Source organism: Alnus glutinosa, chromosome 4, assembly GCF_958979055.1.
Source record: "Alnus glutinosa chromosome 4, dhAlnGlut1.1, whole genome shotgun sequence".
NCBI lineage: Eukaryota > Viridiplantae > Streptophyta > Magnoliopsida > Fagales > Betulaceae > Alnus > Alnus glutinosa.
This window is the reverse complement of record NC_084889.1, coordinates 21,297,310-21,441,488: the sequence shown is the minus strand read 5'-3', so window position 1 is coordinate 21,441,488 and position 144,179 is coordinate 21,297,310. Positions and strand designations below refer to the sequence as shown.

Genomic DNA, 144,179 nt, shown 5'->3' with positions numbered 1-144,179 from the left:
GAATTCTGGTGCTTTGTTTTGTGCGTGTGCAATTGATTGTTTGGTTTTGTGTGTTTATGGTGGTCGAATGGTTTTTTTTTTTTTTTTTTTTGTCGGTTTTTGGTTGGGGATTTGGCTTGGGGCTTTTATCATTTCAAATCTAATGACTTCTTTCATGTTTGAATTTATTGTAGTCTGCAAGGCCCAGGAGGATCCGATCTCTCGTTTCATTTCAAAGTACCTATTAAGATATGTTATTGTCTGACCTTCAAGTTTTTTGCTTGAACTGGAATTAGTTGTTATCTGCATTTTTAGTATTCTTTCAAGCTTGTGTTATGGTTAATGGGTTTTATCCATTTATTTTTACTAATTTAGTTATTTAGGATGAAAGATCTCTACTTGTTTTAGAATTTTGGGCTTTCTGAATCTCTGACTATTGTGTATCTTTTGTATTTTTTTCTTCTTGTTAGTTAATGGTTTTATCTAGTTTGTACAAAATTTGTGTCCTGAGCAGTTTTTGTTTCTTTTTTCTTCCATTAATTGTTTAAACTTTTGTTTTATTTGTTTGTTGTTATTTTTAGGGGTAATTACATTTTCCCCCCATAAACTACCAACTTTTGCGCAAAGCCCCCACAAACTACCAACTCGACCAAAATAGAGCATTCAACTACCAAAGGCAACCATTTTCCCCCCTTACCCCCATTCAACTTTTGTCCTGAGCAGTTTTTACCCTCATTTTTTTCCTATTTTCCCCCCATGAACTACCACCATCTTCCAACATGCCTCCATGTAAAACGGTCACGTGACCCGTTGACCGTTTGTTTTAACCCTCTAACTGACGGAAAGGGGGAAAATGATTGCGTTTGGTAGTCGAATCCTCTATTTTGGTCGAGTTGGTAGTTTGTGGGGGCTTTGCGCAAAAGTTAGTAGTTCATGGGGGAAAAAGGTAATTACCCCTTATTTTTATATTTTATTTGTTCTGCTGTGTGATTTATGTCTAATGGTTCGAATTTATGAGGGGCTTGTGTTCGTTTCTTTCAAATTTGAAATGCTCTTCTTTTTGCCTACTAGAAAAGAAAAAAAGAAATGATCTTCCTTTTACTTTTTCCCTCTCTTTGTGAGGAAAAAGGCGAGCAAGGAAAATAGAAGGGAGAAATCAAATAAAAGTAACAAGAAAAGGAGAAATCTTGAGCTACAATGATTAATACGGATGGGTATAGAAAATTAAATAGAGCAATTATTTTTCCTAAAGTAGTTGTTACCAAACCTTATCAGTTGGCGTACTTCTGCTTTTTTCTTTCCCTTTTCTATGCATTACAATCTTAATAGCATGTTGTTCATATGTGATAGCCTATAAAAGTAATGAGATTGATAAATATTTGCTCTAAAGGTCTCTCTTCTCTTTGACTATTTGTGTGGTTGTAAGTCTTGTGACTTTGCAAGACAAAATTGGATAGGGAATACTCCAATTTACATTCGGGAGTTCAAGGAATTTGTGGGAAGCTACAATGAAAATTAGTTGAAACTTTTCATTTGTGCAATTATTATTTATGAAACTAACTTTTCAATTAACTAAAGCTTCTTCTTTTGTAGATGACGCTCAATCAAGGACCAAAGCATCATTGGACTTTATCTAGAAGGATGTTAGTAATGAAAGTTATTGTAATGTTTTAGTTTTGGATTTTTATGTGGTTATTTGGATTTGTAATGTTTTGGAGTATTTAGTTATTTGGATTTGTAATGTTTTGGATTATTTGGATCTGTAATGTTTTGGAGTATGTGGTTATTCGGATTTGTATTTGGATTTCTAATTTTTTGGTTTTGGATTTGTATTTTTTTTTTAATAAATATTTTGGATTTGTATTTAGATTTGTTAATTTTGTACCAAAAGGCAAAAGGTCTAAAAATTATTAAATTCCTTTTTGAAAAAATTAAAACCTGCAAAAAAATCAGCCCAAAACCTATCCAAAATACACAAATTGAAAAGCGGTTTTCCAACCGCCCGTTATATACCTAATATCCGCAAACTGCCTACGCGGAGGCCGTTGCGGTTGGTAAAATACAATAACCACCTTAAGCAGTTGCGGTTAGCGGTTTTAGCAAATAACTACCGGTTGCAACCGCTTGTATACCCCTAGTAACACCCAAGAAAAAAATAAACTGTTTAGATTTAAAAAGTGTTGATATGTTAGATAAATAAATAATTAGTTAATGCATATATATATATATATATATATATATATATCCACTGATAAATGTGATTGTACACGTGTGCATATTAGATTTAATTAATCTACATATATGGATGTGTTTAATTAATTCATGTAAGAAGTGCTAATTATATATATGTGTGTGAGTGACCAATTAATTCATGTAAGAAGTGCTAATTATGTGTGTGTGTGTGTGACCATTTGGAAGCTAATATACATATAAATATAGAAGTTCGCTCGGTGTATGTAGATTCGGTGTGAGCACCATTTAGCAAGATATTTTGTTAAAGAAAATCATCACCAGAGACACAACAAAGCTTAGCTTAAGTGGAATCAAACCCAGCCCATGCAATAGACACGGCATGAGCATTAACCGGAATTAGTTAGTGAAGAGTGTAGGGAGTTGGCCGACTTGAAGTTATTGAGTGAACAGTGTGCACATATCTGAAAATGATTTTTGTTAAGAGATCATCATCGCTAATAGGATATTTTGGAGTTGAATCATGAATCTAAAAGCACATATATGAGGTTTTAGTTATGCTAGAACCGGAAGGTGGTTAGTTAGTCAAATTAGTTATGATTTAAATTGAAGTTAGAAGAGATAAGAGATATTTAGAAAAAGCTAATGATAATTTTCTGTCCTTTGAAGCTAGGACCGAAACACCTGTGTTCTCCCTGTCCGTGGATGATTAAGTTAGTGTTAATCTAAACCATTCAAGTTCTCTATAACAAATGAAGGTGAGCTTATACCATTTTCTGAAAAATCAGAAACCGGAACTCCTTTTCCTTGTGAAAGAATTTCTGCAACTCTCTATCTCTCTCTTTGTCAATACAGAAAATTAGAGAAGCAGTTTTTCTTCCCCTTACCTCTCCATCAAATAGAATTTGGAAAGAATCTAGAAAGGTTACCCTCAACCCTTCACTGTGTGTTCGGTGTATAGCAGAAAAATGGACTATGAAACTCTGTTTTAGTTTCTCTCCTTATCATTCGGTCTGTAACTCTTAGAGAATGGAAAAAGGGAACCCAACTTAAACTCTAAATCCAGTCTCTAACTTTCGGACAACAGCACTTCATCAGAGAATTTCTGTCTTAGCAACCTGTAGTGAGTTTCCTCCTTGCTCGGTAGAACAGGGGAATTTTCTCTCTTTTACATCATAGAATTTTATCCTCACTTGTTCCTCTTTTATTCGGTCACTAGAGCCTCTCAAGCTCGGTTGACTGCAATAGAGAAGAAATAAGTGCAGCACTTATTTCATTCTAGAAGAAACCGGTAAGCTTCCTAAAGCAGAAAATTCAATATGATATATATATCAGATTTGGAAATATGGAGTGAACGTGTGTGCTGTTCTAAAACAGATAGGTGTGCTAAAACAGAAACGTGTGCATGAAGTGGATTGAAAAGTGTGTGCATGTAAAGTGAACAAGTGGGTCTGTTTTTGGATGAACGTGTACTGTTAGTGTTTTGATAAAATGATATGTGTGTATGTGAGGTGTTTGACATAAAGACGTGTGTGTATGGTGCATTTGGAGAGTGGAAAATCGTGAAGTGGAGTGAAAGGTGTTTAGAGTGAAACATGTGTGTGCTGTGAGTGTTTGGAAAAATGTGTAAGTGTATAATAGGGTTGTGCACTTTGGAGTGGAAAACTGTGAGGGTGTGTGGGGTTATTGGTGCGGTGAGCATGTGTGTGTATAGTGCTACATGTGGGTTGAGAAATAAATGGGCTTTTGTAATAAAGACAAGTGTGTGTGTGTGTGTGTTGTAAAAACCTTGACAGTAGTTGTGTAATACGAATGATGCCTAATTGTGTATGTGTGTGCGTGAGGGGCAGTGATTGAGTGAGTGAGTTTGTGCAAAAAATGAGAGAATACAAAAAATAGGGGGAAGGTAAAGATTACCAAAGATAGTAATTAAATGGGTAAGTTCACATGGTACATATTTAGGCACTAAAAATGGTATCTAGTTATATATGTATATATGCTACTGATATGTATGTATGTAAATATATAAATATAATTGATATTGTTATAAATAAATATGTATGAATATAGGTATGGTGAACTTCATGAAATATATATATATATATACCTATTCATAGTAGTGCTGAATACAATAAATGTAAAGGTCCAAAATGTAATGTTAGAAAGAGATGTATTTAGATAGAAAAGATATGGCTTTTCTATTAGTGTAAAAATAAAAGGATGAAATTGTGATTATAAAATAAAGCCATTGTAACATCCAAATAAATAATGATTCTAATTAACAAAGAACTAGAAGAGATGATGGTAATAATAATTTTCTTAGCACTATTTGCTAATCTAGTATTTCATGAATATAATCCTACAGATAATATTTCTGTGGACCCTGTTGAAGCAAAGGACTGTAAGTATAAATAACTTACCAAGGGTAGTACTGGATTTCAATAATGTTATGTTTATGTTTTTTTTTAATTGGATGCGTGTGAATGATTATTGCATGTTGTGAATAATGAACGTATTAATATTGGGAATGAACGGATCTCAAAGGTTCATGATAGAGATGTGCTTGAACTAGAAACCATAATAATCACATTGATTGAAACGGCTCTCAAAGTACTAGAGGAGGAGGTCTCTGATAGTACCAAAATATGTTAATAAAAAGTAATGTAGGGGGAACGGCCCCAAGGATAGCCGCTAATCAGGGAACATCCCATGCGAGTTGAATGAAATAATTATATTGAACTGTTTAATACTTTGCATACAAAATTGTCATCTCATCATTATGTTATCTATGTCCTTAAATAACTCATAATACATTACGTTATTGAATGACAGTTAACTCACTTATGTAAATATGAGGTTATGGTTATAACCACCATCTCATAAACGATTGTGCAGGAACAAAGACTGATGAGTACGAGGATTATCAGGATTCCTGTGATGATCCTGATTTCTTAGATGAGACTGTCTAGTGTCCCCTATTTTGTGATGGATTTACTGAATAGTCTATCTTTTATGTTTATGTTAGGACTACTTATTTCACTTCTTAGACTTCTTGTGTTTTATTTCATAGTTGTAATATGACAATAGTTATGTAGGATTTGTGCCGTCTGTGACACTTATGTTATCGTTTTGTGTGTATTTATCTGTAAGACTCTTTTATCATGTTTAATGTATTATGAGGTATTTCAATAAAACCTCTAAATGTGTTGAAAGGGAATTGTCCCTGTTGGTAAAAAAAGAAGAAGATATTCATATTTTTTCACTGCAAGATTTATCATCTCTGAAGTAGTAATGACACGTAATTATCCAGATATAATTACTTATGCCTTTTTGTAAAAAGTGGGTCATTACAGTTTGGTATCAGAGCAATTTGCTCTGAGCGCCTTAAAGACCAACCCTTAGAAGTCTAGGAATGACAAGAGCTTTAAAACATAAAGTTATCTTTGTTTAAATTATAAAGAGTTTAATAAATCAACATGAATGATAAATGATGAATGAAGAATAAAATAATAAAATAATATATATATATATATATATATATATATATAATATATATACACCTAACGATAAAATTGTTAAACTTGCCTTGTTTGAAGAATATGTGATGAATACTGATATGAATTCTATTATGTCGTATTTGTTTAAATTTATCATGTATGTGGATAATAAATGTTTTAGTGAACAACATCATGCCACCTAGACGCCGACCCCCAAGTGATTTCGGTCATGAGGCAAATCATCATGAAAATGATGGTGGAGAGTTTCAACCCCCGCCTCCACCTCCACCATTCCATGATGGAATCCATCCAACCTTGGCTCAATTCTTGGCCGAGACCTTTTGCCGAAGCGGTTTCGAGAATTCCACGGCCCATGGAACGAGTTGAACACCTAGGGTGCTCCATCCGAGATTTCTCAACCCACCGCTTCCAATCATTTGCTGGTAATGAAGGACCCGACGAAGTGGAAGCATGGCTTACAGACATCGGAGTGCTATTTGACACCCTCGGCTGTACTAACCAATAGAAGGTGCGGTATATCGGGCTGAATCTGACGGGCGAGGCCAGGCGGTGGTGGAATTCAAAGATGATATTGCTATCGAGACCAAGGAACGAAATCACCATTACTTGGGAAATGTTCCAGACAAAGTATAATAGGCGCTTTTTCCCAAGGGCTCAAAGACAGCTCCGGGCTATCGACTTCCAAAACCTTGTGCAGGGCATCATGTCAGTGGAGCAATATTCAGCGAGGTTCATGGAGTTGGCTAGGTTTGCCCTCAATCTTATCCCAGATGAAGAATCCAAGGCAGAACGCTTTGAGAACGACCTGAACCCCCGAGACAAGGAATGAGTCCTTTGTCATGAAATTAAAGATTATGCTAGACTGGTGGAAGTTGCATCTCTCGCTAAAAGATGGATTTGTGAATTGGTGGAAGGCTACGACATGAAGAAGCGGTCAAAACAAAAGGCCTTATACCCTGCAAAGAGGTCAGCAGTGGGAAGCGGCTTCAAGCCTTCCACAAGAAAGAGCTTTCTACCAGCGCTTAGAAATCAGAAGACCACTTGTAGCAAATGTGGAAAGATGCACGGGGGAGATTGCGGGTTAGGAAGCGCAAGTTGTTTCAAATGTGGTAAAACTGGCCACATCCTGAAGGATTGCCCTATGAACCCAGCTGGGGGATCAAGGTTGTAGTGAACCGAGTATATTCACTTACTCCTAGTGGAGTCAATGATGAAGAAGGATTTGCGGAAGTGGTGACAGATACTGTCCCTTTGTTCGGTAGTTTAGCGTGCACTCTTTTTTATTCTGGAGCTATGCACACTTTCATATCATTCACATATGTTAAGCTCTGTGGTATCATTCACCCCTAGAACAAAATATAAATGTGGTTGCCCCTGCTGGTGATGTAATAACTTGCAGGAAGTCAGTAAAAGATTGCCCAATGACTATTGAGGTGAGAACCTTACCTGCAAACTTAGTTGTATTCCAAATGTTAGGTTTTGATATTATTCTAGGAATGGATTGGTTGTCAAGATATTATGCTAGTATTGATTGTAGAAAGAAGAAAATTGTTTTCTGGCCCCCTAATGGCGAGGAGTTCGTGTTCTGTGGGTCCCGAGAGCTACTCCGCCCCTTCTCTCAGCAATTCAAGCAAGTAGAAGTGTTAGAAGAGACGCATAGGCATTTCTAGCTTATGTGAAGGCCAAACCCGAAGTGGAGAAGAAGCTAGAAGACATACCTATAATGAGTGACTACCCCGACGTCTTTGCTGAAATCTCATCAGGGTTACCACCTGACCGTGAGATTGAATTCACCATTGACTTATTGTCGGGAACCAAACCTATTGACAATGCTCCCTATCGAATGGCGCCAATAGAATTAAAAGAACTAAAGGAGTAGCTTCAAGAGTTACTAGACCTGGGTTTTTATTCGCCCTAGTGTATCACCGTGGGGAGAGCCAGTGCTATTTGTGAGGAAAAAGAATGGTTCTATGCGTTTATGGATAGACTATCAAGAGCTAAATCGGGTGACGATAAAAAACAAATATCATTTGCCAAGGATCGACGATCTCTTTGACCAACTCAAGGAAGCCACAGTTTTCTTGAAGATTGATCTGCGATCAGGATACCATCAACTCAAAGTGAAGGAAGAGGACATCCAGAAGACAGTAATATGCACTCGGTATGGCTATTATGAATTTTTGGTTATGCCGTTTAGGGTGACCAGTGCGCCATCTGTATTCATAGATTTAATGAACCGGGTATTTCACATTTACCTTGATTGGTTCGTAGTCGTGTTCATAGACGATATTTTGGTTTATTCCACCAATCACCAAGATCATGGGGAACATTTGAAGACAGTACTGGGGATTTTGAGAGAAAAGAAGCTTTATGCCAAACTCAAGAAGTGCGAGTTTTGGTTAGAAGAAGTTTCATTTCTAGGTCATGTAGTCTTGAAGAATGGTATAGCAGTTGATCCAAGCAAGGTCGAAGCAATAACAAATTGGGAGCGTCCAACAAATGTCCATGAGATCCAAAGCTTCTTAGGACTAGCTGGATATTATCAGAGATTCGTTGAAGGGTTCTCTAAACCATCAGGTCCCTTGACTGCTCTAACAAAGAAGAACGCTCGATTTACCTAGGATGAGGAGTGTGAAGCAAGTTTCCAAGAACTCAAGCGAAGGTTAGTGTCTGCACTTGTCCTTACCCTTCCCATGGAGTCTGAGAAATTTGTCATTTATAGCGATGCATCTCTCAAAGGATTGGGTTGCTACTCATGCAACAAGGCAAGGTGATCGTCTATGCATCTAGACAATTGAAGAATCATGAAAGAAATTATCCTACTCACGACTTAGAACTTGCAGCAATAGTTTATGCTTTGAAGATCTAGAAGCATTATCTGTTCCGAGAGAAGGTTGAAATCTACACTGACCATCAGAGCCTGAAGTACATCGTTACGAGAAGGAATTGAACGTGAGGCAGCGGAGATGACTAGAGCTTATAAAAGACTACAACTGCTACATTTTGTACCACTCAAGGAAAGAAAATGTAGTTGCAGATGCCTTAAGTAGGAAGTCACAAAGCGACACCCTTAATGCTTTATCTACTCCGGATCAACTTGCTCAGCAACTAAGGATGATTTAGCTGGATGTCACTCCAACTGAGGAGCAAGCCGCCCTTGCAACACTGGTAACTCAACCCTTAACCTCAGACAGGATTAAGGTTGCTCAGGAAAATGATCTTGAGTTACAAGAACTCATGGAGAAAGCTAATCGCGGCGAGCCCTTGGGTTCCACTTCACGAATGATGATCTATTGAGAACTGGTGACGCCAGAACGGTTATACCTAATGATGCTAAGCTGAGGAGGGACATTCTTAATGAAGCCCACAAGATCAAGCATACCATACATCCCGGGAATACTAAGATGTACTGTAACGCCCCAAATTTGAACCTGCAAATTTGTAAGCAGAAACCTCCGGTTTCTACGTGACATTACTACATCAGAGATAAACTCTCGTAGCGGAATATATTTTTCTCTTCTAAAGACTTAGGAATTGATAGTATAACACATTGGAGCTGACTGAAATACCTCGATACATTTATTAAAAGTTACTTAAGTTTATCTTTACATGCCATATGCACACTAGGTGCATCAAAATTAGTGCCACAGACGGCACATAAGCATATAACATAAAACATGCCAAACATGACATCGTTATAAATATTTACATGCCATAAAACAAAACACACATAAGCACAACTAGTAATTTCTAAGCTAGCACATAATGGTTCGATAATGGTTTCAAAAACCATCAAAACTGGCATATGGATCCATGCCTTCATTCTCCAGATCTGCATCAGTAACTATGCAAATATGACGTCATCATATTTACATAGACAAACAAGTGAGTCATCCATTTTCATATCTAAGTTACCATTAAACTAATAACAGTTCGTAAAGAATGCAAATGCAAGGGTTGTATGAATATGCATAATAGTAACCATTTAGTTCTGTGTTTTATGATCATCTTTCTTCAGACCTCTCGTTCTTAGGTTATCTAAACCCGTTCACGTCTGTTGCCTCCCACTTAAAGTCTTACCTTTTTTTACTAGAATCCTACTGGTCCCAACATTAGTTATATATCAGTACTTCAGACACCCCTGGGTCACTATGAACCCCCTGGGTCCACTAAATAGCCTTCCTTCCACTTGCAACTACATCAGCTTGTTGATGGCTATCTCCTCAGCCATTTTATTAATTGGACACAACATGCAATGCATGAACAACCACATGCAATGAACACACACCACACAGTCCTAATGAAACGTAGAATCATTCCTCAGTAAGTACATCCATACTTACTCTCCTTGGTGTAGTTTCTTAGCTCCTTTTTTGTAACAAATATATACAAAGAAGATAATATATTCATCAGTCCTTTTTCCAATATTAAATGTGTATATTTTTACATCACTTTACTCATTGTTTTTAGTCATAATAAAAAGGTGATTACTTATAAGTCTTTTGGCATTTTAAGCTTTATGTTCAAACACCGAAATGCGGTGACATAATGTTTAAACATAAGTCTTTCAATCAAAGCACTTAATAAGTATTTTTAGAGTAATTATGATTATCCACAAGAATTGTAAGTACTAGAACAAAACAATAACATGAGAATATAAATACTATAATGATTCATGTTTAAGCATCGAAACACAGCATAGTGCTCTTGGTGACGTAACACTTAAATGTGAATCCTAACAGGATATATGTATGCAAATATATATATATTAAGATGCAAGGGGTAGGGTAATCAGGTGGCTGAGCCTCCTTGCAGGAATGCAAATGCTAAGATAAATATGCAAAGGGATAGGAAAATCAGGTGGCTGAGCCTCCTTGCAGGAATGCAAATGCTAAGATAAATATGCAAAGGAATAGGGAAATCAGCGGCAAAGCAACTTTGTAGGAATGCAAATGAATGATAAAATAGATAAATATAAATATAAATATATATATATATATATATATATATATATATATATATAAACAAGAATATATTCACTATTTTACAAAAGTCATTAAATCAATTAAAATCATTTCTTTGATTCATGGTCGAGCACCGAAATGTGGTGTCCTAAACTAATTTCATTGATGATGTTTTTCTATAATTATATAATATTGAACATTAGACATATACATTATTGTTTTACATGTACATATATGTGAATATTTTCATATTATATACATGTAAGGTCCCTAAGTTACATTTTATTTGACTATGGTGTGAGTAATGAGATTATCACACAGAAGATCATACTCATAGGTCCTTATAGCTTATTAAATATTGTTCATAGTTGTGACCGTATGTGGTTGTGACCGTATCAATAATAAAATAAATCACTCACAAAAGAACAAATATTTGTAGGATACGGTCTATGTCAGGGTGTCGAACATCAAGGATTGTAGGTTTGTGTCGGGTAAAGTATTCAAGATTAATTTTAATATAATTCAGAGAAGGAATTTATTGCTTTCGTATCAATTATTACTAATATAGGCAAAAGTAAATGAGAATGTAGTAAGGAGAATGATAGAGTATTGATTTCACTACTAACCTTATAATAATGGTAAATTGCAATTATGAATGGAATAATATAAACATGAGTACTAGGATTCGTGAGTGTGTGTCAAGCACCCAACAATGTCATAAATAAAGTACTTGTATTAAGAACTAAGAATAATCCATCTTTGGTTGGAATGGATTGCCCACCTAGCCAGTAAGATGCGGAACGATCCATTCTTCCCTAGATATGAATTATCAAATCAGTTAATTAGCATACATGTAAACAAGGAATAACCATAACTCATCTTTCGCTAAGAATAAATTGATTTACCTAAATTAAACTAACTAGGGTGTAAAACAATTTATTCTTTATAGGCATGGCCTATCAAACCCTCATGATTTCGTGTCTGTTAATACCGTTGTAAAACCATTGTTCATACAATCATAGAAAATATGATCGTTGAGTTCAATCAAGATAAACAATTTTCTAAGACAAGATAAAATGTTTATCAAAATCGAATTTAGACATTAAGAAATATTCTCAAGATTAATCAACCAATACTCATGATATGAAATTCCCAAGAGAAAAGACAATTACACCATTATTACTTCAGAGAGGGTGACATCAATACCCTATGAAGGATTTAGCTACTCATGGAGATGCTGAAATCGCCTTTGCTAAAGAGAATTCCAATCCAAGAAGCTGTTGGAAAAATAAGAGCTCTTTTCTCCAAACCTTAGCCACTAATCCTATTGATTTCTATTCTCTAAAAATTTGTGTGTCTAATGAACCAATAGAAGGTGTATTTATAGAGTACAAGAGAAACCCCAGTCCAATTCGTGGTCATTTAGGACTTCTAGTCCAAGTAGGAGAAGTAAAACTCTTTCCTTTCTAATTTTGCCTTGCTGTCAGACGCACGACTGCACTTGAGCTTAGGTTGCGCTCGAGCCTGATGATGTGGGTAATGCACTTGAGCTAGGTAAGCTGTGCTAGAGCTCTTTGCCTTGCAGAATGCTGGATTTTAATTTTGCTGCTTTTGAAGCTTAAGAACCAAAGAAGTACTTGTGTTTTTCCTTTAGGTCCTAAGAATGCTATTAACATAAAAACAATGCAAAGCATCATATCATAATTAAACTAAGGGCCTAACATATGCTAGCTAAGGGGCTTGAATATGCAATATTCAATGCTTATCAATAGTCGTAAATGGAACTGGCAAATCCATTTAGACTATAACATGTCAACCTTAACGATCTATCTTAATTAGGAGAAGCAAGAAGGGCTTCAAGTTGATATGTTGATGTAAGAGCAAGGTAGTACCATGAACCGAACGGATTACGTAAGTCATCATTTTCTCAACACTATGATAAAGAATGATGTATGTGCACGATGACTAAAAACAGTTACTCTAAATCCTGAGAATACTGTGAACTTAGATGTAAAGTGCATGTCACTTTGATGTATGAGAATGAGATCAAATCAGTGGTCAACATATCTGTGATTTAAGTGATCGCTTGTAGCATTGTGGGAATACCTTCTTCAAAAAGGAATCCAAATCCTTTGTCATGGAACAAAGTGATAAGGAATATTCTCCTTGATGTATATTTAATGAGAATGATTATCCTAAAGCTCAGGCCTGAGTGTTTCAGTGGTATTTATTGAAACTTTGTTTTGTGCAAGGTGAGATGAAATCTCATAGGGTACAAAAATGATAAAATCATGTAATTAAATTGGGTTATCAACGAAAAGATGTAGTGAAGAAAGTTACAATGTATTGACTTTGGTTGGACTACGGAATGATTTTATGTAGGGGTAATATATAATAAATAAGTGCATCATATGGATTGATTCATTAATTTGAAAATACATATTAGACTACAGTCACATTTGTTTAGTGGAATCAATTGTTATTAAATAGTGTCGTGTGATATTGTCACGAACCTTTTGAAGCTAATTGTATTTTTCCCTTTAGGTCCCTCTTTGAGCTAATGTAAACTGATCATTTGTTTTAGGCCTCAATTATGCATTTTATTTATTTGGATTATTTTATTTGATAAAGCATGGGCCAAAGGAATATGATTCCTAAGTGGCTTATTAATTAGAGATGATTGGGCTTATGAATTTATTTTCTAACAGCTTAAGCAATTAAAGAGCTTTGGGCTCTTGGAACTAAAGGCTTAAGTTAAGTTAAAGGGACATTGGGCCTTAGGGATAAAAACTAAGCCCATGCTTAAGAGGGGAGAAAATATTATCCCCATGGTCGTGTGGTGCAAGGCCAATTCGAATGTTTCACTACCCTTGGCCGTGCACCCTATAGAGTAAGACTTAGAGTACTAGTTCTCTATGACTTCAGTCCTATCTTTGCTACAATTCCAGTTTATCTTCTAACCCTATCATGATTGTAAATCCAAATCTATAAATAGAGGGCCATAGTGAAGCATAATTCACTAATTCACTGTATCAATAGTTTGTGAGTCCACACTTACGGTCATATTTAGTCATCAGAGAGAAGATCTAGAGGTTTAATCAAGAACATGAAGAACATCAAGAATGTGTTCTTAATCATTCAACATGCGAGGACAATCTCAACCAAAGTTAAATATCCCTACAAGCCTAAGAGAGGCTGAATTCGATTGTAAGGCCAACCCAATGGCTTATCTATTTCTCAATCTAAAACAGCTAACCAAAACCAACTTTATCTAGTTTAGCTAATGAGTTTTAAAAGGCATCCTCCATCGGATTATCTATTCTCAACTCTATATCATTTAAATATTATTATTGTTTTTTATTTATTTTTATCTTTCTTTACCTAAACTATGACAAGTCCACCTTCCCAACATCAGCAGACCAAATCACCTTCAAACAACCAGACCCAACTTGAGAAATACCCAAGGAGGAACCCACGAACAGAGAATGTGGGAGTAGGATGGCAACTTGGTACTGAAACGCACGAAATCGAGCCCGTTCGTAGTCAAAATACCAGATCTACTGGCGGAGTTGGACGGTCTAGATACGCCGAATGGAGATCGAACGACCATCACCATCACTAATTCCATTCTCACCTCTGCAAAGCCCCAAAAATCCCTCAAACATTCACAGAATCAGAGAAATAAAATAGAAAAATGACCCAAAAATGTAACAGTTCTAAGGAAAAGGATCAAATGAATAGGATCAATTTCAGCAGGGGAAAGGAAAAGGAAATAAAGAAGAAGCAGAAGAGTGACTTGATTTTCTCAACCCAATACCGGCGGGGGAGAAAAGAATGAGAAAGAAGAAGAAAAGGCAGGGAAGAAAAGAAGAGGGAAGACGAAGAAAAAAGGGGGGGCGTGCGTGAGATAGAGAGAGACGCAAAGACGACTTTCCGTCTTTTTTACTTTTTTGTCCGTAGAAAACAATAAAATAAAGGATAGATTGGTGAATAGTCCAACTCCACATGTAGAGTTGCACTGTTCACAAATCTACCAAAACTCTAGTTTAGATTTAGGATAGATAATCCAATGGAGTGTGTTTTTAGCATTTATGTTATCTATTCTAGCCAAAAGTAGTTTTACATAACCCACTGTGAATGCTCAAAGTACCCCGAACTTCTATATTTAATTTATCTAGCCTCGTTTATCTTGAAGCAAAATTTATCTTGGGATCGGTTTTCTATTGTGCTTACTCTGTACGTGCACGATCGGCAGCATTGGTGTACTGTTTGTCCAATGGTTTTAGGTTGGGTCGAACATTTGGTGGTCCCTAGTCGAAAGTTTGGTGGTCCCCAGTTGAAAGTTTTGTGGTCCATGCTTGAAAGTTTGACGTAGTGTCTGTCACACCATGCGCGTGGGCTGTACATCTGACATACGGCCACTGTAGCATATGACAAATACTAGAACGTTCAGGTATCCTGCATTGAACATTTGGCTTTAGGGTTAGTGAAAAATATAATAGACTTCAAATATATCATGTGTGTGTGTGTGATCAATTGTGTAACAAAATATCTAAATGCGAAATTTAAAGAAGACAAATATTTTGTAAACAAAGTGAAAACTCAGTTAAGAGAAAAACTACTCCGGGGCAGCCAAACCCAAGATTTCTACTATTAAGAAGATAAGAGTAGTAACAAAGCACTCGCACTCATACACCCGTTATGCAGTGGTCATACCGTGCACTCTAACATGTATCTATATAGGAACGCCTCCCAACCAAATCTCCTACCTGAAGGGGTCTTCAATGGAATCCTTTAGCTTAGGGCTTCTCCCTAAGCTGGACTTCAAAGGTTGATCAAATCACACAAGAACCACCCTAAGAGAGCTAGCAAATATCTCTATTTTTGTTTAAACACCCTGTCTTAGTACAAAGGAATTCAATATCGAATTCTTCAATAATACATGCTTAGAGACCTCTATTTATAGGCTATAGAAACCTAATACAAATCTGATTTGGAGTTCTCTGAGCGACATCCGGACTTAGGCAATGAGCGTCCGGACAGTAAGCAGCAACCGACTTCAAATCACGCGATCTCACGTGTTTCTTCATTAATCTTCAATCATCAAATCCGAACGGTATAGCCCTAGCGTGTGGACGGTTGCTTGCAATGTTCGTTGTTCGAAGCCTTCAATTTACCGTTTGGACACCTGTGCAAATAGGTGCTCATGAGAGTTGCTGTCCGCTAGGCTATCCGAACATCTGTACGAACATGAGTTCCTATGGTTGGTGTATATTGAGGTGTTTGGACACTTCTTCAAACATTGATGGGCGTCCGGACGCTTCCTCTAGGCCATCCGGACGGTAAGTAGGGAATCGGCTTTGCTGAGCTGTACACTACGCAGAATCTTCCTGACACCTGGAAATTACCTTTCCTGAGCGAATGACACTGATACTTGTCATGTTAAGGCTTTCCATGTTAAAGAAATTAATTCCTTAACATTTTGAAGACTCTGAAAAATACGGTAACCCTGTTAAGGCAGCAAACTTACATAATAATGATTTTGTCAGCGGAAGGCAGACAATTAAAAACTAACAAACTCCCCCATTTGGCCATTCTGTCACAAAATTCACATGATCGGTTAAAAATACAATCTCGGTTCAAAAATTAAAAATACTCCCCCATTTTGCTGATCCACTGAAACCAAGTGACAGAGAGAAATCCGTTCAATAATCTGGATTTGTGCCACATTGGCTTTTAGCTCCTAAAGCCGGGAATGCAAAGACTGAACACCTTCAGTCACTTGAGTCTGCAAAGCATGAAACTGATCATCTATAGATTGAAATCCTCTAGTCAACTGGTCTGCAAGATGAATGAGAAGATTCATTACTGAACCTCTAACTAGTGCAGATCTGAAGAAGAATGCTACGGAAGGCTCTGCATGAGCTGGGGGAATAAGCTCATCTAAATCTGGAAACCTTTGGAATTGAGCATATTACTTCAACATAGTCTGTTTTCCAAAGGGTTCATCTGTCGGACGTTTTGCTGGGAGCTGCTAGCTGACATATTCCTGAAAGAATTTAAACAGAATATTTCCAAAAATAATACTACAAATGAATATTAAATCCTGTTCGTTCCAGAAAAATTTTGGTATTATGACTGCTGTCAATTGGACGCCTAAAAAGATTACATAAGCAAATATAGCAATCCAATAATACAGATATTTCAAGTCCAACTCCAGCAGGCAGCAGAATAAATATATCATGCATATTTTCTCAAGAATATTCCACAACAATTATTCCAATAGTCTAAAAAGTACCAATACTTTTAAGAGAACCAGAGGAAACAGTAAAAATACCTGGAACGAGATGATAAAATGCAGAGAAGACACGAAAAGCCGAAAACCTGTGATAAAGCACGAGAAAAACTGGATAAATGAATTTTTGAAAAGAATGCAGCGGCTTGTGCGAGAAGCGATGGACTTATACCTGTAGGGCTCACATCTGAACGTGTTACTAACGCGTCTGGACGTCACATTGCCAGCTCAGCAGTCGACAAGGCCAAATGCGTCCGGGCTCTCCACAGTGAAAACCTGAAATTAGAGACAAAATTGCATAAAGATATTTTCCCCTAAAGTTAGCTTCAGAACACGCATGTATTGAAAATTAATAAAACAATCAAATAGCAATTCAAAAATATGCAAACATATAATTTGAGAGTCAAATAATCAATGAACATAAATTTCCCTACAAATAGAAATTTTAAATAGCTTACTCAACTCATGCTATACGTGTGTGTGTGTGTGTGTGTGTGTGTGTGTGAAAGCTTTCTCAATAAGGTATGATGTTCATTGATATGATTTAAAACAACTGAATTTTCCAAATGAGAGAAATATTTAATGTTAGATTAGTTAAAAGTCAAACCCTAAACCCTATGGTTGTCCCTAGGGCCTAGCCATCCTCATCTGATACATTCCCCCTAAGATGCAGCACTTTTTCTTTTACTTAGTCCATTAGTGACCATCTATTTCTGCAATGTTTTTGGTCATTGACTCTTTCTATAGGGACAAGAGCAAGAACAAATTGAACAGCACAATAAGCAGTGGATCTTTTTATTTATCCATATTTACTAAAATTTACATGTTTTTTATCACTTTGTGCTGCAACCTAGAAGGAATGTCAGAATTTATGGGTTCTAGGTTCAACTAGCGAGTTGGTCAATTTAACCATCTTTGCAAAAAAAAAAATATGTCTCTCATCAGAATTTCCTGAAGCTAAAAATCAGATAGTAAAAAAAATGTACCTTAGGGGAGCTTTGGATAATGCTTAATGTTTTTTCATTACATGAGAAAAGCAACTAGCTAACATTAAGATGCAATAGGAAAACTTAGTAGATATCATGCATAATCTCTCAATCATATATAAGCATATTCAATCAATGTACAACGAATTGAGATATCAAGCAAAAATACATACGATATCTGAAAAGCTATCAAAAAAAAAATCTGCATCTTCTCCCTTTTTTTTTTAATGTTGAAAAAAATAAGACAAAAAAACAACAAAGACATGCTATGAGGAAAAGAAACAATATCTAGTCCTAGCATGTGAGGAAAGATCAAACTTGTCCTCAGGGAGATAGGTTCAAAATTATCAAGACAGAAAAGCAGTGATGTGCTTTTTCTTTCAACCCCATAAAATACCTGGAGAAATTTTCTCAAGACAACAAGAGAAAATCTGGGGATAGAAAACATGATTCCTCAAACAGAATGCAAGGCATGAATAAGATATGACATGAAAAATAATGCAATGCAAACATACCTGACATACACTAGGATTTAAGAACCAAAATCCTAGGCATGGTGTGACTTCACCTTTACTAGGTGAGTCTACTCCCCCTTAAGGGGTGAATGGCCTCATCATTCCTGACCCACACCTACTTGACCTGTGGAGGTGGTTTGTAGGTCTTGTCCATGTTGTCAATTCTTCTTAGCATACCTTGCATCTGGCTTAGCAACCCCTCACAGTCATGGTTGCTATTGGGCTTCTATGGCTTTCTCTTGAAGCGCCTTGATTTGCTCTTCTTTGGTTTACCACTCTGATTGGCAGGAACAAACTTCTGTTTTCACCGCTGATGCCTGATGTGCTGTCGGAGGTAGAGTGCCTAATGTAGCTTTTGTTGGCAGCTCCATCTGAACCTTCGACTTCTGAGCCTGAGGCTATGGACATTTGGGTCGAATGTGACCGATGATGCTGCAGTGATGACAGGTGGGCAGGCTTCTTTTGTTTAAATGCTTCTTGACAGTCTTCGCATAATTAAGGTTAGCATTCTTACAAATAACACTATCCTTACCTTGTATATGTCTCCTATGCGGATGGACATATTTAGATGAGGAAGATTTTTCAATTTTACCTTTCCACGGAGCATCCTGCTTAATCCAAGATCTGTGTGTTTTTAACAGAAAACAATTTGGTCTAATATGACTAACCTTCTCACAATTATGACAAGTATGAACAAACTTACCATGAGCTTGTGTTCCCGAATCTTTGGACTTAGGCTTCACACAATTATTTAAGCAATAATTTTCAGAGCTATCTAAACAAGTTGTATCAACTATCACAGGTTTAATAACAAGAAAATTTATTTCAGAATCAGAAGCATGTGAAGTAGAAGCACTCAAATCATCAACAATTATGCCAAGCTTGTTAGAATTATCTGTATGAATACAAAGCATGCTTTTTAAATTATCCCTAGAGAATTGTTCAAGAGATCTTCAGATTCTTTTAATTTATTCTCAAGTGTATCAATAGTGTTAAACAACATGGTATTCTCAGATTTCAAAGAGTCAATTAAAGCATGTGATTCAGACAATTGAATTATTAAAGACTATTTTTCTTGCTAAACCTTTTTGAGCTCTTTATTGGAATTTTTATATTAAGAAAATCCTCAAAGAGCTCATTATCAGAATTCTCTTTAGATAGCTGAGAAGAATTCATGATAAAAGGAATCAACAAAAATATGGATCACACATAGGAAATTAATTCAAACACGAGTGTACCCGCTCTGATACCAATTGAAATATATAATAGACTTTTAATTTATCATGTGTGTGTGTGATCAATTGTGTAACAAAATATCTAAATGTGGAATTTAAAGAAGACGTATATTTTGTTAACAAAGTAGAAACTCAGTTAAGAAAAAAACCCACTTTGGGATAGCCAAATCTAGGATTTTCACTATTCAGAAGACAAGACTAGTAACAAAGCACTCACACTCACATACCTGTTATGCAGTGGTCATATCGTGCACTATGACATGTACCTATACATGAACGCCTCCCAACCAGGTCTCCTACTTGAAGGGGTCTTCAGTGGAATCGTTTAGCTTAGGGACAAGAACCACCCTAAGAGAGCTAGCAAATATCTTTGTTTCTGCCTAAACACCCTCTCTTAGTACAAAGGAATCCAATACCGAATTCTTGAATGATACATACCTAGAGACCTCTATTTATAGGCTACAGAAAACCTAATACAAGTCCGATTCAGAGTTCACTGAGCGGCGTCTGGACTTAGGCAATGAGAGTCCAAACTGCAAGCAGCAATCGACTTTAAATCACGCGAACACACTCGTTTAGTCATCAAGGCCGGACGGTAAAGCCCTAGCATCCGAACGGTTGCAATGTTCACTGTTCGCAACCTTCAATTTGCCGTTTGGACACCTGTGCAAATTGGTGCTCTCGGGAGTTACTGTCCGCTAGGCTGCCCAAACATATGTGTGAACATGAGTTTCCTATGGTTGGTGTATGTTGAGGTGTTTGGACACTTCTTTGAACATTGATAGGCGTCCGGACGCTTCCTCTAGGCCGTCCAGACAGTAAGTAGGGAACCGACTTTACTGAGCTGCACACTGCGCAGAATCTTCCTGAGACCTTGAAATTGCCTTTCTTGAGCTAATAACACTGATACTTGTCATATTAAGGCTTTCCATGTTAAGGACATTAATTCCTGAATATTCTGAAGACTCTGAAAAATACAATATCTCTGTTAAGGCAACGGACTTACATAATAGTGATTTTGTCAACATAATGCAGCCAATTAAAAACTAACATTCAGTCAAGGACAAAAGTCTCTCCAATGAACCTTATCAATCTCTTTAGCCATTCTAAAGCTAAGTTAACCTTATATAATACTTGGGATATTGCACTCTCTCTCACTCTAGGAATGCCAAGCAGGAAACGGGCAAAATTGAGGTGAAAAGGGAGAAGGGGGAGGGGTATTTATAGGCTCAAAAAGTAGTATGGATAATGATGGAGTGCTTTTCAAAGAACTGACACTTGTCAAACGTTCGGGCTAACTATCCAACATTCAATGTACTATTAGAGTTTTCGTGAAGGTTCGATGTACGATTAGACATGCATACCAAACGCGTTGTCTGTACTTTCTAATTTATGGTCAACTATACCATACAACAAATGTTCAAATGTTCAGGGATAGCTACTCAATCGTTCATCGAGCGGCAAGGGTCGACCGTTCGGTCAATACCCCGAGGGCTCGGTCATAACAAAAAGTCAAAAATCCAACCCCCTTTAACAAACCCTAACATTCCCATTAATTCAAATAAGGCCCACTTAACCCTATTTTAATATTTTGGGGTATTACATGGAGGACATTGTTGTACAAATTTTAATTAACTCGTAAGTGCACGAGTCTTTTGCAATAAAGGGTTTTGTAAGTGGGAGGTCGATCCCACAGGGAATTGTGCTCTTGAAAATAATTATTATCTAAACAATTAAATCCTAACTTAGTCCTGAAAATTGATTTGATTTTTGAAAAAAAAAAACTAAATAACATAAACTAAAATAAAATCTAACAAATACTAAGGTTTCAGAATTCACACTCACCAAATCAAACCACATATTCTCATGTTTGTTCACATATCTGAATTGCAATAAAATCCTATGCATGTTCTAATTTTCATAAAATTATCTATTGAGAGTGTTAGTATTTTATGTTGGCTACATTCTGGATAACAAAAAACACTTTATGTAATGGTTGCAAATTAACAGGATGATCGGTTCTTATTCAAAGTCTTCAATTATTCAGACAGTGTTCATTTCAAAGCATGTGACTGATCACAAGCTTCTAGAAGATGTCCATGAAGATTCCTTACAAATTCCAAGCCAAATCAACTGGCTCCTGTGCAACCGTCCGGACGAGCCTTTGAAGGCGTCCGGATACCCCACAGTGTCCAACAGATTGAGTTGAAGACGACTGGATCCTAGGTCAATCATAATTCTACACTAAGTTGGATTTTAGAAGTCAACATTGTTAAGGAAATATCTGCAAGTCATCCGGACGACATGGCAACACGTTCAGAAGCTGTCCGGCATTTCATAATATTCCAGTGTTCCGTTTGAATGCATAAAGGAGTTATAGCGAAGACCGCCCGGACGCTCGAGCAAGCCGTCTGGAAGTGGACCTTATAAGGATAGAATTGCGCTGTTTCTGAAAGGCAATCACAAAAGACTGTCCAGACGTGGCTAACTTCCGTCCTGACGCTCGACAGCCAGAGTCCGATTTTCAGCAAATTTAGGTTTTCTTTAAGCCTATAAATAGAGGACTCTAGGATTGTAAATTGCATGAATTCTATATCAAATTCCATAGTGCTTTGAGAGGGTGTTTAGGAAGAATCGAAGATCCGCTAGCTCTCAAGCCGTTGCCAGTGTGTGCTCAACTATTCGTGTGAAGTCTATCTTAGGAATCGACCCTAAGGTAAAGGAATCCATTGAAGACCCCTTCAAGTAGGAGACTTGGTTGGGAAGCGCTCACAATGGGCTTCATATCAGAGTTAAAGGTATGACTACTACATAAGGGTATGTGAGTATTAGTGTCTTGTAACTAGCTTTATTTTCGGTATAATGGATTTCCTGGGTTTGGCTGCCCCGAATTAGTTTTCTTTTCATAGAGTTTCCACTTCGTAACAAATATCTTGTCTTCTTTATATTCTGCATTTAAGATATTTTGTTGCACACAAACACACACACACTTGGTTGTTAGAAGTCAATATTTAATTTTCAATTGGTATCAAAGCTTGGTACACTCTGTTTTAGATTTATTTCTTGAGTGTAATCTCTTGACTTCTATTTTGTTTAGTTTTATAATGTCTCAAAATCTTAATTCAGTTCCGCCCTTTAATGGGACGAACTATGGCTATTGGAAAGCCCGCATGCGCTTCTTTTTAAAATCAATTGACGTCTGGAAAATTGTTGAAACTGGTTGGATTAAACCAGAATAAAAATTGAAATTGACTTCTAAAATAAATAGCAAATGTGTGCACAAAGTGTCAACAAAAATAATAATACGAAAATTAAATGACACAGAGATTTTTGTTGACGAAGTGGAAACTCAATTAAGAGAAAAACCACTCCGGGGCAACCAAACCCAAGATATCCACTATTCAGAAGACAAAGCTAGATACAAGATAGTAACACTCACATATACCCGATGCAGTGGTCTTACCTTGCTCTCTAACGTGTAACCCAACACGAAAGCTTCCCAACCAGGTCTCTTACTTGAAGGGGTCTTCAATGGAATCCTTTACCTTAGGGGAAATTCCAAAGATAGACTTCAGTTGTAACGCAGCAACAGCACACTTGCAATGGCTTCAGAGGAAAACTAAATCAGCTCAACAATCTTCAAAATAACTTCTCTGAGCACTTGTGGAATTCAATACCGAATTCTTGCAGTTCTCAATGCCCAAGGGCTTCTATTTATAGGCTGAGGTGCAGAATGGGCGACTGCTGTAATATGTACGGACGCCGTCCGGACGGACAACAGTGCGACATAATTTTCCAAGATTTTCACTGAAAATCTTTCCTGTTTAAGAGTCGCATCCAGACGGTAAGACACTGTCGTCCGGACGGTCACACGTCCACTGTAAGTAATTTCCTTATAAGGCTTCGCGTGTCCGGACCATGAGGGATGAGCGTCCGGATGGCTGAACTTCAACATGCAATTTCCATATCTGCTATGCGCGTGTCCGGACCATGATAGGCAGTCGTCCGAATGGTTGAAGTCGAATCAGCAATTTCCTTAACTGATGAACGTGCGTCCAAACCAAGGCTGACTGTCGTCCGGACGGTGATATTTGAACTGCGATTCTTGCCTTATGTATGAGCGCGTCCGGACAGGAATCCACGTTGTTTGGATGGTTGAAGCAATCTTCCCTTAAATTGAACTTGGGAATCTGAAGATGATCGATCACTGAGAGGCGTACGAACGGGCTGCTGAGACGTCCGGATGGATACAAGCTCGAACAGTAGCTTCTCGATACAATAGAGGTCCGGACAGATGATGCTTGGTCTGACAGGCGTCGGGACGGTAAGGCACGTCGTCCGGATGGATGAATAGTAGACAGATGGGCGTCCGGACGGGATGGCACGATTGTCCGGACGGCTGACAGGGACTCTGAAAACTTCTGTCTTGAAAGCAGTGCAGAATCTTCTGACATCACTCTGAATAGTGGAATCCCTGATAAAAGCATCTTTACAAACAAGTGATTTTGTCCAAACACAGAATGAGGCCAATCACAAACTAACACAGAAGAAACAGATGAAATTATTATTACCCAAACAAGCGTACGGCTCTCCAATGATAAAGCCCTCCATGCACTATGTCAAGCACTTTCACCATCTGAATTCGCAAGAATTTCAAATTGTGAAATTGCTAAAGATGCATGGCAAATTCTAGAAACAACATATGAAGGCACAAAACTGGTAAAATCTGCCAAGCTTCAAATGTTGATTTCTAAATTTGAAGAAATTAAGAAGCTAGAAGAAGAAACCTTCGAAGAGTTTTACACCAAGATTAGCAACCTAAGAAACTCGATGTTGAGTCTTGGGAAGCGAATCTCGGATTTAAAACTCATCCGAAAAATACTAAGATCTTTTCCTGAGTGTTTCAGGATTAAGGTGACAACTATAGAAGAAAGCAAAGATCTGGAGGAGATAAAGATTGAAGAGCTGGTAGGATCTCTTCAAACATATGAATACTCCTTACCTCCAATAAGAAAGGCAAAGACAATTGCCCTCAAAGCATTTAAGGCATCCAAGAAGAAATCCAGAGTCTCATCTGACGAAGACTCTGACATTGATGAAGATGCAATGGCAATGTTAGCCAAGAACTTCGAGCGGTTCATGAAGAATAATAAATGCAAGAAGAAGTTCTCTGACAGACTAAGAAAGGCACCCCACACAGCTGAGTCAGAAGAAGCAGAGAAGAAAGATCTGAGGGGTCCCCAATGCCTCGAATGTTCAGGTTTCGGGCACATCATAACTGAATGTGCAAATCTGAAAATTAAAAGGGAAAGCTTTTAATGCTACTCTCAACGATGAGTCTGAGAAGGAATAAGAAACTCCTGAGGAAGAAAATTTTCTGGCCTTCATGGCACCACATGAAGAAAATGAGGATTCTCAGTCCTACTACTCTGAGAATAGTGAAGAAGAAGATATGCAGTCAGCCTATCAACTTCAATATGTAGAGTTCTTAAAGCTGAGGGAGAAATACAAGTAGCGGGTACTAGAGCTAAACAGCCACAGGACTAAGAAGACAGCTATGCTAATAAAGATCAATGATTTAGAAGAGAGGCTTTTGGAGACACAGTTGAAACTTGAGAGAATCTCAGACGAGAAGCTAATTCACATGCTCTCCATTCAGAAGTGCCCAACCGACAAAACCGAACTAAGGTATGTTCCTCTTTCTACTTCTGATATTCCTTCTACCTCCCAGACTATTTTTGTGAAGCTGGTTATTCCAGAGTCTCCACCCTCAAGCATGGTTATTCCCGAGTCTCCACTTACATGCCATCATTGTGGCGAACCAGGGCATATCAGACCTAAATGCCCACATCGGCAAGTTCAGAGGAAGAAAAAGTGGCAGGCTCCTAAAACTCCCATGTGTCACCAATGTGGAGTTAGCAGTCATATCAGACCTAGGTGTCCACCTAAGCCACCCAGGCATCATAAATCTATGCCCAGAAATCATGTTCCAAGGCATCAGCAGCTACAGAAGCCTACTCAAGCAAAAAGGACTTGGGTCCCCAAGAAGTTGTATATGGAGGAACAGAAGGCTGCAGAAAGGAAAATTGTCTATGAAGAAACATCGTCCGTTAGTTCTTTCATGCAAGATCTGGTCAGATATCTGACACTACAGCTAAAGAAGTGTAATACCCAAAAAATATCATAATTAGGTTAATAATGCACAGATAATATAATAATATTTACACATGTGTGTGTGCATAGGTATAGTGTAAGTAGAATTGTGTATGTATATATATAGAAATCGGATAAGTAAAATATTATTAACCAAAGTCGATCGAGCGACTTTGGAAGTGAAGTTGATCGATCGAATAATAAATCGATCGAGCGACTTAATATTTACAGGTAAATGGGATCGAGCGAGGGACTTTATAGTCGATCGAGCGATTCAGGGTCGAAGTCGATCGAGCAACCGAATAGTCGATCGAGCGACTTAATTATCCAGTGCGATGCAGTTTATGTGAAAGCTACTAATGTTAAACCCACACCATGTTTTTGGTTCCAGACGATCATATCCTCATCTAGTTAGTCTAGTTAGCCTAATTTAGTTTAATACCAACTAGATTTTTATAGATATCGATGCAATCAATGCCTAAAGATGTGGAATAGTATCCTAGGGGATTTGGGCTACGATTTTGGGGGATTATTTGGCTTCAATCTGACCATTGAAGTGCCTCCTTGCTGGTTTAATCTCGACCATACAGGATTCCTATATAAAGCATTCATGGACAATTAAAAACATCACCAAATTCAGCAAACTCCTCTTTTTTCTCCCTTACATAAGCTTCTTGTTCTTCCTCTGCTTTAGTGCAGAAACTCCAATAGGAAGAGCTCTCTCCTTTTCTTATGAAACCAGCACTTAGAGATTAGAAATGAAGCCTCAAACCACCTTTCATTTCTCAACAAAACACTAGAAAACAATATTTGAACTCCTTCCTTGTTTTTGAACCAAAAACCAGCAACCTTCAAACTAAGATTTGAGTGTTCTATCGTAGACCAGCTCTTTCTTTCTTCATTATACTTCTGAATGAATTTCAATAGGTAAATCTTCATTTTTGCCTCTCTGGAATTCAGCACTTACTCCTTTAAATCATGGTTTGTTTCTCTTTTCCTAATGAGAAGGATTTAGCTATGAAGATTTATATGTATATGATAGTAACCTTGTTTTAATATTTTTGAACAGAGGAACTCTCCCAGCCTGCTACTGGAGTTGCTACCTGGTAATGGAGTGTTTAATGATGGTTGAAAATGTTTTATAACTAAGTTTAAATCAGTCTATATCCTAGAAAGTGAAGAATAAATGTGTTTTGAGGTAAAGGAGTGTGTGTGTGTGTGTGTGAATGTGCTGCTGAAATGTGTGTGTTGAATAATAGAGTGCTGAATGTGTGTTGTGAGTGTGGTGTGTTGTGTGCTTGAAGTGTGAGTATGTGTGCATGACATGGAAGAAAAAGAAAGAAGTGAATTTGTGTGTGAAATATGTGCTGGAATTTCCTACATGAAGCAAGTGTATTTTAAGTTTAAATCAAGTGAGTGTGTGCTTAAATGAAGAGGTATGTATAAGGGTAAAAGGTGGACATAAGTGTGTGAAACAAGGTGAAATTTGTAAGTTTCCTTGAGCACTGTGTGTGTATTAGTTAAACAAGTACCTGTTATGGAAGTGTAAAACTATAAATATGTGCTAACTAGGTGACACTTGTATAATTAAGCATAAACATCTTCTATGTGCTACATATATGTGTCTAAAGGTATTTTTAGAGGAAGGTACATTTACTGAAAATGAGAATAACTTTTGTAGCACCGTTATGCCGCCTAATTATTTTTATGATAATTTATACATCAATATTTTATGGCGTCCATTTTTATGGAATAAAATAAGAACGAGGTTATATTTATATAACCATTATATTTAAATTTATAGCCGTTGTAATGAAAGAATAACCTCTAATAAATAGGTGAAGTAGTAGTAATGCCTTTCACTAATTTAATATTATTACATGATTGTAATTATGCAGTTGTAGAAGAAAATCTTTGGAGCAGAAACTAGTAAGAATCTCTATACTTACTTAGGACGAAGCTGGTTGACTTTTCCTATAATATTGTGATCACTACTTTATTTACTTGTTTGCGCATGTGACTTTGCATGTTTTATTATTTTAATAATCTGTTTAATAACAAGCTATGGATCTAGATCCACAGTGGTACATGACAATTCACTGGTTGCCTAGGTGCAGTAAATGTAGAAGTACCGAAAAAGAGAATAATAAATACAAAAGTTGGTGTACCTAGGTCACCAGGGAAGACCCAGGTTTCCAGGAGCCTAGGCTCCCAAAGATTATAATTAAAAGTTAAAGTGAGGAAGCCCATGCTTCAAATAAGTCGCTAACCGTGCCTAGGCCAACAGAGGAGTGGAAAAAGGGAAATACTTAAAACTCTGCATTTAAAACTGTCATATCATTGCTTTATGATTATATTTATATTCAATCTATGTCTATGACTCGCGACCATAGATTATAAAATGCGTATACATGTGATTATAAAGCCATATTGCATAATGTTTCATTTATTAAATAAATCAGCACCCATTATACTATGGGAAACAGCAGACTCACTTAGGTGTTTTGTTTTGTTGTTTTCCTCTCTGTATTGTGTGATAATACAGGATATGAAGAAGAAGAATATCAGGACTATCCAGACTCTTAGATGGGTCCTGATACTAGCATTTGAGGCTACCTCCTTTTTGGGAACTACTATGATGTAGTTCACTAACTTAATTTCAGAGACAATATTTATATTTCTGTTGTTATGTAATTACTATACTCTAGATATTTTGGCTTGTATAATTATATATGCCCTGTGAGGCATTACTACTACTACTTTTGTATAATTATGCTCACTCACTTATTATATCTTTTTTGAGGTATTTGGGTAGAAGCTCAGAAGTGTTATGTAATTCCCAAGTCTATAATATATTTATATATTCCGTTGCCAACATTTAACTCTAATGAGATAGTAATGTCACGTGAAAATTTGAAAATTTTCACTTACGCTTTTTGCAAAAGCGGGGCGTTACAAGAAGGAAGGACAGGACAAGAAAGAGGACACTCACCCCCAAGGGGGAGAGGACCTACCCAGTAGGTGAGGTCATACATGCCTAGGATTTTGGTTCCTAAATCCTAGAGCATGACAGGTACACTTGCATAGCATTTTTATATCATCGTATGAAATCTTTGCATGTTATTATGGAACCATCTTTTCTATCCCTTATTTTCCCTTGTTTGTCTTGAGGAAATTCTGCAGGTATTAAATAGGGATGATAGAAAAAGCACGTCGAGCGGCTACTTTTCTATCATGGTATTGTCAAACCTCTCTCCCTGAGGTCAAGTTTGCTTTTACCTTACATGCTTGTACTATACTATCCTCTTTATTATGAAGCATGTTTTTGTTTTTTTTTTTTAAATAAAAAAAAAAAGGATTAAGGATGCAGAGTTTTATTGTTCCATTATATATAGCTTCCAGATATCTTATGTATGTTTATCTGATGTCTCAGTTTTTGATGCATTAATTACTTTTGCCTTTATATAACTGAGAGTTTTTCTTGATATCTATAAAGTTTCCCAGTTGCGTCCATACTAGATAGTTGCTTTTCTCATGCGATGAAATTATGCACTATCCAAAGCTCCCCTAAGGTACATTTTTTTTCTCTGTGACTTTTAGCTTCTGAAAATTCTATTGAGAGAGATTTTTTTTTTGCAAAGATGGTCAAAATGACCAACTCGCTAGTTGAACCTAGAACCCATAAACTCTGGCATTCTTTCTAGGTTGCAGTACCAAGTGATAAAAAGCAATCGAAACTGAATAAATATGAATAAATAAAAAGATCAACTGCTTTTGGGCTATAAATCTGTTCATGAACTTGTCCCTATAGAAATAGTCAATGACCAAATCATTGCGGAAATAAACGGTCACTAAAGGACAATGTAAAAGAAAAAGTGTTACAGCTTAGGGGGAGTGTATCAGATGAGGGTGGCTAGGCCCTAGTAAAATAAAGTTTGACTTTTGACTAATCGAACATTGATTTTCTCTCTTATTTAGAAAATTCGGGTGCTTTAAGTCATATCAGTGAACTTCATACCTTTTTGAGAAAGCCTTCACACACACACGCATTGCTTGAGTTAAGTTTACTATTGAAAAATGTTTTTCTACAGGGAAATTTTGTGTATTGGCTTTTAACTCTCGATTATATGTTGGTATTTTTTTTAATGTAAATTGAACTGGGATATCAGATTTTTATACATGCGTTTTCTGGAAATTATTTGGCAAAAAAAATTCTACTCTTTTTCCTCTTTTTTTTCAGATTTTTTTGTGAAGCGTCTGAACGATGGTTCTGGTTGTCCGGACGGTAAGGTTGATTCGTCCATGAAAATAATTATTGAGTTCTAATTCAAACCAAATGTGTGTGTTTGTGTGCAACAAAATATCTTAGATGCGGAATTTAAATAAGACAAGATATTTGTTATGAAGTGAAAACTTTGTGAAGAGAAAAACCACTCTAAGGCAGCCAAACCTAGGAAATCCATTATCCGAAAACAAAGCTAGTTACAAGACACTCGTACTCACATACCCTTATGCAGTAGTCATACCTCTAACTCTGACACAAAGCCCATCGTGAACGCTTCCCAACCAGATCTTCCTTCTTAAGGGGTTTTTGATGGATTCCTTTACCTTAGGGCCGACCCCTAAGATAGACTTCACACGAATAATTGAGCACACACTGGCAACGGCTTGAGAGCTAGCGGATCTTCGATTCTCCTTAAACACCATCTCAAAGCACTATGGAATTCACTGTCGAATTCTATGTAAAACACAAGCCTAGGGCCCTCTATATGTAGGCTTACAAGAAACCTAAAACTACTGAGATTCGGGCTCTAGCTGGTGAAGGTCCGGACGGAAGTTAGCCACATCTGAACGGTTTTCTACGATATCCTTTCAGAAACAGCGTAATTCTATCTTTATCAAGTTCACGTCCAGACGGCTTGACCGAGCGTTCGGATGGTCTTCGCTAAAATCCTTTCCACGTTCGAATGGAACTCTAGAATATTCTGAAATACGGGACATCTTCCAGACGTGTACCACGTCTTCCGAACGGCTTGCAAAGACTTCCCAAACAATGTCGACTTCTGAAATCCAACTCCTTGTTGAATACTGATTGACCTAGCGTCCGGATGGTGTTGCTCTGACGTCCGGATGTCTTCATCGTTATCTGCTGGACACTGAGCGGCGTCCGGACACCTTCAAAGGCCCGTCTGGATGGTTGCATAGGAACCAGCTGTTTTGTCTTGGATTTTGCAAGGACTCTTCATGGACATCTTCTAGAAGCTTGTGATCAGATACTTTCTTTGATTTAAACATTGTCTGAATACATGAAGATTCTGAATTGAAAAATAGCCATCGTATTAAATTGCAACCATTATATAAAGTGTTTTTGCTTATCTAGAATGTAGACAATATAAAATACTAACAGTCCGGATGTCCCTTCTCCTTGTCCGGATGGGCGTGTTTGTGCGATCTCTTACGTGGCACTACGTCCGGACGGTGAACTCTGTAGGGTTATATCGCATTCCCCCGTGCCACAGCTCCTCTCATTTCATTTTTTTTAATGTTTTTTTGTCGTCTTGTGCGTTTTTCCTTGCTTTTTATATTTTGAGTTTAATATGATTCATCGCTCATATTCTTTATTGATTGGGATGAAATTTTGTATATTTTCTAAGTTGTGGTATCTTGATATTGTTTGGGTTGAGTTTTATGTAGTTGTAATTTTTGGGATAGTCCATTTTACAGCCGTCATAATGCCCAAAAATTTCTTTTGGACTAACAGGAATTAATGTTTTCATCGATTTCTCTGTGATTTTTTTTTTAGCCCAAAAGATGTCTTCAGAAGACTCTCCTCCCCGAGTTAGGCAAAGAACTAAAGAATCTATTGCTGATAGGCGTCACCACATGCAATAGCGGCAGGTCCTATCGGAGCGGAATCTTCTCTGTGCCGATCTGAGGGATCCAATTCTCCTCCCCATTGGTCTAATGCTTCTTGAGAACCAATGGGAGTACCTGTCAAACTATGCCTGCCCAGCCTTTCCCAGACTGGTGCGGGAATTCTATGGGAACATGATCATCATCCAGGATGATGACAAAAAACTGATCATGCAGACTATGGTCAGAGGACAGACGATTCTGATTGACCCTTAGCTTATCAGTGCTATAATCGAGGTCCCTGTTCTACCAGTCTCAGGCGTTCCTTTCCCTCCTGGTGATGAGGCTCCCAACATTGACTTTCTGCATGATTTTTTTGGCATGAGAACACAGAGAGAGGACAAGTCACATTCACAGATCAATATCGGTGCTTTTGCTCCTATGCACTGGTTCTTAGCAAAGGTTGTTGTAACCAACCTTTGGCCTCAAGCTCGTCAGAGTGAGCTTACTCTCAAGAAGGCCACCCTTCTCTATGCCATTGTGATGTGGACTCCCTTTTGCTTGTGCAAGCACATCTTCCACACTATGCTCGAGGTTCACGATGAGAAGAACACGAGTCTGTCTTTTGGGTGTTTGATCACTCAAATCTGTCTACAGGTCGTGACAGATATTTCAGACTTTGAGCCTAGATCACAGATTCTAGATCCTCTTGGTATACAGACTCTCATGAAGTCTAATGAGCAGTTGCGGCATGAGGCTCAAGGCGGTGTCCTCAGCCTCCACTAGTTCCCCCCCCCAGCAGCTGCATCATCATCACTGTTAGTATATTGGCCTCATTCTGTGTTTGGACAAAATCACTTAAGTGTAAAGATGCTGTAAACAGGGATTCCACTATTCAGAGTCTGCAAGTCAGAAGAATTCAAGTTCCCTGTCAGCCGTCCGGACGATCGAGCCATCCCGTCCGGACGCCTATCTGTCCATTGTTCCATCCGTCCGGACGACGTGTCATCCCGTCCGGACGCTAGACAGACCAGCATCATCCGTCCGGACGAAGTGTTCATTCCAACCTGACCCCATACTGTATCGAGAAGTTTCTGTGCCAGCTTGCATCCGTCCGGACGTTTCAGCAGCATGTCCGGACGCCTCCCAGTACTCGATCAGTTTCTGATTTCTTTCCAAGTTCCAAGAAAGGGAAGATCAATCAACCGTCCGAACGATGTGGTACCCCATCCAGACGCGCGTCTCCATAAGGCAAGAATCGTAATTCAAATATGACCGTTAGGACGTCTGACAGCTGTGGTCCGGACGCGCGTTCATCAAATAAGGAAATTGCCGATTCGACTTCAACTGTCCGGACGACTGCCTATCATGGTCCGGAGGCGCGCATTACCAATATGGAAATTACGTGTTGAAGAATAGCTGTCCAGACGCTTATTCCCCATGGTCCGGACACTCGAGAGCCTTATAAGGAAATTACTTGCAGCGGATGTGCGACCGTCCAGACGATGTCCTTCAACAGGAAAGATTTCTCCGCAAAATTTTCTGAAAATCTTGTCGCACAGTTGTCCGTCCGGACGGCCCATGTCCACCGTCCGGACGGTGCCCAGGTATATTTTGTTTGATGCTCATTTGAGCCCCCACCCTATAAATAGAGGCCCCTGGGCACTGAGAACTGCAAGAATTCAGTATTGAATTCCTCAACTGCTCAGAGACGTGATATTTCCTTTGAAGTCATGTTCAAGTGTGCTGTTGCTGTGCTACAACTGAAGTCTATCTTAGAGGTCGGCTTTAAGGTAAGGAGTTCCATTGAAGACCCCTTCAGGTAGGAGAACCTGGTTGAGAAGCGTTCGTGTTGGGTTACATGTCAGAGATCAAGGTACGACCACTGCATCGGTACATGTGAGTGTTACTGTCTTGTATCTAGCTATGTCTTCTGAATAGTGGAATTCCTGGGTTTGGTTGCCCCGAAGTGGTTTTTTTCTTAACTGAGTTTCCACTTCGTCAACAAAAATCTGTGTGTCATTTACTTTCCGCTGTGCTTTAATTTTTGTTGACACTTATGCACACACTTTATTTATAGAAGTCAATTCAATTTTTCAATTGGTATCAGAGCTTGGTACACTCTGAGAAGATTAAATTTCTTGAGTGTTGTTTTTTTTTACTTCTACTATGTCTATATTGAGTATGGATAAAATTGCTTCTATTTCACATGATATGTCTGTTCATAAGACCATGTTCATTAAACCTATCATGTCTCATACTCAATCTATTTGTAAGGGTAAAGGGGATAATCAATCTATACCTACTTGTCATCACTGTGGTATTGTTGGTCATATTCGTCCAAACTGTTTCCAAATTAGGTTGCAGAAACCTTGGAAGAAAACCTTATCCCTAGGAAAGATGAACCAAGTTTTGAAGAACAAGTTAAAGTATTAAGTGATCAAATGAAACTCATTAGTGAGAAGTTAGCATACCTCACCCCTAATGAGCAAATATATGTCCTGGTTAATAATCAAAAAGCTTCCAAACAAGTCTGGGTCAAAAAGGAAGATAATCTGTGTTTAGTTTCTCATACTGCACTAAATATTCTTGATCCTTGTTAGTGGTATTTGGATAGTGGTTGTTCTAAACACATGACATGTGATAAGACTTTGCTAAAAGAAGTTCAGATGGGCAAAGGTGGGCGAATCACCTATGGAGATAGGAGTCAATCCAGAGTCATTGGTAAAGGGATCATCGACATTCCAAGCCTAGGAACATCTCAAGAAGCTCTGTATGTAGAAGGACTCAAGGCAAATCTCCTCAGCATCAGCATGTTTTGTGATAATGACTTGGTGGTGCAATTCTCCAAGAAGGAATGCAATATATTTGACAGCAGTGGCAAATGGCTCATGGGAGGAGAAAGAACTGCTGACAATTGTTACGGCCTTCCTGGTCTGGCTGCATATCCTCAGATTTTCTGCAACAAAGCAAACATAGATGACAGTGAGCTATGGCACCAGAGGTTAGGGCATCTCAATTTCTCCGATATGTTGAAAATTGCAGGCAAAGATGTTGTTAAAGGCCTGCCCAAAATGGAGAAGACTGGAAAAGGAATCTGTGGTCCCTGTCAACTAAAACAAACTCGAGCAGCCCATAAGAAAACCTCAGGTATTCTAACTTCCAAAACTTTGGAATTACTGCACATGGATCTCATGGGTCCCACTAGAACTGCTAGTCTAGGTGGGAAAAGATATATTCTGGTTATTGTTGATGACTTCTCTCGATATACATGGGCTATTCCTATTCGGGAAAAATCTGATGCCTTTGATACAGCTCAACAATTGTTCAAGAAGATTCAAGTTGAGCAAAATTGCCAGATTGTGAGAATCCGCAGTGATCATGGAAGAGAATTTGAAAATTCCAAGTTCGAAGAATTATGTCACTCATATGGAATCAAGCAAGAATTTTCTTCTCCTATCACTCCTCAGCAGAATGAAGTTGTTGAAAGGAAGAACAGGGTAATTCAAGAGATGGCTCATGTGATGATCCACTCAAAAAATCTTGCTCAACACTTCTGGGGAGAAGCTGTAAACACTGCCTGTCATATCATCAACAGGGTCTACCTTAGGCCCGAAACAAACAAGACTCCCTATGAAATCTGGCGAGGTAAGAAACCCACAATGAAGTATTTTAAAACTTTTGGAAGTAAATGTTATATACTTCGTGACAGGGAAAATCTGGGGAAATTTGACACCAAAAGTGATGAAGGTATATTCTTGGGATATTCCACAAACAGTCGTGCATACAGAGTCTTCAACAAAAGAACAGAGACTATGATGGAATCGATAAATGTAGTAGTTGATGATGAAGAAGTTCAGAGACCTATCAGCATGGAGAAAAAACAGCTCGATTCAGCTGAACCTTCAACAGCCCCAATTGATATCATTAATCCTTCTTCAAAGGAGTCTCCAGATGAATCTCCTTCTTCTCCCATGACTTCGGATACCACTCTTTCTACCTCTGAAGATGAGGATACTCCTGCTAATCCTCCTAAGCAATCATGGGTGAAGCATAATCATCCTCCTCAGCAGCTGCTTGGGAACATAGATGAAGGGCGTAGGCTGAGAAGCAGAGTCATTCAGTCCACCAGTGAAGTAGCCAATCAAGTCTCTTTCAGCTGCTATCTAGCTCAGACAGAGCCCAAGAAAGTTGATGAAGCCCTACAGGATGAAGGCTGGGTCTCTGCAATGCATGATGAGCTCCATCAGTTCACCAGAAATGATGTCTGGACCTTGGTTCCCCGTCCTACAGAACAGAATATTATTGGTACCAAGTGGATCTTCAAGAATAAAACAGATGAACATGGTACTGTGGTTCGAAATAAAGCCCGTCTTGTTGCACAAGGATATACTCAGATAGAGGGAGTAGACTTTGATGAAACCTTTGCCCCTGTTGCCAGGTTAGAGTCTATCAGAATCCTTCTCTCTATTGCTTGTCATCTTGACTTCAAGTTATATCAGATGGATGTAAAGAGTGCCTTCTTAAATGGAGTTCTGCAAGAAGAAGTTTATGTAGAACAGCCAAAGGGTTTTCAAGACCCTCATCATCCCCATCATGTGTACAAGCTGAAAAAGGCACTATATGGGCTTAAGCAGGCTCCTCGGGCATGGTATGAGCGTCTCACCACTTATCTCCTGGCCAAGGGATTCACAAGGGGACAAGCTGATCGAACTCTGTTTATCAGGCAACAAGGTACTCACAAACTCATCGCTCAAATTTATGTTGATGACATTATTTTTGGAGCTACTTTAGACTCTCTTGCCTATGAGTTCTCCGAGGAAATGAAGTAGGAATTTGAGATGAGCATGATTTGTGAGCTGAACTACTTCCTTGGCCTTCAAGTTAAGCAAACTGCTAAAGGCATCTTCATTTCTCAGTCTAAATATGCTAGGGATCTGGTTAGACGTAATCATAAAGCACCTAGATTTACATTAATCAACTCCACGTAAAGATTAAACTATAATTGAAAAACATTTTACTCTACCAAAGGTGTGGAGTGACTAATGTGCCCTAGCTTACTACTCTATAACACATCCTAATAAGTGTACACAATACATGAAAACCCTATTTAGGCCACAATGATAAGATATCTAGTTTCACACCAAATCATTCCACATAAAGTTAAACTACAATTGAAAGACAACTAGACTACCAAAGGGGTGAAATGATTGGTGTTCCCTAGCATACCCTATAAGGTGACTCTAATGAGAAATCATACATCATGTCAAATAGCACCATTGAAAAAGACATCATTCTTGTTTCCAAGAATGTTGGTTTTACTCAAGACTTCAAGAAAAACTCATAGACAAGTTAAACTCTTTTTCATGAATAAATTTGATTGGAATCTTGATACCAAACCTTTTAGCATGGGCTTTGATATCCTCTAGTCCTCAACAATCATCAAACATCTAAAGAAAATCCTAAGAACATCAAGAACACTACATGATTTTGGATAGGACTTGGATCAAACCCTAAGGACTAATTTAGCTAGACATGAATTGAATCTAAGTTAAGCATGAATTTAGAGGAAAGCAGTAAAGAAACAAGAAAGAAATGATTTAAAAACAACTATATTAAACTAAGGAAATTCGGATTACAAAGAAAGGAAGAAAATGAAGAACAAGCTAAGCTACAACTTGAAATTAAAGAAAGGAGACAAGCTCTCTGGAACTAAGCCCAGAAAACGTGCAGTAAAGGAAACTAAAACATGAAGATTTAAAGTGATACACTTGAGCAAATCCGGATAAATCTCAAAAGATGCATCCTCTAACCTAAAACCCTAATCTCATATATATAGAGAATTGGATTTACAAAAGAACATCAAGAGCTAATCCTAGCCACACAAACAGAGCTGGTCGGCGTCCATTTCTGTCCACAAAATCCAACTTATGATTTGAATTGCATAAAGAATGCAAAGATCTGAAAATATCTGATTTTCTGGAAGTCGGCGAATTCGATCGATTGAAAATATGTCAATCGACCGAAGAGTCGATCGATCGAATTATTGGCTGTACAAATAGTAGATCGATCGAAATGCCTTGGACGATTTTCCATCTTCTCAGGGTCAGTCTCGAACTCTGGAAGTGACCAAAATGCCGTTGATGTATTTCCAGGTCTAATTCAAGAGTTTTGAATTAGATTTCAACTAAGACCTGAAAATAAGATAAAATACAAAAACTACAACAAAACGTTATATATACAATACGAACTAGGTCTTACAAATGCAAATTAAGGGGTCTTGAATCGAATAATTCAAGACTTATCAATAAGAATTGAGCAATTATTCGTATGATTTTTGTGCTTTAAAAATTGTTTAATCCATGCTTCTGTACTAAATCTGCAATATGCCTTGCCCTTTATGAGCAAGTAAAAATTTATCTTGTCCTTCATGGTACAAGTAAAACAATTCAGTGCTGTATCTCAGGAGGAGTGCATCAGATGAGGATGGCTAGGCCCTAGTAAGAGTAAGGTTTGACTTTTGGCTAATCTGTCACGGATTCTTTCTCTTCCTTAGGAAATCCGGTTGCTCATGTCATGATTTTTCAAACCTTGTGGGATCAGTCTTCACACACACACACGCATTGCATGAGTTGAGCTGTTTATCTTCATTATTTAGGCAGGGTAACTTTTTTTTCTGCTATACTGGTCTATCATCTCCATGTTCTCATAATTCTAACCTGCTCTATGACTAGTTTTTCAGACAGAAATACTTGTGTGTGCTACAATACTTGTGAAGGCCCTTACTTTGATGCTTTCTCCCTTTTTCAGCAATTTTTCAGACTATGTTTTTGATAACTGTTGAACTTATATTACTCTGTTTCCCGGGTCCTTCTGAGACCGTTAGGGGGAGTAATTTTTATGACAGTTAGTTTCTATTACTCTGTTTTACCCTTTGTCCCTTTGTTACAAAAAGGGGGAGTAATTTTTTTTTTTTCGACCGGGAATGTATTTCCAAACCGGTCAAGTGATTTTTGTCTCAGAATGGCCAAAGGGGGAGTTTGTTAGTATTTTGGCCTCATACTGTGTTTGGACAAAATCACTTAAGTGTAAAGATGCTATAAACAGGGATTCCACTATTTAGAGTCTGCAAGTCAGAAGAATTCAAGTTCCCTGTCAGCCATCCGAACGATCGAGCCATCCCGTCCGGACGCCCATCTGTCCAATGTTCCATCCGTCCGGACGACGTGTCATCCCGTCCGAACGCTAGACAGACCAGCATCATCCGTCCGGATGAAGTGTTCATTCCGTCTGGACCCCATACTGTATCGAGAAGTTTCTGTGCCAGCTTGCATCCGTCCAGACGTTTCAGCAGCATGTCCAGACGCCTCCCAATACTCGATCAGTTTCTAATTTCTTTCCAAGTTCCAAGAAAGGGAAGATCAATCAACCGTCCGAACGATGTGGTATCCCGTTCGGACGCGCGTCTCCTTAAGGCAAGAATCGCAATTCAAATATGACCGTCCGGACGTCTTACAACTATGGTCCGGACGCACGTGCATCAAAGAAGGAAATTGTCGATTCGACTTCAACTGTCCGGACGACTACCTATCATGGTCCAGACGCACGCATTACCGATATGGAAATTTCATGTTGAAGAATAGCCGTCCAGACGCTCATTCCCCATGGTCTGGACACTCGAGAGCCTTATAAGGAAATTACTTGCAGTGGACGTGCGACCGTCCGGACGATGTCCTTAAACAGGAAAGATTTCTCCGTGAAATTTTTGGAAAATCTTGTCGTACAATTGTCCGTCCGGACGGCCCATGTCCACCGTCCGGACGGTGCCCAGGTATATTTTGCCTGACACTCATTTGAGCCCCCAGCCTATAAATAGAGGTCCCTGGGCACTGAGAACTGCAAGAATTCGGTATTGAATTCCTCAACTGCTCAGAGACGTGATATTTCCTCTGAAGTCCTGTTCAAGTGTGCTATTGCTGTGATACAACTGAAGTCTATCTTAGAGGTCGGCTCTAAGTTAAGGAGTTCCATTGAAGACCCCTTCAGGTAGGAGAACCTGGTTGGGAAGCATTCGTGTTGGGTTACACGTCAGAAATCAAGGTACAACCACTGCATCGGTACATGTGAGTGTTACTGTCTTGTATCTAGCTATGTCTTCTGAATAGTGGAATTCCTGGGTTTGGCTGTCCCGGAGTGGTTTTTCTCTTAACTGAGTTTCCACTTCCTCAACAAAAATCTGTGTGTCATTTACTTTCCGTTGTGCTTTAATTTTTGTTGACACTTATGCACACACTTTATTTTTAGAAGTCAATTCAATTTTTCAATCACAGACTGTGCATCATTCCTTTGATATAGAAGCTGCATTTACTCAGCTTATGTCATCCATGGGAGCTCTCCAGTGTGAAGTTAATCTTATTGGAGATCGTATTGAACAATGTCAGATTTACATCAGGGAGTGCTTGTAGTATCATCACCCCAAGCCTAATGATGAGGACTGATTCTATTATTATTTATTGTGTTTTAAGGACAATTTTATTTAGTTATAACATTTTTACATACTTATGTTTTTTTTAATACTCTGTTTACCCTTTGTCCTTGAGTGACAAAAAGGGGGAGTATTTTTTGGTTTTTAGACCGGGAATGTATTTCCAAACTAGTCAAGTGTTTTTGTCCCAGAATGGTCAAAGGGGGAGTTTGTTAATATTTTATGTTGGCTACATTTTGGATAACAAAAAACACTTTATGCAATGGTTGCAAATTAACAAGATGTGTAACGCCCAGTAATTTCAAGCTCTTAAGAAATCATTGATATTGTTGAGGAGACAATATCCACATGTTTTTATAAGCAAACCTAAAGTTGTTTCGAAAGATTAAAAGATCAAAACCTAAAAACCCTTAAAAACCTAAAAGTAGCATTTACGCTTTAAACTTTGATTAAACCGAAAACAGGCCAACAGACTTAGATTTAGATAATTCAAAAAACATTGTGCTTACAAAAGAAAGATCTATCATGTGGCAAAAATTAGTAAAAAGTCCACCAGTTGACTTTTTGACCCGAGCCTAAATAACCCAACTGTCGATATTAAACGAAAAACTGTCAAGAAAAATATCTCCATGCTTCTAGAAACATTTATGTATAAAAAACAAAAGTAATGATGAAAGAATGGAATATCTCAAAAGTAATCATGACAAGGAGGAAAAATCAATAAAGCAAGTGTGAACGCTGAAAGTGGATAAAAGATATTTTGGCTTTATAGACAGAAACTTTGACTTGACCAAAACTACGTCAAAACGAACTCAAAATGAGACAAACCAAAAAGGGAAAATGTTTGTCTTGAAGTCCTCTATCTACCCTCAAAATTTCACGTTAATCGGAGTCAGTTTGACCATCGAAAAAATTCTCGGAGTAAGCTGCCCCCATTTGAACGAAAATCCCAAAATGCAATTAGATAATAAAGCAAGGACTTATTTGCAAGAACTTATCCAATAGGGTAATTCGTTTATTACATTTTGCACCTCAATACCCCTACCTTCCTCCTATAAATAAGCATGCAAGGCTCTTTGTTTTTCCACACAATCCAAGACAACTTTCTTGAAAGCTTTGTGCTTTGGTTTTCTCTCCCTTTTTCTCTCCTTCTACCACACAACCACTTTGGTGTTCTTGAAGTTATTTTTCTCTCCAAATCAAATTGGTAAGTAAATCTTGACACTTCTTCCTTACTATTTGATTTCATTACTTTTTTTTATGAATTGTTTAAAAGACACAATAAGCTTAAGAGATAAAAGAATTAAAGTAAAGGGTAATAAAAACTGCTTTTACATTTAATTGTCCTCATGACTGATCTTATGACTTTCATGAATTGATCGTATTTATATTTCGTACTTATATTTCATTGTCCTCATGACTGATCTTATGATTTTCTTGAGTTGATCGTATTTATATTTCGTACTTACATTTCATTGTCCTCAGGACTGATCTTATGACTTTCATGAGTTGATCGTATTTATATTTCGTATTTAAATTTCTTCATGACTGATCTTATGACTTTCATGAGTTGATCGTGTTTATATTTCGTATTTAAATTTCACTGTCCTCATGACTGATCTTATGACCTTCATGAGTTGATCGTATTTACTCTTATTGTTCTTATGATATATTTTAATCCTTCAAGTTCATATTTGGTGGTATTGGTCACATAGCCTCGTCATCAAATTATGAACCAAGGTTTTACGATTATCGTAAGTGATCGTCTCAAATATAATGAAGTGATGGATAATAATAAATATAAAGAGATGAGGGTCTATAAACAATGATTTGTTTGATAGATAATTGATTTGTATATTATTGTATGGATGGATTTTTATACAGAAAAGAAGTCTAAGGACTACACGGGGAAGAGAGTAAGTATGGATGTACTTACTGAGGAATGATTCTATGTTTCATTAGGACTGTGTGGTGTGTGTTTATTGCATGTGGTTGTTCATGCATTGCATGTTGTGTCCAATTAATATAACGGCTGATGAGATAGCCATCAACAAGCTGATGTAGTAGCAAGGGGAAGGAAGGCTAGTCAGTGGATCCAGGGGGTTCATAGTGACCCAGGGGTGTCCGAAGTCCTAATATATAACTAATGCTGGGACCGGTAGGATTCCAGTGCAAACAGGTAAGACTTTAAGTATGAGGCAAAGGACATGAACGGGTTTGGATACCTAAGAACGAGAGGTCTGAAGTAAGATGATCATAAAACACAAACTAAATGGTTACTACGATGCATATTCATACAACTCTTGCATTTATATTATTTATGAACTGTTATTAATTTGATGGTAACTTAGATATGAAAATGGATGACTCACTTGTTTGTTTATGTAAATATGATGACGTCATATTTGCATAGTTACTGATGCAAATCTGGAGAATGAAGGCATGGACCCATATGCCAGTTTTGATGGTTTTTGAAACCATCAACGAACTATCATGTGCTAGCTTAGAAATTACTAGTTGCGCTTATATGTGTTTTGTTTTATGGCATGTAAAAATTTATAACAATGTCATGTTCGACATGTTTTATGTTATATGCTTATGTGCCGCCTGTGGCACTAATTTTGATGCACCTAGTGTGCATATAGGATGTAAAGATAAACCTAAGTAACTTTTAATAACATATCGAGGTATTTCAGTCAGCTCTAAATGTGTTATGCTATCAATTCCTAAGGCTTTAGAAGAAAAAAAATATATATTCCGCTGCGGGAGTTTATCTCTGACATAGTAATGTCACGTGGAAACCGGAGGTTTCTGCTTACGAATTTGCAGGCTCAAATTCGGGGCGTTACAAGATGATCGGTTCTTATTCGGAGTCTTCAATTACTCAGACAGTGTTCATTTCAAAGCATGTGACTGATCACAAGCTTCTAAAAGATGTCCATGAAGATTCCTTACAAATTTCAAGCCAAATCAACCGGTTCCTGTGCAACCGTCCGGACGAGCCTTTGAAGGCATCCAGACACCTAGCAGTGTCCAGCAGATTGAGTTGAAGATGTCCGGATGACAGAGCAACACCTTTTGGACGCTAGGTCAATCATAATTCTACACTGAGTTGGATTTCAGAAGTCGACACTGTTAAGAAAATCTCTGCAAGTCGTCCGGACGACGTGGCAACACGTCCGGACGCTGTCCAGCATTTCAGAATATTCTAGTGTTCCATTCAAATGCATAAAGGAGTTATAGTGAAGACCATCCGGACGTGGAACTTATAAGGATAGAATTGCGCTGTTTCTAAAAGGCAATCGCAGAAGACCGTCCAGACATGGCTAACTTCCGTCCAAATGCTTGATAGCCAGAGTCTGATTTTCAGCAGATGTAGGTTTTCTTTAAGCCTATAAATAGATGGCTCTAGGCTTGTAAATTTTATGAATTTTGTATCGAATTCCATAGTGCTTTTAGAGGGTGTTTAGGGAGAATCGAAGATCCGCTAGCTCTCAAGCCGTTGCCGGTGTGTGGTCAACTGTTCGTGTGAAGTCTATCTTAGGGATAGGCCCTAAAGTAAAGGAATCCATTGAAGACCCCTTCAAGTAGGAGACTTGGTTGGGAACCTTTCACAATGGGCTTCGTGTCAGAGTTAAAGGTATGACTACTACATAAGGGTATGTGAGTACGAGTGTCTTGTAACTAGCTTTGTTTTCGGTATAGTGGATTTCCTAGGTTTGGCTGCCCCGGAGTGGTTTTTCTCTTCACAGAGTTTCCACTTCATAACAAATATCTTGTCTTCTTTATATTCTGTATTTAAGATATTTTGTTGCACACAAACACATACACTTGGTTGTTAGAAGTCAATATTTAATTTTCAGAAAGATTCAATCAATCCATCCTTTCCACAAATCACAATGAATATCCAATTTAATTCAAAACCATCCAATGTATTCGTTTGATTAACAAATTACAATGGATATCCAAATTAAATCAAAAGATTCAATGTATCTATTGAATGAAACACATTGAATATCCAACGTTTACACATATATTAATCAAAACAATCAATTAAAAGAGTTTTTATCCTTTAATTGAATTCAAATGAACATACATTCAGATTATACGAACAAAACATGAAAATACGAAATCTAATCAATGGTGAGGCTTCATCTTCAATCTTAGTTGAATTTTTAACCTCTCATGACAAAAGGAATCACAAAGAAACTAAAAGAATTCGTTAAAATTAAAGAAACTTACAAAGAATTCGAGTTCAAAGCGATAAAAATTTCAAAAAAACTTGATAACGACGAAAAATGGCGCCCTTTAGTGCACCCCCCCCCCCCCCCTTCGTTTCCTTAGAAAACAAGGGTATTTATAGACCTACTAGGGTTTTAGCACTGCCGGTTCAACACAAATGTGATCGATTGCACTCTATGGGGGCTCGATCGCCAAGTGTGCTCGATCGCACTCTAAGAGCGCTTGATCATACTTGGGGTTTCCTCAATTCTTCCACTTCTATGCAATTTTACTTAAAAATCGCAATTTTCTCTCAATGACATGCAAAAAACTAAAACACCAAAACTAATCCGAAAGCATCAGAAAATAACAAAGCTAAAGGTTTAGCAAATGAAAATTAAAAGGGTCCAAATATACAATATTTGGCACTCATCATACAAGGCTCGACTTATTTGTGAGGAGTTGGACCCTAAATTATCGAACCTTTTGATGACGGAGAAGACGCAGGAAATTGGTCGCCTTTTAGATTTCTTGCATAGTGTTTATTTGATTCACTGTGTTTGGAATAAGAGCCCTCAAATTGATTATGAACCTTTTATCAAGGTAATTCAAAACTGTGATCTGACTTACGATGACCTTGATTAGCTAAGCTTTTTGTCTAGTTGAACTTGTTTAATGCCTTAGTACCTTTAGACTTGGTTTGTAATATTTTCCTTTTGACTTGGTGATTGGTCTTAGACCGAAACACTTGTTGTTATCTATGTTATGACTTAATGTTTTAGTTTGGCTCTAGTATTTATCTAATGTGTCATGATTAGTGACTATCTATTTGTATGATAAGTGAAAAGTCTTCCACTATATGCTCTTTGATGAGAGTACAATGTTCTTCTGTGTTTCCATTTCGTTCGAATGAAAATGGGGTAACATGACGTGGAATCAATTGTTAGTTAATTTTTATCAAGGCGTTACATTGGATTTGTGTAATGTCCAAGACATTAATTAGATATTTAAAATGTAAATTAAGCTAAATAAATCATTAGAGTTAGTAAAACGACAAGAAAGCACCTTGTAAACGTTTAGAAAATGCTTAAAATCGAGTTTAGGGAACTCGTGTCCGAACGGGCGAAGAACGGAATCCGGATGAGACAAGCCGAATGTCCAAATGTCCAAATGTTTAGAATGTCCAAATGTCCATTTCGTCCAAAATGTCCAAATGAACACTCTGGTTGTTGTGTCCGGACAGCTGTTTGGACACACTTGGCAGTGTGTCCATGTCCGAACTTGTGTTCGAACATGTTTTGGGACACACTTGGCAGTATGTCCGTGTTCAAACTTGTGTTCGGCCATGTTTCAAGACACACTTGGCAGTATGTCCGAACATGTTTTGGGACACACATGGCAGTAAATTGCCTTATGTCCACATGTTCAAAGATCTACTCATTGTGTCCGGACATTGCGCAATATAAAAGCAAAAATGAGTCTTTTTGGCTCATTTTCTCCAGAAACTTCACCCCTTCACACGATTTTCTCTTGGGTTTTCATCTAAAACCCTTAATCCACGAAGATCCAAGTCTCCAACCTCAAATATAACCTTGGAAAAGCGATCTACGAAGCCCGATCTACGTTTTGGCCGATTAGTTTGAGGTAATTTCATAAACCCTTGTCTTTTGAGATTTTGGGTTGATTCTTGGAAGATTGAGTTTAATCTTCCAATATTCTTTAGGTTTTGTACATTTTGGAGCTTCCTGAACGTTCCCCAAGCTCCGGGTTGCTTTTGGGTGAATTTTGGTAAGTTCCTAAAACCCTAACTTTTTGGGTATTTGTTTAAGTTGTGATTTCAAGTGCCTAACCCTAAGATTATCTTATAGGTTAGTGTTAAATGTTGTTGGGTTATTGACTGGAACCCTAGAAATTTCTATGGATTTCCCATGGGTCTAGCTCTAGAGCAATTTAAAAGCTAAATGTGAGTCTAGAGTAAATGTTGTGTTGTTGTTAATGTTTCATGCAATGTATTAATGCAGTGATATTTAACGAGGCTTTGGTAGAGGATTCTTCCATAAGCCGTAAACCTTGCAGCCAAGGTGAGTATCTTACTCACTGAGAATTCGAAGCATTTTTATGATAAGAATATTATATGATAGTTCATCAAGCCAATGTTGTTTTTGGATGAATATATGTGATTGTGCTTGATTTCAATATCTTAATGTATGATGAGAAATACTATAGAAATGTTTTATGTGTTGTGAAAGATGGTTATGAAATGAAATTGAGATATGATTATGAAGTAATGTTTGAGACATATCTGAAGAAAATTGTATTGAGTTGAGATTTCATGATGTATTGGAAAGAATGAGGATAGAAGATGATGTTGATTGAACATGATATAATTTGCATGTGATATGGCATGAACATAGAGCACAGATAGTGTTGGAGCACTAGCATAAAGAAATCATGTGCATTGAACGAGCCCTGGGTTGGAGCCTCATGGGTGGAACAAGTGTAAGTCCAGAAATTTTTAGCTCCTGTCATCAGAAACAAGTCCGGCCTAGGATTGTAACCTTACAGGCAAAGAAACGAGCCCTAGGGTTAGAGCCTCATGGGTGGATCAAGTGTAAGTCCATAAAGTTGTAGCTCTTGGCATCAGAAATAAGTCCTGGGGTTGTAGCTGTTGTGAAAAATTATTTAACTCACAAGTGCACGAATCGTTTGCAATATAGCATTTTGCAAGTGCGAGGTCGATCTCACAGGGAATTATGTTGCGAAAATTAATCTCTATTCAAACTAATCATATTTTTTTAACCTAGTTCCAAATTTAGAGATTTTTAACAAAATAAAAGCATAAACTCAAGAAAACAAAAGATAGGGTTCTAAGGTTCAAGAATTCACACCCACCAAATCATAACAACATATTCTCATGCTTATCTACACTGATTTGAAGTTCTCATCATACAAATCTTAGGCATGCTCTACTTTGCTTCAAAAATCGTTTGAATCATTCAATGAATCCGTTCTTTACACAAATTGAAAAATGGAAATTGACTTCTAATATAAAGCAAGTGTGTGCACAAAGTGTTAACAAAATAACAATGCGGAAAATAAATAACACAAGAATTTTTGTTAACGAAATGGAAACTCAAGATGAGAAAAGTCACTCCGGGGCAGCCAAACCCAAGATATCCACTATTCAGAAGACAAGACTAGATACAAAGTAGTAACACTCACATACTCCTGATGCAGTGGTCGTACCTTGCTCTCTAACGTGTAACCCAACACGAACGCCTCCCAACCAGGTCTCCTACCTGAAGGGGTCTTCAATGGAATCCTTTACCTTAAGGCCAACCCCTAAGATAGACTTCAATTTAAGCGCAACAACAGCACACACAGCAACGGCTTCAAAGAGATCAACTCAGCTCAATAACCTCACAATATAGCTCTCTAAGCACTAATGAAATTCAATACCGAATTCTTGCTGTTCTCAAGCCTAGGGGCCTCTATTTATAGGCTGACAGTTCAAATGAGCATCTGGCTTGATAAAACTGGGCGTCGTCCGGACGATGGTCATAGGCCATCCGGATGGACAACTGTGAGACCGAAATTCTGAAAATTTCGCTGAGATCTTTCCTGTTTAAGAGCCCCGTCCGGACGGTGGTGTACTGTCGTCCAGACGGTCGCAAGTCCGCTGCAAGTAATTTCCATACAGAGGCTTCGCGCGTCCGGACCAGGAGGATGGTCGTCCAGACGGTTGATGAGATGCACGCAATTTTCATATCTGATGCTCGCGCGTCCTAACCATGCTGACTGGCGTCCGGACGTCTAGATTTGAATTGCGATAATTGCCTTATGGATGAGCACGTCTGGACGGGATTCCACGTTGTCTAGACGTTGCAACAATCTTTTCATGTCTATGTCTGGAAAGAAATCCTGAAGCTTGATCGAACACTAAGAATCGTCCGGACAAGCTGCTGAAACGTCCGGACGGATGCAAGCTGGAGCAGTTCGAAGCTTCTCGACACAGAGGAAGGTCCGGACGGGAATTCACATCGTCCGGACGGATGATGCTTTAGTATGATGTGCGTCCGTACGGCCGATACAATGGATAGCTGGGCGTCTGGACGGTATGACACGTCGTCCGAACGGCTGGTAGGGAACCGAATTTTCTGACTTGAAAACTATGCAGAATCTTCAGGAAACACTCTGAATAGCAAAATCCCTGTTAAAAGGCATCATTACAATGAAGTGATTTTGTCCAACAGAATGCGGCCAATTACTAACCAACACAAATCACAAAAGATACCCGGTGTTCCCAAAATCATCCATTGTACCCATTCAAAGAACAAATCACAATGCATACCCGATTTTTCACCAAATAATCAAATGTACCCATTGAACGAAACACATTGAATACCCAACGTTTTGATAAATAAAACCCAAGCAATCAATTAAATGAGACAACCTCAAATCATCACTTGTATCCAAAAATCACAAGAGATACCCAAAAATCATCTCAAAAATCGAATAGAAGTAAAACAATTAGAAATCAAAAGCCCATAAACTCAAATAGTATAATCAAGCATGAAAACATAGTTTCTCTTCAATGGTGAGGCTTCATCATCAACCCTAGATGAGAGTTTAGCTATACATGACTAAGGAAAGCATAAATAAACAACAATAATCCATTAAAAATCAAAGGAACTTACAAAATATGGAAGTTCTAGGTGAAAATCACCCAAGAACCCTAAAAACTACTGAAAATGGATCCTAAGGCGCTCTCCAAGTGGCCTCCCAATGAGAAAGAGGGGTATTTATAAAGCTAGCTAGGGTTTCTGCAATTCCAAGTCAGCATAAGTGTCCTTGATCGCACTTTGGTTGCGCTCGAGCGCACTCGGGCATTCGTCAGGGCCTCTGCGGCACAGCCCACGGGTGCTATGTACGCTGTGTGCGCGGAATGCGCTCGAGCGCATCATGTTGCGCTCGAGCAGTTTGTCACTCAATCGAAATCAAAGTCACTCGAGCAACTTTGTGCTGTCTGATTTTCCTCCTCTCCCCGCTTCTATGCAATTTCATATGAAAAACACCATTTTTCTCTCAATGACCTGCAAAACACTAAAACACCAAAACTAGCCAAAAATATCAGAAAATAACAAAACTAAGGGTTTAACGAATGCAAATTAAAGGGCCCAAATATATAATATTTGTGACTCATCAAATACCCTCAAACTTACATTTTGTTATTCCCTTAGCAAAACAAAATGAAAAACAAAATCAAAGCATGAAACATAAATCCTCTTTCGTGGGAGAGACGATTGCATTTAGCATATGCAACAAGCCTTTTAAATCCCTAAGACTCCCTAGTGGACGAATGAAGTCTCGTAAGGGTTTGCCAGAAATGATACCCACAAACATTGAAACATTATGTTGTCAACAAGAAAGAATTTTCACACAAATCATAGTTCATACATCATGAGCATGCTTAAAAAGACAAACACCATCATCAATATCAACAGGGGATCCAACATCAAATCACTCGTAAATGGACAATTAAGACATCACATGTTCTCAAAAGTGTAAAGTGAAATTAACATCCAATCATGAGGTTTCATTTTAATCTCAAGAAAAGTACCTCAAAAATCATTGGAGTCCTTATCAAATGAAACAACCAAGGCAAGATATTTAAATTATTTTATTTTATTTTAGTTATATATATATATATATATATATATATATATATATATAGTTTTTTTGTTTTATTTTTTATGTAGGTTGTGCAATGCTCGGCTTCCTTAAGCTTTGTAATTGACCAATGTAACAAGTGTTGGGCCAGTGGCTCCCAAACCAGATGGTCTTAGGGCATTAGATATAAAAACATCTATAAGGGCTTAATTACTCAATTCAAAAAGACTACGAAGTCAAACTAGCCAAACAATCAACCAACTTGAATCTTACACCTTTTGATGCGAACACTCAATGCTTAGTGAGGCAAGAGGTGTAATGCCCAGCAAATTCAAGCTCTTAAGAAATCATTGATATTGTTGAGGAGAAAATATCCATAGGTTTTTATAACCAAACCTAAAGTTCTTTTGAAAACTTAAAAATCAAAACCTAAAAACCCTTAAAAAAATTAAAAGTAACATTTAAGCTTTAAACTTTGATTGAACCGAAAATAGGTCAAATGAACTTAGATGTAGTTGATTCAAAGACCGTTGTGCTCACAAAACAAAGATCTATCATTTGGAAAAAGTTAGTAAAAAAGTCCACCAGTTGACTTTTTGACACAAGCCTAAATGACCCAACTGTCGAATTAAACAAAAAACTGTTAGAGAAAAATATCACCATGGTTTTAGAACATTTTTGTGTAGAAGTCAAGAGTAATGATGAAAGAATAAAAGATCTCAATAATATCACAAGAGTAATCATGAAAAGAAAGAAAAATCAGTAAAGCAAGTGTGAACGCAGAAAGTAGTTTAAAGATATTTTGGCTTAATAGACAGAAACTTTGACTTGACTGGAACTAAGTCAAAACGAACTCGAAATGAGTCAAACAAAAAAGAGAAAGTGTTTGTCTTCAAGTCCTCTATCTACCCTCAAAATTTCACGACAATTGGAGTCGGTTTGACTATCAAAAAGTAGGTCGAAGTAAGCTGCCCTCCATTTGGACGAAAATCCTAAAATTCAAATAGATAATAAAGTAAGGACTAGTTTGCAAGAAATTATCCAATAAGTTAATACTTTTATTACATTTTTCACCTTATACCCGTACTTTCCTTCTATAAATAAGCATGCAAGGGTCTTTGTTTTTCTACACAAATCTAGACAACTTTTATGAAAGCTTGTACTTTGGGTTTCTCTCCCTCTTTCTCTCCTTCTACCACACGGCCACTCTGGTGTTCTTGAAGGTTTTTCTCTCCAAATCAACTTGGTAAGTAATCTTGATGCATGGAGTGACTTCTTGGATATTCCTAAGAAAGTGTTTGATTCACTTCCACTATATCGAGTCCAGAAACTCAAAAGATATAGTTTGAACGTGAAACTTTCAAAGGAATATCTTATGAACCACTTGGCATCTCCTTCTTACTATTTGTTTCATTACTTGTTTTTATGAGTTGTTTAAAGGCCCAATAAGCTTAAGAGATAAAAGAATTAAATTAAAAAGTAATATGTACTGCTTTTACATTTCATTGTCCTTATAACTTTCATGAGTTGATCGTATTTATATTTCCTTTACACTTCATTGTCCTTATGACTTTTATGAGTTGATCATATTTACTCTTATTGTCCTTATGATATATTTTAAATCATTTAAGTTTATATTTGGTGGTATTGGTCATATAGCCTCGTCATCAAATCATGAACCAATGTTTTAAGATTGTTATAAGTGATCGTCTCAAACATAATGAAATAATGGATAATACTAAATATAAAGAGATAAGGGTCTATAAAAAATGATTTTTTTTATAGATAATTGATATATATATATATATATATATATATATATATATATATATATATATATATATATATATATATATATATATATATATATATATATATATATTATTATGTGGATGTATTTATATGCAGAAAAGAAGTCTAAAGAATTACACGGAGATGAGTGTAAGTATGGATGTTCTTACTGAGGGTGATTCTACGTTTCATTAGGATTGTGTGGTGTGTGTTCATTGCATTGGTGTTTGTTCATGCATTTCATGTTGTGTCCAATTAATAAAATGGCTAAGGAGATAGTCATCAACAAGCTGATGTAGTAGCAAGTGGAAGGAAGGCTAATTAGTGGACCCAGGGGGTTCAAAGTGACCCAGGGGTGCCCGAAGTCCTAATATATAATTAATGCTAGGACTGGTAGGATTCCAGTAAAAATAGGTAAGACTTTAAATGGGAGGCAACAGGCGTGAACGAGTTCAGATAACCTAGAATGAGGGGTTTGAAGTAAGATGATCATAAAACACAAACTAAATAATTACTACGAAGCATCATCAAACAACCTTTGCATTTATATTCTTTATGAACTGTTATTAATCTGATGGTAACTTAGTTATGAAAATAGATGACTTACTTGTTTGTCTATGTAAATATGATGACGTCATATTTGCATAGTTACTGTTGCAGATCTAGAGAATGAAGGCATGGACCCATATGCCAGTTTTGATGGTTTTTGAAATCATCAATGAACTATTATATGCTAGCTTAGAAATTACTAGTTGTATTTATGTGTGTTTTGTTTTATGGCATGTAAATATTTACAACGATGTCATGGTTGGCATGTTTTATGTTGTATGTTTATGTGTCGTCTGTGGCACTAATTTTGATGCACCTAGTGTGCATTTGGCATGTAAAGATAAACCTATATAACTTTTAATAAATGTACCGAGGTATTTCAGTCAGCTCTAATATGTTATGCTATCAATTTCTAAGACTTTAGAAAAAATTATATTCCACTACGAGAGTTTATCTCTGATGTAGTAATGTCACGTGAAAACCGGAGGTTTCTGCTTACGAATTTGCAGGTTCAAATTCGGGGCATTACAAGAGGTCCGGTTACTCAGTAAAAAACTCAAAATGATCTTATTCTTTGCTTTGCTTTTCTTTTCTTTTCTTTTCTTTTCTTTTTCTTTTTCATATATATATATATATATATATCTTGCAAGCCAAGGTTATTTATCCATAGGTCATCCAACAACTCTTGAAATACACATGATTAAGTACATACCCCACGGATTACATGTTAATGTGCTCGTGATAATTCAACGCAAAACAAGTGAAGTCTCACTAGCCCAAAAATAAGTCAAAAGACTCAGATTCCAAATGACATGATTTGTTCAACACTTTAAGCAAGCCAATGAAATGCAAACTACAGCTTTGGTTTAAGTCAAACTTGACAACAACAATAATTTTTATTTTTATTTTCAAAATTTTAAGAACACAAAAGACAACTAAAAATAAACAAACAAACAAATAGACAGAGTGTTTTTCCATACCCCCCCCCCCCCCCCCCCCCAAACTTGAATTACACATTGTCCTCAACGTGTCGTGCAGAAATACGTTACCAGAAGTAAGGAAATATCAAGGTGTGAAGAAGGCCAGGGCGTCCCCCAAACTTAAACACCAAAACACCTGTCAACAAAACTAACAGCAATATTTTCTCACAATAACAAACATCAAAAGATTAATTGCTATCAGAAACAAAAATAAAATGACAAGAAATAAAATGAAAAATGACAAAAATTAAATGTGCAGAAAGTAAAAGGGAAAGGAAAATTTACAGCGCCTTCCCCAATCCTTTGGATGTCCAACCAATCCCTTCCACCATTTCTTCCTTAAAATTTGATACCCCTCTGGAAGAATGTGTCGCCTTCTTAGGTAGCCAACTTGCTTGCTTCGAAGGATCTTCATAGGATGATGGTTCCTAGATTTGTGACCTTGTGTGCATCAATTCTTAAGGCTTTTAGCAGAAGATGGCTTTTTGAAACATTGAAGAACTGAAACTTGGGGCTCATGAAATGTCTCAAGAGGGATTGTGATGAATGAATGAGCTTCAATACTCACTTCCTTGTCGTTGGACATAGTTGGATTTGACGGGGGCGCTGTGTGCTCCAGGTGCTCAACAGACGCCAAGTGCTCTCCTTTCTCTTCTTGCTCAGCTGCTGAAAAAGATGTGTTGGGGAATGATATCTCAGCGGTTTCCCTATTCTCAAGTCATATCTCAGGAGTGGAATCCAATAAGGCCTCATCTTGCTCAAGTACCAAGTCAAGGTCGAATTTGAATTGATCACAACTCTCTCCAAAAAGACCTTTCAGACTTGGCTCATTAATAATTTCCTAAAAAACTACCTCACTCCCAAGTGTGATGGTGGCTTGGACATGCTTATAATGAGGATTGCTGGAATCATCATCATCAATCATGTAGTGCCCTTCAGCCATCAATTGACCCTGAAGCTCTTCTTCCTCCATTCTGTTTAACTTAGCAACAAGATGTTCAAACTGTCCTTCTAACCTTTCAATCGCTAAAGTGTTGGCCATAGTGACATCTTTAATCTCTTGAATGGTGGATTGGCCAGTTTTCTCCATAAATTCCTTCAGCACATCTTCCAATGATGACTCTTCTCTTCTTTCGCAAGTGCACGAATCATTTGCAATATAGCGTTTTGCAAGTGCGAGGTCGATCTCACAGGGAATTATATTGCAAAAATTAATCTCTATTCAAACTAATCATATTTTAACCTAGTTCCAAATTTAGAGATTCTTAACAAAATAAAAACATAAACTCAAGAAAACAAAAGATAGGGTTGGTTCAAGAATCCACACTCACCAAATCATAGCAACATATTCTCATGCTCATCTACACTGATTTAAAATTATCACCATACAAATATTAGGTATGCTCTACTTTGCTTCAAAATTGTTTGAATAATTCAATGAATCCGTTCTTTACACAAATCACAAAAGATACCTAGTGTTCTCCAAATCATCCATTGTACCCATTCAAATAACAAATCACAATGGATAACCGGTTTTTCACCAAATCATCAAATGTACCCGTTGAACGAAACACAATGAATACCCAACATTTTGATAAATAAAACCCAAGCAATCAATTCAATGAGACAACCTCAAATCATCACTTGTATCCGAAAATCACAAGAGATACCCAAAAATTACCTCAAAAATCGAATAGAAGTAAAACAATTAGAAATCAAAAGCCTATAAACTCAAATAGCATAAACAAGCATGAAAACATAGTTTCTCTTCAATGATGAGGCTTCATCCTCAACCCTAGATGAGAGTTTTGCTATACATGACTAAGTAAAGCATAAACAAACAACAATAATCCATTAAAAATCAAAGGAACTTACAAAATATGGAAGTTCTAGGTGAAAATCACCCAAGAACCCTAAAAACTACTGAAAACAGCGCCTAAGGTGCTCTCCAAGCGGCCTTCCACCGAAAGAAATGAGAAAGAGGGGTATTTATAGAGCTAGCTATGGTTTCTGCAATTGCAGGTCAGCATAAGTGCACTCGAACGCACTTTGGGTGCGTTTGAGCGCACTCGGGCATTTGTCAGGGCCTCTGCGACGCAGTGCACGGGCGCTATGCGAGCTGTGTGTGGGGAATGTGCTCAAGCGCATCATGCTATGCTCAAGTGGTTTGTCGCTCGATTGAAATCAAAGTCGCTCGAGCGACTTTGTGCTGTCTAATTTTTGTCCTCTCCCCGCTTCTATGCAATTACACATGAAAAATGCCATTTTTCTCTCAATGACCTGCAAAACACCAAAACTAGCCAAAAACATCAGAAAATAACAAAACTAAGAGTTTAAGGAATGCAAATTAAGGGGTCCAAATTAAGTGTATGTATTACACAAATTCCCCAAATGTCTAGAATGTCATGTATGCATGCACGGCTGAGTAATGACGTTGAGTAGATTTCATGAGATGGCATATGTTTAGAGTGCTGTAATACATGCGTTCCCCAAAGGTCAGAGCGTTATCTATTTATGTATGACCAAAGTATGACATTGAATGAATTGGTTGTGATGTTGTAGATTTGGAGTGCTTGTATATTGGAATTCCCCAAAGGTTTGGAATATCCTATATGCACGTGCGGCCGAGTTATAGCAATGTGTGATTCATGGTGATCTCAAGTTTTGGAATGTACATATGCATGTATTCCCCAAAGGTACGGAAGAAATACATGTGCATATAGCTGAGATATTACGTCAAATGTGTCCTTGTGATACCATGTAATGGCACGCTTTTTACAAAAAGCGTAAGTAAAAATTTCAATTTCTGCCTGGCATTACGACATCATCAGAGTTAAGAAATTAACAGCGGAATATATTTTTTGCTTTAAAAACTTAAGAAACATAACACTTCATAATTGACTGAATTACCTCATTATATTAAAATACGATCCATATGTTTTAATATAATAATTACACTTAAAACAAAAACATATGTGCCACATGCGGTACTTAATAATATTTAACCATGGTTTTAATACAAACCAACATGTGAAATAATACTTATTAACATAAATATTCCAGTAGTCCTGATCTTCTTTCCATCCTGCATAAACTCGCATGTGATTGTAGTTAACACCACAATCCCATACTGTAAGAACAGTGAGTCAACTGCATCTCATAATATAATGACATATTGATACATTTATCAATACACAATACTATGACGTGATGAAATGATAGAATCATATTCACAATCTTATTAACACTTCTATATTCACAATCTCTCATTACTTATGATAGATGGATAGATAGATGACGTGAGACTTTAACACATGATACAGTCTTATCATCGTCGAAGGTCTTTTACCATCTCCGATCTTACCATATAGATGGATGAATAGATGTCATGAGACTCTAACACATGATACGGTCTTATCATCGTCGTGGGTCTTTTACCATCTTTGGTCTTATCATAGATAGATGCCATAGACTTTAACAACCCTTTCCCCTCATCAGTGCCTTGGGTCTCTTACCGAACCGGTCTTATCATGGGACTTAAACTTCTTATTTTTTCTTATTAACAAGTTCATATCTCATGATAGTATAATATACAATGCCATTTATATTACATACCATTTAATATCACAACATCATAGTAATCAATATCATCGTATAATCAAACAAATCAACATCACCACATAATCAAACAAACCAATAACATCACATAATCAAACAAACCGATATCACTACATAATCAAACAAACCACACTCAATAAGTATTCTAGTAATACTCACTTACACATATACCTAAACCTAAACAATTGCATATCATTTAATAAACCTATATATCACTACATTAAAGAACTCGGTATCATTCTCAGTGAGTAGAATACTCACAGTTATTTATTTGCTTCAAAAAAGTATTCACACAAATATTAGCTGCAATATAATTTAACACCAATAATAGTGAATTAGTACAATCCACTAATAAACTCATCTTAACTCTATTTTCATTTTTAACCTTTAAAACTTAACATAATCTCTAAATTATTTAAACATAATAACGGCATATAAAATAGATTAAGGGGTAATTACCTTTTCCCCCCATGAACTACCAAAAAATGCGCGATGCCCCCACAAACTACCAACTTGACTAAAATAGAGCATTCAACTACCAAAGACAACCCTTTTCCCCCCTTCCGTCAGTCAAAGGGGTTAAAACAAACGGTCAACGGGTCACGTGACCGTCACATGCCGTTTTACTCTCATTTTCTTCCTCTTTTCCCCCCATGAACTACCACCATCTTCCTCTTTTCCCCCCTGAACTACCACCATCTTCCAATATGCCCCCATGTAAAACGGCACATGACCCGTTGACTGTTTCTTTTAACCCCTCTAATTGACGAAATGGGGGAAAATGGTTGTCTTTGGTAGTTGAATGCTCTATTTTGGTCGAATTGGTAGTTCATAGAGGCATTGCGCATTTTTTGGTAGTTCATGGGGGGGAAATGTAATTACCCCATAGATTAATTATAATGCCACATATTTCATGCGGGAATTATAACAACATTTATTATTAAATGACCAAAATACCCTGTTATTTACATATTATTAACATAATATCCTTTATAAAAATAGACATAATAGTTCCATTAATATAATATTTATAACGGGTACTATTTCAGTTATTTTAACTGAAACTGTGAGATACCAAAATAGTTTTAAACCACGTATGGCTTATTTTTATATCAAATGAACTTAATAACATTATTAATATAATTAATGAGTTTTATATTCTAAAAACAAATTAATAGAATATTAACATAAAATAACCTTATTTTAATCTTTATAAAATCTAACATAATAACGGCATTAGTATTAACAATGCCTAAAATACTATTATAATATTAAAGCGGCGCAACGGCATTTTTATAAAATATTTCTTTTTTACTCGGGCATCACAACGACGTATTTATTAATTAAATACTCCGCTTTGAAAAAAAAATTCTTCTCTTTTCTTTCTTTTATCTTTTTCTTACTTTCTTTTCTTCCTCTGTATCTTTTCATTTTCTTCTTTTTCTTTTCTTCCTTTGTATCTTTTTATTTTCTTTCCTTTCTTCCTCTTTTATTTTTCTTCTTCTTTTCATGCAGGTGTAATACCCCGTATTTTGAGATATTGAATAAAATATCTTAAAATTGAATTTATAGCCTAATAAACTAAAATAAATATTCATCCATCTAGTTGTAAATATTTAAGAGATTAAATATTTACTGAAAATATATGTATGAGTGTATGGGTGTTAAAATGGATTAGAAATTAAATTAAGTCTAAATCGATCGAGTGATTATATAGTATCTCCAAATCGATCATGCGATGAAGGAATCGAACGATTTAATAAAAGCCAGAATTGATCGATTGACACAATAATCGATCGAGCGACTTTCTACATAAATGAAGATTATCAACCAAACAGCTGTTCCTTGATTTTTATCAACTCATCTTCATTTCATTTGATGATTCATAGCCCAACTCAACATCTCTATAGCCATTGATCAGTTTTTGATCAATCCTAACCATTTATGCTTTATCATCTTAATTAGATAAAATATAATTAAAATAAGATAAGAAGATATTTTGAAATGTGATGATGATTTTGATGACTCGTAAACTTGTCCTCCAAGTTGGTTTCTAATCCATTAGATCAGATCATCAAAAGGAAGAGGAACTCTCTTCCATTGTTCTTGATAAGAGGCAGAAAAGAATTACTCTTCTCTCTCTTTCGATTCAAGCAAAGTGAGCTCTCTTTTGGTGGATCTCTCTACAAAGCTCTCTCTCTCTCTCTCTCTCTTTCGGTCCAACAAAGAGAAGAACTCTCTTCTTCTTGTTTAGAGTCTCACAACTGGTGGTGTGAAAAACAATAAAGGATTCTTTTCCTTTAGTAAATTCTTTCTGTAATACCCCATATTTTAAGATATTAAATAAAATATCTTAAAATAAGATTTAAGACTTAATAATATAAATAGAATAAATATAAATATTTATTAAATAAATATTCATCAATCTTTTTATTCATCAATTTTAAGTATAAATGTTTATAAGATTAAATATTTACTAGAAGTATAATAATGGGTCTAATTTATTAAGAGATTTAAATAAATGAAAATTCTGATGAACAGTATGTCGATCGATCCACTAAAACTGTCGATCGATCCACTTACTATTCATGTCGATCGATCGACACAAAAAGTTGATCGATCTAAGGTGAACAGTGTGTCGATCGACCCACCAAAAAAGTCAATCGATCGACTTCTGCAGTAAACAGATTCATGCACCGAATCTTCGAAAATCTAATTTTTAATACCAAATCTCCCCAAATCTTCTTCCTAGCCGTTGGATACGATCGTTTTGGAGCAATCTTGGCCGTTCGTTTCAGTATAAATAGAGCACAATCCTCATGTTCAATTCATGCTTCAATTCTCTCCCAATCTCTCTCAAATTCAGATCTCTCTCAATCTCCGATCGTCTCTCCCTTGGTTTGGGTCTAGCACAGAGCAAAGAAAAGAATGAAGATTAGAAGGTAATCTCTCTTTCTCTCTTTCTCTCCCTCTCTATTTCTCTCTCAGTTCACTGTGAAGGAAGAGGAAGAAGAAAAAGAATAAAAGAAAAAGAATAAAATAAGAAAGAATAAAATATAAGGAAAATGATATTTAGTGTTATTTTAATATTTTGGTGATTTTATAGTTTTTATTATTTTAAGTATCTAACGTTTTTAAGATGTGTTTTAAACAGGGTATTTCAAGCGGAGTATTGAAATATAAAAATACACCGTTATGATGCCCGAGTAAAAATATATTATTTTATAAAAGCGCCGCTACGCTGCCCAAATACTTTTAAGTATTTTAGGCGTTATTAATACTAATACCGTTATGCTACCAGAATTTTATAATTCACTTGTTTTGAAATATAAAGCTCATTATTTATATTTGGTAAGTTATTATTTTTATTTAATATAAATATATATATATATATATATAATGTTAAAGCTTTTATAATGCTATTTTATATAAAAGGGTTATTTCGGTCATTGTTTATAAATGTTGTTATAATGCCCACATGAAATATGTGGCATTATAATCCATTTTATATGCCTTTACCATGTCGGAATAATAATAGAAAGTTAAGGTTTGGAAGCTAGGAATAAGAATAGTGTTGGAATGTATTGTTAGTGAATTATATTAATTCACTATTGTGTGAATTAAAATGTATTGCAGTGTATCCTTGCGTGTTCATTTTATGATGTTAATGAAAATGAAAAGAATGAAGAAAACAAAGAGAAGAAACACCCCGTTGCTCTCACTGGTTACATCACTTTTAAAAGGAAAGCAGAAAAATACTTTGTTTCATGTGCTATAGTAAGGGTGCAGTTTTAGCCCTTTTTCTAGAAGCCTTTGTCACCAATTGTATGGAAACCCTTTTGGAAGCAAAAGAAGGTAAGTATCTCTATACTTACTGAGGACCAAGCTGGTGGATTTTTCCTATAATATTGTGTCTATTACTTTATTTATTTGTTTGCGCATGTAACTTTGCATATTTTTATTATTTTAATAATATGTTTAATAACAAGCTGGGGATCTAAATCCACAGTGATACATAAAGATTCACTAGTTGCCTAGGTGCAGTGAATGTAGAAGTGCCGAAAAAGAGAATAATAAACAAGCCATTGAAACCGTAGGATTTCAATTATGCTGGAACCGTAGGATTCCAGTAAAAGATTAATAAAACATGGGAGATAACTTGTAAAAGGGGGACCGTAGGATCCCAATCAACACACTATTACGGACCGTAGGATCCATCACGAGATGAGTGCTTCAAAGATATAATTAAAACTCTGCATATAAAACTGTTACTCCATTTCTTTATTTATTTATATATACATATACATATACATATTCAATTTATGACTATGACTTGCAACCCTAGGCCATAAATTGTATATGTATATATATATATATATATATATATATATATATATATTTATATATAATCTTTATTTTATTTTATTTCATTGTGTTGCATTTCATAAATAAATCAGCATTCATTATATTATTGGAAAAAGCAGACTCACTTAGGTATTTTTATATTGTTATTTCTATCTGTATTATTTATTAATACAGGATTTGAGGATGAAGAGTATCAGGACTATCCAGATGGATCTGAATAGCAGTCTTTTGAGGCTAGGTTGCCTCCTGCGTTGTGGTCTCTTGGATGTGATGGACTACCCTGCTTAGTCTGTCCTTTCATGTACATATGTCAAACTCTTTTTATATGTCTCTTTGATGCTATGATATTTTGGTATTACTAATTATTTATTAAGTGTCGCTTGTGGCACGTAGGTTATTATTTGAGATGTATTTATATTATCATAACAAAGTGAAAATAATTTATTGACTTCTAATTTGAACCAAGTGTGTGTTTGTGTGCAAACAAATATCTTAAATGCGGAATTTAAATGAGACAAGATATTTGTTACGAAGTGGAAACTCTATGAAGAGAAAAAACCACTCAGGGACAGCCAAACCTAGGAAATCCACTATCCAAAAACAAAGCTAGTTACAAGACACTCGTACTCACATAACCCTATGCAATAGTCATACCTCTAACTTTGAGTAACTCAACACGAACGCTTCCCAACCAGATTTCCACCTGAAGGGGTTTTTTATGGATTCCTTTACCTTAGGGCCGACCCCTTAGATAGACTTCACACGAACACTTGAGCACACACTGGCACCGGCTTGAGAGCTAGTGAATCTTCGATTCTCCCTAAACACCCTCTCAAAGCACTATGGAATTCACTGTCGAATTCTATACAAAACACTAGCTTAGAGCCCCCTATTTATAGGCTTCAAGAGACCTCAAAAACTGCTGAGATTCGGACTCTGGCTAGCGAGCGTCCGGACGAAAGTTAGCCATGTTCGGACGGTTTTCTGCGATATCCTTTCAGAAACAGCGTAATTTTATCTTTATCGGGTTCACATCCAGACGGCTTGACCGAGCGTCCAGACGGTCTTTGCTAAAATCCCTTCCACGTTCGAACGGAACTCTAAAATATTCTGAACTACTGGACATCGTCCGGACACGTTGCCACGTCGTCCGGACGGCTTGCAGAGACTTCTCAAACAGTGTCGACTTCTAAAAACAAACTCCTTGTTGAATACTGATTGACCTATCGTCCGAACGGTGTTGCTCTGACATCCGGACATCTTCAATGTTTATCTATAAGACACTGCGAGGCGTCCGGACGCATTCAAAGGCCTGTCCAGACGGTTGCATAAGAACCGGTTGTTTTTGTCTTGGATTTTGCAAGGACTCTTAATGGACATCTTTAAGCAGCTTGTGATCAGTTATTGTCTTTGATTTGATCATTGTCTGAATAATATGAAGATTCTGATTTGAAAACCGATCATCCTGTTAAAACGCAACCATTACATAAAGTATTTTTGTTTTATCCAGAATGTAGCCAATAAAATACTAACACAAAGGTTATTATTTTATATATTGAGGTTATTCAGTCAGCTCTGATATGTCATTGTAAAGAAAAATAATAATAATAATATATTCTGCTGCCAATATTTAACTCTGATGATGTAATACAATAATAATGTCACGTGAAAATCAAAATTTTCACTTACATCTTTTTGTAAAAGGCGGGGCGTTACACTTTCTCCCTTCATCATGGTTTAATCACTCTTGTTCGACAATAAGGTGAAGGAGCTTAATTCTTCTACATGTATATATATATATACACCACCTTTCAGATTGCATCAAAGGAGAAAAGAAGATCCTCTCCTATTTCCCTCACTCGGCCAACACTAGGAGAAATTCTCTCCATTTCTCTCTTTCTCTTCCTCTTGGGTGCCTTGCAACATAGAGGAAGGTAGGATCTCTATCTTGGATTTTGATTGAGGTAAGAATCTTTAAGATCCTCTCTACTTTATCTCTCGAATGGTAGATAAGGAAAAGAAAGAAGGTTTTAAAAGATAAGAGGTAGAACATATTAAAAAAAGAAAATAATAACATGTTTTAAGATTATGTATGTTACAAAATATCCCAGAAGATATTTTGGTATATTTTACAAAATATCCTAAAAAGATAGTTTAGATAGTTTGGATAAGATTCTAATCCTTTAATGATTTAAGTTATGTTTTAAAATAAGGTTTTCAAAGCAGAGTGATTGAAGTATAAATCGTACCATTGTGATGCCCGAGTAAAAAGAATCATTTTGGTAATTATTATGAAAATGGTATTTTGGTAATTGTTATGGTTAAGTGTGTTTTGGTAATTTAATAATAAATGCAATTATAATGCCCACATGAAATATGTGGCATTATTAATTGAAGAATTTTATATGCTGTTACTGTGTCAAAACAATAATAGGATTAAGAAATCAGAAATGAGTATAGGGTTAAATCTATGTTTAGTGAATTGTGCTAATTTACTATTTGTTTGGATTATATATGTATATTGCAGTGGTTTTATCTTTGAACACCTTTCTGAAGCCAAAAAAAACTACTATGAGTATTTCTTACTCACTAGGAGTGATACATGAAGTTTAGTCTTTAGCAACATGGTGATTGCTGCTTTATTTGGCTGTATGCAAGTTGTTTGACATATGGTTAACATGTTTTGATTGGGATTACATGTTTGATGGTTGTATGATTACAAGTAGGCAAGTATATGTTTATACTAAGCTTATGTAACAGGTTAGTAAGTTGGTTGTTAATATTGTTGGATAGTGGGCATTATCGATAGTATTAGGATGGTGGGCGCTATCTGTGGTAAGTATGGATGGTGGGCGCTGTTCATGGTAGGTGTGCATGGTTGGCGTGTGGGCCCAGTCAACTATAATGGTGGGTGCTATTCATGATAGAGTATATCTGTTAGTATATTAGAGAATTGTCTTTACTTGTGAGATTGTGTGTATGATATGTATATTTGGCATCATTTGGTTACATTGTATATTGTTAAATAAATCAGTATGTTACTATGTGGTTGAGGACCGTTGACTCACTTGACCACAGTATGAGATTGTGGTGTGAACCACAATCACATGCAAGTTTTGCACAATTGGAGGCAGGAGCTGCTAGGTTATGGACGAGACCTTTAGTATATAGATGTTATATACAATGGTTATATATCAGTATGTGGTACGTATGTTGTTATTTGGATGTATTTTATTATATCAAAACAAATGTTATTATTTTATATATTGAGGTTATTCAGTCAGCTTTGATGTGTTATTGTAAATATATATATATATATATATATATATATATATATATATATATATATATATATATATATATATATATATATATGATTTCTGTTGCCAATTTATACTTTGATGACATCATTAATGATATCATAATGATACGTGAAAATTGAAATTTTCACTTACGCCTTTTTGTAAAAGTGCGGGTCGTTACAACAAGTAACCCGAGAGAAATGGAGAGAGAGAGAGTTTGAGAGGGAGATGCTTACCCACGAGAGAGAGAGAGAGAGAGAGAGAGAGAGAGAGAGAGAGAGAGAGAGAGAGAGAGAGAGAGAGAGAGAGAGAGAGAGCTTCTCTAATCTTCTTCTTCTTCTTCTTCCTTCTTGCTACTGGACAGATCGGGAGAGAGAGATGAGAGAATTGAGAGAAATCGAGATAGATAGAGAAAGGAAGAGAGTAATCGAGAGGTTCTCACTTGCTGCTATGGACCAAGAAAAACAGGGAGAGAAGAGCTCTCTGGTTTTACTATGATGCAACCAAATCAGAGAAAGAGAAGAGAGAAAGAGAACAAGCAGAGAATGAAGAAGAGAGGACCGTGAGAGAAAATGAGAGAAAAGAGTGATCGATTGAAGGGGGGGGGGGGGGGGGGGAGGGGTTTGGGCTTGTTTTATACAGAAATGGACGGCCAAGATTGCTTGATTTTGATCGCATCTAATTGTTAAAAACGCTCGAAATGGGATATTTTGATAAAAATCTAAATACAGGTGTTCGGGCTAACGAATGTCGATCGATCGATTATTTGTGTCGATCGACACATTGTTCACTCAGAGTTTTCTTTTATTTTGTGTCGATCGATCGATTATTTATGTCGATCGATTGACTAGTGGATCGATCTACTATTTGTGTCGATTGATCGACACATTGTTCATCGGAACTTTCTTTTATTTAAATCACTTAATAAATTTGACCTATTATTTTATCACTAAATATTTATGTCTAAATTGATGGATATTTATTCCATAAATATTCATATATATTTTATTTCTATTATTAGGTCTTAAATCCTATTTTAAGATATAATATTTTATATCTTAAAATCTGGGGCATTATATACCATGTTTTGGAGTGTGCATGTATTAGGATTCCTCAAAAGTATGGATGACCCATATGCGCATAAGGCTTAGACATAGTGTCAATCATTTCTTAGATACTCTTGTGTGGTCGCATTTTCTCCAAAGGTATGGAAAGCTTGCTAACGGAATTATCTGAGTCCCGTGATTTATATATATGTATTGATTTGTGAACCAATTACCATAGTTTACCTTATTGGCTGAGAAACCTTTTACGAAACCTATCGTTCCACAACTAGCTGTTATTGTAAACATATGGTAAAAATGTAAAGATTAGCTCATTGTGAAAACCAGTGCATATTATACTCCTGAGTTGGTGAGCTCATACTTTCAGCTGTATAGACATGGCAAACACCACGACTATATAGATGGTGTTCATTTGGCTGCAGGTACCGTAGATGTCGACGACAACCCTGTGGCAAACTACTTGGGATACTACGATTAAAACTTATCGCTCAGGTCGTAAATGTGTTGGACTTGGATGGTCCCTTTTAGTGTATATTTTGTATATAGCTAGTGTCGCCTGTGACACCTTGTTTGATAGCCATTTTTTTGTTGTGTAAATAACTTTATGTCTAGGCTTTAAACACATAGGTGTTAAATGTCTCTTTTGTATAATTAACAGGTTATGTTATTAGAGTTGATTTCCACTGTTTAGATTTGTATTCCGCTACATAGTTACTATTACTCTGATATATCAGGTACAGGTTATGAGACTTATACTATGAGTTAGCTGAGTGACAAATAGTTATGCCACTGTAATGATCCATTTTATGTGTTTGTAAAAATAAATAAATTGTCACAATTTGGCTTTCTAATCGTACGGCTCCTATCAATGACGCTCCTTAATATTGTAAGATTGCCTTGTGGATGCTTAGTTTACCGGCTCCACGTAGGCTTCCTTTTGGAACCAATTACTAACGATAATCCAATTATATTAATTTTAGTAAACGACTACAATTGGACTCAATTTAGCAACAAATCCAGTAGGGAGATCCGCATGCTACTCCTCACGGTGGCCCATAGGAAATATTGTTAAAACTTTTGTTTTTTTGTTTTTATTTCTATTATCAAAAACAATAATAAATTCAAACACAAAACACTCCTAGAAACACAAAAAAGTTTTCACCTTATTTCATATCATAACACTTTTTCAAATTAAAAACATTTTGGTTCATTTGATAATATTTTTTAGAAGGTATTTTTTGCTTTTTAGTTGTGATGTGGCATAAACATGAAAGTAGATTTGAGTGTGTTATGTGTTTGACTTATTTGTTAATACTTTTTTCTTTAAAAAAAAATAAAAAGGCAGTCTTAAAAAAAATTAGCATACGAGCACTACCCAAAACACATAAATAAACAGATTTAAAAAAAAAAAAAAAAAAAAAAAAAAAAAAAAAAGGCGGCTGGCTAGAAGATGTTGCTCATGTTAATACCTAGTGACGGAGCTAGAATTTTAGTTCATAGGAGGCAAAATTAAAAATAAACAAAAATTAATTCTAATGGTAATCATAATTTTTTTTTTTTTACTAAGCAATAATTTACTGGTAAATTTATTAAATCTACATTGACACGAGCAAAAATTAACTTTCTTTTTAAGCAATTTTTTTTCTTAAACAAGTTGACTTCTTTATTTTTTGCATTTATTAGTTAATATGCATATCTTTTTACATACGTGTTATTGTTAACTTATTAATCACGTCCAATTATTATTTCTATTAAATTTTAAGTTAAAGCCAACAGTACATGCTAAAAGTGTGCACAAAATAGTATTATTAACATTTTTTTTAAAATCGATTTTGTATGGACACTGTTGAGATACTGTATTCTACTTATTAAATGCATCTAACTATTTTGGATTTGGTGAATCGATTTAATGTCACCATAAATTTTCATAAGCAGTTGTGGTGCGTAAGGTGTACTACACAACAGTGACAACACCCCACAAGGAGTACATGGGATGTGTATTATATGGGAGATGATACACTCACAATCCCCACTCAACTCCCACACAACTCTCACTCACATGTGTGTGGGTTCCATGCACGTGAGTCTCACACATATGTGAGTGGAGGTTGTGTGAAAGTTAAGTGGAGGTTATAAGACAAACATTTCCCGTATTATATATGCTACGTGGGCATTTTGTACTGGTATGTGTATTGTGGTGTGTACTTTTTCAAACTGGACAACATGGGATACAAACCTTGTAATGCTAAATGCCCAGGAAAAGAAAACCCTTGTACTGTTGGTGGGAGCTGGGCTTTTTATTTTTATTTTTTTTTCTGACAAATTAGTCTCTAAACATGACGTGTCCCTTGGCATTTAAAAAAATACGTTTTTTTTTTTTTAATAATATGTGATTTTCGTATGCTTTTTTAATTACATTGGATTGCAATTTTTAAAAAATTTGAGACAATTGAAAAAATGATTAAACTTTTAAGAGGTAAATTGTATTTTCTTAAAAAAAAAAAAAAAAAAAAAAAAAAAAAAAAAAAATTACCGATGTAAGTTGAATTTTCTCGGCCCTTCTCAGTACGTACGTACGTATAAGCTCTTTTCTAACAGTACTTGTAAACTAATAAACTAATAATATATAATAGATATTGAGAAGGCAAGAAGATATTCATGAACTTGGTGAGAGAAAATTAGTGAAATTTGAGCTCAAGTACGTGTCATTGAAATAAGGCCACGTAATCAAAAAAAGGAAATCCAATCGATCACTTCCATATCTACCAGTCAAGGACGTGATATATCAAACGTTCCACTCAAAAAAGCAGCATAAAAGACATGTAGAGTCATAGACTCTGGCATAGTACGTCACCAAAGACTTCCACCAAACCCCATTTTCGCACGGAGAGTTTACCAAACATGCACTTATCCTCCTTAGACCCATTTCTATATAAACCCCCCTCAACTCTCCTTGCCGTCTCAGCCGCCTCCAACCCTTTTATCTCTACAGGCACACTATCTGTGTGTTTGTGTTTGTGTTGGTGTTTTGTCGTTGAAAGTAAAAGAGAAACATAAAACAACAAAAAAAAAACTAGCTATTGACAAAAACATGTGCGGTTCAGGTCCTAATGTCTCCGAGGCTGGTGGCCGAGCCATGATCATCGGCTCAACTGGGTTCATCGGCCAGTTTGTGGCCGAAGCTAGCCTTGACTCAGGCCGACCCACTTACCTTCTTGTCCAATCCAGTCAAGCCTCCCCTTCCAAGGCCTCCACCATCAAATCCCTGCAAGACAAAGGAGCCATTACCATATATGTAATTAAACATCTCTACACCCTCCATCTCTATATATATGCATGCATGTCACTCCTCTCTCCATTTTACGAGGGTTCTTTCTTTTCTTTTCTTTTTTTATTATTATTATTACTCTATTTACTCGTTGACTTTTTGTCCTATTTTCAATATATTAAAAAAAAATCTTTTTTTTTTTTTTTGGGCATATATAGTATGTTTATGGAAATGTGTACAGGACGATGATCTTATATATATATATATATGTGGGTGCTTGATTTGATATTAGGGCTCAATAGAGGATCGGGATTTATTGGAAAAGATTCTGAAAGAGCACAAGATTGAGGTTGTAATATCAGCTATTGGTGGTGATCGCATCTCAGACCAGCTCATCTTAGTTGATGCCATTAAAGCCGTCGGCACTGTTAAGGTAATGTTCTCAATTCCCAGCTGAGAAAAAAGAATGGGGGTAGGGTAGGCGTGGGCTCGAGAGTCAAAAGTCCTTTTCCTACATATATAATATACATACTAGTCTAATAAAACTTCAAGTTATTAAAACTGGCCGTTTCGTACCTCAAATTGGTAGCTAGCTAGGTAGGTTGGCTTTAAAGATTGAATTGCAGGATATATATGTAATCGAGAAGCTCAAGAGGTGATATAATATTTATGTAAATAGTAAAGCTTAGCACATAATTCACATTACATTTTAAACAAATGAGCTTAAACTTACTAACACTATAAAAAAATCGAGCTAGCTAGGGAAAAACACACTTTCAAATTCCCCCAAGGCTCTTTAGGGGCCGGGGAGTGGATTTGCCATAAAAGGTCTGACCCTATCTGAAGTTTCACTTTACTTGCAAATATTGTAACAAAATCCTTGTCGTACGAAACAGTCGGGTTGGACCCTATCTGAAGTTTAACATTATATATATATAATATATATTGTATAGTTTGGAAGGTGGAGCCGTAGCCCGTAGCCACCTAACTATTATATATTATGATAAATGTAAATGTATCTGATAGAAATATATATATATATATATATTGATGGAGAAGAAAAGAAAAAAGCAATAAAATAATGTTTACAGCGGTTTTTGCCGTCGGAGTTCGGGCACGACATAGACAGAGCAGACCCAGTGGAGCCGGCCCTGACTTTCTACAACTCCAAGAGAATAGTTCGACGGTATATCGAGGCGGCTGGGATTGCGTACACCTACATTTGTTGCAACTCTATTGCCGCGTGGCCTTACCATGACAACACTCATCCTGCCGATGTTCTCCCACCATTGGATCGCTTCTACATCTACGGCGATGGCACTGTCAAAGGTTTCACTTTTTACAATCATGACTTTTCTAGCTTGTTGACGTTTCAGTTTTCAATTTTCATGCAAGTGAGTGGGTGGATGATATTATTTATTATAAATACAATAAGCAACGGCGTACCTAATCGCCTCCGTCGGTGGTTGAGGTTAATAAAATTTAATATTAAGATTTAATTCATGCATTGATAGGTGTCTAAAATCTGATAAAAGGTGTGGAGGAGTACTTAGACACATGTCATCCATAGGAGATCCCACGGATCTTAAATTTATTCAATCAGAAATACAACTACTACTACTACTACTTGATTACTTTGTTGTAGAGTGTACCAGTTAACTTTATTTGAGGGTAAATTATATATCTTTTCATATTTTTATAAATAATTTTACTTTTAAATAATACTCCTTCCGTTTATTTAAACCGAAGAAGATCCAAACGCTATTGTACGCAGTAGGCATCCATCAAACTGGATTTGTTGGATGTTTGGTGTCAGTTTATTGAGGCAACCACCCACTATCCAAATGCCAGCTTTATTGGTTTTAATCCCAAATCAATCAAATGTTTTTCCCTAAGCTTTAATCCCAAAAACACTTACAAAAAATAAAGGAGTCATTTCATTGATGGCGATACTCGGTAGTCAGTAGTAAATGAGGTGTTCAGGAATGCGTGGTTAGCACAAGGCCCACGTGATAGATTTGACGGGTAGTTAAATTGTTAATACTATCCGATGGGAGAATTTGAGAGATCCAATTATGTGGGGTTCGGATAGGAACCCAATTAAAAATTTGACTTGTAGGAAGAGATCGAGAGATCAAGAGTCTCTCAAATTATTTGTCTGAATTTGAAATAATTTAAATAGTTGATTGTCGAAACTACTTATGAGATCCACTTGACCAAATAAAAATTGAGCTCCCCAACCAATTATTCGGTCAGGTAGGTTCCGTAAATAGTCTTTCACAATCAACTGTCTGAATTTTTTAAAAATTCGAACAAATAATTTGAGAGGTTCCTAATCTAGTTGGAGGGGGCCATGACCCCACAAGCTCTTGGTCAATACCTAATTCAGACCACATAAAGCAATACTATATACATCACTCTCCCCTCTCTCGTTACTTTCCGATCCGTCAATCCCATGTGGCGTGATTCCCACTGCATTTGGTGAGTGGAGATTAATTTTATGATTGTGAAGAATATGTGGGATTAGAGAGATGAGAAGGTAATACATAAAATTAGAGTAACACTAAATGTCCTCCTTGTATTCCTCTTATATCCCCCAACATTAGGGCCGGTAATTAACCTTGTTCTGGTAAAAACATATCTGTGAATCTCTGGTTTTTGTTTTTTACATTTATGGTATTGGTAGGTAGAGTGTGCTGATGAAGGTTAGGTACACCGTTCACAAGGGAAATATGCAGAGAATGTTTGTTTTTACACAACCCAAAAGACAAAAGTTAAGACCTACATTATTTGTTTTCGTCTTATATAATATAATATATATTGGAGGGGGAGGAAATTAAGAGGAATGCCATGAATATCCCAACTACATATATAATACATTACTTACTCACCTAACCCTATAAAAACACATTAAATTTGTAAACTAGATAGATATACATCATTAATCTGAAAATTAAAAAAAAATTAAAAAAAAGAAAAAAAGAAAAAAAAAAGATCCTCTCAACCAATTTATTTATTTATTTATTTTAATAAAGAGTGTCGAGATTTAGATAAAATAAAATATGAGCTTCCAATTTACACAGCTTATTTCGTGGCGGGTGCTGACATTGGGAAATTCACAATGAAATCCATTGATGATGATCGAACACTGAACAAATGTGTTCATTTTCGGCCATCGAGCAATTTACTAAACGTGAACGAGCTTGCCTCTCTGTGGGAGAAGAAGATCAAGCGTGAGCTTCCCAGGGTCACCATTTCAGAGGACGACCTTCTTGCTGCTGCCAAAGGTAATATATTATTTCAGATGATATCCTAAGCTTCTCATCTTTAATAGGAAAGTACCAATTAAGTATATTTTATTTGGGTTTGGTTGCAGATATGCGCATCCCAGAAAGCATTGTTGCAGCCCTCACGCACGACATTTTCATAAAGGGCTGCCAAATAAACTATGCCATGGATAAGCCTAACGATGTTGATGTCTGCTCTCTGTATCCGGACACACCATTCCGAACCATTGACGACTGCTTCAATGACTTGATCAAAAATAGTGTTGACGCCCCAAAAGTAGTTGAGGAGCCAATAAGCAACGATGCCATCATTGCCCCAAACTCCAAACCAGAAGCATTGGTTATCACCGCATGACAACATTCCTCTTAACTGCCTTTGATCATTAATTAGTTGTGTATTCAAAAATCTTCGACTTCTACATCATTTCCAATTCTAGGGGGCGTCTGTTTCATTCTAAATTTGGGTGATCAATGGCGTTTTCCTTTTCAAGTTCTAATATGTACAACCTCTCATCTTTTTTCCTATCAATGAATGGTAGGGAGATGAGCAATGGGTTTAAAAATCTTACCATTTAAAATGTTAGTCAAAAAAAAAACCAAAAGATGGCTAATTGAGTGAAGCAGGCATAAACATCAATAATTAAATATTTTCATCATATATTGACTTCATTTACATAATAATATATTATTCCTATAACATATAAAGATTAAATTAGTTTTTTTACACAGAATACAGCACCTCACATCAACACAATTGCTGTTAAACCGCATGAGAAGAACTTACAACTTGCTATAACTGTTATTTCCCCCTCCAAAAGTTTTAGTATATTTACAATTTAAAAGGGCGAAAATATTTTGAAAAAAAAAAGCTAACCAAGCTTAGTATAGTTATAGCAACTGCAATCCCTGTATCAACCTAATCCTTGTGATGTTAACTTGCACAAGCAACACTCACTATTGTACAAGTCTTCAGTAAAAAGTGTGAAACTGTTATAAACATTCTCCGTCACTTTTTTTTTTTTTTTCTTTTTTTGACCTTCTCTATGCGCTCCAATTTGTGTGCTCTTTAAGTTAAAACCTAAACATCATATACAGGCAAGCGCTCCTCAATAGGGATGCGGCAAATTGGGCATTTTTTACACTTCTCACAGCAGGAACTGCAATGCATCAGGAAACAATAAAAACCATTCCAGAAGAAGAAAGTAAAAATGATTGAGCTTTCTGAAGTTTGCATGTTAATAAGGAGCATCAAGGAAAAAACAGCTACCTGCAAAGGATACGATGCCTACATGGAAGCAGGACCACACTAATCTCTCCCTCAAAGCAAACCCTACATAAAACCTTTTCCTGGCCAGCGCAACAGGACAACATTAATGCATTAAGGTGGAGGAGAAGCAATTCGGAATGAAGAGGATCTCAAACAAACTAGAATGAAAACATGCATGGATGCCTCAATGAACCCATGCATAAATGACATCCCAAGTCATCAGTTTCCAATTTGACAGGTAAAAGTTGTGTAATTGAGGATGCATTCACAGTACATTTTGTTTTCAGATGAATGATAAATACCAATCAACACACCAATATTTGTGGGACTGGTTTGCACTTAACGATGAATGCCTTGGTGTACCAGTATGGACTTTGGACATATAAAATCAATCATTTTCATCAAAAACACCTTCTGCACATCTCATTTTAACGCCCCTTATGATGACAGTTACAAATGTTATCACCCACTGCACTATATATATATATATGGCAATGATTACATAAATACTACCTTTCATGTTTTACTCCTTCCAAATTAAGTTTCTAAATTCGAATCGAATAGTTTTCCTTGGGACAAAACAGAAATAATTATAAAGAACTTTCCAGTAAAAACCTCTCAAGTTGCAAAAATCATCTAGATGCCGAGCTTGAACGAATGTCCTACATGAGGCAATGCCCATATTACCAAAACTTAATTTTGGCTAATTATGGCATTATCATCACTATCACCACCATTTTCCCTACTTCATTCAGTTGCACACTCAACTTTTCATACGGTCTGCGTAGAAATTATGCACATTCTTAATTCAACATGACTTCCTAAAATCTTAACAATTGTTGAACAAATTAAGCCGCTACAGATAAAAATTGGAGTTGTATTCTCAAAAGTTAGAGAACAAGGCCACAAAAATTCTGCATGTGAGAACTCTGAATTACATAGATGCTCGTTAACTAAATGTTGCCATGCATATTAATCCAATATTTATAATCGCCTATAGTTGAAACTCATACATTACAAAAATTGAATCTTTTGTCAGAATGTATATAAGTTTAAACTCTAGAAATGAAATATAGGTATTTAGCATATGTAAACTTTAAATCCTAGTTGCATCTAGGTCAAACTAAATCTCAAGGTGAGACTAAATTGTCCAAGAACAGAAAAATTCAAACCAGTCAGAAAACAATGGTTCTGGATGCAAAAATTTAACAAACTCACAAGCTCACATCATTCCGCATTGTTGTTAAACTAGTAGTCGAGGATAAGAAAATTACATTTTGAAGTCTTTCAAACTCCTGTTGGCTGTATTTTGTGATTTCTGTCTGCTCACCTAGAGCTGCTTGCAGTCTCCAAACCTGAGATAAATGAATCATAAATACAACACAAATGAAAACAGTAGTCGTGTCATTTATAATTTTGGAATTTGCTGAAATTTAGTAATGAAAACAGGTAAAACAAAAGCGATAGCAATAATGGCGAAATTTAATTACATATTTATAGGTATTACCATCTATGAAAAAATGTATATGCGTATGCATATATCTATAAATGCATATAGAGAAGAAATATTTATTCTAGCCAAAAGAAACAAACAACAAATACATGCCAAGAGAATTATGATCACCTCCTCTGCAAGATCCTTTTTAGGCATTTTCTTCACAATCTCAGGTGGATAGCCACAGAAAGTGTTATACCTGTGTGGCAAGGAACCAATGTACAAAGATCAGAAGACTTGCAGAGTGCAAAACTGTTACGGTCCTCCGTAACGGGGGATGATTGGTGTATAATTTGGATGGGGAAGTGCGTGGGATAGTAGGGTATTCGAGGTACCCTGGGCCTCCTAAAGTTAGGATTATTCGAGAAACCCTAAAAAACTCCTAATCAACTATAAGAGCTGAATTATAATAATTTTCTTCTTTTTATCATTTCATTCTTCAATACCCTATTTATAGGGTTACAAATCTGAAAATATGGAAACGATAAATAAGTAAATATTACATAAATATTACTAAACCTAATGGGGTCATTAATTCTCTTATTTCCTTCCTATTGGAGATATTGCTTTATGAGCAAGACTCCTTATTATTCTTTCCAAGAGACAATAATTAATTCTCTTATTTCTTTCCTATTGGAGATATTGCTTTATGAGCAAAACTCCTTATTTTCCTAATAATAATAATCTATTATTCTTTCCTAAAGACAATACACTCTTACCTTATTTAAGAACCTAACCTAATTATTCTATTAAAGAAGGTATAAATATAATTCCAATAATGCCCGTGTTATATACCCTAGGTACGTAACAAAAACCTTTTGAATTTCTATGGAAAGTAAAGATATAATCACACCCACAGGCAGAAGGGGAACAACTGCACTTTCGAGCTGTATCATAATGTTCTAAATATGAACATATGATACATGAAATAAGGACAGTCCATTTTCATATTCGGTCTTCATGTGATTGTAAAAATCCAAATTAGAAGATTATTTTTGCCAAGTTCTCAATAACCAAAATTTAAAAATATCCAACACACGTTACCATTGACACTAAAATTTGCATGAAACTATATGGTCAAGAACATGACAACAATGAACAGGGAGTAGACAATGACAAAAATTACATGACATTATCTAGTGGCATTTTTTTTTTTTTAATCTTCAGTAGAAAAATGGCATGCTCCTGCAAGTAACCAATCTCTCAAAATCTGGTAGGAAATGGTCACCACAAGCATTCCTTATTATTAAAGACTAATGGCAAATCAAGGAAAATAAAGGACCAGATACATGAGAGTAACTCAAAAAATAAAAATAGATAGGCCATTAGAAATGTGATTCGAATATGTTATCCTGTACATACCTAGGGTATGTGACAAGGGCATTCTTGGAATTATATCTATGTCCCTCATTAAGTGAATAAAAGATAAATAGGGATTTATATCCCATTAGGTTAGGAAAGAAATAAGGGATTGATAATCCCTCTTTATCTTTTATTCACTTAATGAGGGACATAGATATAATTCCAAGAATGCCCTTGTCACATACCCTAGGTACGTAACATATCCAAACTGGAAAAAAATAAAATAAAATGCCAGGCATGCATCAGAAAGCTAATTTACTTGGTACAGAATAATTTTTCTTTTCCTAAAGTAAGCATTTCTAATTCATATATCTTCATGCCTCCAGGAGAGGGGGAAAAAGGTGGGGGGGGTTGGTCAATTAGTTGCTGCAATATGTTAATATTCTGGAGTGTTACACCAGCAAATTTACTGAAATTTTTTATTAATTTCAATGATTTTGCATCTATTGTTAAATTATGTTTTTGCCTATTAATTCTTTTATCTTTAATAAAAAAAATTATTACATAAAAGAAAGGAAACCATGTCACTCAGTCATATGTTCACATATGCAACCAAAGCACATTTATAACATTTGCATGTGCACTTACAAATATTATAGCAAGCAAAAGTAAAAGAATACTAACCCAGAAGCCCCCTGCTGGAATAGTTGGGCCTGTTCTTCTCGACTGCCTTCATCAATTGACCACCAACCCAGTAGCCTGTTGTTGAAAATTTTCAGATTAAGAATCCATAGCACTTGCATCAGTCAATTTTTGCATTATTGATTCAGTAAGTTCACAGTCCTGCCTATTCAAGATTTTTTTATGGGAGGGGAAAGAAGTCATTACCTGGAACCATGGTGCAAGAACCCCAAGCAGTCATGAGCTCTTGCAGAAAATCGAAAATATAATCCTGTGCCAGCTCCACTATGAAGTAAAAGTACAGTTTTCTCCACCAACCTAGAGGCAGCAAATAGGAGACCTACACCTTGCAGTAGGAAAAGAGGAGAGAAAAGAACTGGCAGTGGTATATGCCTAGCATTAGCAGGTGTTCCCTGAAATCAGAAACCAATGTACGTCTATTGATAAGATATCCCAAAGACTAGGCACTGCCACAACTTAAAAATACATACCTCTAGGCGCATACACAGGAGAATTTGAAAACTAATTATTGGAATTTTCATCATATGGCCTCCAATGTCTTGCAGACTGCACATTCTATCTTGCTGTTGATCCTCCTCTGGAGAAACTACTAAACCATTGTTCCAGTCAATATACCTAATAGTTGTAGAAGATGAACTAGCTTCCCTTGCGCGAGAGTTTCTATGAATCACCGGATTAGACCACTTTGTACAAACAAGAAAGGAAAAGCATTCCGCAATACTGAAAAAGAAAAGGTTCAGAATTTATTTTTCATTCCAAACCTTGAAGATAAGCATTAATGTACCAATGTCTAAGGAAACACTTCTAAAAGGTACATATTAAACAATATAAATGACATTAGAGTACATTAATCATACCCAAAATTTATAAATAAGTCCCACCAGCCAAGAGCGCCTACATCACCTGCTACATCATGTGAACTCAATTAAATAATATACAGGAGTATAACAATTGAGTAATGACAGAGGCAGAAGTCATAAAAAATGTGAGAAACCACAGCAACCCACCATTGTCCTGAACAGGGATTCTCAATCCACCAAAAATTAGTAAGGTTCAAGAATTTAGAAATTCCAATAAAGAAAAATCTTCTATGGAGAAATCCTCTACAATCACACAAGGTATTCAACAGGGAAACAATAAAATAAATAAATGAAGACACGGCACAGCAGTGACTGTAAAATGAAAAAATAAAAACAAAAGAACACAACATGGCAATTGGTAATTATGACAGTAACACCTTAAAAATTAGATACAGTGTAATTAGAGCATAATATTCCTACAAACTTTTCTTATTGTTAACGCATAATGAAAAATTGTCTATTTATTTCTATCCTATGATAAGCTACTCCATTAATGAAAGAACGAAGAATTGGATTCCTCCATTCATGACTCTCGGATATTGAAGGTGACATAAATTTCTTCCATTCATGTTACATGGAAATTGAAGGTTTGGTCAATAACAAATTTCACCAAAAGGATGGTGAGCCTCACAAGTTTCCACACTTGAAGCGTGGAACCAAGTTTTGGAGTGAAGCATCATCATATTAGTAACAATAAAGTGTTTCTTTTTGAGATCATGATTTGAAGGCACCAACCATAAAGTTCCAAAAACTTAATCCGTCCTAGGGCTGATCAAAGTGTTGAAGAAGCCAACCAACATCAATCAAATTTTGATAGTCTAAGTGTCACAAGGCTGTAATCGAGCCGTGCCGAGCTCTAGAATTTCAAGACTAGCTCATTTATGAAGATGCTTATTCAAGCTCGAGCCGGAATATAATGTGTGTTTAAGCTCGGCTCATTGGAAGTTCAGGCAAACTCGAGCTCAAGCTTGAGCTTGTTGAGAATGTCATTCGAGCCGAGCCGGGTACTCGACAAGCTTGGCTCAACTCAAGCTCAAGCTAGGCTGTTAAATTTTTTAATATGTCATCCAAGCGGAATTCAAGCCCGAGTTTGTGAACCTCTATACATTTATCTATAATATAAATACATAAAGATGAGGATAGTCTGATTGTCGAGGAAGTGCGTTGCACCACCAGTGCTGCTTTCTGTCATCGTGGTGCCGACAACTAGTGCTACGCCAGTCGATACTATGAAATTGGTGTCAATAACCCAGACTGCGCCGAAGGTTGCCCTAGTCCCGGCGTCGAGTGCTAATGTGGATTTTCTTTGGAGGGGTTTTCTCGAGCCGAGTTCTTCTGCAGGTCAGGGTTGTCCTCCTCCAATAGCTATTGGTGTTACCAATTTATCACGTTCTCATTCCGAGAAGTATGGATTTGATATGTCTTCAGAGATGGTGGTTAGTGATGGGGACGATGGAAATTTTTGGGATGAGGATGGAGATTTTCCGCACCCTATGGGTGATTTTTTCCCTACCACCCTTTAACTATGATGCAAAGGGAGTATCATATAGGTGTGGGAAGGCAAGGCTCGCACTTGTTATCGTTTGAGGGTTTTGGGCTTCTTGTCTTGTGGGCGTTGGGGTTGTGGGCTCTTTGGGTGGGTTGGGTTATGGGTGTTTTTCGCTATTTCTTGGGTTTTGGGCTTGAGAAAACTCCATGTGTATACGGCATGTGTATTTAAGAGCGCCTTACGCCTTCAATAAAAGTTTACATTACTTATCAAAAAAACTAGTCTATAGGTAAAAATTAACAATATGTAATTAATTAACTATAGTATATGAATAATGTGAGAAAGTAACAAGTCTAGTATATTATATGTAATTAATTAACTATAGTATACGTATAGTATATAATTATTATTAACCATGTGTGATGTGCCATATATATGTTTATATATATAGTTATATACTTATATACCATAACGACCCAAAAAAATGTGTTAGTAGCCACATTTGAACTACTACCCCAAAAAGACTAGTCAATTTAGACCTTTCCTAGAATCTCTTGTAAAATCCTGTTTCACCTAGTAACTGGGCAATGTGAAACTTAGCACTCATGACTGTCTTTATAAATCACTCACTCTATGTGGGCTACTCCTCATCTTCCAAATGTGAGACATGGGTGTTACATATATGAACTATTCAACATAATTATATTGTTATATACTAACTATTAATAACTTTGGAGGGAATGGAAAGGAGCTAGGCTTAGTTTGTCCCGACTTGGAGGTGGAGCTCTACGCGAAGTTGGAGCCCACCCCATTGTTATGTTACGCAACAGTTAATCGTAAGGGGTATTGGCAATTCATAATGGAAATATTCATTGGAATGTTCTCTTTACGCGGCAACTCCAGGACTGGGAGATGGAGATGGTGCTTTCCTTCTTCGAGCAGTTGTACTCCACTTCGATTCGACAAGGAAAGGGTGACAGGTTAGTTTGGAATCCCTCTACAAGGGGCTTATTTGAAGTAAGGTCCTATTATGAAGTGCTTAGTAGGAAAGAAGGCCCTTCATTTCCGTGGAAGAATATATGGTGTGCTAAGGCTCCGACAAGGGTGGCGTTCTTTGTATGGTCTGCAGCTTTAGGAAAAATACTGACCCATGACAATCTGCGAAAGAGGAATATTGTGGTTATTGAGTGGTGTTGTATATGTAAAAAGAAGGGGGAGGTTATTGATCATCTGTTACTTCACTGCGACACCGCCCGTGAGCTTTGGAGCTTTATGTTTTCTTTATTTAGAGTAGAGTGGGTCATGCCACAAACGGTGCTAGATTTGTTGACTACTTGGGGTGCGTCTTTTGGGCATGGCCTAGCTAAAAAAGCTTGGTGGTTAGTTCCTCACTGTGTTTTGTGAAGCATTTGGTGGGAGCGGAATGCAAGGCTTTTTGAAGATGTAGAGACTGTAATGGTAGTATTAAGGAAGCGTGTGCTTAACACGCTATTTCTTTGGTTAGCGTCTAGTCTTTGCCACCTAGGTGTTTTTACATTTGTAGACTTTCTAAATTTATTACCTATTCCTCCTTTTTAGGAGCGCTCTTGTATACTTCCCGTGTATTAGGGTTGCGCCCCTCTGCGCTTTATTGATGAATTTGAAATTACTTATCAAAAAAAATTTATGGGTTGAGGGACTCTGAATGGATTCTTCAGTTAGTCGAACAGCTCAGGCACGTCGTGGTACTCTTGTGCGATGGTTTTGAGGAACAATTATCGGCCTTGTTTGCGGCTATTATCGCCAATAATGCGAAACAAGGATTGGGGTTCTTCCCCAAAGGCGGGAAAAAGAATTTCAAGAGAAGTGGATAATTTGTTTTGCTCTATAAAGTATGATACACATAGTGGCAGTGCTTCACGTGGTACGAAAAAGGTGAGGGCTCACAGATTTTTATGAAGCCTAAATTGCTTTCATGAAACGTGAGAGGAATAAACGAAGTTGACAAGCGGTTAAAAGTCATAAATCTTTTAAGATGGTGGAAGGCAAACATTATTTGCTTACAGAAAACTAAACTTAAGTTTACTTCCATCAATATTGTGAGAAACTTGTGGGGTTGTCTTCATGCTAGCTGGTGCTACCTTCCTTCTAGCGAGGCGTTTGGTGGTATTCTTCTATTGTGGGCTTTGAGCAAAATGATCACTGCTACTATTGATAAAGGTTTTCTCTTAGGCTTCTCTGTGGGTTCTAGGCCTCCAACGGTAAATATCTCACTTGTTGTTCGCGGATGATACTTTGGTTTTTTGTGGAGCCAATCCTAATCATCTCGGCCATCTTCGAGTTCTACTCTTATTTTTCAAAGCTGTTTCTAGTTTAAAGGTTAATGTGGGCAAGTCTGTTTTGGTTCCTGTAGGTAACGTGGACAACATGAGTGAGTTGACTGGCATCTTGGGTTGTGGGACTTCCTCTCTGCCCCTAAAGTATCTTGGTATTCTGCTAGGGGCTTCTTACAAGGAAAAGTGTATTTGGGATGTCATGTGGAAAAGATGGAGCGTCGGTTGGCCAATTGGAAACGGATGTATCTTTCCAAAGGTGGCAAGGTCACCCTTATTAAGAGCACACTCTCCAACCTACCTACGTACTTTGTTCCTCTTCCCCCATCCCTGCTAGTGTGGCTAATCGCATTGGGAAGTTCTAACAAGACTTTCTATGAGATTGATGAAGAACTTAAATATCACCTTGTTAGCTGGACTAAGGTTTGCTCTTCGATCTATGTGGGAGAGTTGGGTATTCGTAACTTAAGAATATTCAACCGTGCTCTTCTAGGTAAATAATTGTGGCGCTTTGATATTAAGAGAGATGCTTAGTGGAGAATTGTGGTGGAATCCAAATTTGGTTGTTTACGGGGCGGATGGTGCTCCCATGTTCCTGCAGGAGCTTTTGCAGTGGGATTATGGAAGAATGTTAGAAAAGGTTGGGAGACTTTTTCAGGCTACACCAGATTCGAAGTAGGGGATGGGACCAGGATTAGCTTTTGGCACGATCTGTGGGTTGGGGATATAACTCTCAAGGTAGCTTTTCCAACTCTGTTTGGTATAGCCGTTGCGAAGGACACTTCTGTTGCAAATAACCTAGAGATTTTGAATGGTTCTAAGCAATAGAACATGAGCTTTGCTAGAGAAGCGCATGATTTGGAGGTGAATTTTTTGCTTCTTTATTCCAGATGTTGCATTCAATTATAGTTAAAAGAGGCGGCGAAGACAAGCTTTGGTGGGTCCCTTCTAAAAAATGCCTATTCAAGGTCAAGTCTTTTTTCCACTCCTTGACTTGTCCTATAAGTACTCGTTTTCCCTAGAAGTGTGTAGGGTGAACCCAAGCCCTCTCAAGGGCGGCCTCCCTTTCTTGGTCGACGGCTCTTGGAAAAATCCTCACGTTGGACAATCTCTAGAAGCACCATGTTATCGTGATAAACAGATGCTGCATGTACAAAAAGACAGAGGAATCCATGGACCATCTTCTTCTCCATTGCGATGTGACTTCTGCTTTGTGGTATTCTCTTTTCAGTCGCTTTGGTTGTCTTGGGTTATGCCACGACGGGTTATCGATCTGCTTGCTTGTTGGTGGTCTTCAGTCCGGCCAAGGAGTGCTACGGTGTAGAAAATGGCGCCCACTTGCCTCTTTTGATACTTATGGAGGGAAAGAAATAACCTGAGCTTTGAGGACGTGAAGAAGACCCCTGAGGAACTTTTATCCTCCTTCTATCACACTTTGTATCTTAGGACTACGGCTTATGTGTTCTCCTTATCTTTTAGCTTTCTTGATTTTCTTACTCATTCCTCTAGTTAGGCGTTTCATTTTGTATACTCCCAATGTACTAAGGAGCGCATCGCGCTTTTAATGAGATTGGCTTATTACTTATCAAAAAAACTATTAATAACTTAATATGTTAGTTTATGATGTAACTAGTTAATATGTTAATAATATGTATACACACACACACACACATTGATACATACATTCATAGTAATACTATTATCAAAGTATTATAATTAATAAGTAATACAATTTTTATTTAGTATAGTTAGTTACTAAGTAACTAACTAACTATACTACGCTTATTTAGTATATACTTTTTCTTTAAATCAAAGTGACCTATAGACTATAGTTAACTACTTAACTATGCTTACATAATTAGTTAGTTGCTTAGTATTATTAAGTTAGCATACATTAACCAACTAGTTAATAACTTAATATGTTAGTTAATGTTAAGTTAGTATAAGTTTATAAACACATAAATGTGTGTACACGAGCTAGGCTCGCAAAGCTTAATCGAGTTTCGTAAAGCGAGTTGGATGTGTCACTTAATAATCAAGCGGGTTTCTACAATCAAGAATCGAGTTTAAACAAGCGGATTGTCGAACATACTGATTTATTTAAAACCTACTCTAACGACAACGTGTTTCCATTTAATGAAACCAATGCCTTCGGCTCGGGCTCAATGCTCGGTTTGAAACCTCAACATCAATTGTCACTCATCGTACCTCTCTCAACCTTAGTTTCTCTCTGTTAAACCATCAGTTGTTTTAAAAGCTTAAACTGATAGGAAATTGTGAATTTAATCATTTAATTAATATTCTAACAATCTCGCTCACATGTAGAATTCAAACTCTTTCTCAACAAGTGAGGTCCAACATACGGAATATTTAACTAAAGGGAGGGGGGGGCAACTGTGAAAGGTTCAAACTCAGACCTTCTGTTATAATACCATGTAAAAACACCAATTGTCCTAAAAACTTAAGTTGATAGGAAATTGTGAATTTAATTATTTAATTAATATTCTCTTTCATTATCCACTCTTGTGCCTTAGGTCATCATCAACACTCATCCCTTGATGGGGTAGCCGAGACGTCTAGGACTTAAATCTTTTGCGCTTGCATCGAATCCAGGGTTGCACATTCGTTGTGTTGTCTATGTTTATGCTTCCACCACCATTGTCAAAGGACAAAAGAGAAATAAAAATTGAGGTTGCGTATGTCCCTGGCTTTAAATATTTGTTGTGTTGCTTTGCAAGAGAAAAAATGATTGCTCTAATTAGATTTGAAGGAGCAGAGGAGATGGCATTGAATAGCTGGGAAGGGGACAACAATTATATTATGGATCTAATCATATGCTAGGGATCTAGTTTGAGCTAAGTTATGGGAAACCTTTGGTTTTGGATTGGGGGGGGGGGGGGGGGGGGGGGGGGGGCATGGAGGGAGTTTTATTCCTGAGAAAGCAATTTGAAAGTAGAGAGTCAAAGTGTTGGTGTTGGATCCACATTTTAGATATTATATATATGTAAGTGCAACTTCCTTGTTAGAAATGGGCAGGTTTTTTTAGTTACATTACGATTTTTCAATGGTTATGGGCTGGCTTCATTTTTTAAGCTTCTCATTACCCGCAGGAGTCCCATTGCCGTTAGCACCTTTTTTAGTACTCCTTGAGCTAAACCAAATAAAGGTGAAAGTTCGAAAGAAAGAAACGGAAAGCTGCTGTCCAGCGCGTGAGAGCGCGTTACCATTCAGAGTCGAAACCCAATGTGAAAATGGTGAGTGGACCATGGTCTTGGTTGAGTACGACTAGAGGCCTTCTGTCCGACGAAAGAGGCAACTTACGGTATCCGGGACACGGCCAAACCAGGACTCAAGACTCAAAACTCAAAACGCTCAAACAAAACATCGGCACAGGTTTGGTCCCGATTTAATGACTGAACTTAAAGCACAAATGCACCAAACCAGAACTCAAAACTCAAAAGGGCCCAAACCGACCTGGCAAACCCCCACCAAACTGACGGCATGTGAATACTCAGTTTGGGAACACTGATCAGTGTGGCTTGACATACAGTTTTAAAAATGACCAACAGCCTTAGTTCAGTCATCAGACCAACATGAAAACCAATCACACCGGTCGGTGATCAGCCCTAGTTGGTCCTAACCAAGAAGATGCTTCTCTGACACATAGGCACAGGATACAGATACAATATGGATGTATCCATACAACGAATCTCAGAGAGAGAACGAAGACTTTGCCTTCTTTCTTTTCTTTTTCCTTTTTTCTCTTTTTCCCCCTCTTATGAGAAGACTGCATGATACAAAATTTGCTTCATTTTACTAGTGGTGCTTAATTCATCAGCCTTACCTTTCCTAAAGAAGTCAACTGCATTTTCTCTAGCAACATTTTCTGGGTAGTGTACAATAAATAAAAAAGAAAAAAAATCAGGATATCCTGTCAATCTAGCAATATTACTTTTCTATAAAAGGAATAGGTCTGGTCTTGCAAGAAAGAATTCCAAGCAAGAAAAATATAAAGTAGATTAAGATGGCCATTAAAATAGTGCTATCCAATAAATGATATGGCAGTAATAGCACAACAGATCAGGAGACTGTAACATAAAGCTTATGAGAAGAACAATTTTAGTCTTTACTTATTATAGTGCATTGTATTGCAGCTATGTTTGAAAATTATGGAGTAAGAGAAATTACCACATAGCTTTAGGAGCGTGAAGACTGTAGCAGCAGCAAAGAAGACCATGGAGATTGCAACCCAAAAGTGCTACAATCAATAAATTGGCAAATCCTTCAGTCCTTTTTTAATTTGCATTTTTAAAATCAGTGAGAAACTATTTAAAGAGAACATAAAGGAAAGATGCCAGATTGTTTTCAGAAATGCTAGACAGGTTCACAACCAAAATTAAACCAGCAGTTGATATTACAAACCAACACATTTCAAAAAATGCCCAACTTTGTGATCATGATACATGAACGTTAAAGTTAATATCCAGAAATGTGTCTCTTATAAAGCATAGGAGAGAGGATGTAAACCCAAATCATCCGTCATTTCCAAAATTTAACCAACAGGTTCATTTTAAATACCAATGGAAAGTCATTAAATGTCCCAGATGTTGACCAATGCTACATTTTTCTAACAAAACAACTGTCTCAATGTTTTTTTTTACCTGACTTTAGCTCGGCTCCTACATTGTGAAGTTGAGCCCTAGAACCCTCAAGTTGGGATCGAGCGTCCTTCAGATTAGCCTTGAGGTCTTCCACATCGGTATTCTTTTTTTTTTTTTTTTTTTTTTGATAAGTAGAGTATATTTCAGAAAAGCGCAAACGGGTACAACCCAAAGTATACATGATACCCCTAATCCAAAGAGAAAGAAGAACACAAACCTAAAAAATCAGAAAAAGAACAATCAGACATAGAATGTAGCGCCACTCTCCACATAAACAAGGTTTGTATCACCAACTTCTTTAAATTAAGCGAATCAGTCTCACAATCTTCAAAACTACGTACATTACGTTCCTTCCATAGACACCACATCAATCACAACGGAGCCATTCTCCAAATCGGCACTAACAATCGGTAGCCCTTTTGCCCCTCCAACTCACCAACATATCAATCATCGAACGAGGCATAACCCACGCAACACCAAATAGCTGCAATATCATACTTCACAATTCTATGGCAACCATACAATGCAACAACAAATTATCAATGGACTCTCCACAATTCTTACACATATAGCACCACTTAATCACAATAATATTCCTTTTACATAAATTATCCAAAGTTAGAATTTTCCCTAAAGTCATCGTTCACACAAAGAAAGGCACTCTTGGATGAACCTTAACTTTCCAAATACTCTTCCAAGGAAAAGAAGAATGAATAGGAATAGATGATACCATATAATAAAACTTCAAATGATTTCCTTCGCGAAGGAATCCAACAAATTTTATCCTCTCCTTCATACCTTACTTTAAAAGAATACAACTGCTCAAAAATCTAGAGACCACTTCCACCTCCCAATCATGTACTGGTCGAGTAAACAAAATATTCCACAAAATGTTACCTTTTTGTCTTTGCATATTCTCCGCCACCCATGTATTCTTACCACACACAATAGTAAACAATTCTGGAAAAATAAGCTTTAAAGGTAAATCTCCACACTACACATCATGCCAAAACAAGACTCTAGAACCATCTCGGCCTCATATCTCACAAGAGCTGCAAAAGCATCCCAACCCCTCTTAATACATTTCCACACTCCTACTTCAAAAGGACCCCCAACCTCCTTAGAACACCAACCACCCCTCATACTACCATATTTAATATCCACCACCTTTCTCCAAAGAGCATCCCTTTCCATAGCAAACCGCCATAGCTTCTTACCCAACAAGACTATATTAAACTGAATCATATTTCTCATTCCTAACCCCCCCGAAATCTTCGATGAAAAAATCGTAGACCACTTAACCAGATGGAATTTAAACTCATCTCCAATACCTCCCCAAAGGAAATCCCTCTAAAGTTTTTCCAAGCAATTAGCCACTCCCACAGGAATAAGGAGTGAACTCTCCCTTCATGTTACTCTCATTCTCTGCAGAGAGCCACAACAATGGAAGGCAGCCTGAAAAATGTAGAGTAGGCCATGATCTAATAAGGGTTCTGCTCCCTCCTCTCTCCTGTTTTCAAAAACGCTCTCTCTTCTCTCCTCTACTCTCGATTCTCATTTTCTCTTTCTACCCTAGCGGTGGCACGTGGAGGCGCGTCACGTTAGGGTTCTGCTTAGTTTCGTCATATCGATGCTTGGCCAACTTGCGAGGTTCAAGCTTTTGCAATGGAGGAACGTCTTCGGTCTGTTCAATTTATATTGTGAGGGTTTCTTCGTTGCTAGGGGTTGGGTCTAGGTGTTCATCTTCTTCAGCAATGAAGCATTCTTCTTCTGGGTAGGCCGCGTGAGGTTGGGTATGGAGAACCACTTCTCTATGGAGGCCAAGTCCTTCTCCTTTTCGGTGGAAATAGGTAAGCCAAAGCTCCAGCTAGAGGAAAGGAGGAAAGGCTTTGCTAGGGTTGTCTCCTTGGGAACAAGGTGTGTAGCCTAGTTGATCAAGGCAATTGAAGAGGTGCTGCAGAGTCAGAAGCCGAGGAGTTCACCAGAACAACCCGAGAGACTTCTAATGTCGTCACCGTCAATAGGGGAGGCAACAAGGTCAAGAGATTTTTCGAGGTGGCAGCTCAAGTTGTGGGATGTCGGAGTGTTCATTTTGCTGTCAGAAGGTCATGAAGGGCAAGGATGGAGTAGATTTTATGGGGAGCTTAGCAAGGTTAAAGCTGAAGGCATGAGAGGACCTTCTTCTTCCGGTCCTGGTCCTGGGCTTAGGGTGTTTCTTGAGCCACAGCGAAGGAGGCATAGGCAGACACTAGATCAACCCCCTTGGGTGTACTCATTGGAGACAGGTCTGGTTGTGCTTCAGCCAGTTCTTCTCAAGGTGCTGAAAATGGGGGTAGGGTTGTTCAGAGCAAGGGGGCGCTATTTTCTCTCCTTTGGGCATGGAAGGGAAGCTTCGAGAAGGGGTTAGCCGAGTTGGACCGAGTGATGGCTTCATTTTGGGCTGAGATGGTGCGGTTTGGGCTGAAATTAGGGCTGGATCGTGTGCCCAGTGGGCCTTTTGGCAGTACAAAAGCCCAACTGGAAGTCTAAGCCCATGGTTCAGCTTACTTTACAAACGACCTCGTAAGCCCAGCCCCAAGATCAGGGATAGGTCTGACCCAGCTCTAGTGTCGCCAATGGTGTTGTCAAAGGATTTGCCAAAGATTACATTGGCAGTTGGTCTAGCCTGGTGGCACCGTAGATGCAAGCTCGTAGCCGGTTCCCCTACAGATAACGTCGGAATCTCAGATTTCAGCCTCTTCTTCTCTTGTGATGGCGCGGCACAGTGATGGGGGGACCCCCCAACAGGCAATAAGTTTTCTTCGGCGTGGATTTCGTAACCCCCGGTCGCCGACAGTCATGGGTTCGAGCATGATAGCTTCAGGTATGGTCTGTCCTCCATCCGCTCCTACGGTTATCTCTGGGTTGGATAGGGGAGGGCCTTGTGCTTCTGATTTGAGGGCAGAAGGGACCCTCTAACACAGTGTCTACCCCCGGAAGGTTAAGGGCAAAAGGGAGCTTCTAAATTTAGAATGATCCATTAATTACGAGGCGAAGGGTGCCTCCTCTAGGCGGGGGAAAGGCAAGTCTAAGGCTGTCTAGCATTGAGGGCATCAAGGGGTTTTGGGTTTTGTTGTTTTGTGGGATTTGGGTTTGAAGGCTTGTCAGGTTATGGGTTTGTGGGGTTTGGGTTTGACGGCTTGGGTTGGAACCTCTGTTTGTACTGCTTGTGTACTTATAGACACCTTCCGTTTTTTATTAAATTATTATTTATAAAAAATTTAACAAAAAAAAAAAGTAATTTTTTGTCAGTAATATTTATGTACTGTTTTAGATACAAGCAAAGTTTACCCAATATTGGATCCAAAAACTAAAAAAAAAAAAAAAAAAAAAAAAAAAAAAAAAAGAAGAAGGTTGCATCTTGCTTGGAGCAGAAGAATCCAGCAACAAAGGGTTGACAAGATGCTTGGATGACATCATTTTTGCAGACTCATTAGAATAGTCTCAATACAAATGCTTCAAATAAAACAACCAGTCAATTTTTTTAAGCCTACAAGAGGTCACTGTTTCAAACCCCCCCCCACCCCCCCCCCCCCCCCCCCTCTCCCAAATCCAAAAAAAAAAAAAGCCAACCACATTGTTTCTCACATCATCTCCTTTCGAAATATCTATAATGTTGCATATAGTCCATTACAAAACTTCTATTAGTTAATTTTATTTTCTTCCAAAATTGATTTTAAAAGCTTGTAGATCTCCAAGATGTCAAAAATTCTCAAGGTCTAACTCAGAATATTCTTGTCATCTTATTCTTCATTTAAAAAATTCAGATTTTCTTAATTAAAATAAATAAAACAGTACATATAGATATATTAAAGCAATCAGGATAATCATATGACTTTTAATCAATTAATCATTAATAGGTAATATAAGGCAAGCCTTAGACAATTAAGCAACTAGTTCAATAGACTTACGGGAAGTGTCTCCCATATAGCCTCATCACTCATGCTTTCTTCATCTCCAGGCATTAGAGCCCTACACATTCTGTGAAAGAAATTAATACCAGTTACAAAGCCTGAAGCATACTAATTCAAAATAAACTCATGATAATAAATTGAAATTTAAGTGCAAGTATGAAAGTGACTTGTGAGAGAAAGTGACAAAGTGCCTTTGGACCAAATGGCACTTTTAGCACCCACAAGTATGGGGTGGCGAGTTTGGCCGCAAATTCAAATTCTGTCAGGTGCACGAATTAATTACCAAGCCAAAAAAATAAATAAAAATAGAAAGAAGGCAGTATGCAAGAGAAAACAATGGTCAAAAAGAGGCTGAGGAAGGGATAGAAATTAGTTGTTCCAGCAATAATCTACAATTACTGTTTCATGAAATATTAAAAGCCACCTCCCGAATATGTTCACTTTTTAATGTAAGAACTTATAGAACCAAAGGAAAGAAATCATTACCCAGGATGGACAAGTTCACTCAAATAAAGAACGGAAGACAATGAACTCTTCCATACATATTCTTCTTCCTGGAAAAACATTTACAGCATCCAACATTGTTTCTATAGACAATGAAGATGGCATGAAGAAATTACAAGCCAGGGTTCAAGGAAAGTGGCACAATTCTTCCAAGGTGTGAACCTTACTAAACAAGCTGTCACTTCAACCACGCCATCTTCTATTTTTATGAGTGAGGCAAATGCCAAGCAAAACCGAAATGCATTCTTTTTTGTAATAACTGTTTGTGGTGATGACAGTTAGATATGAAATTAGCTTCTAGAAAACACCAAAAGCAGTAACCATTTGAACATTCAAGCAATAGTACCCCAAAACACACGACAAAAAAGAGGAGGGCAAGGGATTAACATGGAATTTCAGCAAAGGGCTCAAAGTTTCCTGCAAAGCTTCACCAACATTAAATCTTTAAATCTCTCTACAATACACCAGATAGTTTTTTAATTTCTATTTTTTATTTTTTTAGGTTGTTAATTTATTTAAATTTTCCCCAATTGCATAGTCTTGGGTTTTCTGACACTGTTGAAGATTTTAACTCCTGGTGTTTGTTATTAAATAACTGAAAACTTGTATCTCAGTCACTTCTAAATTCTAGGGCTCATTGCTCTGGATTGTTCCCAAATCTAATGCTCTAACTTCAAGTTCCTCTTCCACCATTAACTTACATTGCACACTGTTAAGTTCAATGAGAATCATTGCCTGACAGAAAGCTTACCCAACAATTGACAACCTTCTTCCATTTACAATTCCTTGAAATTTGCCATCCATTAGAAGCTAGCAGTAAGATTTTGCTTACCAGTTACTTTTTACTTGATAACTCAAAACCCCGTGTACCTGTTATTGGTTACTCATAGTAGTTACTAGCTATATATCAGGCAGCCACAGTTGTTTCAGTGTATATTAAAATCATGCTTTTTAGTTTGATAGAAGTAAAAAAATTTCACTGTTTTTTAATCAATGTTCTATATTTCTAAGACTTTTTGCCATTTAAACAATGGATTCAGAACATCAAGAGAATATAACTGGGGGAGGGGCAGAAGGCGGCATTTTGATTGGACATTTACTTCTCCGCATATCATACTCATAATGGTAAATAGGAACATAACATATTTACTATATATTGTAAAGACAAAAATAAATAAATAAATAAAAATCGACAACTTTTTAATCTTATATACCTTCAAACTATATTTATACCTTTTAATTAAGTGATAAGCAACCATAGTTTTAGATCAGCCACGTCTTCATTTCCAGACATAATACCAAATTCCTAATGTAGGAAAATCTTTAAAAAAAAACTGCAATTACAGATGTTTGTAATCCATTTACCCTTCTCTATCAAATGGCTCATAGAATTTACTTCTCCTTTCTTAAAAATTTTTTTTGATAAGTAATTGCAATTATATTAAAAAGCGCAAAGGGGCGCAACCCTTATACACGGGAAGTATACAAGAGAACCCCTAACAGGGATGAGCAGGGAATAAATTTAAAAATTCTACATAAGTAAAAGAACTCAAACTATGATGGGGCGCTATCCAAGAATATAAAGTATTGAGCAACCGCTTCCGAAGCTCCACCATAGATGTCTCTACATCTTCAAATAGCCTAGCATTCCGCTCCCTCCAAATACACCACAGCAAGCATAAAGGAGCTAACTGCCAAGCTTCAATAGCTAGAGCACCCCCAAACGCCGCCCCCCAACAACTCAGCAACTCCAACACCGTACGTGGCATAACCCACTCGACCCCAAATAAGGTAAGGACAAAGCTCCAAAGAGAAACTTCTCTTAAAAATAACTTATCATAAAAAAAATTCTCCTTTCTTAAAAATAGAAACTTCTCATTTTATCTTCAAATCATCCTTTTTTCAGTTTTTGACAATTAAGCTTTCTATTTTTTTTTTTTAATAAGTAGTTCGATCTCATTAATATGGCAGAGGGGCGCAACCTTAATACACAAAATATACAAGAGAAACCCCTAATATGGAGAAAAAGAATAACAAAAATCCAAAAACTCAGGAAAACTAGAAAATAGCAGACTACTGAATGCTGTTATCCATGTATAGAGGGATTTGAACAGAATATCTTTCTATTTTATAAGTGTGTGTTAGGAGTAATATATGCTGCACGACAAACTGCATAAAAATGAAAGAAATTCATTTCAGGGTCTGCAAGAATGAATCCTTGGAATTGAAAAGGGGGCAAAGAAAGAAACAGCAGCAAGATAACAGGCCAAGGTCATTCAACAGCATGTATCAATAACTCAGTATTCTATTCAAGTTCAACAAAAATGAACTCAAATGAACTAAGATGTGCATCTGATGAAAGCCAAACAATACCATTTGCTTTCCTCTATACTTACTATATGTTAGAACGGGTGAGTTAAGCAAGATTTATGATCTCTGTTTCAAGAAGGAATAGTATATAATAAGTATGATGAAATAAAATAAAATAAAGAGAATTCATGAGAAAGAAAATACCTGAAATTGTCAATCAGAATAATTATTTCAAGTGCCAGTAAGGGAAGAAAGACAATCTTCAAGTTTACAGCTGCAGAACCATTAACTGTACGAAAAGTAATGCATTAATAAGTTGAGACTCTAAGAACTTGAACTCCTGCCATCATGATAAGAATTAAAAGCCTCCTAGCACAATGAATCAATCACATGATATAAAGCTTAGGAGCTAGATAATTGAAAAAAACTAACGATTATGAATTAATGTAATTAACAACTCAAAAACCAAAGTTATTCCCAGGGCATGAAAAGAAAAATAAAAACAAAGAAACCGTATTAGAACCAGTTGTCAATACCCAATGGCTAGCTAAAAAGCTAGGGTGTCAGCTGTTTACCGTAAAAACTCTCAAGATATATACAAAGGAGCAACTCAAATGCAATAAGAAACGGTGTCGCAACAATGGCATGGCACGGTGCCCACTGTCCAAGAAAGAGAAATATTAGTGGCATACAATTGCAGATCTTGATCATAGATTTGAGATTTTAATAGTCACACAGCTAATATACGAATCAGTCTCACAAAATAATTTCCGGAATTGTAGAGAAGCAAATGACATACATGACGATTATGTGGAACAGACGGAGCAGGTAATGAAAATCGTCCTCGGGCAACAACTGCATGAAATATCCAAAGCGGGAAAAAAATAATCCTGGACATTGAAATTAACAGATTTAGTAATTAAACCTTTTTTTTGCCCGGGGGGGGGGGGGGGGGGGGGGGGGGGGGGGGGTTGACATGAGGGAGAGATTTTTATTTTTTTTTATATAAGTACAAGAAGGAGAGATTTTTAAATACATTTATACACAACTTATGTGTATCATAAGCTTTGGATTACAAGAATGTCATTTCTTTTCTTGAGGTACTCAAATTAGTAGCGCATCAGTTATCTTCAAAAATTATATTCAAGAAGATAAAATTCCATAGACAGTTTTGGCCTGTTTTGTCAACCATCCCATACAACATAGTTTAGGCTATATTACAACTCATGCTAATTACTGGAATAAATCATAAATTTTCTATAAACCCAGGAAATCTACAAGTTAATCCTCAATTAGTAATTTAACAAACAAGTTAAGTATTGCTGCAGTGGATCTAAACCTTTCTCAACCCACTCTCTAGTCTTAAATGTTGGTCAGGCGATCAACAGAACATCCAAAATTTGGAACCCCCATATAACCACAAGCTTTAATCAACACAGAAAGACTTTGTGAGATCACTTCAGAGAGGCTTGGCACCAAACTACTGGTAGTTGGCCCTCCTTTAAAGAAAAGGGCAAGAAATGTGAGCAGGTGTTATTAGTAATGATTTCAGGGAGGAAATTCCACAGTTGCCCCTGTTAAATCTCCCCCAATAATTTCCCATAATCTTTGAAAAGTGGAAGAAACCCATTGACCATGGGCCAATCTGATGCAGCCATGAAAGAAAGGTCAAGTTGCTTCTTTTAGAGTAATTTTCAGTTTTTGCAGCTTAAGAGCTTTTAATGTGTTGGGTCATCATGAGAAATCCAATAGAAGCATTATCTATATTCTTTCAGAGCTTTTAGGGATAAAACAGGTTATAAATTGAACCGATGCCTTATGAATGTATTTCTATGTGGAGAGGCAGATCTGGAATTTCAAAATTTCCTGCACATAATTTTATTTTTAGGGCTATTAGAATTTCTAATAGTATTTTTTATAATTAATCAAAATATCATTATTATTCTAATAGTATTAAAAGTCATTTATTGGGGTTTCTAAGGCCTTTAAGTTTACCGCTTAAATAAGGAGTCCCGGTTCACTCAAAAGAAAAAAGAAAAAATCCTAGTTCTTGTAGGTTAAATAAGAGTAAATGAGTCTATAAATGTCTCATTATATTCAAAGGATTCAGGCTTCGATTAGTAGAATATTGAGTGTTGAGCATTGAAGCATTTTGGCCTAGTGCGGCTCTCTTTCTTCTTTGATGCACTGTTACTGTTCATAGGCCCTGTTCACAACTCCTGAACAACCAAAAACTTCTCTTTCTGTTCTTCTTGTTCACAACCCCTGAACAACCAAAAACTTTTCTCTTTCTGTTCTTCTTGTACAACCCAAATTAGATTCCTTCTAAATTGTTTTAAGTTCAAAAAAATTCTACCTTTCAGATTGCAACTCATCACTCTAAACACCCTTAAAAGCACAACCTTTATTGCTGCCAGAAAATTATAGCAAGCCATTCTCTAGTTTCCAACTTCTTTCATCCATCAAAATTCAATCTTTTCAAACCCTAATTCAGTCTATAAACCCTAAAGTCTTTCCCTCATTATAAAAAGAAAACCCCAATTTCATAACTTAAACAGAGCCCAGACCCAACCAAAGGCAGTCCTAGACAGATTCGAATCCGTCCTTACATCATCTTCCCTACAAGATCAAAGAGACCCACTCTTACATCATATGGAAGGATCACTCTAGCCACTCTACTTTCAAACCAACAGTGAGGCTCCACCATGGAACTTAAAAGTATGGTTTTAAACATTGTAACTTTGAATAGGGTTGCCAGTCAGCTCAATCTCAATGGCAATTTTTATAAAGACCGTCCACCTATTGCTGGATTATTAAACCAGATACCAAAATACTTCTCTTTCTCAGTTAGCAATTTTGTAAAACTCAATCCCAATCTAGATTTTAACCTCAAGCTTTTTGCCCTTCTGGCTAAAATTTCCACAAAACTGAACTTTGATTAGCTATAATCATATGATTATCCTGATTGACTCACTAAATATCATATAAAAATTCAATATATCCAATCCTTCCCATTTATCTTGTCATCAATTTGGGTCGCTTTGCCAATTTCTAATGAGTCCCTACACAGACACACAATATACATACATATGTTATATATATAAAGCCTAAAAACTACCAAATGCCTTGGTATTATGTTGATTCTAGTATTTTGGGTAAGTTTCAGTTTCTCATATAATACAACCTGTAACACCCCTATCTCACATTGGGAAGATGAGGAGTAGCCCACATAAAATGAATGGTTTATAAAGATAGTTATGAGTGCTAAGTGCTACATTGCCTAGTTACTAGATGAAACTGAGCTTTATAAGGGATTCTAAGGAACCTCCACATTGGCAAGTCTTTTTGGGGTGATAGCGCAAATGTGACAAGCATTTTTCCCTGGGTCGTTACTCTTTCGGAGTGATAACGCAGATATGGCTAGCGCTTTTTCCTGGGTCATTACAAATGGCATCAGACCCACCTAATAACGCCAGGTGATGTGGTACTAGAGCATCGCATAACGTGGCATTGACGATGGAGGGTTTGTCATTGGCAAAATGGGTAGTAGCCCATATAAAGTGGGATAGTCATGAATACTAAGTCTCACATTGCCTACCTACTAAGTGAAACTGCTTTATAAGAGATTCTAGGTAAGCTCCAAATTGACTAGTCATTTTGCGGTGATAGCGCAAATATAGCTAGTGTTTTTTTCCTAGGTCGTTACACAACCTTTGCAACATGACATTGAGCAAGTCTCTCACCACAACAAGCAAACTTGTAAGAATGATTGATGAGAAAGCCTCATATTTTAACTGTTATGAGGAGAAGCACCCCTAGTTAATAGAATCAGACTCCAATATTCTTGAAGAAGTGCATTGGTGTGGGCATTGCTCCTTGAACTGCATTTTTAAACATGTCCTTGAATCTGGAGAAAAAGAAACCTATCCAACAAGGGAGAAACCGAATTTCACCACATACCTAACCCAGTGATATACCACTCAAGATCTCCCAGTATTGAGTGTATAATTCAAAACCCTTCAAGCTTTATCTTGATATAATACCATCCTTCCTAACATAAGCATTCCTGATCAAATAAAATTAACCACCAGCACATCAAACTAGAAAATAACTGAGGCTAATTCCCCTGAGTTCTAGTGTTAATACTAAACTCTAGGACCATTAGGCCCACAATCCAGCGCAGATTACTTTCAACCTTCAATTTTAAGGCCAATGAGAAGTAAACTAATTTTTTTTTTTTTTTATAACAACTCTCACAACAAAAGTACCCCAAACCCAACAAACCTTCAAACCCACCCCGAAATGAAAAAGGGTAACTACCTACAGCTTTATTATGAACTTAGTTTCACTATCAAGTAACCATCAAAAGACCAGACACTAATAATTCCCAATCCTTTCAATCTTGTTTCTTATGCTTTTACAATGTCAGGATGAGTTCTTCTGATTCGTAAGTTACACTAGCACCCTATTTTTTTCAGCTCTGGTATATAATTCAATGCAATTTTTTGTAGCAATTATCAATTGTACCCCAAACATTCCTAATCGTAATTATATCACATATTTTGCTCGTTTAACTTGTTTCTTAATTTATATATGTTCTCTGATTCCACAGTTTTGTCCAATTTGTTTAAACACAATTACATTATAACTGCCAGTATAAAGACGATGCACTTATTTCCCAACCAAATACACAATAAATCTAACCAGGAAAAAGATATTTTGCACATCGGCTGCAAGTTTTCCAGCATAAATAAATAAATAAACATCGACATTTTCAAAATAACAGAATGATTAATCTGTAGGTCCCATAATTCATTTCCTCGATTTATTTCCCAAAAGAAAGTCATAGGTTCGTGGGGACAACTAAACTGACCACAAACCATTTTTACGAGACATATTACTACAAAAAAAAAAAAAAACGAGTTGCTTCACCAAATCAATGCCCCAAACAAAAACCATAAAATTTGAACACTTTTCCACCTTACCACCTTTTCGAAACAATCAAAATCAACAACCAATCCAATAAAAACCAAAGACCGGCAAATACAAACACCAAATAAAAAAATTAAAAAAAAAAAAACCAAACAAAATGGAAAATACATTCACACACACACTAAACCTCAGAAAAAACCCATAAAATTTTGACACTTTTACCTCACTACCTTTTTGAAACAATCAAAATCCACAACCGATCCACTAAAAACCAAACACCCACGAATTCAAACACCAACTGAAATAGAAAAAACAACCAAATACAAAATGGAAAATACATTCACACACGAAACCTCAAACAAAACCCATAAAATTTTGATAAAATTTTGAGAGTTTTTTAACCTCGCTACCTCTGGAAAACAAGCATAATCCATAACCGAATCCAATAAAAACCAAACACCCACAAATAAAAAGACCGACAAAAAACAACCAAATACAAAACAGAAAATACATTCACATGCAAATGCAAATGCAAATATATAGAAAAACTGACCACCAGGAGTAGAAGACGACATGGTCGAGCTTGAGGACGAGCAAGAGCGTGAAGCACAAGAGAAGGCTGTGGGCTGCTACGGCCTGTACGGAATTCAATACTCTCCTCCAGCTCATCATTCACAACTCGAAAATTCCCAATTTCAATCCACCCCACCAGAAAACAAAACGGGTAAAGAGAGATAGAGATGGCAACTTTGAATTACAAGCAAAAAAGGAAAAAAAATAAAAGGAAAATTATATGGATAAGCCCTGAGACAATCGCTTTCTCTCTCTAAAGCTGGAAGTTGGCTCTCAGTTTTCGATGAGCGCGAGGAGGGAAAGGCATACATTTATTATTCTCTCTCTCTCTCTTTGATGAACATAAAAACAAAACGCATAACTGCTGCTCTCTCTCTCTCTCTCTGTCTATCTCTCTCTAAAGCTCTTCTTCTAGACTTCTACTATTAAAATTCTCTCTCTCTCTCTCTTAACTTTGCTTTCACGGCAAAGTAAAGGCCCAAGTGGTGTGTTTGCTTGTCGTTTGATTTGGGCGGTCCCCCCGGAATTTTTGGGTTTTAATTTTTTTTTTGTTTTATGGAAAATTTGCCTCTTTCGCTCTTGTTTTTTGACATTTTGTGGTTGCCTCCCCATTTATGGATGATTTTCTTTCTTCTTCCTTCCTTGGTTCATGCGATCAAGAGATTTTATTTATTATTTTTTAATTAACATTTTATCATCAACTAAAATACAACTAATTAAAGATGTTTTTATCTGAATTATTTGTTTTAAATAAAATATAAAAATTAGGAGTTCAAAAATATAATTTAAGTCCCTTTATATATATATATATATATATATATATATATAGAATAATGATTAAATACCACTCAAAGATACAACTTTTCACCACCTTGCCTATGTGGCAAGGTGGTCCCCTACCTTAATTTATTGAGTAATGATTCACTACCACCTAAATATACAACTTTTCACCACCTTGTCTATGTGGCAAGGTGGTCCCCTACTAACTTTAGAGTTTTTTTATTTTTAAAAAATAAAATAAAGTGGGGGACCACCTTGCCACATAGACAAGGTGGTGAAAAGTTGTATATTTAGGTGGTAAAGAATCATTTCTCAAAAATAAATTAGAGAAATGATTCTTTACCACCTAAATATACAACTTTTCACCACCTTGTCTATGTGGCAAGGTGGTCCCCCACTTTATTTTATTTTTTAAAAATAAAAAAACTCTAAAGTTAGTAGGGGACCACCTTGCCACATAGACAAGGTGGTGAAAAGTTGTATATTTAGGTGGTAGTGAATCATTACTCTTTATTTTTAAAAAATAAAAAAAAACTCAAAAAGTAGTAGGGGGACCACCTTGCCACATAGGCAATGTGGTGAAAAATTGTATATTTAGGTGGTATTCAATCATTACTCATTCATATATATATATATCGTGATTCGTGGGGTTGATAAGATTCACTAAACTATTATTTCTCTCTTTTCTTTAAATTACACTATTATTTATCTCTTAACCGCATAAATAATAAACCATTTACACCCCGCTAATTAAAAGGTGGGGTTGATAAGATTCACTAAACTATTATTTCTCTCTTTTCTTTAAATTACACTATTATTTATCTCTTAACCGCATAAATAATAAACCATTTACACCCCGCTAATTAAAAGGTTATTTTCGTTAGTCTGAATGCAAATTTAGGTGAAAATTTGACCAAAAACCACCCACACTCCTAATTATAGGGCTCACCTAGTACACTCACCAAATGTTAAAAAAAAAATAAAAATAAATAAATAAATAAATATATATATATATATATATATATATATATATATATATATATATATATATATATATATATATATGTTCTCTCTCCTCTCAATAAATAAAGAATAAATAATTTCTTAAAAAACAGTATTTAAATGAAATAGTGATAATAAATAATTTAAATAAATAGTGAAACATAGATGCTTTGAAAAAGTCGGTAACTAAAATTTAAAAAAATGTGACTTTTTTAATTAAAATGGGGAGAAAATTTGCTGAGTCAGATATAAATGCTCTAAAACTTGATATCTAAATCTATGTATAATTAATTATCGCTCGATTATTAAAATCTGTTTGGTCGGTGCCAATATGAAAACAGAAAAGAAGGGTTGGGTGGGTCGGGTGCAGATATAAGAATCATATAATTATCAACTTCTGTTTAGGATATTGAGCCAAAATAGTAATAAGAAAAATTAATGTGACTTTTAAGCGTATATAAACATTATCGTTAAGGTGATAATTGCCCCCACTTGAAAGAGATTATTAACGGGTTACAAACAATTAACCTACAGGATACAATAAAGCCATTAATTACAAACAACTTTGAAATTTGTTCTTTAGAGTTTATCTGCAAAATTGTGTATTTGACAATAAATAATGAGAGAAATTGAGTGAGTAATCTAGTGGAGGAATCCCTTATTTATAAATAAACTTGTGAAAGGTCACAACTTTTCAATGTGTAACCAACAGTTTAGAGTTTAGAAGCCGAATCGGTTACAATTAGGCATGAAATTTACGGTTGGCCAAATGGTTAAGTCGTGTCTCTTCCCGGGGAAGAAATCAGCTTGACACTCCACGCCGGCGACTTAGTTTTATTATTTGGACTATGCGAGGATAAACTTATCTAAGACACAAAGCCACTTTGATATCACAATCTACAAAAAAATTTATAACAATAATCTTCCATTTAGATTGTGATATTAAATATTAGTCAAATACTAATATCCGCATGAATAAAATAATGCATCTTTCAATTTAAACCTTCGATTAGTGTAACAATTTCAAATTCTTAAGTAGTGCATATGTAAAAAAAAAATATGTGCCTTCATTTTGTTTTAATCTTTTGGCTACCAATCTGGCCTTAAAAGTTGGAAGGGATCCATATGTATTTTTGTTTTTTGATCCAAGAGGCAAGTAAACTAAAACCTAATTATTGTTTGGCAATATTGAGTTAATTTCATCACTAATTGTCTCGATCCAAAATTCAGCATCTCTAGAAGCCATAACTTATCTTGTTTATTTTAAGATCTTCTCCGATCTATAATTAACAAAATAGGTATCGAACTTGTTGAGAACAATGTATCTGTTTCCTTCCAAAAGGAAAACAATAGCCTAAGCTAGGTACTTTAGATTTGGTTTTTTTTGTCTTTCTATAATTCATATAAGAAAATTTCTTCAAGGTATTCTATTAGTAAACAAAGTATTTTCCCACAAATCAAAAGTTAATTTTGCATTAAAAATCATAGCATTTACCTTGTCAACTAGTGTCATATTTTTTTTTATTTTTTACTTTATTTTTTTAATTAATTTGTTGTATGGTATATGGTGCATGCACTAGTTTGATGCATAATAGTTAAATTATATTCTCTTCCCAGTGTAAAGAAAATTCGGTAGGAAAGTATTCATCACCTATATATATCACTACCAAATATCTAAATTTTCCTTTTGATTGTCAGCAACATACCTAATTTCTTATCACAAATTTGAGTTTCTACTTCAATTCATAAATATAATGTTTCCAAATTCGCTATAGAGTGAAATCTTTTGTTTCATTTCAAGTTGGATCAAGTTTATAAATTATAGCCCCAAGTTCAACCTTAAGTTGAGATCGCATTAAATTATATTCCCACTTATTGGAAGTACGGCATCAAAATATTTTGTCAGTTAGGTTTAACAAATACCTTCAAATTAAGATTTACTTTCCCCATTTGCTCATGCGTGCATAGTATATTAAATAAGGACAAGAATCTTCTTTCATTATTTATTATTATTATTTTTAATAAAGAAACATTCTTATAAATATGAGACCCAAAGGTCAGATGATTAGGGGCACAAAAACTCCCTAAAACAATGTTGATACTTCTTCTAACCATGTTGATACTCTGACTTAATTAAAGCATAGTTGCCTTAGCTAAAACATGGATAGCAAAATTGACATCTCTTTACACATGAGCTATATGAAATGATCTAAGAGAGTGCAAATCTAATCTAAAACCATCCTTAAAATGTCCAGTTCTAATTTAATATCTAATTGGCCAGACTGCAAAAGGTAACCCAACCCATAAAATAAAAACAAAAATAAAATAAAATAAAGGACAACACACTGGCTGGCGGATCAGCGGTCGTTCGTTGGCGTGTGAAAACTACGCGCCGGCGATAAATGGCAGGCGATTGGCAAAGGGTGCCAAAAGCTTCACGGGAGGCCGGTGACAACTGTGGAAGGTGAAGGAGGTAGCACGCGCAGCTATGCGATGTCCACACGTTGGCGCGTGTGGGACATACACCCACGAGTAAGATCTACTCGCAGGCGCGCGTGATCGTGAAGCTTCATAAAGTTGACAGATTTGATGTTGAAAAGATCAAATCCAAAAATAATGAATTTGTTTTTTTATATACGGGCCCTAAATATCCAATGATTAATCTTAGAAAAAGTTGTACAAAAAATTAAACGAAAATTGTGCAAAAAAAACATTACTCTATTCTATTTCTGCAGTTACCTAGAATTTTACAAGAGCTCAACTACCAAAATCCTTATAAAAGAGACTCAATACATCAAATAAAGGGGGCTATATTCTTATAAAAAAACCCAAACTCATTGCTATATTTTCACTAAAAACAAAGAAAACTCAAACCACACACACGTGTATATATATATATATAATTAACTATAGAAGATTGTGCGTGGTCGTGTAATACACAAATGAAATGATATCCCACATGAAAGTCAAAAAGATGTCCATTTTTTGGGGCAATTTACGACATTCTATCCATACGTGGCAAGACATGAATTGAGGTTGGAATAAAGTAAGTGTGGACCTCATCATGCACATTCACCTCGCACCATCTTTATCTTCCGGTGAATCATTATTTATTACTATTCATTCATTCCTACCTTAGGATAAGATATTGACTAATTATTTAATTGAGTTTATTGCTCCATAAACATACATTTAAAATTAACTAATGCTTAATCATATTTTATTTTTGGTTTCAATAATCAATACAATGATATGTTTTTATGATTTTGGCGTTTCTTACTTTTCATTTTCTTTTTCTTTTTCTTTTTCCTTATTCCGTCAAACCAGGAAGTAAAGCATGTAACCCTCCAAACTAATCATTTTTAGGAGAAACTTTACTTTTTAAATTTTTATCGCTTTTTGTAAACACTCATTTCAAGTTTAAAACTCTTCATTTAGTGTATTAAATTTTAAAAAATTTATAAAGTCACCCATCTTGTTAAGTTTTGGAGTTAAATCAGACATAATATATGTAAAATGTTTCCTATATCCATGTATTTAGAAATTATTCTATTTTTAGATAATTAGAAATTCTAAAAAAAAAAAATCACGGGACCCATGGGCATAAAATTTTTCTTTATTTTATTTTATTTTTAAATAGGGGTATTTTGGGTAATTTGACATTCCCCCTTAGAATTGAACAGAAAATCCTAATAAATGGATGATATTACAATTTCTTTTAAAATTGTATACATTAAATTGAGAGTTTTTAAACATTAAGAAGTTAATTGCAAAAACAATGAAAGTTGAGAGGGTTAGATAAAGTTTTTCATAATTTCTATAAATAAACATCGGACATGCTAGTCATTTACTCTTTTGACCTTCAAGTATATTATTTTACATTTTGCAATAAAAATGTAATAAATATACAAGTCAAAAGGTTTGAGCAACGGAAATTTAAAATTTATATATCGCATACAAATAAGTTGACCAGAGCTCTAATCAAAAATCTCTTTATCATAAAACCATTTTACCACCTACCAGCTTATCTCATAGAAAACAATGTTTTGTAAAACACTGCACACTACATAAAAACTCTCTTACTTGGTGGCTTATGCAGTTTATTTTCCTTCTTTTATTTTATTTTCTTTCATTTATATATATATATATATATATTTCTTGTCCTTGTTTATGTGCTCTGTTTAACCCCCAGAGCATAGGTTATGCATCGTATGGATTGACTCCTCTTTGCAAGACTAACATGTACCTCCCCTCTCTATGATATCACCATATTCGCCAGTCCCTATAACACCTGAAGAATTTATGTCGGTTAAAATTCATTCTAGACTTGATAATAATGGTAACATTATCATTAAAACTTTTATAATTGTTCTAGAGATGCCCCGGAAGTTTGAAAACTTTTTGATCAAGTTTTAAGGTCTTTAAAAGACAAAAGTAACTTTGAGCTTAAAACTTCCAACATATGAAAACAGGGTCAAACAAACTCAAAATGAGTCAAACGAAAAGCCATAGTGTTTGTCTCGAAGTCCTCTATCCACTTGTAAAATTTTAAAAGAATCTATTTTTGGTAGAAATCCATAAATTTTTGATAATTCCACTAACTCATTACCATGTGGCAGCTTGTGCTGCTGCCATGTTAGCTTCCAATTTTGGGGGCTGACAGGGGCATTTTGTCCTTAAATAAATCAAAATCAGTAACTAAATAGTTGTCCATTTTAGTTAGACAAGTTAAAACCAAATAGGATAGAATTTTAAAGATAAGAAAAGATTTTTGGCATTGTTTTTCTCCTTATGGCGGGCCACCCTAGCTTATTCTTGGCCATTGAATTGCTTAAAATTAGGAAGCATGCCTTAAGTCATATTTACAAAATCTAAGCTTTCATTTTCACACCCATTCCATACAACATACGTGGCCTTGGTGAGGAGAGAAAAGAGGAAGAAAAACCTAGGTGAGAAGGAAGAAAGGAGTTCCAAAAGTGATGTTAGAATTGATTGGTAAGTCTTCGGTGCATGAAGTTGTCTCTCGAGTCCAAAAATTCACAAAATATGGTTTGAATGTGAGCTTTTTAAAAATGTATTTGAAGATTCACTAAGCATATCTCTTTGCTATTTAAATTAAGTTATTTACCTTTAATACGTTGTTAAAGGGCCAAAATAGCTTAAAATATTATATTGTTTTTACTTTGGATTGACATTTAAATGTTATGTCACCATAACTTGGGCTTGTTTCGGCGTTTAAACTTAATCTTTGCTTTAGATTATTATTTGATGTAATGTCTTTAAGATTATTGTTTTATATTATGTTTTTCTTTTGGATTAACATGTAAACGTTATGCCACCATGGCTTCGGCTTTAATTCACCGTTTGAACATTAATCTTGGGTTTTAGACCATTGTAGATGCTTACTTTTTATTTCAATTGATTATAATAGCATTATTGCGAACGATACGGACGTGTAAACCACAATAACTCTATTATAATCCTTATTTAATTGTCACAGACTACTAAAAGTAATGGACAAAAAGTATCAAGAGATGAGGGCTAAAAACAACGAATTATTCAAAAAGAAAATGATGCATAGTCATGCAGAAAAGAAGTGGAGAATCCAGTCAGCAGACTCCCTATATCAGTCCAAATTAAATCGCCATACATTTACAGGAATCATAACTTGCTAAACAATGTAAACCTTGAGTTCAATCTTTGAATCCAAGTAGAAATTTCACAACTTCGTGGTTTCACTACTTTTGAATGCCAGACAATAATATTGGAGCAGTTAGATAATTTATACAAGAGCTAGCCCTTGAGTTATCCAATCTCATGGCATCCTTAACCCTGTAAGAGTTTCTCCACCATTTCAAAGTTAGCTCCCAAATCTCCTCCCCTCTGCCTCCCCCCAAAATGAGATAGAGCATTGCCAGGCTCAGATCGAGAAGCATCTTTACGGACACAAAATTGGCATTCCGCCTTAGAGAGAGAACACCAGCCAGGGCTCAGAGACACTATCTTCCCAGCAAAAAAGCCACGTGCCACATGAGTGGAAGCCTGCATTTGAGTTGAGGTCTCCAGGGGGAGGCAACATTCCGCCTTAGCAAAATTCATTACAAGCCATCTTATTTACAGCAACGAGCTATACAAATATCCCAAAAAACAACCAAGCCCACCTACGTTTTAAGGACCTCTAGAAGAATTGCTGGAGCCAGCGACAGTTTACTGCATCCTTCTGCAATTCCTCCTTCAATTTGTTTACTTGTTGCAGAGCCTGCTTCAAATCCATTTCCTCTAACGGGAGATCAGAGAACTCCTTCAGAAACTGGTGAGCCCGGGCAGCACCTCTAGACATCTCATCAGGATCACACTCTCTCTTTCGTTTGGATCCTACCTGTGGATCATAATAACAAAATTAGAAACACAAAAATGAAAAAAGGGAGTTAACAGGACATCATATAAGCTAACCAAATTGAATTATTTTTGGTCTCAGCTAACCAAGTAGTTTAGAAGGATATCTACACTCACTTCCCAAAAAGGGGAACTTTGAGCTGGCTTCCAAGTGCAGAAAACCACGCTCCATACACAGTTTTCTTTTTGTCACAACTCAACTTACAATGTCTATATGCTTCTGAATCACTTTGTTTCATTTATTAGTTTGTAGTACTAATTTTCAATTTTTGAACAGTGAACTGAATATTTTACAGAACAAGAACTTAATGAGGCTACATTTACTACAGTGTAAATGAAGATTGAGGAAATTCTACAATGCCCTTTCAGTTAGTTAGCTAGGGGAGATTGATCTCTTTATACGTTATGTTTTCCCGTTATCTCAAGGAAAAAAATTTCTTGGTAGTAACTTACACTTCAACATGTGAAATATAGGAGTCTCGTATATTCAAAATGTTAGTTGACTAAACTATTTTTTTTTTTTTTATTATATTATTTTAGAGGTTCATTTAAGTTCTCTAGAGTTCCTGAATACAATAAATTTTTGAACATACCTGAAATGGTGACTTAAGCTTTCAAGTCATAGTTCTCGTGTAATGTTAGAAGAAATCAAACTTGAAGAATGTTACAATGAGCTATTTGTCCTTGCACAAAAGGTAGACATGACATCTCTCCAAGACTGATTCAATATGAAGCTGGCTCTCTTGTTGGCATGGCATTAAGTCTTTCTATTCTTGTGGTGCAAGTATTGTGCTAAGTTCACCACCTAAGTGGTATCGACACTTGGATTCAGAAAATTGACTGACACTTATATTTGCAATTCTAGAGCAATTAATCAATGCATCAACTTATGTAGTATGACCTGGGTTTTACTTTAAAGTATATGCATTTATAGCTCATCAACATGAAATCAATCAAAAGGTTTGCATAATCAAGAACCAGTGCCAAAGCAACACAGCCAGTTACTGCCTTGCCATGAGCACTGAGATCATTACAGATCCCACCTCTTCTTGAGCATCATTGGAAATGATTGCAGTAGGTGAGAAATCTTCCAATTCAGCAGCCTTTTCTCTAGCAAGGGCAACAACGCTTTCAGGAAAGTTTGCAAATTCTGCAACATGGATGCCAAAACTTTGATCACAAGCCCCTGGCTCAACCTGGAGAGTATGGTCAAATAAACGGGCATGACCACATGAATGGATACAGTTTTGTTCAACCATTCAAATAAGCAAGGGGGACAAGCAAATATCTTGGAGCAATTCAACAACGGAATTATTAGTCTCAAATCTTCTTAAAATGTGTAACCCCAAATTTATTTACACAGTTCTGCAAAATCTTTTGAACATTCTTCTCAATGGAAGCAAATAACTACTTTTTATCATCATTTAGACTTTATGACACAATGTGTGTAAATATGAGAAAGCACATTCAAACTTTGCGCTTGGAAATGCCAAAATACTTTTTATTTTTTATTTTTTTTATGCCAGATAATAATACTAGAAAAAATTAGAGCACAAACAGATTGAAATGAGATATTATGACAATTGACTTGCTTTTCAACAGAAAATGTCTGAAGTGAATTTAAGAATATCTTTGACAATCAATATTCCTATATATTTGTCATCCTTGACTATTTGAAGCCAACCCACAGGACCAATACATACTTGAAATTCTTAAAAAAAAAAAAGGGCAGGTGGAAAATCTTATCTGCCTTTGAGGTGAATGTAAACCTCGTGGGGTGTCTCCTCATGGCAACCATCACTGACTTGAAATTCAATCATAACTTAAAATTGCAATACAGAAGGCGATTTTTATTTTTGGTCTTTTCTTTTTCATGAATTCATCCCCATGAAGTGCACATATCAGAAGCATACAACCAAATCTTCTGTAGAAAATTCTATGAAGATCTTGATTAATTGTATTTTTCAAACAAAATAAAGACAAAGTATTGACAAAGATTGAAAATAATTTGCCATTAAATTCATGCAGTACAAAATTAATAATAAGCATCATCAATCATAATGGTTCCTTTCAGCATACAAGACTTTTAAATTAGAAACTCACTTTCCCTCATTTCCATATTTTCTTGGTTTTTAGAAACAACCACCTACTTCTCAATCTAAAATCGACCATTTTAATACTAAGAAACAAACTTTGCACATTAAAAGTAAAAAAGAAGTAAGCTGACTCCTAGAGGTTGGATTCATTATAAGGAAAAGAGTGCTGTAAAATAACCAACATATTATTGGAGTGTGCATCTACCTTATAAAGCATAGTCAATTTGCGACTTGATGAGTCAATGTGTGCACTAACATGGTAGTTTGCCACACCAACATTTTGCTTCTTATGGGGCTCATGATCAGGATTTTCATGAGTTAATGCAGTCAGTTCATGAAAGTGGGTCGCAAATAAAGTGGGTGCTTTGATCACTTCAACAAGATGCTCACAGATGGCCCAAGCTAAACCTGAACACCAGAAAAAGACTTTTTGATGAGATGTTAGTTGAACCCACAATGAAGCCCTACTAAAAAATTAAAAGCATACTTCAACGGATATGATTAGAGCAAACAGCCAGATCATTATTCTGCAACCAAAATGCAAGAAAGTTACTTGACTTAAAATTACTGTATAAACCACGCATAAAAAATTAAACTTCAAAAAGTCTGAATCCTAGTTCTTAGAATCAATATTTGTAAAAGCTTATGCACAGTAGTAATCCATGAATACTTTGAATAAATTTCCCCAAACAAAAAACTTGTCAAATTCATAGTAGTTTTTAGACTAGTATATCATTCATCATTTGGACAGAATAGAAAAAGGAACAAGGAATAGCTTATCAAAAAAGAAAAAGAAAAAGGAACAAGGAATCAATACAATCTGAAGAATACAATCTAGTCGCCACCTCCACCGTCCACCGTCCACGAATAAAAAAAATTCTTTCTTTTCCTTAAATCAATACAATATGAAAAAGAGGAATTCGTGGTAGAGAATCTGGTCGCCACATCCACGAATAAAAAAATTATTTCTTTTCATTAAAAAAGACACTGCATGTCATCATCTTTCAACAAAGATTCATTGAAACCGCTTGTCCAATTTTTATTTTTTCTTCTTTTCTATATATACCAAATATTGATATCGTGCAATTAATTTATTTACAACAAATAAGTAGTTTCTCTTCACGAAACAGCTCAAAATAACCCTCTGCACTTTGATGGAAAATTAAGAAATTTCGGTTATGCCATAAAGACATTACTAAACAGAACAAATTGTGTGCAATAAATTGAACAGGTTTGATAAACTAAGGTAAACATGCATTAATGCTATATATAAATTCGAACGTTTCTTATTAATGGTTTGCCAGGCGAGCCCCATATGAAACATAGTATGACTGCTGGATGTGTCGAGCACTAGTCTTATTTTATTCTTTTGAATAGTCTGGAAATGGATGATTAGTTTTGGACTGTTCATACATCTTATAGTTTGTATGACTACCTGATAGGAACCCGAAAGTTGGGAAACCAAAAGAGAGAACTTTTATTGATAATTCATAGATGATTAGCTCATAGGCTAGGGTTACATTTATAGGAGAGATTAATTGGTAAACAAGGAAAAAAATAAGGCTTATTGTCTTGCTATATTGGGATAGAGCTGAGAGGGAAAGTAGCCGTTAGTGGCTATGCAGAATTGGCGCCAGCTGGTGCTTGCCTTAGGTGACCGCTTGCCTTAGGTGATAAAACCCTAATTGATAGATATCCCTAATACGCTACTCTTGCCTTAATTAGTACTTAACATTCCTGCCCTCTCAAGATCAACCTTGACCTCAAGGTTGGAAATTAGGGAAGCGTTCGTAGAGGGAATGAGCCTCTTCCCATGTAGCACCTTCCGGGGGTAAATTGGTCCATTGGCCGAGGACCTGAGTTATGGTGCAACCCAATTTGCGGACTTGGCGACGGTCGAGAATGCGGCATGGCGAAACCTGCAGCGTGCCCTGGTCATCGAAGGAGGGTAAGTCCTGAGCTGAAATGTTGGTATGGCCCATGACCCGCTTTAGACAAGAGACATGAAACATAGGATGGACAGTTGAGGCTGCTGGAAGTTCCAGGTGGTATGCGACCTTGCCCACGCGGTGGAGGACGCGAAATGGCCCACAAAGTCCAGGCACCAGCTTCAGGGATCGGCGGTTGGCGATTGAGCTTTGGCAATAAGGTTGGAGGCGGAGGAACACCATGTCACCTTCAGCAAATTCCCGTTCCGTTTGGTGTTGATCCGCTTGCTGTTTCATGTGGTTCTGAGCCTCGGTAAGGTGCTGTTTGAGAGCCCGGAGTATGCTGTCTTGGGTGGTTAATGAGTCATCCACCTGTGCCACAGTAGTGGTGCCGGCCTCATATTCTACCATGGTTGGAGGGAGCCGCCTGAAAACAGCCTCGGAGCGGGTCATCTTTGTTGAAGTATGATAGGTGGTATTGTACCAATATTCTGCCAATGACAACCATTGAACCCACTGCTTGGGTTGGGTACTGACAAAGCACCGCAAGAAAGTTTCGAGGCAGCGATTTACTACCTCCGTTTGTTCGTCGGTTTGGGGGTGATACCTGGAACTGAGTTTCAGCTTAGTACCCTGCAAGTGGAAGAGTTCCTGCCAGAATTTACTAGTGAAGATGCGATCGTGATAAGACACAATTGACTTAGGGAGTACATGGAGTTTGACGATATTATCCATGAAGGCTCTTGCCACCGATGTTGCTGTATATGGGTGCTTAAGAGCCACGAAATGGGCTGCTTTGGAGAGTTGATTGACGACCACCATGATCATGGTATGGCCACGGGAGTTCGGGAGTGCATCAATAAAATCCATGGACAACTTTGACCAGATGCAATCGGGCACGGGCAGTGGCTGCAGCAACCCTACAGGGGACATGGTCTCATATTTATTGCGTTGACATACCTCGCATTCCGCAATGTAGGTGCAGATATCCGGTCGCATATGTGGCCAATAGAAGAGCTTATTGATGCGTTGCACCATTTTCAAGTAACCGGAGTGGCCCACAGCGAGGCTGGCATGAAGTTCATCGAGAATAATGGTCCGCCAAGGGGAGGTTGGGCTAATAACCAAGCAGCGATCGTACTGCAACAACCCATCTTGCACCAAATAATGCTTAGCCAAAAAATGATCATACTGCAACTTATCGATCTTGGCTTGTATCCAAGGATCTTGCTTCAATTCTTCCTTCATCTGCTCCAACCAATCCAGGTGCACATAGGATATGGTTGACAAGGATGCCGGATCCTCATGCTGTCGAGATAAGGCGTCTGCGATTCGATTTTCGACCCCTCTTTTATATGAAATGGTGTAGTCATACCCGAGGAGCTTGGTGAGCCACTTTTGCTGTGCCGGGGTAGAGGTGCGAGCATCCAGAAAATGCTTAAGACTTTGATGGTCGGTCTTGATGATAAAGTGGCGACCAACGAGGTAAGTGCGCCATTTAGTGACCGCATGAATGATGACCGTCATCTCCTTCTCATACGTGGAGACTGAGATGGTGAGGAGCTAAAGCCTTGCTTGTGAAAGCAATGGGTCAGTTGGACTGCATCAAGACAGCGCCAATACCGGTACCACAAGCGTCGCATTCAATGATGAACGGCTGGGAGAAATCAGGCAATGCGAGGACGGGGGTGGTGGTCATGCCTTCCTTGAGAGTTTGGAAAGCCTCTTCGGCAGCCGCATTCTAGGCAAAGGTCCCTTTCTTGAGAAGGGCGGTGAGAGGCATGCAAATTTTCCTATAATCATGAACAAACTTTCGATAATAGCCTGTGAGCCCGAGGAAACCACGTAGCCTAGTGATAGTTTTTGGGACGGGCCAATCGAGCATGCTACAGATTTTGGCAGGATTGGCAGCGACTCCTTAAGAGATGATGTGACCGAGATACTCTTGTTCCACCCTGAACGAGCATTTAAATCTTTTGACGAACAATTGTGTTGTTGGAGTTGCAACAGTGTCGTCTCGAGACGTTGAAGATGAGACTTTCAAGTAGGGCTGTAAACCAAAATATCATCCAGAAAAACCAAAATAAATTTCCGCAGAAATGGGCGAAATACCTTGTTTATCAAATGTTGGAAGGTAGATGGTGCATTGGTGAGGCCAAAGGGCATGACCAAGAACTTGTAGTGGCCATCATGCATCCAGAATACTGTCTTTGGAATATCTGTGTCATGGTCTCGAATTTGATGGTATTCGGAACGTAAGTCGAGCTTGGAGAAATAACATGCACCATGCAATTCGTCTAGAAGCTCGTCGATCACCGGTATGGGAAACTTGTCCTTAACCGTGATGTGGTTGAGAGCCCGATAATCCACACACATCCGCCACGTACCGTCCTCGCGTACTAATAAGACCGGGGAAGAATAGGGGCTATGGCTGGGTCGGATTAGCCCGGTCTCTAGTAGTGCCTTAACTGCCCGTTCAATCTCATTCTTCTGGATTTGGGCATACCGGTAAGGGCGCACGTTGGTAGGAGCACTGTCTGGCAATAGCGGAATCTAATGGTCGTGTGAACGCCGATGAGGCAGCGACGTAGGCTTGGCAAAGAGTGACTAAACCGGTCCAAGAGAAGTTGTAGCTTCGGTGCGGCTGAGTGACCCGAGGTGGTGATCTCCAGTAGCTTGGCATCTATGATCCATCTCGGTTGGACCAGTAAGCTACTCACTGGGCTCTCTTTTTTCCAGACATGCTCCATCATGCGAACTCCTATCTCGTGGACAGGTTGTATCTTGTTGCCCATGATTCTGTACCGCTAACTCCCCACTGTAAACACCATGCTCAATTCCGAGAAATCCAAGAGAATAGGACCCAAGGTGCGAAGTCATTGAGCGCCCAACACCATGTCAAAACCTCCGAGTGACAAGATATAGAAATTGGTTGAAAAAGAGAGGTTCTACAATTTAACCAGCACGCCCGGACAGCACTCGATGCCTGTCAGTTTGCCCCCATCTACAAAACGTACCTCCAACACTGCATCGGTATCGACCTGGCAGAGAAGACGCCGCACCACCCGAGGATGGAGGAAATTGTGCGTGCTTCCGGAGTCGACCAATGCCTTGAGTGGCTGCCGCATTATGTACAGTGTGACTTGCATGGTTTGTGGGTTTGTTGCACCAGCTAGGGAAGCAACGGATATCTCCAATACCTCCGCAGTTTTCGCATCTTCAAAAATGTCGTCTGCATCCTCTGCTGCTGTATCGTCAACGTCAATGAGGAAGAGTCTTCTGTTTGCACTTATGTCCCGCTTCCCAGCGCTCATCGCAAATATAGCAAAGGTTCTTGTGTCGTCTCTCCGTGGCTTCAGCATGAGTTAGCCGTTTGACCAGTGGAAGTTTCTGGGCAACAGGGGCCATGGGCCCGATGGTGGTCTTGGTGAAGATTTTGGACGGGGGCTCGCGGGTCTGCCACTCCTCCTGTAACTAGGCTAGGCCGATGGTTAAGGTCAGGGAAGTGGGTCTAAACATCTTGACATTCAAATGGATCTTCCTTCAAACCACCAATGAAGCAACTGATCAGGAATGGCTCGCTCAAGCTGGGCACCTGTGTGGCCAGCCTCTCGAATTCGGTTTGGTACTCCCGGATACCACCTGTTTGCTGCAGTTTTGCCAGAGCTTCCGCGGAGTTGTCATACTTTGTTGGCCCGAAACGGGTCAAGAAAGCCTTGGAGAATTCTGGCCATGCTACCATGAGGTTGGTAGCCATCGCTCATCGATACCACAATAGAGCCTCTCCTTCCAAATGAAAGGAAGCAATGCGAATCTGCTGTGTTGGCTGGGTCTGATGGTATTCGAAGAATTGCTCCGCTCGGTATAGCCATCCTGAAGAATCACCACCATCGAAACGTGGGAAGTTGAGGCGTAATGCCCGAGTGTGGATGGAGTTGTCATGTCACGACGGCTCAAGGTTGTGTCCTATACTGGAGTTGGAGTTTGGTTCACAGGGCGGTGGAGGGGGTGTTGGAGCACCACCATTAGCACGGCTGTTGCTGGACTCCGATTCTAGCCGTTGAACGCTGGTGGACAACCGAACGCACTTCAAATGGAGGGCTGAAAGGACTTCGGCCATCTCCTTCATTTGCTATTCGGATTGCTTCATTTGTTGCTCCGAACGTTCCATGAAGCGAATGATGTCTTGATCTATCCTTTGTTGTTTTTGCTTGCGAGTATGGACCATACACCGGATGAGAGGTGCTCTAATACCAAGATGATAGGAACCCGAAAGTTGGGAACCAAAAGAGAGAACTTTTATTGATAATTCATAGATGATTAGCTCATAGGCTAGGGTTACATTTATAGGAGAGATTATTCAATAAACAAGGAAAGAAATATGGCTTATTGTCTTGCTTTATTGGGATAGAACTGAGAGGGAAAGCAACCATTAGTGGCTACGCAGAATTGGCGCCGGCTGGTGCTTGCCTTAGGTGATAAAACCCTAATTGATAGATATCCCTAATACGCTACTCTTGCCTTAATTAGTACTTAACACTACCACATAGTCATTGATATCTTATTCAATGTTTCACAATTAACATCACCCAGCAAGAAAGAGTAATACACATTAAGCATTTCCATACTCAAAGGTTTTGCATGAAAATGGAAATATTTCTGAATTGAAAAGATTCACAGTTTTGCACTTATCCCACAAACAAGCACAATTTTTCGGCAAGAGGATGTTTCTCAGAAACTGATCAGATATGGACAACAGAATAATCCATTTCTACAAAATATACACAGCAGGGTAAATAAAATTGGTACAGAATAAAAATCAAACAAGCAAATTTCTGTTGAGACTTTAAAATCACACTCAAAAACCTCCAACCTGTATTAGATGCAAATTTTTTACTAAGTGCTTGTTTGATAACCTCATTCAGCACAGAAAATAAACATTTCTTCATTGCTTGAGAGTGATGGCACACCTCACCTCAAGCCAAGTTGTTACAAATAAGCAGGAGCGCATAAGACAAAGTCTCGGTGGACGGCAGTGGTCCGCCGGCAAGCTCGTTCCGATCTTGGACACAATACATTGGAATCTGAAGCACCACCACAAACGTTACCACGCATTCACCTATGGCGGTAAGGCACCACCCTATTGTGCCAGCAGTCAACTCCAGCGTGTCAGCTTAGTTATCCTCATCAAGCCACTTACTTGATGTCTAGCTTCCCAACTGGTAGACGGTTTTCCTTTTGCCCCAGATCCCTGAACTATTAAATCCAGGGGCTTTGTTCCCGAAAGTCCCTCCCCCCTCCCTGTCCCTTACTTGTCCTTTGAGGCGGCACAACCCCCAACCAAGGGAGAGGTTATGTCCAATATGTCCTCCATTATTACTGACATGATATGGTGCCCCAGGAACCTTCTCTATTGTGTTTCACACATTTAGTTTTATTTTGTAGATCTTTCATAAATATGAACAAGCCAGTCACGCTCTATGGGATACTTGGGTGAGGTTGTTGCAACCAAGACTTCCGCCGAGAGCATATAAAAACTAGTTAAATCATCAACCCAGGGTGCTAAACTCCAAACCAAGAAATTACTCTCCCACCTAACCCAAAGCAGGCAGAGCTAGTTAAATTGGCTCTGGTAAAGTCATGCTTGGTTGCAATAGCGTTTGGGCACGGTAGCACAAATGCATTGTATCTCTAGAGGCAAGTGGGTAGTTAAGGTTCAATTCTCTTATCACCAACAAGGCACATTTGGCTTAACTCAACTAAGCCTTAATCCAACTACATGATGTTGGCCACTTGTATTGTACCAAAAGTGGTTTGATCATAGAAAAACGTGTATAGTGTTACCAGTGTATGAGATCTGAATTTTTTTTTTGGCAGTCAATATACTTATTTTCTTTTGGATAAGCATAAATAATTTGCAGTTAGTTATATTTTCGAACCATCCACAAAGTGGTATGCAAAGAAGCTAAAAGAGAAGTATAAGCAGTGTTATTCAGTCCTATCCTAAATGTTTCACAACAAAAAATTCAGGAGAGAGAGAGAGAGAGAGAGAGAGAGAGAGAGAGAGAGAGAGAACAGTACATGATCAAGATAGAAAACATGAAGCTAGTAAATAGGTTCAAGAGATACGAACCAAATCCATCATAAGTTGATGTCCCGCGGCCCAACTCGTCAATGATTATCAATGACTTATCTGTAGCTCCTTTCAATATTGATGCAGTTTCAAGCATTTCTTGCATAAAGGTAGAAACTCCACGTAACTAGAAAGAAGAAGAACACAGTTCATTAGAACTTCTACAACAAGCACATAACGTCTCCCAAGCCAATCGGGTAATATTTTCTACAGTGATAAAAATCAGTCCAGCAATTGTATAACAGATGTATGGCAATGGAAAAACACAAGCTGGTCATTGCCAGGGAATGAGTAGAGTCTTGAGAATCCTACAAGATCCATTCATTATCTTTTCTTTGGCAGATTATCAGAACTTCACCTAGATACGAATCCGATTGAGAGGTCTACAAGAGATCATAAATTGTTGAAGAAATAACTAGATGTTTCTTTTGTTCTTTCCAGGTGATCGGAAAATAAAGGACTAGTCAATGTAATTATATAATTACTTATTTACATAATACTGACTCACTCTATCCCATTTCATCAGATTCAGGATGTGAAGGACGGTTCAAATAAAATATAAATGCCTACTGAATTGCATCATATAGCTTGAAGAACTTCTCTCCCTATATCTAAATGTTTTGAGAAGTATTATGCAATAAAAAGGCTACATCAGAGTTACTGCCCCAAACAGTGCCAAACCAACCTATCCTCCTAAAATAATCTTGGGTCAGCCTATACATTAAACAAATCAAATTTAAGTGAATTGATCACTAAATTTGGTGGGGCATGTTTGGGTTAGGCTCCTAAACCAGATCAGCTTGAGACAAATCCAAGAAAACATTCATTTCATGCAATGTTACAATAAATTAATTTTTTTGATATGTATACTTTGAAATAGTTTTTATGTCGATAGCATTTAAACATTCTTACAAATCAGTAGTGGGTAAATAATCAAGAATCTGTATTAGCAGGTTCAAGTTAATGTCTTCAATTCATTATAAGAGAGCACAATCTTGCACATGAATAATCAAATTCATACATTTAGCAGCTTTGATAAAAATATTTTGATTAACACAACTTGCACCACAAATATCTCAAACTGATCTGGTTAACGTTAGGGTCCCGATAATTTACTTTTGAAGATTATAATCAATGCAAGACTTAGGTACAACAGATAAAAAATGAGTGTAAATGCATACTTTTCTGAGATTGGACACATTGTTGTTATCCCTTAATAGTGAAATAAGTCTGTAATTTAGTTGCTTTTGCTGTTGATGCAGCATGTATAAGAGTATAGATGTTTAAAATCTGAATCGTGCAATTTTTCCTTTTGAAATTTCACTAATATACTTGTAGTTATTTATTCTTTTTCTTTTTTGTTTGTATTACGTGCGAATATTAGGAATACACTGCAATAAATTCAATAAAAGAGATCTGAAATACATTATTCAATATATTCGGTGAATGTTTCTTATATTTAATTGTAGAAGCCGGGAGTGTGAAAGCGTTAAAAAATTCAGAGTGAAAGAAGGAGATGTATAACTTTGCTTGTCCAGGCCCATCTAGACAGAGCTCAACTGACTAGTTTGTGAGTGCATAATTATTCAGTATTTCAAATGTTGTACCAAAGCTGCTGCCTCGATCATCCATATTCAGAAAAAGCCCGTGATTGATGAAAAATAATATAGAAACCAAAAAATGCAAGCAAGTTTAAAAAAGTACTTCATTTTCTGAGGTTTATAAAACTCTAGGAACTAAGAACAGGGTGGCAGCTCAGCAATTATAGATAGTGCGAAATAAGATCCTTGTGGAACCAATTTATAATATTAGGGTCAATTTTAAGGAGTCCAAAATAAATTGCTGCTGAACTCACTTGGCAGTCACCAGCACCCACACGAGCAAAAATGCAATCACGTACAGAAATGCTAGCTTTGTCACATGGAACAAAAGAACCAACTTGTGCCATCAGAATATTCACACCGACCTGCAAGTGCAAATTATAAATACAGATGTAATCAAACCCATACAAATCTTAACTAGTAATTGCGGAGTTCATGGGATCCCATGTAAAGAGAAAGTTTTTGGTATGTTGAAACTTGTTTAAGAGTGATGAGGTGCATTGGTGAGGTGTCCCTATTCTAGAAGATCGATGAGGTGTCTCTATTCTAGAAGGTGGTGAGGCATCCCTATGAGTTATCCTGTGGTGAGGTGTCCCTATGTGCTGTCCTAATCTAGAATACTGTAAATTCTTCTATAAATGGTAATGACATAAAAGCCCTTTCTCTTACATACAAACCCAAATTTTACATCATAACAAAATCAAACAAAATTGTATGAGTTGGTAACTAGAATAGATGGAGGTGTTCAAAATGATAAAATCAAACAAAACTAAATAACAAGGAGATCAGTCCCTTAATTGGTATTACCAAATCATCATAAGAGTAAAATGCAAAACTAGGAACTTATAGTTACATGAATGGAAGCAATAACCTAGTAGTTATTTATTGTCTTGCAACTGATAGAGAAGAAGCACATAATTGAATAATCAGTCACACCTGCCGAATAAATGTGGATTTTCCACCCATGTTAGGCCCAGTGATGATTTGGAACCAACTTTTCCCCCTGACCTGATTTGCAAGGAAAGCCAAGAACGAAGAAAAATTAACCATTCTGATTTAAGAGTGTAGATAAAGAATCTTTTCCCAGTATCTTATAAATACCCACAAGTTTACAATCATTTGGTATAAAATTCACCCAGTCTTGAGCCTCCACACAAGGATGTCTGCTCCCTTCTAAGATAATATCTCCTTCATCCTATCATAGCCAATATAATCATAATCTTACAGTGGGGAAGTGAACTTTTCTAAACAGGGAAAAAAAATCACTAATCAAAGAAATCAAAAGCAGCAAATAACTAGTAACTAATTACCGAGGGGGTGATGTCTGGTCTTGTGTAAGGAGTAGGACAGCTAGAAGCCAAATCAGCAAAACTAAGTAAGACATCCAACTCAGAAAGCAATCCAGCTAAAGAACCGAAAACCTGTAGAGCAGAAGTTTTTTCAATCCACAATAATAGCCCAGAAGCAGCAACAAGAAATTATAAAGTATAACTACCTCAGAGAATGTTGCTGCAGTTTGAACTACACGGTCGACCAGCTCTTTCTGACAATTCTTATACTCCTCAAGTTTCTTTTGATACTGGTCACCTAACTTTTTAAGCTTTGTATTCGTAAATTTAACTCCATCCTTTCGGGTTTCAAGGACGATAAATTGAGTAGTGAGCTTTTTCCTTATTTTTGGCTCCTCTTTCTTTGTAATTCTAAAAACATGTCCAAACTGTGTGCCCCTATCTAACTTTAATGCCTTATCTAGGGGCAGATCAAGTTCATTAGCAGTTTGTTTATGTAAATTGTGTATTTGGCGCTCCAGTGACTCTTGTTCATCTTTCAGCGCAGAGAGTGCAGGATCATAACTGGAAGAAATCATGTATTCCCCATTCTCAAGTTGATCAAGGTCAACAGAAGCTTCTACAAGGCCAATGAACTTATTCAGGTGATCATCATCAGTCCAGCACTCTAGGGGATCCAAATACCTGTCCTTGATCAGGGAGGAAAAATGTCCCTCATAATGTTCCAGGGCACTTTTAATGTAGGGAAGTCTTATACTTGACTGCATCCAGAAGATGTGAACCAAATTAAAAACAGAGGCACTTTCAACTACTGGATACAACTTGTGACATAAACATGTAACAAACTTCAAAGGAAAGCAAGTAGGCTGCACTAATGCTGCAAAGAGGCATTATGGTAAACTCAATGCCAATAATAAGCAGAACAAAACATTTTATAGCTTGCAACCCAATGAACAGAAAATACATCAAGATCACCAAAACTACTTCCCTGAAGATCAATCATTACTAAACTTTCGGTATGAGATGATATTCCATTACAACAGGGCCTATATTAACATTCTTAACAAAAGAAAGTGATAATTAAAGAAGATGTGTAAGTGAGCATCATTAGTTAGAAACCAAATACTAGGTTGTTAGTGAACAACGTTAGTCAGTTTGGAAGGAAGAAGAAAAAAAAGATTTTATTTTGCTTGTTGCTAGCAAAGACAAAAATACTAAACAGCCATACCAACAACAGGATACTACTGAACCCTACCAATTACTAAGTACAATGTAATGAATCTACCTGATAAACAACAGAATCTACCTGATAAAGTTTTACAATATGCTGCAAACCGGCTCTTTTCTTCTCAAGATTGTGCATCAGTCGCTCAACGTCTGATATTCTTTTCAGGTGCTGCCTCAGATCTTGACGAAGTGCAGCATCCTCCACAAATGCTTGTACCAAATCCAACCTGGAGTTGATTTCCTTTACATCTAATAAAGGCTGCTTCAGCCACATGTGCAATAACCGTTTTCCCATACCAGCAGTACAAGTTCTATTCATGAGACCAAACAAACTGAAATTTTTGTTGGCATCCGTCTTGCTTTCCAGGACATTCAGTGCCCTCATAGCAGCAAAATCTAACCTCATATAGCTGTCGAGATTGTACCTGCAGATCGTATAGTTCCCATAATTGCTCTCATCTACAAGTAATTCAGCATAAGACAGTAATGCCCCCAAGGCACCAGGTGCAAATTCAAATACAGAAATTAAGTCTCTAACCGGTTCTTTAGAACCTTTAACAAGCCTACCAAGATCCTCCACTAAGTCCCTTGCTTTGAACTCAGTTTTCTTTCTCTCAGTTAACATCACACCACATCTAGTCAAAGCATCATGCAAGGATCTACTTTCACTGGATTTAGCACTCTCGACAGGCAGAAGGCATTCCTTACAACCAAGAGCAACTAAAGCTGACTCCACATTTGTAAATTGGCTATCGTCAAGAAATTCAGCCAACCCAAGTACTCTCTTAGTTAGATCAATGTAAGCTAATCCAACAGTGCACCCATTTTCACGGAAGTTGGGTGATAGTGCAACAACAACCGGGGAATCCTGCATCTCATTGTTGGCAAACAAAACATCTTCAAAACTGCCAAGATTTCCAGGAGTTCCACTTTTCACCAGTCTCCAATTTGAACCACTACCCTCATAGAGCTCAAGAGTATGGTCTGTTCTCTCCAAGAGTAGATCACGGGCAATTGTTTCGAACATGTTTTTGCTAATAGTTACACTTGAAAGGGCATCAGATCCGCTACCCAATTGTCGCAAAGAAGTAGTAGTATGATAGTAGGTCTTTGCAATAAAGGTTGCATTTTCACCATGAGCAGTATAGTAGTCCTGAATAATTTACACAAATAAATAAAAAATTGACAACAAAATCATGCATAAATAAAGAAAAAGGTGTAAAGTTATGACGTACTTCGAGAAAGAAAGAGGATTCCCCAAAAGCCAATAAAAGACTTATAGTTACCGTTAGAGTGATGAGGTGTTGCCTTCTAGAAGGTTGTTAGGTGTCCCTATGAGGTGTCCCAATGAAGGGTCCTTAATCTAGAACATTGTATTTACTCCTACAAATACTAGTGTATGAATGAAAAAATTGAGAATTTTGGAATCACTATATTTCGTAAGGTACCTGCTCTTGTGTTACTAAGCATCCCATTAGTGATTTTGTTTCCACTCATTTATTATCTCTATTTTCATGTTCTACCTCCCAACTATCTGCCATCTTTATCCTAAGACAGTGCATGAGGCTTTATCTAACCCGGGTTGAAGGAAATACAGAGAAGTGAAAATGGCGGCCTTGCATCAAAATAGAACTTGGGATCTAGTTCCTCTTCCCCCTGGTAAGAAGATTGTTGGTTGTGAATGGGTATACACAATCAAGTTTAATCTTGACGGCTCACTTGACCAGTGGACAGCACGGTTAGTTACCAAAAGATACACAGACCTATGATGCTGATTATAAAGAAACTTTTTTCCCTGTTGCTAAAATTTCTTTGTCTGTGTGATAATTTCTCAGGCTTGTTCTTGAATATATTAAAATGTAGGTTGAACCAAAATACGTTCTCGCCTCTCCTATTTTCTTTCTCGGCTCTTTCACCCTAGTGATGGCGCATGTAGGCGCGTCTCACTAGGGCTCCATTCTCTCTTGCCACTTTGAAGCTCGGATGACGTATTAGATTGCGGAGTTTTCGGGTGGTGGGTTTTCATATAGCTCTCTGTTTTTGGTTGTGTTATGGTTTGGTTTTGGCTTGTCAGTTCTAAGCTAGGCTGGTGCTGGTCTCCGGCTGGTGGTGGAGCAAGTTTGCGAGCAGAGATACCATGCGGTGTTGATATGGAGAGGTGTTTCTCTATGGAAGCAAAAAAATTCTTCTTTTCAATGAGAGTTGATAAGGCAGACTTTCGCTTGGAGGAAAGGAAGAAGGATTTTGTAGGGCATGTTTTTGTGGGTGCTCCGTTTGGCTGGTGGATACGGTTGAAGAGATGCTGAAGTCTCCGGGTGAAGAAGATTTCGTCAAGTCTTACCTTGAGGATGAGAAGGTGCTGATAGTCCGTGGGAGTGGTAATAAGGCCAACCGTTACCTGGAGGTGGCTGTTTATGCAGAGGGTGATCGGAAATGTATCATTTGGCTTCCCAATGGTCGTGGAGGGTGGGGATGGCGACGGCTTGTGGGAGAGCTGCGTCAATTATTGGTGCCTTTTGAAGCCAAATCTCGATTGCCGGGTTTTGTTGAGATTTCATCAGAGTGGAAGCAAATGGGAGTAGGCGTAAAGGCTTCTTTGTCTAGGCGCTCCTTCGCGGAAGTGGTGCGCGCAACAACCAGTTCTGCCGTAGTCTTTGGTGAGTTAAAGACGCTGCCTTGGGGTCATCTTGATTTGTTTCCAATGGCGGATTGTTTTGAGTGGATGAATGGAGGTGAGAATCCAAGATTGGCGATGGATTGCTCTAAGTTGGAGAAGAATCTGAGGAGGGCGGAGGTTGACTTAGTGGGGATCGTTGGGTTAGTGAAGAACGCGAAAAAAGAAGGGCACTCTTGTCAATCGCTCGTAGAAGAAGATTCTAGGGTATGCATGGAGAAAGATGTGCAATCGGATAAAGGCTAAAGTGGGTTGGGTGGTTGGTTTTGGGCTGGACCAATTACCCTCTGCGGGTTTTAGAGGTGTTCGTTTGAGCCCAAACCGGTTTGTGAAATGATGGGCTCTGGTTTTGTTGAGCGGGTATGGATGTTGGTTTGGGTTTGAGACTCGTTGCGGGTCCTAGGCTCTCTATAGATCCTGGGTCCGCATCGTCGCCTAAAGTTGCCGTTTCTTCGTCGTCGAAGGTCATGGTGCTGTTTTCATCTGCAACCGGGGATTTGGAAGTCCGCCAGAGTGGGTCTTCTTAGGTGTGGTTTGCTTTCGCCGGTGGGTGTGATTCTGCCCCGGTGGTCACAAAAGATACCGTCATGGTGTCGGCGGTGGAGGACGTCGCTCAATCTTCTTAGGTGTTTGAGAACCCTGCTGCTCCAGGGTTTGTCTTTCCTCCCTTGCTGACTTCCTCTCTTGATCCTTTGTTTGTTGCTGTTGGGTTCTCTGCTATGGCAAAGGGGATGATGTCTTCAGCATCACTGGAAGGTTCCCTCAAGTTTGAGGGACCATCTTTGGCACCAGTTAGCAATGGTGTTGGGTTTGTTGAGCTCCGGATTCAGACCACCTCCACCAGGCAGAACTCGCTTTTATTCGGTGACTTATACTCAGGGGAGGCAAAGTTGGGAGAAAGGATACGTCTCTCTATTCGAGCATTGTCAGTATCTAAGCCTTTCTAGAGTTACTATAGGAAGGCTAGAGAAGGTAGAGCAGTGCATTTGGATGATAGTTTAGTTGTAGGGTCTGTGCGGCAATGGGTATAGATATTGACGGTGAGACTAAGTTTCTGCAGCGCTCGAAGGGGGTGGATCCTCTGCCTGTCGAGGAATCCTCGGTGGCTGCGGCCCAGCCATTGTTGGATTCTGGTGGAGTGTTAGCTTCCTTGAAGGTTGTTAAGCAATCTGTTCCGGCGAGGGGTATCCTCAATTTGAGCATGTCTGTGCAACCTCTTCTCTCGCTTGAAGTGTCGGCCGTGTCGTCATCTTCTCTTGTTGCTAAGGAAGTTGGGGTGGAAGGGATTCCAACCCTTTTGAGTGGTTGCAACACTCCAAATGATGAAAAGGGTGAGGATTCCAAGATTAATGGCCTGATACAGTCTCAGAAGTGGTCGGCAGGCGTTGGCTCGGATGGTGAGATCGTAGTGTGGGATCATGGTGATGAGATTTGGAATGGGGAGGATGGAGAATCCCCTTTCCCTTTGGGTATTTTACATCCTGATATGCTCTTGGATTGGGTGATGGATGGTTCATAGCGAGGACCCGTCCTTGGCAATCATGGATGCCATTGAAGAGGAGTTTCATCGAGAAAGAATAATAGCGCGTCAAAAGACCAAAGGTAGGAGGGAGTTGTTGAATTTGAAAAGCTCCATTAATTACAACAATGCAAGCGCACCTTCTAGGCATTGGAAAGGCAAGGCTCACATGACGTAGTGTTGTGTGCCTTTTGTGGGTGGGTTTGTGGGTTTCTTTATTTTTTTTTTAGCTGGCTTGGTGGTTCCTGTGTATACTTCTTGTATACTTAGGGGCGCCTTACACTTGGTTTTAATAAAAGTTTTATTACTTATCCAAAAAAAAAAAAAATTCTCTGGCTACTAATCATGATCGGCAACCATTTCAGTTAGATGTAGAAAATGCATTTATGCATGGTGACCTACTTGAGGAGATTTACATCGAGCAACCATCAGGGTTTGTTTCTTAGGGAGAGTATCAGAGCAATGTTTGTAAGTTGAAGGCCCTGTGGCCTAAAATAGTCATTGAGGGCATAACTTGGGAAACATTTTGACATAGTCCTAAAATTTGGTCTTCATAGATGTCAAACAAATAATTCAATGTCTCATTTATATAATGTAGGATGTATTCTTCTTGTGGTATATGATATCGTGATTGCAGGAAATGACTTAGTAAATATTGCTAGATTAAAAGAAATTTTGCAGCAACGATTTCATAATAAAGACCTATCAATCTTTCTTAGTGAAAATATTTTGTCGATTTGCTGGATGAAAGTGGTCTATTGGGAGACAAAACCTAATGATGTTCCTATAAATCCGAATAAGAAACTGTTGAAGGATGAAGGGGTACTATTTGAAAATCCCAATCGTTATCGTCAATTAGTTGAAAGCTAAATTATTTGACGATTACTAGACCAGACATATCATATGCAGTCAGTGTAGTGAGTCAATTTCTGAAGGTTCCTAGAGTACCACATTGGGCTGCTGTTATTCGTATTGTTTGTTATCTCAAGAGAGCTTCGGGCGTTGGTATACTCTATGAAAGAAATGGACATCACAAGATGAAAGGTTTCACTAATGCAGATTGTGCAAGTTCTCTCTCAGACAAAAGATCTGCTATAGGGTATTGTACATTCTTAGGGGGTAAAGGCTCACACAAAAAAAGAATTAATATGGCTGCAATGCTTCCTTCAAGAATTTGGTTTTCCAACTCCTACTTCCATGTCACTATTTTATGATAACCAAGCTACCTTGCATATTGCCTCTAATCCTATGTTTCATGAAAGGACTAAGCATATTGAGGTTGATTGTCACTTCATACAAATTGTCCATTTCTCTAGCAATTGATCCTTAATCTTTTTGGAGTCTCGTGGGTTATGCCTAACAACATCCAAGAACTTCTTCATTGCTGGAAAGTTGAAGGGAGGGGACATCCCAAAGAGGCTATCTAGAAAGTTATTCTTGCTCTCTTAACGTGGAGCATTTGGAGAGAAATGAATCGTCGTATTTTTGAGAATAGTGAGACTAATGTACTCTTTCTAAAATCTTCCTTTTTGAGATCTCTCTTGGGTTGGTTTCTTGTTAATGTTCCTAACTTTGTCTCTACAAATCTGGTTGATTTGACTAGTTTTTTACATTGTAAGGGTTGAGCCCATGAAGAGTACGTGGGTTTAACCCTTTTTTTCTCAATAAAATCTGAATTATTCATCAAAAAAAAAAAATTTGTTCGAAGTTGGGTTATATGATATATATGCTTCAGCATGAGGGGGAGTGTAGAGTGATGAGGTGTCCCCTTCTAGAAGGTGGTTAGGTGTCCCTATGAGTTGTTCTAGTGTAACGTGTCTCTAAGAGGTGTTCTAAATCTAGAACATTGTATTTTTACTTCTATAAATATTAGTGTATGAATGATAAAATTAAGAAGTTTGGAATCATTGTATTTCTTATCTGTTACCATGAAAGAGCCTACGCTGTACTAAGTCAGTACAATAACAAGAAATTGTGGTAACTCTATTGAACTTAAAATCAAAATTCAATTTATAAACATAACAAATTCCATGCAAACAAAAAAGAATGCAAGGACAATTGAGAGAGAGAGAGAGCAGAATTTCTAGAAGCTTGGCACATGTGACCGGCTAAAATAAAAAAAATGGGTAACTATAAGGATTATCGTGCTGTTAAGAACACAACTGAAATACTATTTCATTGAAATCATAAGCTGGATATAAGCCAAAACAACGTAAGCAAGTGCATGTGGCAGTGGAGCCAAATTTAAACACCCATGTGTGCAGCCCAGGTTGGGGGGATCTTTTAAAATGTTTTAATAACAATTTGGAAGGAAAGGTTTCTTTAAAACTCTTCTTATACTTTATTCAACACAAGGATCTTCACAGACAATCCTATGCAAAATATGTCATTACCACCCAAATATGTTAAGTGATGATGACACTTCAAGGAAGGAGACACGAGGATATTGATAACCGCAGATATACATATTATAAAAAAGTATATACTTTTTAGACCAAGCATACTCAACTCAACTAGACAAGCCTTAGTCCCATCAAAGTCTTAATGAATAAGTTACATTAGAAATACTCCAGCAAGCTAATACATAGTATATTTTTAAAGTTCCGAAAAATAGGGTGCTAAAGAGGGTTAAGTCTGTTTTTAAAGGGATTCGGGCCGGGGCTAAAGTGATTAAGCCTAATGCCAAGTTGGACGCGATTTCGGGTCATAAGCTGTCTTCAATTTCTGGTGCATTTTCGAGGCGGGGATTGGGTCTGGGAAGTCTTCTTCGTCCGACGGAGGTCCTTGGGAGCGCTATTCGGCCGGAGGTGATGTCTGTGGCAGAATTTGGGGTGGATCTGCGTCTGTCACCTTTCGGGGGTGGATTTAGTGATTGGCAGCTCGTTCCTGGGGTCGAGTCTGTCAAGCAGGCCGTTCTTCCCCCCCTGCCGGCGCCGGTGTTGCTTCCTACGGTGCTTCTGAGTGATTTTCCTTCTAGGGTGTGGTCTTCTGTGGACTTATGTTCTTCCGGTTTAGGGCTCATCCTTCAACAGGTAGTTCCGTCGGCTGGCTCTGTCTTGGTGAGGTCGGGTTTTGAGGACTATCAATTTGGTAAGCATGGTGCCTCATCTGGCGGTGCTGAGCATGCAGAGTTTGGGCGTCCTTCGGTAGGCAGTGTTGCTTCTGGTACTCCTTCAGGTTCTCTCCTTCGGCAGGCAGTGAAGCATTCAGATGCCCCTGCCTTGGTAAGGATTTTTGGTGGGGGTCCTCAGTTTGGGAAGTTTGGAGGTCCTCTTGGGGTTTCGGCTACCTTTCCTCCTTTTCAGTGGGTTTTGTTTCCTCCATGGCCAAGGCCGTTCTCCCTTGTGTATGGGTGTCCCCAATTTGTGTCGTCGGGAGTCTTTGAGGTGGGGGAATCTTCAAAGGGGGCTGGTCCGGAGGAAAGAGATGTGGTTTACCCCAGGGTTGTGCAAGATGCTAGATCTTGTTTTCGTATGATGGGGTTTTCGTTCTTGGGATCTGATGAGAAAGGTTTTTTGGACTTCTTGACTTGGACCGAGAATCAGCGCTATGATTCTTACTCCCCTCCTAAGAAGGAAAAGAAGATAAAAAGGAAAAAGGGGAAAAGAGAGGTCAAGAATTTAGAATGCTCGATTAATTTCGATGCTAGGGGTGTGGGTTCCAGTAGGGTTAGAGGCAAGAAGTTGGGGGTTTGATGTAACTTTTCTTCTGTCTTTTAGGTTTTTCGGGTGTTCTTCTCTTTTTTGTTTTTCTTTTGTTTTGGTGTCCTTTTTGTATACTCCATGTATGCTTAGGGGCGCCTTTACGCTTTTTTAATGCATTTGTTTACCTATAAAAAAAAAAGATATTAAACAAAACTTCAATGGCCTTCTAGCCTAGTAGACACAAATGGGGAATCCATATTGAATACAAGATAAATGGGGTTCAATCAATTATTTATTTGTTGCATAGTTTACTTTGATAATTCATAAAACATAGGAGGCAGGAACTTATGTTATAAAATGTCCATAAAATGGGTCTTTTTTCAGCAATATATAAGCTGCCAAACATCTTATGACTTAGTTTTCAAGGACAGGACTGATTTACAATCTAATTCAAACCCTACATGCACTAAGAAGCCACAAAAGACTAAAACAAAAATATGAAGAAGAAGACCAGTAGCCACTAGAAATCCAAAGGTCAAGTTCTCAAGAAGCACTAATCACCTCGTACAACTTGAGGAAAAAAAGAAAAGAAAAGAAAAGAAAAAAAGGTAACAAGCACACCCAACAGGAAATATAGCTTGAATGCTTTTCTATGGCCTTCTTCCAAGCGTGCTGGGATGTCGTGAGAATGGACATTATGAAGGTTTTTGATGAGTTTCATGCCAGAGGTTTGTTGAGAAGAGCTTGAATGCTTCGTTTATTTCTCTTATTCTAAAGGTTCCAGGGGCCAACTCCATCAAAGATTTCCGGCCTATTAGTTTTGTGGGAGGTATCTACAAGATTATTGCTAAAGTTCTAGCAAACAGATTGAAGTCAGTCTTGGAGAAGGTCATCTCCAAATCTCAGAGCACTTTTATCAAAGGGAGGCAGATTCTTGATCCGATTCTTATTGCTAATGAATGCATTGATAGTAGGCTTAGATCGGGGGTGCCAGGCATCATTTGCAAGATGGACTTGGAGAAAGCATACGATCATGTTAACTGGGATTTTCTTTTGTATATGTTGAGGTGTGGCTTTGGGGAAGTGGTGTAGGTGGATCGCTCATTGTATCTTAACTGTGCGGTTTTCGGTGTTAATCAATGGCTCCCCTTTTGGTTTTTTCAATAGCTCCCGAGGACTGAGACAAGGGGATCCTTTGCCACCCCTTTTGTTTGTTTTTGTGATGGAAGCCTCGAGCCGTATGATCTCAGCTGCAGTTAGGGGGGTTTTTGGATGGATTTAAAATAGGTGACGTAGATTTTTCGCATCTTCTGTTTGCAGATGATACTCAGATTTTTTGTAGTGCTCATTCTTCTCAGTTGCGTAATTTGCGGAGTCTCTTCCTCCTGTTTGAAGCAGCTTCGGGTTTGAAGGTTAATTTGACAAAGTCAAATTTAATTCCAGTGGGGCATGTCAATCAAGCGGAAAGGCTAGCCGACATTTTAGGGTGTGGGTTTGCCACTTTGCCGGTTAAGTATCTTGGTCTTCCTTTGGGGGTTTCCTATAAGTCCACTCATATTTGGGACGGGGTTGTTGAGAAGATTGAACATTGTTTGGCTAGTTGGAAAAGGATGTATCTCTCTAAGGGTGGTAGACTAACCCTTATTAAGAGTACAATTGCCAATGTGCCTACTTACTTTTTGTCTCTGTTCCAACTCCCGAAGAGTGTTGCTGCTCGTTTAGAGAAGCTTCAACGGGATTTTCTTTGGGGTAGATTGGGTGAAGAATCTAAAATTCAGTTGGTGAGGTGGTCGAAAGTCTGTTCTCCAATTTCAAATGGAGGGTTGGGTATTCGGAATTTGTTGTTGTTCAACCATGCTTTGTTAGGTAAATGGTTGTGGCGGTATGGGATAGAGAGAGAAGCTTGGTGGAGAGTTACGGTGGATGCCAAGTTTGGTAGTTTGTGGGGTGGGTGGTGTTCTCGCGAGCCAGTTGGTGCTCATGGGGTGGGGCTGTGGAAAAATATCAGGAAAAGGTGGGAGATTTTCTCTAGTCTCTCTAGATTGGAGGTGGGGGATGGGGCTTGGACAAAATTTTAGCATGATCTGTGGTGCGGGGATAGGGTGTTGAAGAAAGCATTTCCTATTCTTTTTGGTATAGCTCGGATGAAGGATGCTTCCGTTGCGGATAATATAGAGGTTTTGGATGGCTCTATACAGTGGAATGTAAGTTTTGTTAGAGAGGCACATGACTGGAAAGTGGGTGTCTTTGCATCCTTCTTTCATGTGTTGCATTTAGCCGGGGTGAGTAGAAATCGTGCTGATAGGCTTAGGTGGGTCCCTTCCAAGAAAGGGGTGTTCAAGGTTAAGTCCTATTTCAGCTCCTTGGCCGGCTATGAGGGTAGTTATTTCCTTGGAAGAGTGTGTGGAGGACTCAGGCTCCTTCGAGGGCGGCGTTCTTTGCGTGGTTGACAGTCTTTGGAAAGATTCTTACATCGGATAATCTCAGGAAGCGAAAGATAATCATTGTGGATAGATGCTATTTGTGCAAAAGAGATGGGAAAACTGTAGACCATCTTCTTCTTCATTGTGATGTGGCTACTACTTTGTGGAATCATGTCTTTTCTAAGTTTGGTATGTCTTGGGTTATGCCTAAGAGAGTTGTCAATTTATTCGCATGTTGGTGGAAGGCGGGTAGGTCAAGGAGTGTTGCAGTTTGGAAGATGGTGCCTATTTGCATTTTTTGGTGTGTTTGGAAGGAGAAAAATTTTAGGTGTTTTGAAGACTTGGAGAATTCCATGGAGAATTTTGTTGCTTCGTTTTTTCATACGTTGTATCTTTGGACGGAGGCTTTTTTGTCTCCCGTGTGTATTAGCTTTTCTGATTTTCTTGTTCGTTTTTCTTTGCCTTCTTAGGCATTTCCTTGTGTATACTTTCAGTGTACTTAGAGGGGCGCTTTACGCTTTTATAAAATTTCATTTACTTATCAAAAAAAAAAAAACAGGAAATATAGCTGGAAAGACTTATGAATTTGAACTGACCCTGCGATCAAAGAACCGTACAGCCCTTGGGTCCTGCAATAGAAACATTCAAAATAAGCAGAAAGCTTTAGGTTTAGAAAGCGCACACAAATTTCACTTCCTTCTCTTTTTGCTCCATTTTCCGGGCAACCAAGCAGACAACTAGAACCTCCACAAAAATCTCACAAATTTCAATCCCGCATATCGGGTAAGAGAATAAGAAGAGACTTACATGGGGTATCGACTTGAAGAATGAGAGAAACCCTTGAGCCTGCTTAGCATCTACCAACAGCACAACAAAATTAATCACAAAAACTCATCACGAAGTTTCATCAACTCACAAAAATCAAATCAGACAAAACTAATCGCAAAAATAGAAACATTTTGGGCTAAAGCTAGGTTTTTGTTTTTTTCTAAAAAAAAAGTCCTTACCCAGTTTCAGCTCAGGAAGCTTGTTCTGCTCCTCAAAATTCTCTTCCATTGCTGTTATCTTAGGGTTTCTGATCTCTCTTTTCCGGGACAAAAGAGAAATGGCTTTTGGAGTCTCTGTACATAAAGGTGGGTTTGCAATTTATAGTGCACACTCTACGAGTGAATGTATGTGTAGGGTCGAGATGGCGGGAAAGAAATTGGCGGGGGTTATTTTAGGGGCGCGTTCACGACACGCGCCAAACACTGGTGTGGGTTGAATGGGGGTTTTTGTTGGGCCGGGCCGGGCCGATTAAGTCTGCCCAAACTCTGTCTACGGGTGTTTGTCTTGGGGTAAAATGATTTATGAAGAGTAGGGGCTGCGGGGCAACAAACTGTGCCGAGTTTGGCTGCCAAAATGAGCGAGTTGGATATGGGCTATACTGTGAGCTGAATTAATATTATTGCTTCTAATTTTTGGACCAACCTTAAATAAAGTTTTTCTGTAGGAAACTAAGGAAAGAGTGATGACATTTACAATAATATATATTTTAATTGTAATTTCTGATTTATTTTCTTAGTAATAAATGACAAAGCTGGAGGGAAGAGGGAGGTCAATGCCCCCGAGGCCCCTAAAGCCCCATGAAAGGTTATTAAGTCTCCCATTATTTCCCCCTCCCCATGCCTAAAATGTTTGTTTTCTATTTTTAGCGGTGGCCATGGCAAGTCCCAAAAGTAGTTGTGTCTCGACAATACGAAAAAAAGAAAGAAAGAAAGAAAACTATGCAAAGGGTAGGGGCATACCTCTAACAATATACAAGAGAAAGCTAAATAAGTAAAAGTTGAGAGGGACGCTCAACTCAAAATAGCAATTTGGTATTATAATTGAGGAACATTAAGTATTATAATTGTTTTCAGTTTTCATGAGTTATCATTTTTCAATTTTTGATGTTATGATTATGGAGTTATTGTAAACATTACCTGATTTTAATTACTCGTGAGAACCACTGTGAGATCATCTGAAGACGGATTGAGAGGCACACCGCAATGTTGGGAATATATCTAAAAGATACAGTGGAAAAACCTAAGAACAAGTATCATGAAAGCATAGCAAAATGTTGGTGTGTAATTGGCTTCATTCTGTTGGACAAAATCACTTCTATGTAATGATGCTTTTATACAGGGAAACTGTTTTATCCAGAGTCCACTCTTCTATTATGTTCTTCAAGAAGACTCTATGAAGATTTCAAGGCAGTGAAATTCGGTTCCCTCGCAACCGTCCAGACGAAGTGATATACCGTCTGGACACTTAACTGTCCAAGTATCATTCGTCCGGACGACGAGAACTTTCCGTCCAGACCTTCCTCTATGTCGAAAACCTTCGAACTGCTCCAGTTTGTATCCGTCCGGATGTTTCAGCAGCACGTCCAGACGCCACTCAGTGTTCGATCACTTATGAGATTTCTTTCCAAAACACAGATATGGGAAGACAGCTGCAACCGTTCGGACGCGCTCATCCATAAGGCAAGTCGTGCATTCAAAATCAAGACGTTCGGACGCCAATCTTCATGGTCCAAACTTGCGAGCTACATATATGGAAATTGCGTGTATCAGATCAACCATTCGGACGACATGTTCCATAGTCCGGACGCGCGAAGCCTTGATATGAAAATTGTGTGCAGTTAAAGTGTGACTGTCTGGACGATAGGGTGACACCGTCCGTATGCGGCTCAATTCATGAAAGAATTTCTACGAAATTGGGAAAGCCGATCGCACAGTTGTCCGTCCGGACGCCTTATGTCTACCGTCCGAACGGCGCCTAGGTATTTCAAGCCAGACGTTTATTTGAACCTGTAGCCTATAAATAGGTCCGAAGGCTTGAGAATTGCAAGAATTCAGTATTGAATTCTGTAACGCCCAGTAATTTCAAGCTCTTAAGAAATCATTGATATTGTTGAGGAAACAATATCCATAGGTTTTACAAGCAAAACTAAAAGTGGTTTTGAAAACTTAAATATCAAGTTCTAAAACCCTTAAAAACCTAAAAGTAACATTTAAGCTTTAAACTTTGATTAAACCAAAAACAGGTTAAACGGACTCAGATTTAGTTGATTCAAAAACCGTTGTACTCACAAAAGAAAGATCTATCCTATGGCCAAAGTTTGTAAAAATTCCATTTGTTGACTTTGGACCTTGAGGATTGACCATTTAGCGACAAGTAGCACTTTTGATCGAACTTTGACTTCTAAATTTAGACTTGATAAATATGTTTTTGTGGCTTATAATTACTCTATATAGTATATATAAAGTTTATACTTTAATTCTGTGAAGTCAGAATTCAATTTGGCGACAGTTGACTTTTTGGCCAAAACCAGTGCCTTATTAATCCAACTATCGAAATTGTTAGCAGAAATGATTTTTAGTACACTACCAGCCATCCCTAGGCATCCCAAAGACTGAATTATTTACCTTCCAACAAGTTCTGGAATTTTAGTGGGAAGCAAAATCCAAGTGATTGGCAAATGGATTATTCAAGTAGAAAAGCATGGAAAGGAAGGTGGTAGAAATCTTCCCTTGTTTCCTGATTTTTCCAGCAGCCCTCCAGCACTCATGCACATTCATTCCTTTCATTTCCTTGATGTTCTAAGACTCCTATAAATATGAGACAAGCCTTGCCTTCCATTTTACCTTATGACAAGTGAAAATTTCATACAAAAACAATCTAGTCTTTCCTTTGTACACTATTTGGCCTAGGTGAAGATTGAGTGAAACTTTTCTATTTCTCTCTTTTGATTTTTTGTCCAGCAGCCTTAGGGGAGCTAGATATACCTCTTAACTTGCTATTTCATGACCTAGATTTATAGAACCAAGATCCAAAACCAAAACAGTACTAGCAACTCCAAAACCAGTCACTAAAGGCTTAAAAGGGACTTTTGTTTCAGAATTTGTTTGGTAAGTTTTCTATGTGTTCAAGTGTTCCATAAGTGTTTTATAAGATGTATTTTATGTTAAGTTACTACCTAAAATACATATCACATAAGAGATAAGTTTGAAAATAAAAGAATTCGAGAAAAGGACCTAAAAGAACACATATGCCTCTCTTTGATCTTATTTGATATTATTGTGTATTATTCTTGTTTTATTTTAGCCTTGTGATGGTCTTGGATCATCATAGGTAATTTTGATTACTTGAGTATCTATTATATAGCATTCCATATTAATTGTTAAGATTCATGTTTGAGCATTATGTCACCCCGTTTCAATGCTCAACCATGAATCAAAGAAATGATTTTAATTGATTTAATGACCTTTGGTAAAATAGTGAATATATTCTTGTTAATATATATATATATATATATATATATATATATATATATATATATATATATATATATATATATATATATATATATATATATATATATATATATATATATATATATATATATATATATATATATATATATATTTATCTTAGCATTTGCATTCCTGCAAGGAGGCTCAGCCACCTGAGTACCCTACCCCTTGCATCATAATATCATTTAGGATTCATGTGCAAGCGTTATGTCACCAAGAGCTACGCTGTGTTTCGGTGTTTAAACATGAATCGTTGTAGTATTTATATCTACTTTTATATTCTTATAATATATTTTAATCCTTCAAGTTCATATTTGGTGGTATTGGTCATATAGCCTCGTCACCAAATCATGAACCAAGGTTTTAAGATTGTTATAAGTAATCGTTTCAAACATAATGAAGTGATGGATAATAATAAAAATAAAGAGATGAGAGTCTATAAACAATATTTTGTTTGATAGATAATTAATATATATTTTATTGTGTGAATTGATTTATATGCAGAAAAGGAGCTAAATTACACTAAAGAGAGTAAGTATGGATGCACTTACTGAGGAATGATTCTAGTTTCAATAGGACTGTGTGATGTGTGTTCATTGCATGTGGTTGTTCATGCATTGCATGTTGTGTCCAATTAATATAATGGCTGATAAGATAGCCATCAACAAGCTGATGTAGTAGCAAGTGGAAGAAAGGCTAGTCAGTGGATCCAAGGGAGTTCAAAGTCCTAATATATAACTAATGCTGGGGCCGGTAGGATTCCAGTAAAAACATGTAAGACTTTAAGTGGGAGGCAAAGGACATGAACGGGTTCGGATAACCTAGAACGAGAGGTCTGAAGAAAGATGATCATAAAACACCAAACTAAATGGTTACTACGATGCATATTCATACAACCCTTGCATTTGTATTCTTTATGAACTGTTATTAGTTTGATGGTAACTTAGATATGAAAATGGATGACTCACTTGTTTGTCTATGCAAATATGATAACGCCATATTTGCATAGTTACTGTCGCAGATTTGGAAGATGAAGGCATGGACCCATATGCCAGTTTTGATGGTTTTTGAAACCATCATTGGATTATTATGTTCTAGCCTTGAAATAGCTAGTTGTATTTATGTGTGTTTTCTTTTATGGCATGTAAATGCTTATAACAATGTTACGCATGTCATGTTTTATGTTATATGCTTATGTGCCATCTGTGGCACTAATTTTGATGCACCTAGTGTGCATATGACATGTAAAGATAAACCTAAGTAACTTTTAATAAACGTATTGAGGTATTTCAATCAGCTCTAATGTGTTATGCTATCAATTCCTAAGACTTTAGAAAAGAAAAATATATTCCGCTGCGAGAGTTTATCTCTGATGTAGTAATGTCACGTGGAAACTGGAGGTTTCTGCTTACGAATTTGCTGGCTCAAGTTCGGGGCGTTACAAATTCTGTAGTGCATAGAGAGTTATATTTTTAGAGTTATTGTGCTGAGTTGATCTCTCTCTTAAGCTGTTGCCGTTGTGTGCTATTGCGGCGTTGATTTGAAGCCTATTTTAAGGGTTGGCCTTAGGGTAAAGGATTCCATTAAAGACCCTTTCAAGTAGGAGACTTGGTTGAGAGTCGTTCGTGTTGGATTACACGTTAGAGTTCAAGGTACAACCACTGCATAAGGTTATGTGAGTGCTACTGTTTTGTAACTAGTCTTGTCTTTTGAATAATGGATATCCTGGGTTTGGTTGCCCCGGAGTAGTTTTTCTTTTAACTGAGTTTCCACTTCGTCAACAAAATATCTGTCTCCTTTAATTCTACATTTTGATATTTTTTTGCACACACTTATTTATATTAGAAGTCATTTAATTTTTCACAAAAGATAATGCCAAAAAAAAAAAAAAAACAGAGGAAAATTGCAAAGGCAAAAACAATACCTCTAGGCAATCGACTAGCACTATTGTGTGGGCTGATTTGATTCATTTTACTCTTCCTTCAATTCACACATGTAGGCTAGGGTATTGAGACCTCTAAACCTTCCTCTCATTTCTAGTTATGAGACCAAGAGTGTGGTACTCCTGCCTACACAAGCACCCTTTAAATAGACTTGTATTTTCAAGTCAAGTAGGACCAGATTTCCATGTAAAAGGAGGACTTGAAAAACCTAGCTATTCTCACTACAATACATGACCAGTTAGGGTTTCTCCTTGTATTAGGTCAAGCCCAATAAGAGATAATAATCTGTAATACCCAGAACATTAATTAGGGTTAAGCACGCTCAACTATAACTTGATAACGCTAGGATTGGTTCTCAGTTTGTACAGTATGATTTTGGACTTTTACATGTTCTTGTGCAAGCCTAACGTTTGAGTGATACATAGAACGCTCGATGACGAACATTCGAGTTGGATCTCGAACGATCAAATGGGAGGCTAAGTGTTCGATTTGATTTCGAATGATTGAGTGGGATGCCCAACGATCGATGTTGGATTGTCAAACGTTTGATAGTATAACCAAATGTTCGCTTGTAACTCTAAACTCGAACGTTAGACAGTACAACCCGAGCATTCTCTTGTAACCCTAGACCTAAACGTTTGATAGTATAGCCTAAATGTTTGATGACTGGTAGTACGAAAAATAACACCCCATCCCTATCTTATGCGATTCTAAACCTATAAATACCCCTCACCCTCTCCCCTTAACCCTATTTCTGATGCCTTGCATATTGTATGCTACCGTCCATCACTAGCGCCGATGTGATGACACAATTTATTTATTTATTTTTTAATTTTTTTTAACAAAATAGAATCATTACAGTGGCATGATGATCAGTCATTAAGCCAACATCAACCTAATACATCTCATTACTTATGCATAATATATCAGAGATAAACTTATAGCAGTGGAACTAAATTCATTAACTCAAAAGTGTAAATACAACATCAGAGCCATATATCTGTCTATCTGTTTAAGGCTTAAATCAAATATTATTTACATCAAGAATGACTATACAAAATAAGTGTCACATGCGACACAAGCCATGTACAAAATGTCTGTATAAAAATATGGACTATCCGTGTCACGCCCCCGTTTTCGGATATAAGGGGAATGCAAACTTGAGCCTAAAAATACATTTACATAAATCACACTTCTAATAGATATAGATCTTAACCATCTATTTTATTTACATGCACATAAGAGTAGCTCTGTACAATGCTCTAAATTCCAAAAGGGAGACATACTGTATAGTACAAAGGTTACATTAGTCCCCTAACGATCTATTACTCTTAGCGAGGTCCATGCCATTACCAAAAAGTGACTCTGGCTTACTGCATCCTGAAAAGGTTGTAGGGGTAAGGGGTGAGTTCAACAACTCATTAAGTAACACAACGTAGCACAAGGCAGTATAAAAAATTAGTTTAGAAATTAAGAATTTTCAGAGTTCACATATAGAAAATATCAGCATCAATAAGAAATGTACATATGCAATCATCATTCATAGTGTCAATTTTATCAACCACTGTCCCAGCCTCCGCATTTTAACCATGAGTGGCGCATGTTAGGCTCGTCTAAGGGACTAGTCCCGTAGGACCCATCGACTCATCCTGTCATAACAGGGGAGAGCTACCGGGTTAGGAATCTCCCTAGGCGAGGACCCTTCAGCCGATAGCCCCACACTTTTGGTGTGGTCGCCTCGCTACCCATCATCATCATAAGATCCGAATCACATCATTATGGAGCCGTGGGATAAACTTTATGTGATGCACATATAAAACATGTATGCATGTAAGTGAATTATAGTTTCATCATCTTCGTTCACATCGTGCACATGTAACATATACATATTTTGAGAATCATGATCTCATCATGATCTTTATTCATATGGTTCACATGTACGAATATTCATATCATAGTCTTCTCATTCATTCATGTGGTTCATAGGTATCATATTTAATATTTCATACTTGAGAGCTATCATATAATCATACGGAGGTTAAATCACATTTCATAAGAGAATCATTATAATTGAAGCAAAAGAGCAAGTAATATTAAAGTGAAAGAGTCTTTTGAAAATTGCCGACGTTTTTATTTTGAAAAGGTTTTATTTAAAATTTCGTTGGGTTTTAAGGTTGTGTTCCCTTACTTGGACTGGCCATTAGCTTCGGGGTCAAGCTTCTACCTAAATAAATTGAAAGAAGAATCTTAGAAGAATATTCTGAAATTTGAAGCCTAAAATTTAAACTAAGGTTTTCTATATATATATATTCTACATAATATGTAACCATGGATCTTTAAACTGTACTTCCTATCAACATTATTACTTTAGTAGATTTAAAACATTGGCACTCCAGAAATTTCAAAGAAACAAAAATTCCTTCGGCCTATCCATAGAAAAACCCCCATAAATATCAACTTTCTCTTGAATCACCTAACCCTTAATCCAACACTCCATGACCCAAACAAATTAACCTTAGATCGAACTTAGGACAATAAAATCCAGCAAGTACCAAAACAGGAAAAACATGGGGTACATTAGTACTTGGTTCAACAAGACATCCATAAACTCTCAACTGCAACAATACTCAAATCACCAAATCCGTAACTCATACCAAAGTCATTTACCAATGTCATCTTCCAGAATTAATCACCCAAAATACACAAAACTCAAGAAAAACCATCAAAGAATCATAATTACCCAACAATGCATCTATTCGGTACTTCTCACAAAATCCACTAGAAAATAACTCCAAACTCAATTTACAAGATTACAACTCAATTTTTAAGAATAATCTTCTTGCCATCAAGATCCTAATTTGATAGTAATATCCATCACTAAATCATCAATACTCAGAAATTATACTTTGAATTAACCAATTTAAATTCAACAATTCAAACAGAAATTAATGTCTAAAATCTCTAATATTCACTCTGTTTTTACAGCCAAAAGTCCTCCACAATCGGCTACCTAAAACCCGGGAATCCCAATTACATAGAGTCACAAAAATCCAATATCATATAATTAATCCCAACTTGACCACAACTTTTCAATTTAATCGGCAAACTCTTCTTTAACAAAATTAGGAACCCATTGATAAACAGAATAAAATACACTCATATATAAGTCCTATTTTAGTTTTGGTTTTCTTAAGCTTGTCTATATATTAAAAAATCTAAAACAACATTCATTTTGTCACCAAACAACCCATAAATTTCTTCATAAGATCAATCTACTAAAATTCTAAAAAGCAACACTCATATAGTAGGTACAAGAAATTAACCCATCTTTCGGACAATATCCACAAGAAATTTAGTACCAGAAAACCGAAACTCATAATAATTAGAACATCCAGAATTTATGTTTTAATTAATCAAATAAGATCAATAATTTTCAGTACTAACACCCAAATAGAAATTTATATCTAGAATCTCCCATACCCATTTGGTCTCTTCCCTCAGAAAATGTCCCAAAACAATAACACCATTTGATTAACCTAGAATATGATTCAAGAAATCAGGACCCAAAATCAACATCTATTCTGACTACTAGAAAATCCAAAAGAAAATACCCAACCGGTTTTTGTTTTCAACAACCCATAATTTTTAATACTTTATTCGGTCATTAATAGAAAAGGAAAATCCACAAAATTACAACATCCATTAATCTTAAAATTCTACTGATATTTTCATAAAACAATGCCCCAAATTAGTATATGAACAACCGGAAATTCAACCCTCAAAACGCAATGAATTCAATTTTACTTCTACACTATACCCAAATCAAACCATGAAATCAAAACTCCAAAAAATAATTTACAAAACCCATTTGGTTTCTTTCCTAGAAATGAAACCCATCAATTGAAAATTAAAGTTTGAGAATTCTACTTACCTAAAACGGTTTGCTCTTAGTTTGGGTACTGAAGAAAAACATCGGAAATCGGGCTCCCCGTGGCTTCACCGGGGCCAAGTCGTGGCCTATCGGCCCTACGTTCTTGTCCGCCCCAACCGGTGGCTCACCCATCGGCTCTCTCGGTCTCCCTCTTTCGGTCTTTCTTTCTGTAGGGTCACTGATTGCTTGAAGAGATGAGGAAGAGAGGTGCTTGGCTTGATTTATATAAGAGGAAGGAGATAGGTGTCAGCCAATTAGTGCAAGACAAGGAGAGGGACTTGTGGCTGAATTTTCTTGAGAGACTTAGGCATGTCTGCTACGCGTGGAGACAAGGGAGGGAGGAGGATGAAATGTGGAAAAGAAAGAAGACATATTTTGTCTTGGAGACACGTTGAGGCTTTTTTTTTTTAATCTTTTAAAGGTTTCTTTAATAAAAAGGCAAATAGATATCTAAAGGACACGTGATCTTCCACCACTCTTATGGGTTATGTGCATAAAATTTGTTACAATTATTCTATACCAAAAATCTTATAAAACACCTAATATCTTTTAAACCTCTTTCAATAGCACTTAATATTATAACAATCTTCTTTAGGTTCTCTTATAATAAAGAAAAATATACTATTATTATTTTTCTTTTTAACAATATCTAGTATTATTCAAAAAATTTAATCTCTATCAATCTATTATACAAAATTTCCTTTGGATCCTTTTCATTAAAGAAAATACTCTAAATTTTTCTGGGGTGTTCTAATCCAAGTCTGCACACATACGACTAAATGCGAAGAGTCTCAATCGTAGTATTCCAAATATAGCGCCACTGGGTCATCATTGACATTAGTGGTACCGGCAGCCAAAGCATTAACATCTACACAGTAGCGGTGATAGCCACGTCCGCATAGGTGGAAGTGTGAGTCCACAAACTCTGCAGTATAAAACTCATTAAGTTTTCACAATGAGCCAACTCTTTTCTTTTTTACTTTACGTTTTCTAGTATTTGGGGTAATTACCTTTTCCCCTTATGAACTACTGGCCTGTGTCATTTTGCCCCCACGAACTACCACTGCGACCAAAAGAGAGCATCAAACTACAATTTTTACACACTTTGGCCCCTTACGTCAGGAATCCCGTTAACTTGGATGGAATATGCCATTTTTTACCGTTAATTTTGATTTAAAGACCAAAATGCCCTCTACAGTAATTAATAAAAATATTAAAATTAAGGGGTAATTACATTTTTCCCCCACGAACTACCCAAAAATGCGCAATGCCCCCATGAACTACCAACTCGACCAAAATAGAGCATTCAACTACCAAAGACAACCATTTTTCCCCCTTCCGTCAGTCAAAGGGGTTAAAAACAAACGGTCAACGGGTCATGTGCCGTTTTATATGGGGGCATGTTGGAAGATGATGATAATTCATGGGGGGAAAAGAGGAAGATGGTGGTAGTTCATAGGGGGAAAAGAGGAAGAAAATGAGGGTAAAACGGCGTGTGACTGACGGAAGGGGGGAAAATGGTTATCTTTGGTAGTTGAATGCTCTATTTTGGTTGAGTTGGTAGTTCATGGAGGCATCGCGCATTTTTTGGTAGTTCATGGGGGGAAAAGGTAATTACCCCTAAAATTGATATATTTTAAAAAAAAGGGGTGGCGGCAGCCACCCCTGAGGTGGCCGGGTGGCCTGCGAACCACCCCCAAAGGTGTCTTCGGCCACCTCTGGGGTGGCTCGTGGCCCACCCCGGCCTAAGGGGTGGCCGCACGGCCTCCCCAGAACCTGGGTGGCCGCGAGCCACCCCAAAGGTGGTCAGAGCCACCTTTAGGGGTGGCTCCCAGGCCACCCACGGCCTCGGGGTGGCCGCGCGGCCACCCTAGAAAAGACCTAGGGTGGCCGTGCGGCCACCCTAGAAAAGACCTAGGGTGGCCGTGCGGCCACCCTAGAAAAGACCTAGGGTGGCCGTGCGGCCACCCCTTAGGCCGAGGTGGGCCGCAAGCCACCCCAGAGGTGGCCGGAGCCACCTCTGGGGGTGGCTCGCAGGCCACCCGGCCACCTCGGCAGCCACCCCTTTTTCCTTCATTTTTTTTTTATTTTAAGATGAGGGTATTTAGGTCATTTTTGAAATTGAGTTAGGGCATTTAAGTCTTTGCATGAATTAGACTGACAGAAGGGGCCAAAGTGTGTAAAAATGGTAGTTTGATGCTCTCTTTTGGTCGAAGTGGTAGTTCGTGGGGGCAAAATGACACAGGCTGGTAGTTCATGGGAGGAAAAGGTAATTACCCCTTAGTATTTTATGTTAGCTACATTCTGGATGACAAAAACACTTTATGTAATGGTTGCAAATAAACAGGATGATCGGTTCTTATTCAGAGTCTTCATGTATACGGATAGTGTTCATTTCAAAACATGTGACCGATCACAAGTTTCTAGAAGATGTCCATGAAGATTACTTGCGAATTCCAAGACAGAAAAATAGGTTCCTGTGCAATCGTCTGAACGAGCCTTTGAAGGCGTCCAGATGCCCTGCAGTGTCTAGAAGCTTCAGCGTTGAAGACGTCCGGATGTCAGAGCAACACCGTCCGGACGATAGGTCAAGCTTCTCCAATTT

At 37.3% G+C, this 144,179-nt stretch overlaps 3 protein-coding genes and 2 long non-coding RNA genes across 6 annotated transcripts in view; 2 read left to right on the top strand and 3 right to left on the bottom strand.

The window, feature by feature from the left end:
• Positions 1 to 1,846, top strand: part of LOC133866522 (uncharacterized) — a 2,145-nt gene extending 299 nt beyond the window's left edge. Inside the window, exon 2 of the long non-coding RNA XR_009899880.1 lies at positions 1,573 to 1,846. This is a non-coding gene — a long non-coding RNA (uncharacterized LOC133866522). The remainder of the gene's footprint in view (positions 1 to 1,572) is intronic.
• Positions 1,847 to 68,657: 66,811 nt separating this feature from the next.
• On the top strand, positions 68,658 to 72,747 carry LOC133865496 (leucoanthocyanidin reductase-like). Its single transcript, XM_062301919.1, has 5 exons — positions 68,658 to 69,028; positions 69,294 to 69,434; positions 70,093 to 70,330; positions 72,085 to 72,288; positions 72,378 to 72,747. Exons 1-5 carry the CDS (start codon positions 68,825 to 68,827, stop codon positions 72,641 to 72,643), a joined length of 1,053 nt encoding a protein of 350 aa, XP_062157903.1. The 5' UTR covers positions 68,658 to 68,824; the 3' UTR covers positions 72,644 to 72,747.
• A 313-nt stretch (positions 72,748 to 73,060) lies between these two features.
• On the bottom strand, positions 73,061 to 99,072 carry LOC133865495 (uncharacterized). Of its 2 annotated transcripts, none has more exons than XM_062301917.1 (14): positions 98,629 to 99,072; positions 93,943 to 94,033; positions 93,719 to 93,803; positions 93,348 to 93,432; positions 90,327 to 90,396; positions 85,904 to 85,973; positions 77,912 to 77,960; positions 77,525 to 77,774; positions 77,241 to 77,446; positions 77,037 to 77,111; positions 75,180 to 75,249; positions 74,830 to 74,910; positions 73,556 to 73,635; positions 73,061 to 73,445 (listed from the first exon to the last, which is right to left on the bottom strand). In XM_062301917.1, exons 1-14 carry the CDS (start codon positions 98,745 to 98,747, stop codon positions 73,367 to 73,369), a joined length of 1,410 nt encoding a protein of 469 aa, XP_062157901.1. In that variant the 5' UTR covers positions 98,748 to 99,072; the 3' UTR covers positions 73,061 to 73,366. The 2 variants fall into 2 exon arrangements, with proteins under 2 accessions (XP_062157901.1, XP_062157902.1); XM_062301918.1 differs by having other exon boundaries at positions 77,912 to 77,957; positions 98,629 to 99,070.
• Positions 99,073 to 105,985: 6,913 nt separating this feature from the next.
• On the bottom strand, positions 105,986 to 132,488 carry LOC133865957 (DNA mismatch repair protein MSH2-like). Its single transcript, XM_062302493.1, has 13 exons — positions 132,368 to 132,488; positions 132,168 to 132,217; positions 131,957 to 131,989; positions 121,180 to 122,253; positions 120,080 to 120,634; positions 119,895 to 120,005; positions 119,690 to 119,779; positions 119,521 to 119,592; positions 118,839 to 118,949; positions 116,984 to 117,110; positions 109,128 to 109,330; positions 107,870 to 108,022; positions 105,986 to 106,809 (listed from the first exon to the last, which is right to left on the bottom strand). The coding sequence occupies exons 1-13, from the start codon at positions 132,414 to 132,416 to the stop codon at positions 106,609 to 106,611; spliced, it is 2,829 nt and encodes a 942-aa protein (XP_062158477.1). The 5' UTR covers positions 132,417 to 132,488; the 3' UTR covers positions 105,986 to 106,608.
• Positions 132,489 to 138,581: 6,093 nt separating this feature from the next.
• Positions 138,582 to 141,963, bottom strand: LOC133866980 (uncharacterized). The gene is made up of 2 exons (XR_009899962.1): positions 141,575 to 141,963; positions 138,582 to 139,023 (listed from the first exon to the last, which is right to left on the bottom strand). It is a non-coding gene; the product is annotated as an uncharacterized LOC133866980 (long non-coding RNA).
• Between the last annotated feature and the right edge of the window lie 2,216 nt (positions 141,964 to 144,179).

Coding starts and splice junctions, on each gene's coding strand:
- LOC133865496 (XM_062301919.1), top strand. CDS start 68,825: ATGTGCGGTTCAGGTCCTAATGTCTCCGAGGCTGGTGGCCGAGCCATG. Junction 69,029..69,293: donor AAGGAGCCATTACCATATAT/GTAATTAAACAT, acceptor ATTTGATATTAG/GGCTCAATAGAGGATCGGGA. Junction 70,331..72,084: donor CGGCGATGGCACTGTCAAAG/GTTTCACTTTTT, acceptor CAATTTACACAG/CTTATTTCGTGGCGGGTGCT.
- LOC133865495 (XM_062301917.1), bottom strand. CDS start 98,747: ATGATGAGCTGGAGGAGAGTATTGAATTCCGTACAGGCCGTAGCAGCC. Junction 77,447..77,524: donor TCCTGTGTATGCGCCTAGAG/GTATGTATTTTT, acceptor TTCTGATTTCAG/GGAACACCTGCTAATGCTAG. Junction 73,446..73,555: donor AGGCATCGTATCCTTTGCAG/GTAGCTGTTTTT, acceptor GATGCATTGCAG/TTCCTGCTGTGAGAAGTGTA.
- LOC133865957 (XM_062302493.1), bottom strand. CDS start 132,416: ATGGAAGAGAATTTTGAGGAGCAGAACAAGCTTCCTGAGCTGAAACTG. Junction 132,218..132,367: donor GCTTCCTGAGCTGAAACTGG/GTAAGGACTTTT, acceptor TGCTGTTGGTAG/ATGCTAAGCAGGCTCAAGGG. Junction 122,254..131,956: donor TACGGTTCTTTGATCGCAGG/GTCAGTTCAAAT, acceptor TAAATTATTCAG/GACTACTATACTGCTCATGG.